The following is a 144,179-nucleotide window of genomic DNA, read 5'->3' as shown; positions in this document are numbered from 1 at the left end:
AGTTGCTCTTCCTCTAACAGAGGGATGACAGATCTCTCCAGCCAGCGCTACTTTCCTCCTGTGTTCAGCATCCACTGTTCCCACCTTTGAAGGACTCTGTGACTTCAATCCCCTCCCAGTCCCCGGGCTGTCCAGTATCTGTCGGTTGGGTCATTCTCTGGATCCGCCTTCTTTTGACCCTGCGCCACACCCTCTCCCAGCCACCTTTCCATCTCTCTGTTCCCATTCTCAGCACGGCTTCCATAACTTTAGTTCTCTTCTCAGTAAGGTGTGGATCAGGGCTTGGTGCCTTACTCCTGTAATCCTAGCATTTGGGAGGCTGAGGCTGGAGAATCACTGTGAGTTTAGGCCAGCCTGGGCAAACTAAGACACCATGTCAAAAACAGAGGTGTACCTGGGAGGCTGAGGCCAGAGAATCTGAAGCTCACAGCTAGCCTGGGCTGCAGAGTGAGTTCTAGGCCAGCCTGGTCTACAAAACAAGATGCTAGGGTAGGTATAGGCTATAGCACATGCCTATAGCCTCAGTGCTGAGGAGGCAGAGGCAGGAGGAGCTCCAGTTTGAAGTCAGCCTGAGCTACAGCAGATGCCTGCTGTCTGTTGAATAGCATTCTGTGGTGTGTCTTTAAATGAAGTTTGTGAACAAAAACTCTTGGTCTTTTCTTTTTTCTTCATTTTTTAAGATTTATTTTTAATCTCATACATATCTGTGCACAGGATTGTGTTTCATCTCTTGGAGCTGGAGTTCCAGGCATTTGTGAGTCATCTGATATCTGGTTGCTGGGAACTGAACTTAGGTTCTCTGGAAGAACAGCAAGTGTTCTTAGTCCCTAAGCCATCTCCTTAGCCTTCACACCCCTTTCTCTTATTTTTATTTTTTTTATGTGTGTTAAGTGTAACACAAGCAGTGCCTGGGGAGGGCAGGAGAAGACAGAGGGTATCAGAGCCCCTGGAACTAGTGTTAGAGATTGTTGTGAGCCACTGTGTGGATGCAGGAAACTGAACCCCAGTTCTCTGCAAGAGCAACCAGTGCTCTTAACTGCTGAGCCATCTCTCTAGCCTGTTTGTTTTATTTTTCAAGACAGGATTTCTCTGTGTACGTGGCTATCCTGGAACTTTCTCTGTAGCCCAGGCTGGCCTCAAACTCAGAGATCCTCTGCCTCTGCCTCCCAAGTGCTGGGGTTAAAGGCATGAGCCACTACCGCTTGGTGTTTTTGTTTTTGTTTTTTCCAGGGGTCTCATACATCTAAGCCTAGCCTTGAGCTCTCTATTTCTCTAGCTCTTGAGTCCTGGGACTACAAGGTACCCACACCACCATGCCCCTCCCAGCCAAAAAACAAAACAAAAAACCCAAAAATCCAAAACCAATCCTCTTAAATATAACAAGAACAGCTACTGACAGGTGCTGTGCAGCAAACACACACTGAAGAAATATATTCCCAACATCCACAATATCCTGGGAACAGTTTGGACTTAGGGGAACATAGGAGTCAGGTGTGGTGGCACAGAGATGGCGTCAGGAGGATCAGGACTTCAAGGCCAGCCTTAGCTCCCTGAGACCTAAGTCCAAAAGTAAACAAACTACCCACCAGTAAACAAACTACCCTCTGATAATAAAAAAAAATGTGATACACATGCAGGATAGAGATTCATGTTGTAAAGCAGAACAGGGAGAGCTGGGGAGTGTGGTGAGGTCTGGGTTTGGACCGAGCAGGTGCCCCTGAGTGGAGACATGGGGAGAAGATAGCTGTGTGGATACCTGGGGGATGAACATTCCAGATCAAAGCTTGAGGAGTGCAGCAAACCTGGCTGGTTTCCATACCCAGAGATCTGAAAGAGGAGTGCAGTGAGGGCAATTGGTCTGGAGCTAGGGGAGGAGGCAAGGCAGATGAGCACAGGATGGAGAGGGCAGCTCTGGGCTTCAGTCTGGGTGGAGAACCGGAAGATTCTGAGCCGTTTGTTTGTTTCTGAGAGGGTTTCGTGTAGCCCTGGCTGGCCTAGAACTCTAGGTAGCCAAGGCTGACATTGACCTTCTTTCTAACCTTCCTGTCTTCACCCCCAAGTGCTATGCTAGGAGGAAAATAACTCATTTTTTTATTCAAGTATTACTCTTTTTGTTTGTTTGTTTTTTGTTTTTCGAGTCAGGATTTCTCTGTGGTTTTGGAGGCTGTCCTGGAACTAGCTCTTGCAGACCAGGCTGGTCTCAACTCACAGAGATCCACCTGCCTCTGCCTCCTGAGTGCTGGGATTAAAGGTGTGTGCCACCACTGCCTGGCTTCAAGTATTACTCTTTTCATCGTTTCTTCTCATTTTCTCCCCACCTCCCACCAGAATTCCTATTATTTTATAAATATCTGTCTCTTTACAGTGGTTCTGCTTACTTTTACTGACTGTATTTGTTCCCTTATGCTGCAGTCTGAATTTGTTCTAGCATTCTGTCTTCTCTCGCTTACTCTGTCCCCAGTTGCCTTAGTCTCTTTCCTTAGGTAATCTTTCCTGGGCAAAAGTGTCCATTGTGAGGCTATGGGATAGCCAAGGCTCCACCTCAGATGTTAGTGCTGCTGTGGGTCTAGTCCTTTCTCTTTGCTGGAACTTGGGAGCCACACTTTTTTATTTGCTTGTTTTTGTGGTGCTGGGGTCGAGTCTCGAGCCTTGAAAAGCTGAGTAAGGGCTGTGACACTGAACCTCAGTCTCAGCCCAAAATTAAAAATGTTAAACTGGGCCCGGAGAGATGGCTCAGTGGTTAAGAGTACACTTGCTCTTATAGAGGACCTAGGCTCTATTCCCAGCACCAACATGGTGGTTCCCAACCATCCTATGTCTTTTCTGTCTGTTGCAGTTACCAGGCACACATGGTACACATACATACATGCAGGTACAACACTCACACACATGCAGAATTATAATAAACAAGCCCTAAACAATGAAAATGTTGCTGGGTGATGGTGGTATACACCTTTAGTTCCAGTACTTGGGAGGTGGGGGCAGGTGGATCTCTGAGTTCCAGGCCAGCCTGGTCTGCAAGTGAGTTCTTTGTTATCAAGGCTGCATAGTGAGACCCTATCTTCAAAAAAATTATATATTTTGTTAGTTTATTTTTATAATTTAGTACCTGCATACAGTGGATTTTGGTCATATTCACTCTCCCAATGTTGTTCCAACTCTTTCCAGACTCACCCTTCATTCCACCCAAATTACATTATTTTAAATTTTGATACTTTGTGTGTGGCATTTGTGTACATACATGCTCATATGTACATGTGTACTTGTATGTGGAGACCAAAGATCAATGTCAGATGTCTTTCTCTATGGCTATCAACCTTAAAATCTTTTTTACATTAATTAATTAATTAATTAATTAATTAATTAATTAATTTGCATGTGTGTCCTGGCACAAACATGGATGCCAGGAGACAAGCTTTAAGAGTCTTTTTCTCCCGTTTGCGTGTTCTGAGGCCAGAACTCTAGTGATCAGGCTTGGAGGCAAGCTCCTTGATCTGTTGAGCCATCTCACCTGCTCACCACTTTAATTAGTTTTTTTAAAGCCAGTCCGTGGTGGCGCAAGCCTTTGATCCCAGCACTCAGGAAGCAGAGGCAGGCGGATCTCTGTGAGTTTGAGGACAGCCTGGTCTATAGAGTGAGTTGCAGATCAGCCAGCGCTACAGAGAAAACTAATTTTTTTTGAGTGGAGTTTAGGGGACAACTTTTGGGAATGGTTCTCATTTTCCACCATGTTGAAGCAGGGTTTTATATATATATATATATATATATATATATATACATATATATATTTGTTTTTTGGGGGGACACAGTTTCTCTGTGTAGCCCTGGATGTCCTTTGTAGACCAGGCTGGCCTCGAACTCACAGAGATCCACCTGCCTCTGCCTCCCAAGTGCTCGAATTAAAGGTGTGCGCTACCACCACCGGACATGCAGGGTCTCTCTTGCTGCTTATGCATCGTTGAGCACTCCAGGAGAGGCGGTCCACAGCTTCTGCCTGATTCTCCTGTCTGTGCCTCCCATCACACTCTAGGAGTGCTGGGACTACAGAGACACGCTACTACACTTAGCCTTTTCACATGTGGTCTTGAACTCAGGACGTCAGGCTTTTTTTGGTAAGTACTTCTGCCTGCAGAGCCATCTCCTGAGCCCTCCACCTTGCTTTTTGAGAGACGGTTTCTTATTACCCTATTCTGCAAGATGCCCAGATGACCACCAAGCCCTACAATCCTCTTGTCTAGATCTAACACTGAGTTTATAAATAGGAGCTGTACCCAGCTTTTTACATGGGTGCTTGGGATCCAAGCTCAGGTGCTAGTGCTCGCATGGCAAGCCCTTGACCCATCTGTTAGTATTCAGGCATTTGTACTGGCCTGTCCCTGGGGTTCTGATGGGATATGCCCTCAGCTGCAGCCACTAAGAGCACCACCTGTGCATATTCACTACGTTCCCTTTTAAAAGGGCCCTGCCCTCCTTCCATCCCTCTTTCTCTCCCTCTGTCTATCCTCCCCCTTCCCTCTCTCTTGCTGCTTCTGTCCCCAAAGGCTGCTCTCCCCATTCCCCCATCTCCTTTTCACGATCCTTTTCCCTTAATAAAACCCCCTCCGCTTGAACTCTGTTGAATGGTGGGTGTCTTTCTCTCTCGAGCCACTTTTTAAAAATTACAACACCGTCAAGCTGTCTCCCCAGATCAGCTTTTCCCTTTCATTGTTAGAATCCAGCCCAGGCAGTTTTTCATTGGAGAACTTTATTTGCTGTGTTCAGTCTAGAGCATGTCCACGTAATGCCTTGTGAGGTTTCAGTCTAGAGCTTGTCTGTGTAATGACGTTCCAGTTTCAACTGGGCTATTTTTCTACTTCAAGGATTTCTAATCGGTTCTTTCTCATCTTGTTTCATTTCTGCCTATTTTTGCTTAATAATTTCACTTCAAAGTGGAAAGTATACATTCGTTTCTGAGTATCTGAAACATTACTGGTTTTAAAGTTTTTAATTTTTTTTTCAAACTTCCCAAGGAAATTTGAGAAAATTTCTGATCTGATGTGAAGGTCAGAGTTATCTTTCTCACTGGTAAAGAACCTTTTTGTGTTGTCAGATTTTGGTTCACAGCTCTTCATTGCTGTTTGTTCTGTTTTATTTTCCTTTTGATGTTTTCAGAATTCCATGAAGCCCAAGTTGGTTTCCAACAAGCTATGCAGTAAAGGATGACCTTGAACTCCTTACCCTCTGGCCTTTACCTCCCAAAGGCTAAGATTATGGGTATGAGTTACCCAGCCCGGCTCAAGGCTCTGTTTGTGTGAGAAGGTATTTATTTAGGGCTTCTCTTTCCACTTTCCCCTTATTTCTTCCCAAGGCCTTCTATCAGGGCCTCAGGGCCTCAGCATGGAGTCAGGGCCCACATAAGGGATGCATGGGCTGGTGAAGCTAGTTGTGGGAGCAGTAGAAGTTTACAGCCGAAGAGCCACTTATGCCCCACTTAAAAATATTTATTTTGCTGTGGGGTGGTGGTACAAGCCCCTAATTCTAGCACTCAGGAGACAGAGGCAGGAGGATCTCTGTGAGTTCCAGAACAGCCAGGGCTACACAGAAAAAGCTGTCTCAAAATGTCTATCTATCTATCTATCTATCTATCTATCTATCTATCTATCTATCTATTTTTTGTTTATTTAATTATTTTTTACTTGTTCTTAAGTATATGTGTACATGTGTGTACATGTGAGTGTAGGTGCCTATTAAGTAGAAAAGGACATGGGATCTCTGGAGCTGGAGTTACTTGCAAGTAGCTGTGAACCAGCTGATATGGGTGCTGGGAATGGGTCCTCTGAAAGCTCTTAACCATTGAGCCATCTTTCCATTGCGCCTCCACCCCCCCAGGATTTCTGTGTGTAACCCTGGCTGGCCTGGCTGGCCTCCAACTCATAGATCTGTCTGTCTCTGCCTCCAGAGAGCATGCACCTACACCAACCAGCACCCCCTTTTAAATTCATGAGTATGTTTGTGTAGGGGGGTACCTCAGTAGACCAGAAGAGGGTGCTGGGTCCCCTGAAGCTGGAGCTACAGGCAGTTGTGAGCATCTGGTGTGTGTGCTAGGGTCTGGGTCTTCTGGAAGAGCAGAGAGCAGTGTTAATTATGAAACCATCTCATTTTGACAGCCAGCCTGTCAGTCTGTCTGTCACTGCCTGCCTGCCTGCCTGCCTGCCTGCCTGCCTTCCTGCCTTCCTTCCTTCCTTTCTTCCTTCCTTCCTTCCTTCCTTCCTTCCTTCCTTCCTTCCTTCCTTCCTTCCTTCCTTCCTTCCTTCCTTCCTTCCTTCCTTCCTTCCTAAGATGGCTTCTTGTAGCATAGGCTGGCCTCAAACTTACTATGTAGTCAGGGATGACCTTGAACTCCTGATCTCCTCTTATCTGTAGCTCCCAAGTGCTCTCACCCACCAACCAGAGTGCACATTTCACCCTTAGAGACCCTCAGATTTGAGATTTCAGCTCTACCATCCTCCAGGGCTTCTATTTGTGGTTCCTGGGAATTTGTCAGAATCTGTTACGTCTTTTTAAAGGTCACCTTTATATTTTAAATGTCATGGCTAGGTGTACAAGCAAGGGGTTTTTGGAGGCCTAAGCTCACATTCTTGTACTGAGTTCAACACCTGGTTTCTTTCTCCACACACTGCTGAAACCACCAAAGGCAAGGTCATTGATGATCTGATTGTTGCCAGTCCGAGGAACAGTTCTCTGTCCTAATTTTACTTGACTGACTCTTCCTTGGCTTTTGATATACCTGACTTCCCTGGTATTATATTTCAATTTACTTAATTTATTAATCTTTTGCTTTTTTGAAGAGTGTCTTGTTGCCGAGGCTAGCCTTTACTATGTAGCTGGGGATGACTTTCAACTTCTGATACTACCACCTTCATTTCTCAAATTCCAGGATTACAAGTGTGTTTGGCCATGCCTAGTTATTTATTTCAATTTTTATTTTTATTTGTGTGTATATGTGGTATACAAGAGCTCTACCACCTTCACCCCAGACTCTGTTCTTGAACCATCGGTCTACTTTGTCACTTAGCACTCTCCTAAATGTCACCCTTGTCCTGCTGAATCTCCAACGTGCAGCTGGGAGCTAGGGAATGAGCTGGACCCAGGGGCTTGCTCCTCAGTGTTCTTGGCCCCTTGGCCATGCCCTTATCAAAAGAGCAAACTACGTATCTGGACCACATGTTCTTTTCTCTACAAAATCTCTGTACAGATAATCTCAATCTTAGGGAGTTTTGTGTTGTTGTTAATATTTGTTTATTTTGCTTTATTTTCTTCTTTTCTGAGACAGGGTCTCACTATGTAGCCCTGGCTGGTCTGGAATTCACTAAACCAGACTGGCCTTGGACTCACAGAGATCCACCTGCCTCTGCCTTCTGAGTGCTAATTACCAGTGGCTATAATATCTCTGGTGATGTCTTTCTATCCCCCAACATAAATAAACATTTACTTTTTAAAAAACTGCTTTACATTTATTTATTTATTCATTATACTTCTGGCATGTTTATAATCAGGCTTGGCAGCAGGTACTTTTGTCTGCTGAGCCTCCCTTTCCTTCCTTTTTTTTTTTTTTTCAAGACAGGGTTTCCTCTGTGTAGCTTTGGAGCCTATCCTGTATCCTGGCACTCGCTCTGGAGACCAGGCTGGCCTCGAGCTCACAGAGATCAGCCTGCCTTTGCCTCCCGAGTTCTGGGATTAAAGGCGTGCGCCATCAACGCCTGGCTCTTCCTTCCTTCCTTCCTTCCTTCCTTCCTTCCTTCCTTCCTTCCTTCCTTCCTTTTTCTTTCTTTCTTTCTTTCTTTCTTTCTTTCTTTCTTTCTTTCTTTCTTTCTTTCTTTCTTCCTTTCTTTCGACAGAGTTTCTCTGTGTAGCCTTGGCTATCCTGGAACTCACTCTGTAAAGCAGACTGGTCTCAGCCTGAAGTGCTGGGGTGGTGGCACAGGCCTTTAATCCCAGCACTTGGGAGGCAGATGTAGGCTAATCTTTGAGTTCAAGACCAGCCTGGTCTAAAGAGTGAGTTCTAGGACAGCCAGGGATACACAGATTTCCCTGTCTCTGGGGGGGAAAAAGCTTTCTATATTTTTTGAGATTTTTTTTTTCTGGACTCTATTTTTTTGGCTGTTTGTTTATGAATGAATTGTGTGTGTGTCCATGGCCAAGGATGGAGTGTGGAGGACATAGGGCACCTTTGTGGAGGCAGTTGTTTCCTTCCACATTACAAGGGTTCCAGGGATTGAACTTGGTCATCAGGCTTGTGTGGCAAGCACTTTACCAGCTGAGCTATCTGGCTGGCCCTGTTTGTTTGAGACAGGGTTTCATATGCCCTAGGTTGGCCTTAACTCTGCTTTGTAGTTGAGGCTGGGCTCACAGGTGTGCCCCACCACACCTGGCTGCACTCTTAGTTTTATTTCTCTGCTTATTACTGCTTGTTCTAATTAGTACAGACTGTTTACTGTTCGGTGAGCATGTTCCGAATCTCTGTTTTCCTTTGTCAGGGATTTCCTGACTAGTTCTTTATCTTTGGTTTGTGCTTTTTAATGTATACTTTAGAATCAGCTTATCGGTGTCAAAAATTACTAGTGTTTTTATTAATATAATGTTTAGGGCTGGAGAGGGGCACTTGCCTGGCATGACCCTGGGTTCAGGCCCCAGTGACTGATCAAAACACAAACAAAATCCCCCAAAACAAACGACAGAAACAAAATAAAACAAAAGCCAAGTTTATTCTCAAACAAATGTGGCCCTTTCTGGGGATTTGTACTCCAAGAATGGGCATGTGCGCTTCTGATTTCTTTAGTTATTCCATTATGCTCCCCAGCATGGGTGGAACATTTTTCTTTCCATGTTTCCTGCTAGGTCATTCTCAGGCATGTCATGGCACTGTCATGTAAGCCTCCTTCCATCATTTTTTTTTAATTATTTTTTCTTTAGACAGGGTCTTACAAGAGAGTATTGGCTGGCCTGGAAGTCTTTCTGTAGACCAGGCTGGCCTGGAACTCACAGAGATCTCCTGCCTCTTTCTCTCCCATTGTGGGATTAAAAAGGTGCTACTGAGCCTGGCTCATGATAACATTTTTAAATAGAGAGCTCAAGGTGTAGATTTCAAGCACAAGAGAAAGAGATGCTCAAGAAAGATGAAAACACGTAGGTGTGGGGCTAGGCTTCTAAAAGCGGCAGATATCTCCATGGTGGCTAGGCTTCTTAAAGAGACAGATATCTCCATGGTGGCTGCGTGTGTGACCCTGTGGCTACATCACTCAGAGAGTATAACTTACAACACGGTTTAAAGGTTAAACGTTTCTGTAAATGAAGTTGTAAGGTGGGTGATGTTTAGATGTAGGAATGAGAGACAAATGATAAGAACTCAGTTTCTAGATCTTTTGGGGTCTAAGTGAGCTTATTCGATCTCTTTGATCTATCTATTTGAGACATCTCTAGGAAAATGCTTATAGTCTTTGCAGACCTTTGTCACTGGTGTCAAAGTTTCCCTACTCTGCCAGAAGGAAAGGCAAACCAGATCCCTAGATGAAGGGCTTCTTTGCTTCCTAGACTTCTGTTGACTTTCTTTCTAGCCTGCCTCAGGTGTTTTCTTCCTAGCCTGCCTAAGGTGGAGTTTCTGTCTAGCCTGCTTCAGGTGGAGTTTCTTCAGTGAGTGTTGAAATAGCTGGAAGAATCCATGAAAGAATGAGCTCAGGTGTCCACTGCCCATGAGCAGAGAGGGTCACATGATGGAGCCAAGAAGACTGACTTCAGAAAGTCCCATTCACGGGGCTGGTGAGATGGCTTGGCTGGTAATGTTCAAGCATGAGGACCTGACTTGAGATCCCAGCACCACATAAAAGCCTGGGTGGTGGTAGAGACAGGTAGATCCCTAGAGCTCATTGGCCAGCCAGCCTAGCTGAACTGGTGAAGTCCAAGCTCAGTGGAGACCCTCACTCAGTAAATAAGGTGAGAAGGTTTGAGAAAGAACACTAACCTCCCCACATCTGGACATAAGTGTGCACCTGTGTGCTTGTGTCCCTCCCAACAGGAACATACACATATCACACACATAGGTCCCATTCAAGCATAAATAATACTGTTCCTTTATATGCCTTGATGGCACTTAGCAATTTCTTTCTTTTTCCAATTAGCTAATTAACTGATTATTTTGAAACAGATTCTTATGTACTCCAGACTGTCCTATGTAGCACAAGTAATAAAAGCCCAGAGACATATTGGGGTTCAAGCTGAAGATCAGAAAAGCGAAGCAGACAGCCAGTAGCTCTTACCTCTACCGAGGCTGAAATGGAGATCCTGTTTTCTCTGTGCCTGAAAACTAAATCTCAGAATACAGCATGAGACACTGGACTCCTGTCTTTTGTATACCTCTCTAGGGATGGAATTAAAGATGTGAGCTCTGTTACTCTTTTAGGTTGATTCACTCTGGTGTAGCCCTGGGTGGTCTAGAACTCACAGAGATCCATCTCCCTCTGTCTCCTGAGTCCTGGATTAAAGGTGTGTGGCACCCCTGCCCAGCTTCTATGGCTGTGACTAGCTTTGCATTCTGATACTTCAGGCAAGCTTTATTAAATCATAAATAATATATCACCACAGTCCTAGAACTGGCCATGACCATGAACTCTTCTCATGCATTCACCTTCTGATTGATGGGACTATAATCATGAGACACCTTGCCCCACTTACAGGGTACTGAAGACCTACCCCAGGGCTTGGTGCATGCACTCTAGCAACTGAGCCATGTCCCTCAACTCAGCACTTTTTTGTTTATTTTTTTCACGTTTATGTATATGAGTGTTCATGAGCATGTATGTCTAAGCACTATGTATGTGCCTGGTGCTTGTGGATGTCAGAAGAGGGCATTGGAGCCCATGGAATTGGAGTGATGGACGCTTTTGAGTTGCTTCGTGGGAGTTGGGAATCAAACCTGGGTCTTCTACAAGAACAAGTGCACCGGGCGTTGATGGCACATGCCTTTAATCCCAGAACTCGGGAGTCAGAGGCAGGCAGATCTCTGTGAGTTCGTGACCAGCCAAAAAAAGAACAAGTGCTTTTAACTACTGAGCTATCTTTCCAGCCACTGACCTCTTCACTTTTCCCTCTTATGAAGAGTCATAGTTCACGTGTTGTCATCCTCTGATTCTAGGGATTTTGGGTCTCTCCTTGGAGTTCATCTCATTAATAAAACATTTAATAACAGACTCTAACAGAAGCTCAAGGACAATTTTATAAGAGGTTAAAAAAAAAACTACAGGCCAGACAAGTGTCAATTTTGGCAGCTGCCTGGAGGAGGAAGATGGAGCAGATAGAAAAAGCCATGCTATTTGAGTTATGCTGCTCTGGAGGACAGACACATATGATACAAGGGGAGTTTCAGAGAAAGGCTAAAGCCTGAAGTGTCACAGAAACCCTGTTTAGAAAGGGGACTGAAGGGCCGGGTGGTGACACCTTTAATCCCAGCACTTGGGAGGCAGAGGCTGGCAAATCTCTGTGAGTTTGAGGCCAGCCTGTCTACAAATCAAGTGTCTGGACAGCCAGGGCTACACAGAGAAACCCTGTCTCGAGAGACAAACAACAACAAAAATAAACAAATGTTTTAGGAAGCATAACTGCAGGTCTGTAAGCTACTGTGCTAAGAGGCAGGGATTCTGGGAAAAAAAGTTAAGGGCTTCTGGGAAAGAAAAGAATTTTTTCTCCTTAGAGGGATAATTATTCCTCCCATCTATTTAGCATGGCTTAAGGTTAGCTGGCCTTCCTGAGGGGTCATCACCTAGTCAGGTGATTGACCTGCCCAACTGGATTAGTTCAGGTATGTCTCCACCCAAATGTAGATGCCATTCTCTTGGTTAGGAAGCAATAGCTTTTCCATAATGGGCCTCCAGTGATTCTCTAACAGCAACTCCTGCCCCAGCACCGTCCCTTCTTATGTAGAGACAGGTAGTTTATGTGTCTTGTGTCCTTCCCTCACCTCAAGTAGCTAGCAAACAGGCTCTATATCAAGTCATCTTTGGGATGTTCCACCACTTCTAACTTAGCCCCTAGAAAAACAGAATATGCTTAAATGATTATAAAATAACTCAATGAATCTACTCAAAACTTTTCTTCAGAGTTCTGTTAATCCTGAGGCCAAAGTCTCAGAAAGCTTGGTTGAACTTTAACCTTTCCTGGGAGTCCTAGATAAAAGTCAGCTCTGGCTTCCGCCACCGGTGGAGTGAGCTGACAATTTCAGGATAATGTTGCTGTGTTGATTTCTTGACTGGAGTAAGCTATGGCCATTTTTCAGACTGAACCAACCTTCTGGTTGCTTATTTGCTCTTTGGTTTATTTTACTATTCCTGTCCACTTTCAGCACAGCCCCAATGACATAATTTCCCTCAGTCACTCACCCACAGCAAAGGCCTGTGGCTTTTCTTTTCTTAGAGATCAACTTTCCAGAAAGTTTTGAGCTCAATTAAGGCAATCAGTCTTAATGAAACTCTTTAAACCCGGCCTCCTGTTTCTGTTGTTTTGTTTTTAAAGAAAAGATATTGTCTTGTAGCTCAGGTTGGTCTCAACTTTAATCTTCCTGCCCTAGCCTCCCCAGTGCTGGGGATAACAAGCATATGTCACCATGCCTGGTTTCAGCCTCAGGTTCCTGTTGGCCCTCATCTCTAACTGAACATAGAAGATGGGATACTGGAATAACTGGAGCTTAGGAATTAAGTTTTCTGAGGGGAATGAAAGGATTCTGTTTTGAAATAGTCTTCCTGTAGCCTCTATGCCAAAGTGGGCCTGGGACCACCTTTGGCTGATTTTGCAACACAAAAGCATTTTGCAACACAAAATCTTTTCAGTCACAGGTGATAAGTAGAAAGGCCGTGGGCTGTAGGTGTGGCTTTGTGGTAGCCCTCTTGCCTAGCCAGTGTAATGGCCTGGAATATTAGGCCTGAAAAGGAGAGAGAGAGAGGGGCTCAGGGAGGAAGAGAGTGAAAGAGGGGAAGAGTAAAGGGGGAGGGAAGGAGGAAGGCAGGTCATGTGACTTCATTTATAATATACCGACCCAGTAGTTTTCAACTTATCCTTTCTTTTGTGTGTGTGGGCACACAAGTTTTCAAGTACATGTGGAAGCCAGAGGGCTGTGTGGGTCTTTCTCAATGCTAACTTATGCGCGTGCGTGTGTGTGTGTGTGTGTGTGTGTGTGTGTGTGTGTGTGTGTGTGTGTATTTGTATGTATGGTAGAGAGAGAAAGAGGATAAACCCGTGTGCCTTTGCCTGAGTGTAGATTTTAGAGGACAATCTCAAGTATTAGTTCCCCTTCCTTTCTTTTCTTTCTTCTTCTTTTCTTTTTTTTTTTTTTTTTTTTTTTTTTTTTTTTTTTTTTTTTTTTGAGACAGGGTTTCTTTGTGTGGCTTTGGAGCCTGTCCTGGAACTCACTCTGTAGACCAAGCTGGCCTCTAGCTCACAGATATTCACCTGTCTCTGCCTGGGGAAGTGCTGGGGTTAAAGGTGTGTACCACCCCTGCCAGGCGGTAATCCTCCTTTTACAAAAGGTTATTGTGGTAGTTTGAATATAATTGGCCCCCATAAGGAGTAGCACTACTAGGAGGTGTGTCTTTGTTGGAGTGGGTGTGGCCTTCTTTGAGGAAGTGTTACTGTGGGGACCGACTTTGAGGTGTTCTATGCTCAGGGTACTACTGCCCAGTGCCTCAGTTGCTGTGGTCGTGGTGTCTCATCACAGCATAGAAACCCAAACTACCACAGCTATGTAAGGGTGGGAAGATGGCTCAGCAGTGTAAAAGTGCTTGCCAGGCAAGCCAGATGACCTGAGTCCCATTGCCGGGACCCAGGTAAGAAGCCAGGTACAGTGGTACAGGTCTATAATCTCTATGAAGACATGGGAGGTAAAGACCAGAGAATTGACTGGAAGCTCCAGGCCAACCAGCCTGGAGTACCCTGTTCATCAGCAGAAACAACAAGAGACCCTGATTCAACAAGGTGGAAACCACAAATGAACTGACTCTTGGGGATTGGAGAGATGGCTCAGCTGTCAAGTGCACTGCCTGCTTTTCCAGAGAAGCTGGGTTCACTTCCCAGCACCCACACAGCCTTCAGTCTGTGATTCCAGTCCCAGGGGATCTTCTGGCCTCTGAGGGCACCAAGCATAGACACACATTCAGACAAACATCCAAATACATTTAAAAAAAAATAGAAGAAAAAGAAGAACTGACTCTCCAAAGTTGTTTTCTTATATCCACATGTGCACTGGGGTGTGCATGCACACACACACAAAATAATGAAGAGTTTGTATATGTATATATAAGCCATGTATGTGGCTATATGTGTTGTCAGGAGGGAGCTGGAGAAGAGGAAGAGCAGACATCATGCCCTTTGAGTTGGGGTCTGCATAGCAGACATGGGGGTGGGGTGGGGTTCATAGAAATAGTGATGTCCAGATCATCAGGGAAAGCATGCCCAGAAATTATTTTTATAATTTACTGTGTTATGTATTTTATCTATGTACAATTTTCTACACTTGCCAAGTAAATAGTGTGAAGATTTGAGTGTTCTAACACACTATGCATTTTTTGTAAGTTTGACTCAGTGAAGGTGCATTCTCAGCATGCTGCATTTGTTAGTGACCATTGTGTGCATATGTGCAAAAATGTTGACACTTCCTTAGTAAATGGAATGATGTCCTTTTTGTGCATCTGTGTTTGTGAAAGACTTTGGATGGCTCCATAGTGGTTGTGACCTACTGCAGTTTTTGATTAATCTTGTCAACAGACTTAGGGGCCTGTCACAGATGAGTGCTACATAATTACCAGGCTTAAAGATATGCACTAGACATTTCATTTTTTAAAAATTTGGTTTTTGAGACAGGATCTTACTATGTAGCCCTGGCTGTTCTGGAACTCCCTATGTAGATCAGGCTGGCTGTGAACTCACAGAAATCTACTTGTCTCTGCCTGCTTCTCTAGTGCTGGGATTAAAGTCATTTGTCACCATTCTTGGCCTGCATTTCAAGTTTTGATCTATTTCTTTCTTTCTTTTTTTGATCTATTTCTTTATGAATACTATTTGTTTGTAATTGAATTACCTTTGCAGTTATCATTAGTAGATCCAGGTGTTTATGTTGGCAAAAATATGCATATTATTATTGCCTATCTTAATTGTTTTGAAATATTTGATTACAGTATGTAAGGATATGTCACTGTGATTGGTTAAATGAAAAGCTAACTGGCCAATAGCTAGACAGGAGATATAGCTGGGACTTCTGGACAGAGAGAGTTGCAGGAAGAAGAAAGGCAGAGTGGACAGCCAGACACAGAGGGAGCAAGACATGCAGAGGAGAGGTAAAAGCCTTGAGTCATGTGGCAACATGTAGATGAAACAAATGGGTTAAGTTATAAAAGCTCGTGGGATGAGCCTAAGCTATAGGTCAAGCTTTTATAATTAATAATAAGTCACTGTGGTTTTTTGTTTTTTTTTTTTGTGTGTGAACTGGCTGCCCAAAGAAGAGTTTGTCTACACAATGTGTAAAATGACCCCATGCAGTAGTCTGTTCTTTGTTTTTCAAATAAATCTCCTTTTGAACATATAAAATGGGCATCTGTTATTTCAGTACTTGGGAGGCAGAGGCAGGAGGATTGCCATAAGTTCAAGGCTAGTAGTATAGTTGGAAGTTTTTCTGTCTCACCCAGTTCCACTGGACTGATTTCTCTCCTACCCACCAGGTCCCCGCAGCCACTTATGAAATAACACTTGGAGGCTTAATATTAAATATAATTGTTTGGACAGCATCTCAGACATATCACTGGCTAGCTCTCTCTTATAAATTAACCCATTTCTATTAATCTGTGTATTGTCACGAAGCTATGGCTTACTGGTGATGCTTCAGCATATTACTCCTTTGTTGGCTACATGGTGTCTCCCTGACTCTGCCTTCCTCATCTGAGCATCTTTGTTTGGATTTCCCACCTAGCTATATTTTGCCTTGTCGTTGGTCAAAACAGATTTAGTCATCAACCAATAAAAGCAACACATATTGGAAGCATACAGAAGGACATCCCATATCACTAGCAGGGTCTATATAAGTGAGTTTCAGGTCAGCCAGGGCTACATAGTGTGACCCTGTCTTTTGGGGTACTCTGCAAGCTCTACTGCTGGCAGAGAAATGAACTACAAGAAGGAAACATGACTTAGTTAGCCAGTGCTTGTTCAAACTTCTGGAGTCTGACCCAGAGAGGTTTTTGTTGTTGTTTTTTGTTTTTTGTTTTTTTCAGTCCTGGCTGTCCTGGAACTCACTCTGTAAACCAGGCTGGCCTGACCTTGAACTCACAGATCTGCCTGCCTTTGTCTCTGGGATTAAAGGCATATACTACCACTGGTTACCATTTTTTTTAATACATATTTAAACACAATAAAACTTTGGAAAAAAGTCTCCTAGTGACAACTATCACAACAAAGTTTAAGGCACGACAACATTGAAACTCCCTTGCAAAGTAGTCTTTGGCAAAGCACTGGTAAACCAGGTGGTTGTGGCACACACCTTTAATCCCAGCACTAGAGAAGTAGATGCAGGCAGATCTCTGTGAGCTCAAGGCCAGCCTGGTCTACAGAGCTAGTTCCAGGATATCTAGGGCTACACAGAGAAACCCTGTTTCAAAATACAAAACAAAAAACAAAGGAAGCAAAGCACCAATGAGCTCTTCTACAAGAATGGGTTCTATTGACTGAGGAACTGTGCTCAGGATAAGGGCCTAGGGGAAAAGGGTTTGTAATACGTATAATAACAAACACTTTTGCAAAGTACATGAGACTTCCTCCATAAGAATGGATTCTATTGGCTGAAAGACATTGCTCAGGATAAGGGGGATTCAGGTGAGGCCTCCTCTACAGAAGAGCAAAGATGACCAGTTTTTATTTTTATTTATTATTATTATTATTATGTTTTTGGTTTTTTGAGACAGGTTTTCTCTGTAGCTTTGGAGCCTGTCCTGGAACTCACTTAGTAGACCAGGCTGGCCCCGAATTCACAGATATCCACCTGCCTCTGCCTCCCCAGTGCTGAGATTAAAGTTGTGAGCCACCACCGCCCAGCTGATTACCTGTTTTTAAACAATAACTATTCCATCCTTTTGGGAGAACAGGTGTCAATTTCTTCCATTGAAGAAAAAAGCCCAAGTGTTTAACAATTCTGATTTCTCTAGCAAGAAAACTTCATGCCCTCTACACTGTTTCAATAAAACAAAGATAAAAACAAACAAGAAATCAAAGCATATAAAGACAGAAAACAAAAAAGGAAAGTATAGAGGCTAAGAGTGCAGTTCAGTGGTAGAGCAGGTACTTAGCATTTATGAGGCCCTGGGTTCAAAACTAAGTACTTTAAAACAAAAACAGATATAGGGCTCACTGGTGAGATGGCTCAGCAGGCAAAGCCCTTGCCTCCAAGCCTAATTTCTGTAATCCACATGGTAGAAAGAGAACAGATTCCCCTGAATTTTCTCCTGTTCTGATGTTCCCTGCTCTGAGATCCATATGTGTGTCATGGCACACACAGAGACAGACAGACAGACAGACAGACAGACAGACAGACAGACAGACAGACACACACACACACACACACACACACACACACACACACACACACACGTAATATTTAAAAGAGCAGGAAACCTGTTGGTGGTGACACATGTCTTTAATCCCAACACTTGGGAGGTAGAGGCAGGCAGATCTGTGAGTTTGAGGCCAGCCTGGTCTACAAATTGAGTTCCAGGACAGCCAGGACTATTGCACAGAGAAACCTTGTCTTGAAAAAAGAAAAAAAAAGAGAGAGACAAGGGATTTGATCTTAAAATGTAAAGATTCATTTTTGTCTTTCTTTTGAGACAGGGTTTCACTATGTAGCTCTGGGCCGGGAACTCACTAACTCACTAACTCACTATGTAGACCAAGTTGGTCTTGAACTCAAGAGATCCTCTTGCCTCTGTCTCCTGAGCTCTGGGATTAAAGTGGTGCCACCACTATGTTTTTTTTTTTTTTTTTTTTTTTTGCCTTTCAAGACAAGGTTTCTCTGTGTAACTGCTCAAGTCATTCCAGCTTGAGGACCAGGCTGGCCAGGAACTCCCAGACATCTGCCTGCCTCTGCTTCCTGAGTGCTGGGATCAAAGGTGTGCACCACCACAGCCCAGCAACCAGTATGTCTTGAATGTAGGGGTTTGATTGTTTGGGGGTTTTAACAGTTCAGATGACAGTGTTCAGGACCATGCGTGCTATAATGTGAGGGACTGAAGACGGTGTGCAGGTTGGTCATTTGTAAGTGGAGGAGATAGACTGGAGCAGACACATTGCATGTGTGCCCCCTTCCTGCCTCACAGTGATAACATCTGACCCACATATCAGACACTTAGCCTCATGCCCAAAGTCCTGCATGAATGTGGCCCACTTCCTCATCTGTAACCTGCTCTAGAGTTTCACAATCTGCAAGGTGAGGAAAGACTTCTGAATATGTAGTAGACATTCTTCCTGGTACTGTTACACAGCATACTTATTTTTAACATGACATTTAGACCTATGAAAATGAACCCATTTTTCTATGAGTCAGAGGCATTCACTGGCCTTGGGTTCATTATCTTGTCTTCAAGAAGCCAGTGAATATTCGTTTGGTGACCTTTGCAGGCCAGCACTGTGCTGGGCTAGGCTGGGAAGCTGCAGAGAGCTGTGAAAAGACAACCCCCCCACCCCCCACACCATTTCCCTTGAAGCTCATGGTCATTTTGGACCAGTCTTCTTGGTTCTAACTCTGCTCTCCTTTTTCAGTTGCAGGTGAATGGCTTTGTCAACTTATGATGGCAAGGAGAGAAGGCAAGGTGGTATTCAGGAGGAGCAGTCACATTGGTGGATCACCAGTGGCCATATATACCACTCGGATGTGGCAAAGATTGAAAACTGTGTGCCAGTCTTTGGCAGATGACACTAAATAGTCCCAGGTGGGCTGGAGAGGTAACGAGCATTTGCTGATCTTCCAGAAGATGTCACCCACATGGTGACTCACAACCATCTGTAACTCCAGTTACAGGGACCTGATACCTTCTTTTGACTCTTCAGGCACCAGGCATGCATGTTGTACATGCAGACAAAATACACATACACAGGAAAAAAAAATAGCTTTAAGTAACAGGTCATTCCATTTACTTGTGTACATTTGTAGTTAATATTTCTTGCTGCCATGTTTGTATGAATACTTCTTTTGTGGCTGGAGAAATGTCTTACATGTCAAGAGTGCTTGCTGCTCTTATAGAGGACCTGAGTTCAGATCCCAACACTCATGTGAGGCAGCTCCAAACTACCTGTGACTCTAGTTCCAGGGGCTCTGATGCCTTTTCTTCTGGCCTCCATGGGCACTTGTACTCATGTGGTATGCACACACACAGATATATCCACACATGATATGAACAAAAGAAAAATCTTAAAAAAAAAACAACAACCCACAACATGCCACATGTGATGGCACAAGCCTTTAATCCCAGCACTCGGAGGCAGAGGCAGGTGGATCTCTGTGAGTTCCAGGCCAGCCTGGTCTACACAGTGAATTCTAGGGCAGGCTCCAAAGCTACAGAGAAACCCTGTCTTGAAAAACAACAACAACAACAACAAAATGAAACAAAAAAAAGAAAAAGAAAGAAACAATGAAATTCAAGGTAATGGCTTGATACTTTTGAGATGGAGGTTAGTGGGGCCTACATGAGCCCGTCTTTGGAAACAAACAACCCCCTCACTTGTGCATTTAAGTTCTGATTATAAGATGAAGCATTAGAAATCCTGATCCAGAATGACAAAAAAAAAAAAAAAAAATTCAGGAGCATTTCCTCTTACATACCCAAAGCCCAGAGGACAGAGGAGCGCCCACATAGTGCTCAGATCAGGCCACTGTCTCCCGCAAGTCTCCTGGTTCTGCCCTTCTCAGAGTGTCACTTTCAGGCCGTGAGATGTGGCTGCTGCAGTGCCACCATCTTATCAGACACAACAGTTCAGAGGACAAAGTGTGAGTCTTGTTTCCTTTCCAGAGGAGCCTATAGAAAGTCTTTTGAAAGCCCTGGCACGGACTTCTACTCACATCTCATTAGCTAGGACTGTGTCTTGTCCATTCCTAAGTCAGCCACTGGCAAGGATCAATCACCCAAGTGAAGTGAGTGTCGAGAGTATTGTAAACATCCTGTACTGAACTTTATTCTCTTTTCTCTTTGTGCTGCCACACCTGACATTCTACTTTCCCCCACCCCCGCCTCTTATCATTTTTATAATAGCTTTTTTTTGTTTTTGTTTTTCGATACAGGGTTTCTCTGTGTAGCTTTGGAGCCTATCCTGGCACTCACTCTGGAGACCAGGCTGGCCTCGAACTCACAGAGATCCATCTGCCTCTGCCTCCCGAGTGCTGGGATTAAAGGCGTGCGCCACCAACGCCCAGCTAACTTTTATAATAGCTTTATGAAGACAAAATTCATGTGCTGTAAAACACATCCTTTTGCTTAACAAATGCAACTTTCCAGGCATAGCAGCACATGCCTATGATCCCAGGATCTCAAAGAGGATCAGAAGTTCAAGGTCAGAGCTATTGAAGTGATTCCTGGATAAACATAAAGAGGCTTGCTGAGTGGGCTTGGTGACCCGAGTTCAATCCCCAGAACCTAAGCAAAAGGGAGAGGGAAAAAACAGACTGCATAAAGTTTTCCTCTGAACTCTACATATTTCCATGGTGCCCACTTGAACATATGTCCTCATGTGCACATGCACTCATACACACATACATGCACACATGCACTCATGCACAATGCACTCATGCACACAAGTACACACGCACAATGCACTCATGCGTACATACATGCACACATGCACTCATGCACACAAGCTCATATGCACACATGCACTCATGTACACATACACACATGCACTCATGTACAACACACTAATAATAATAATAAACATTTAGCTAGGTGTGGTGGTACACGTCTTTAATCCCACCACTTGGGAAGCTAAGGCAAGTGGATCTCTGTGAGTTTGAGACCAGCCTGGTCTACAGAACTAGTTCCAGGACAGGCTCCAAAGCTATACATAGAAACCCTGTCTCGAAAAACAAAAAACAAAACAAAACAAAACAAAAAACAAAAAAGAAAGAAAAGAAAAAAAGAAGCTAAAAATAAGTAATAAACAAAACATTTTAATAGAAAAAAAATCAAGTTCAAAGCTACCCTAGTTACTCTAGCCACCTGGTAAGTTTGAGATCAGCCTGGGATACATAGTAAGAGCCTATCTGAAAACAAAACAAAGGCCAGAGTGTACCTTAACCGTCCTTTAGTGTACAGTGATCAGAGTTATACACACACATATGGTTTTAGTTTTCTTTTAAAGTTATCTTAAAAATCAATTTTATTTTATGTGCATTGGTGTGAGGGTGTCCATCCCCTGGAATTGGGGTTACAGATAGCTGTGAGCTGCCACGTGGGTGTTGGGAATTAAACCCAGGTCCTCTGGAAGAGCAGCTGGTACTTTTAACTACTGAGCCTTCTCTCCAGCCCCCTATGTTTTTTAGCTTTAAGTGGAAATTTGTCTTTTAAATTTTTTCTACATTTAAAAAAATGATTTCTGAGATTATAATTTAATAACAACATTTCTCTCTTTTCCTCCCTCCAAGCACTTCCATATATTTCTTCTCTCTTTCAATTCATGGTCTTTATTCTCGTTAATTGTTTTTGAAAGCATATATGTATGTATACATATTCATATCTTTCTAGTATAACCTGCTCAGTCTGTATAATGTTACTTGTATGTATGTTTTCAAGGTTGACCGTTTGATACTGGATAACAAACCATTTGAGTGCTTTTCCCTGGGGAGCCCTGCCCTTCCTGCTCCCAGCTTTATTCGGTTGCTGGTAGTTCTTTGTTTGGGGTGGAGTCCTTATGGGATTTTCTCTATCTGTATTGACATGTCCATCGATGTTATCCTTGTTCAGCTCACGTTTTGCAGTCCTGTTGGTGACACTTTATGGGTGTGGCTTTTAATATTACTAGAAGACACAATCTCACAGCAAACTCTTAGATCCTCTGGCTCTTACAATCTTTCTGCTCCCTCCTCCAAATTGATTCCTAAGCCTTAGGTGTGGGGATGTTTTGTAGATGTATCCACTGGGATTGGCTCCAAGATTCTGCATTTTGATTGGTTGTGATTTTCTGTAGTGATGGCTGTCTGTTACAAAGAGAAGTGTCCTTGATGTGGTATAAGGACAAATGTTTATAAATTGTTACTAGGGATTATGCTGGTTTAATAAATTACAGGTTGTAGATTCTCCCCCACTAAGCATAACTTCACTGGCATTGAGTAGTTAGCTAGGTTTCCAGTACCCTCTTGTAGAGTGGGTTCATTTTCAATTTCATCTTGCGGCGGTGGGGAGGTGGTTGAGACAGGGTTTCTTTGTGTAACCTTGGCTTTCCTGGAACTCTTTTGTAGACCAGGCTGACCTCAAACACAGGGAGATCCTCCTGTCTCTGCCTCCTGAGTACTGGAATTAAAGTGTGCACCACCACCACCTCCTGTTACAATTACTGTTTGTTTTTTTAATTAAAATAATAACATTGTGTGCATTTGTGTGAGTCACAGCATGCATGTAGAGGAGCTCTCTTTCCATCTTGTTAATCTTGGGGATTGAACTCTGGTCATCAGGCTTAGCAGCAAGCACCTTTACCTACTGAGCCATCTCGTCAACGTATGACAGAGTTCAGAAATATTTTCTTTCTTTCTTTTTTTTTTTTTTTTTTTTCGAGACAGGGTTTCTCTGTGGCTTTGGAGGCTGTCCTGGAACTAGCTTTTGTAGACCAGGCTGGTCTCGAACTCACAGAGATCCACCTGCCTCTGTCTCCCGATTGCTGGGATTCAGAAATATTTTCAAGACACCTATTTATTTTGTTTGTATGCATATAAGTGGTTTGCCTACATATATATACATGTACCATGTATGTGCTTGGTGCCTGAGAAGGTCAGAAGAGGTCATTGGACCTCCTGGAACTGAAGTTATGGATAGTTATGAGCTACCATGTGGGAGCTGGGAGTCTAACCCGTAGGTCCCTCTGTAAGAGCAGCAAGAGCTCTTTGCCCCTGAGCCATTCTCTAGCTCCCCAAGACTGAATTTTCTATTTTTTTTTTTTGCCTCAGTCTTCCAAATACTGGGACTGTCAGTGTGAACCACCATGCTTGGGTTTTATGCAGCATTGAGGTTCAAATTCACTTCAAATCAAAGCCACTGATTTGCATTAAACCTTCATTTTTTACCCAACTCTCTTATTTCAATATTAAATTGTAAATAATTTCTACTGAATGTTTTAACTTCTCATATCTATTACTGTAACCTCAGTGTGGCTGGTAAAGGCAACTTTACTGAGATCCACACTAGCTGCTTTTTTTTTTTTTTGTCCATGCTTAAATATCTCAGCATAGTAATAGCTCATGGAATCAATATGTGCTTTATCAGTTTCCCAATCAACTTTGAATTGATTATCATATTAAACTATTCACCTATTTCATACTTAGAGACTTCCAAAAAAGGCTTAACACTGATGCAGTATGCAAATCACTCATAAATAATCAAGGCGTATACATGTACAGCTAACTGGAAAATCTGTCTTACAGTTGAAGGCTAAATTTATTTTAGACCAGAAATGAATGCAAACAAATTTGCATCAATGAGGTGAGCTCTGAATGGTGCTAGATGACTCAAATAAGAACCCTGAAGGAGAACAGGATACAGTAATAGATTTGAGGAAGACTTAAAACTAAGGAAGCATTCAGGAGAAATTACTTTATATTAGAACTGAAATAATAGAGCTGGATAAAAATGAAGTTTCATTGCAAATCAGTGGCTTTGAAAGAATAAGTAGGGGCAGGAGAGATGGCTCAATGGCTAGGAGCACATAGAGCTCCTCCAAAGATATGAGTCCCACTGTTAGTACTCACACTGGGCACCCACAATGGGAGGCTCACAACCTCTTCTAAGGCGAACTCCTGGGGAATCCAGCACTCCTGGCAGCTGCAGACACTTGTGTGCACATACCCACATGAACACATATGTGCAATTGAAAACAATAAGGAATAAATCTTAAAAATAAAAGACGAAAAATTGTGTATTACCCAGACATGGTGTTCTGCTCTTTGCTCTTGAACTGACTTGCTTACTCACCAACTAGATTTTGTGCTCCACTACACCTCAAAACAAGCAAGCAAACAAGCAACAGTAGAACACCAAGGTTTTTGAAGCCATCTATGGTGGCATATCCTAACATCTGGAGGGTTGAGGCAAGAGGAGTGTAAGCTTGAGACTGGGAAGATTTCACCTCTACCAAAGCAAAACCTACAACCTACAACAGCACCAAAACAACCCATGGGGGGAGAGGGAAAAGAAGAATGAAGGTTGGGAAGCATAGCCTGGAGGAAGGGAAAGTCAGGAAGGGCTTGTAAACTGTCAAGAAAAACTGCTAAGAAAAAATGTTTGAGCCAGGTGTGGTTGTTCACACTTGTAACTAGCATTTCAGAAGGCAGAGCAGGAGGGTTGCTATAAGTTTGAGGCTACCTCCCTGGTCCATAGTGAGTCTAGATCAGCTAGAGTTACATAACAAGACCCTGCAAAATGAATAAATAAATAAATAAGTAAATAAATAAATAAATAAAAATGGGGCACAATGGCATGCTGTAATCTGCACTTGGAAGGCAGACACAGGAGGATGGCTGTGAGTTTGAGATAAGCCTAGGCTAAATAGTGAGTTCAAGGCCAGTGCCTGGGTTACATAGTACTTAAGAGACCTTGTCTCAAACAAACAAACAAACAAATAACACAAACAAACAAGCAAATGAGTTTGAACTGATAGTTGCATTTACTCAGTTACTGAACTTTCCCAGCAATTTTACTTCCGTAGCAAACATCTTCCAATCCCCACTGCTGGCCAGGGCTGGACAGACAGCGAAGATCTGCTGCTTTGGCAGAGTGAGGTCCAGCTCCACAAACTTCTCTGGGGGTCCTCCTGAACCTTTCTTTGCCATCACTGACTACTACGATTAGATGTTACATAAAGACAAGAGATTTATTTGCCAAGAGGTTCCTAAGATTGGGAAATTTAATAAGAGTGAGAGGCTGCCTCTGGTGAGGTCCTTCCTGCTGGTGGGGACTCTGTAGACTTCCAAGGGATTTCAGGGCCTGATATGGTGAGACAGAACATGCTAGTTCATGTCTGTTGTTTAAAAACCACAGTCCCAGCTTGACGGTGGTGATGCATGCCTTTAATGCCAGCACTTGGAAGGCAGAGGAAAGGCTTCGAGGCCAGCTTGGTCTACAGAGCTAGTTCCAGGGCAGCCAGAGGTGTCACCCAGAGAAACCCTGTCTTGAAAAACCAAAACCAAACCAAAACAAACAGCACCAGTCCCTATGTATGAGGGCCCCATCCCTATAGCTCCATGTAACTTTTATTACCTTGTGGAGGCTCCATCTCCCGTGACATAGTTGAGATAAGATTCCCTCTCACTGCCTTACCTCTCAATAAGGGAGGGGTGAGTTTTGTTTTGTGTTGGGAACAGGTTCTCACGTAGCTCAAGCTGGCCTCAGACTTACTGTGCAAACTGACCTCTGACTGTCTTCCTACCTTCATCTCCTGAATGCTGGGATGACAGGCATGTGCCACCACGCCTAGTGTACTTGGCCACTGGGGACCAAACCCAGGCTCTTTTGAACCCCAGGTGAGTGCTCTAACAGCCGAGCGACACCCTCAGTTCTTCAAAAATGAATTCTGAAGGGAACATTCAGCTTCTACGAGTAGAGAGAGAGGGCATATACAGAAGCCTGCAGGTGAGCTAAAGACCTGTTTCAAAAAGCAGGAGCTGAACTAAGGACAGGAAACTGAATAATCCTGATGGCCACAAAAAGACCAGGGCAAGAGAGGGTGTGACAGCAAGTGGCATGTCGGTCAGACACCACACAGAAAGGCTGACTGCACAGACCCAAGCCTGTGTTTCCTGGTGTGGCTTTCCTAATAGAGTAGGGACTAGATGATCAAAGGCCAACAGAGCGAGACCCTGTCTCGAAACAAAATGAAAAACAAGCCAACAGCAAAAGCAAGCAAACAACCCAACAGTTTGAAAGAAGTGTGAGGCTTTAGGGTGCCAGTAGCTATGAAGACTTTGGACCTTTCTGGCTACACTTTCTTAGCCTCTTTTATGACTTTTTATTCTTTCTTTCAAAAATTGTTTTGTGACTAAATTTTTGTTTTTCTTGGGTCACTATATAGACCAGGCTGGCCTCAAACTCACTGAGATCTGCCAGGGTTTTCTTTAAGCCACGTCTTAGGTTCCACCGTCCCTTGGGATTCTTCCTAATGACTCTTATCTAATCTGTTCAATATCTCTCATTGATCCTATCTACTCATCCACATGCATGTCACACACCTGAGCTGGGGCTTACCCAAAAGCCCTCATGCCACACCTTGCCTTTGCCGCAGGCGCTTCCTCAGGCTTTGCCTCTGCCTCTGTGGTATGTGCTCTCCTGATTTCTGCACCTCTCATTTATACCCTCCCACTATGTCTAGTATTGCACTTGAGGGCCTTCATGGCTTTTCTTTGCTTCCAGTATTGTCCACTGTTGTAAAATAAATACAACATAAAATTTAGCATCTTTCGCCGGGCTTTGGTGGCTCACGCCTTTAATCCCAGCATTCGGGAGGCAGAGGCAGGTGGATCTCTGTGAGTGCGAGGCCAGCCTGGTCTCCAGAGCTAGTGCCAGGATAGGCTCCAAAGCTACAGAGAGAAACCCTGTCTCGAAAAACCAAAAAAATAAAAAAATAAAATAAAATTTAGCATCTTTGATACACCTGACTAACTAAATAGTAGCACTCACAGTCTATAGTTCAAATTTCACTTTTCCACTTATAAACCGATGGACACTTAGGTTGCTTCTATATTTTTTTTTTGTTTTTTGAAGACAGGGTTTCTCTGTGTAGCTTTGGCTGTCCTGGAACTCTGTAAACCAGGCTGGCCTTGAACTCACAGAGATCCACCTTCCTCTGCCTCTTGAGTACTGTCATTAGAGGCATGTGCCATCACTATCCAATGCTTCTGTCTTTTGGTTATTATGGATAGCAAGAGATGGGTATGATAGCACATGCCTGTCATTCCAGGAATCCAGAGGTTGAGGACAGGAGGATTGCCATGAGTTCAAGGCCAATCTGTGCCACATACTGAGTTCAAGGGCAGCCTTGGATATATAATGAGAGATTCTGTCTCCAATACGTAAATAAAGGCCCAGTGGTTAGGAATGTATATGGCTCTTGCAGAGAGTCCAAGTTCAGTTTCCAGGTTCCATGTTGGGCATCTTGCAGCCACCTGTAACTACAGTTCCAAGGGATCTTTAGACCTCTGACCACCTCAGGCACTTGCACTCACATGAATGTACCAACATGATTGAAAAATAATAAAAAATATGAGTCTACAAAAATGTATCTTGTTTTCAATTCATTTAATTTTTTCTATTATTTGTGTGTAGGTCATAAAACAACTTTTGGGAGTTTGTTTTCTCCTTCCCTCATGCTGGAGGGACTTGGGATCAGACTCAGATTGTCAGGATTAATGGTGGGTGGACACCTTTCCCCACAGACCCATCTCTCTGGCCCCATTTTCAATCTTTTGGGCATGGATACAGAAGCGGAATTGCTAGGTTATGGAAATCTATTTTTAAGTTGCTGAGGAACCACCATACAGTTCTCCTGTCTGCACCATTTTACACTCCCAACAACACTGCACAAGAATTGTAGTTTCTCCACAAAGCATTTTTATTTTCTGCTTCTCTCTCTCTCTCTTGATAGTTGGCAACCTAATGGTATGAGGGATGTGACCCAGTTTCTAAATGTATTTCCTAAGGATTAGCGCTATTTTGCCTGTTGTTGGAAAAATGCCTGCTTGAGCCTTTGGTCTTTGAATTGAGCTGTTCAGTTTTTCTGTTGTTGAGATTTAGGAATTTAAAAACATATTCTGAATATTAAAGCTTTATCAGAGACATGAAACTTACAAACTGACTTTGTTGATGCTGACTTTCTTTCTTTCTTTCTTTCTTTCTTTCTTTCTTTTTTTTTTTGTTTTTTGAGACAGGGTTTCTCTGTGTAGCTTTGGAGCCTATCCTGGCACTAGCTCTGGAGACCAGGCTAGCCTCGAACTCACAGAGATCTGCCTGCCTCTGCCTCCCGAGTGCTGGGATTAAAGGCGCGTGCCACCAACACCTTGCTCCTGTCTGTCTGTTTTGAGACAGGGTCTCACTATGTAGCCCTGGCAACTCTGAACTTGCTGTGTAGATCACACCCAACTGATGCTAAATATTAATCATCTCTCTCTGTCTCTCTGTCTCTGTCTCTGTCTCTCTCTCTCTCTGTGTGTGTGTGTGTGTGTGTATCTGTGTGAGGGAAACTGTGAAGGCCAGAAGAAGGTGTGAGATCCCCTGGATCTGGAGTCACAGTTATGAGATTCCTGACATGGGTGCTGGTTGCTCAACTCAGGTCCTCTAGAAAGAGCAGGAAGCACTCTTAGCCACTGAGCCAACTTTCTAGGCCTGATACTGACTTTAAAATGATTTATTGCCAAGTGGTGGTAGCACATACCTTTAATCCCAGCACTTGGGAGGCAGAAACAGGTAGATCTCTGTGAGTTTGAGGCCAACTCTACAAAGCAAGTTCCAAGACAGCCAGAGCTACACAGAGAAACCCTGTCTCCAAAACCAAAAGGAAAAAAAATTGTGTGTTTCTGAAACAGAAACAGCAGCTGGGTATTGGTGGCACATGCCTTTAATCCCAGAACTTGGGAGACAGAGGCAGGAGGATCTCTGTGAATTCGAGGCCAGCCTGGTCACCAGGACAGGCTCCAAAACAAATCAGAGAAACCCTGTCTGACAAAACTAAATCAATCAATCAATCAATCAATCAATCAATCAATCAATCAATCAATCAATCAATCAGAAACAGCTCACACAAAGGTGATCGTAGCACTTGGGATCCCACGTCTTTAATTCCAGGATTTGAGAGATATGAAAGGAAGTAGCAAAGGGTCTCATTTGAGAATTAGTCTCCAGCCAAGTTGAGGAGAGCATGGTAGTCTGGGATTGCAGTCTGAGGCTTGGTGGAGAGCAGTGTAGTCTGGATTGCACTCTGAGGATTTGTAGAGACAGGATTGCCATTTTGGTCTGAGGTATAGCTAGTGGCTCGCTGTTTTGCTTTTCTGATCTTTAGCTTGAAGCTTGAACCCCAGCATCTGTCTCTGGGTCTTTTATTATTCCTGCTATTTCTCCCATATCCCATGCTAAGCTCAAACTCACTGGATAGCTGAGGAGGTCCTCAAACTTTGGTTCTTCCTGCTTCCCCCAACGTGAAGATGCTGGGATCATAGGCATGCATCACCATGCCTGGTTTAGGCAGTGCTGGGGATGGAACCCAGGACTTTTTGCATGCCAGGTGAGCACTCTACCAACTGAGCTACATCCTCAGTCTCTCTAAGTTAGTGTTTTTTTAAATTTTTTTGTGTATAAATGCTTTGTTTGCATGTATGTTATAAACACCATATGCATTCCTAGTGCCCATGGAGGTCAGAAGAGGTCATCAAATCCTTTGAAACTGGAGTTGGTTATAATTATGAGCCACTATGTAGGTGTTGGGAACTGAACCTGGGTCCCCTACAAGAACAAGGGTTCCCAACCAGAGTCATTTCTTTAGTCTAAGTTAGTTTTGGCCGTATAATCTTTGTCTAGCACTATACTGAATAAAAGTGGCAATGGCAGGCAACCCTGCCTTGGTCCTGACCTTAAAGGAAAAGTTTTCATATTTACACTATTAGGTAAGATGTTTGTTGTAGGTTTGCCTGGTTGTAGATTGAGCTTCTGATGAAAATCAGCCATTCTGTTTGCAAAAGCCAAAACAAAACAAAACAAAGAGCATTGTTCTGTATCCTTCCTTTCATCTCTCATATTTTATTGTTTCTGTTTTTTTTTTCCGTACGTCTGCACATGCAGCTAGCTCCCTCTTACAGAATGTCTGTCCTTCCCTGCAGCCATCTGTGACCTCTTACAAACCCTCAAAGCTCAGCCTTCACCTCAGATAAGCTTCTACTGACTGCCCTTGTTTCTGTCCTCAGTGGGCTGAGCTGGCTTGGGTTTTCTGGCTTCAAGCATTCAGTGTGGCAGTACACCTGACGTTGGGTGCAGGCGAAGATCATTATGTTGAAACTTTGCATAGAATGCCAGGCAATGTCAAGCAAGTATTTGGTGGTCAGTGCTGTTGCACACTCCTCAGTATTTAAAGGGGAGATTTAGACACTTCTACATCTTAAATGAAACAGCCAAACCCAAGGCCTTAGAGGCTTGTGTCCTTGTTATAGAAGTTGTATATTTGTTATTAGAACTATTATGCCAGACTTGGGAGGCTGAGGCAGGAGGATTTCTACAAGTGTGAGACCACCCTGTTTCAGCCGGGCGGTAGTGGCACACACCTTTAATCCCAGCACTTGGGAGGCAGAGGCAGGTGGAAATCTGAGTTTGAGGCCAACCTGGTCTCCAGAGCTAGTTCCAGGATAGCCAGACTACACAGAGAAACCCTGCTTTGAAAAACAAACAAACAAACAAAAAACAAAAAAAGAAAGAAATAGCAAGCAATAACAGCAACAGCAACAAAAATCTACAACCTAAAAACCAAAGAAAACAAACCCCTCTATTATTTTTGTCCCTCGTTTTTCTCCTTTGTCATTCTTGCCCCTTCCACTTAGATGGTGTCTTGTTTTCACAGCTGTTTGCTTTGAGGAAAGGACTGTGTATCTAGATAGCCCAGATTGGCTTTGGACTCTCAATCCTCTAGCCTAGGTCTCCTGAGTGCTGGGATTACAGATATGCCCCACTATCTCAATGACAGCTGTTACCCTTTTTAAAATTACATTTTAAATGTGTGTGGGTTCACTTGTGTTATGGCTGCATTTGGGAGTTGGTTGTCTCATTCTACCATGTGGGATCCAGGGATTGAACTCAGGTCATCAGGCTTAGTGGCAGGCTTTTTTGCCCATGAGGCCATCTCAATGGCATAACCATTACTATCTTATTCATTCATCAACACAAATAATCCTATGGGGCAGAGGGGACATTATTTTCACCATTTGGATAGCCTATTGCCTCACTTGGCTCAGCTCTGAGGACTTGGGGCCGGCCCAGTTCCCTGAGGCTTATGGAGGCTAAGACTGGCTTGTGAAGCTTCCTCTAAAACCAGAAGTTTCCTTGCTTCCCCAGGAAAGTTATGGGTTAATGGCAGGATGAAGATGTTATCAGCTGAGGATCCCAGTTTCGGGGGCAGGATGTCACGCCACATCTGCCAACTTCTGTCATTGACATTCAGCATTTCTGTTCCCGGCTGCCAGATTTATGCCCCCTGATTATTGGGTATTTCAGGCCTTTGTGCAGAGATAAGAATTCCATAGAGTTAACCAACAGGCCTGAGACTCCTGGATTATTGGCTTTTGGTGTCAATCCTCCACTTTCTTTCTCATCTGTGTTCTGTTGATCATTTGTCCTGCTCTGGTGACACTGGCTCTCACTGTGGTTTCACTAAACCATCCTCTTTTCAGATGGCTTTTCTGTTTAGAAGGCTCGTCTCCCATCTTTGGCCCAGTTAATTGCGGCTGATGAGTTGCTATTCAAACTCACTGTCAATCTCTTGTCTCTGACAGACCATCATGCTTCTGTGTATACTGCCTTACCAACCCTGACCCAGGGGACCCAGGAGTGGGAATGTCACTTATTTGTGACATTTAGTAAGACTAAGCTAGTACTGAATTAAAGAACAAAGACAGGGGCTGGAGAGATGGCTCAGAGGTTAAGAGCACCGGCTGCTCTTCTAGAGGTCCTGAGTTCAATTCCCAGCAACCACATGGTGGCTCGCAACCATCCGTAATGAGATCTGGTGCCCTCTTCTGGTGTGCAGATATACATGGAAGCAGAATACTGTATACATAATAAATAAATAAATAAATAAATAAATAAATAAAATCTTAAAAAAAAAAAAAAGAACAAAGACAGTGTGAGGGGCTGAGGCTGTAACTCAGCTGGTCATGCTCACCTAGTATGCAGAAAGCATTGAGTGCCATCCCCAGCATCGCACCGAACCAGCATGTTAATACATGCTCATAACCTCAGCGTCTTCACACAGGTGGGAGCAGGAGAAGGTCATCCTTGGAAACAGTGAGTTTGAGGTCAGCCTGTGCTACGTGAGACCCTGTCACTTCAAGCTGGGTGTGATGGTCCATGCTTACGATTCCAACACTTGGTAGATGGAGGCAGTTATATCAGGAGTTAGAGGCCAATCTGGGCAACCTGATTTCCTGTCTCAACCTGTTCATTCCCACCAAAATTCAAAGCTAGGTGCAATGAGTGGACTCACTAGAGGCTGAGGGAGAAGGGTCACTTGAACCTAGAAGTTGGGGTCAGCCTGGATGACAGGGACTTGGTGCTAGAAGGGTAGCTTAGGGGTTAAGAGCACTGGCTGCTCTTCAGAGGACCCAAGTCTGTTCCTCAGCACCCATGTAAAGTGGCTCACAACTGCCTGGAACTCCAGTTCCAGGGGATCCAACACCCTCTTCATGTCTCCATGAGTACCCACACACATATGTCAAACTCTCTCTCTCTTACACACACACACATAAATAAATGTGTACAGCCAGCAGGAAAATGATCTGCAAAAAGAGAAGGATGTCACCTGGTTCAGCTGGATTTTTTGGTATCAGTGCTAGGCCAAGACTTTGAGAGTCTGACATCAGCTTATATATAATTTTTGCCATATTTAAGCACAATTTTGGGGAAAAGAAGTTTTCAGAGAACAATTAACTCTGTCCTGTGGGCACAACAAAGTTCCAGATGTGTTTGCATTGACGCTCTGTACAAAGTACATATGGCTTCATCCGTAAGATGGGTTCTTGTTGACTTAGAAACATTGATCAAGATGAGGGTCTAGGGAGAATGACTGATGTAAACACAATGCCCGTGGGAGTCAGGATTTGGCCTGGCCATAGGATATCACAGAAGCCACTTAGGCTGTTGTAAAGTACAAATGACATATCTCACAAGGATGAGTCTTATGGCCTAGAAGTAAAGCTCAAGGTTTTTTTGGGGAAAGTCTGGAATAAAAAAACAATATCTGGCTCAACAGGTAGCAAAGGGTCACCAGGTTGTTACCCCCGCCCCAGGATTCCAGGAGAGCAACTAAATGCCATCTCCCTGTGGAGAGATCACTGAGCCATACGGAGAAACCCTGTCTCGGAAAAATAAATAAATAAAAAGTAAAATAAAAATCTTAAAAACAAAAGCAAAAACACTCCTCCACAGTCCTCGCTCTCTCTGAAGCTTTGGGCACTATGGAGACATGCAGTTGTTTGAAACCTCTTGAATTCAATCTTCACCCCTTCCCATGTCACTGCTGTCACGGTGACAACTGCTCTTTCTTTTCTCAAAAGCATCCCCCTGAACTGTCCCCAAAACAAACTCCAACTCTGCCCAGGGCTCTCTGCTCCCTGCTTTTGTTATTCTGCAATAAAGAAAGCATTTTAAATGTTGGTCTGAGAAGGGAGGGGAGGAGGAAGATCTGAGCGAGTCAAGATATGGTCTTCTCTGGGGGGCAGGAGAAGGAAGCATCGTTTTGGAAATGTCTTGTCACCACTGCTGAGTTATCTAATGCAATTTAATCACCCAACCCCAAACTTCATGGCAAAACCCAGTCATGATCTGGCGGCTCAGGTGACAGCACAGGGCGGAGTGCAAAGGGTGGTCTTCGCTTCCCAGTGTCTGAGGATTGAGCTGGATTGGCTCAGAGGGCTGGAAACAGCAGGGACAGCGTGCCTGTAGTTGTGTTTGGGGCTTCCTCGACTTCTTTCCTCACATATATGATGAAACAGCTGGGGACTGGGGACTGGCCTGTATTCCCCCCCCCCCCCCAGCCACACATAGCCTTTCTATATGACTTTGCTTCTTATAGCCTGGCAACATGGTTTGGAGCGGAACAGCCCAGAGTGAGGATTCTGAGAGATACAGATATGTTGGTTGCTGTAACCAAATAATTAACAAGAAGCAACTAAATGCAGGAGGGATTTGTTTTGGTTTGTGGGTTACAGTCTGTGATGGCAGGAAGGGAAGGTGTATCAGCAGAGGGAAGCATGTATGAGCCTGCTCACATCTTGGTGGAAGAGAAAGCAAAAAGAGAAACCCGGGTGGAAGCAGCAAGGAGAAAAGTAACTAATATAGTCTACAAAGTTCCCAGCTGCTAGCCAAAGGCCAACTGTTGTTGCACAATAAATAAAAGACCCTGATACAGATATTGGGGTTCAAGCTTCAACTTGGAGATCAGAAAAGCAAAGCAGCCAAGCCGGTAGATCTTACCTCTACCCAGCTGAAATGGCAATTCTGTCTCCACAAATCCTCAGAGGCAGAAGCTCTGAGTTCCTGTCTCCTCCTGCCTTTTATTACTTTCTCTGCCCAGCCATATCACTCCTGTCTCCATCTCCCTAGTGCTGGGAGTAAAGGCGTGTGATCCCAAGTACTGAGATCACCACCTTTGTGTGAACTGTTTCTTTTAGGACTAGATTAATTTTGTGTCGACAGTATGACCTGGAAATAACAGAGATCCTTCTACTTCTTAATCCTGAGTCCTGAGTCCTGGGATTAAAGGTGTGTACCACCACTGCCAAGCTAAGTAGTATGGCTGCTGGGATTAAAGGTGTGTATCACCACTGTCTGACCTCTATATCTTGTGGCTGGCTTTGCTCTCTGAATCCTCAGGCAAGCTGTAATAAATCATAAATAATATATCACCACAGCCAACATTGTAAACAGACCTTGTGTCACATTTGTTTAGTGTGTGCATGTGCACATATGTGTCTGTGGGTGGGCAGTAGTGGGCCATGGTACTATGTGGAGGCAGAGGATAACCTATAGGAGTCGGTTTTCTACCTCCACAATACTGATCCTGGAACTGAGCTCAGGTTGTCAAGATTATCAGCAAGCACCTTTACTTGTTAAGGCACCTCACTAGCCCCATTAGTAGATCTCTCTAGGGCTGGAGAGATGGTTTAGTTGTTATGAGCCCTTGCTGCTCTTACAGAAGACTGGAGTTTGGTTCCTATTATTCACATTGGATGGCTCACAAGTGCTTGTAACTCCAGCTCCAGGGAACAGCACTCTGGCTTCTATGGTTATTTGTACATACATGCATATACCCCCCTCACCACATAATATAATTAAAATATTTAAATATACTTTTCTACTGGGCGGTGGTGGTGCATGCCCTTAATCCCAGCACTTGGGAGGTAGAGGCAGGCAGATCTCTATGAGCTCAAGGCCAGCCTGGTCTCCAGAGCAAGTTCCAGAATAGGCTCCAAAGCAATACAGAGAAATCCTGTCTCAAAAACAATACACACACACACACACACACACACACACACACACACACACACACTTATACATGCACACTTTTCTAAGGATAAATAGTAAAGTCTGTATACTAATTTTTTTGAACACTAGCTGACATGTAATGATGATAGAAGAATGAAACATTAAACAATTCCATTTAAAACAGGAAGGAGAGGAAAAGGACACAGACATATGGCAGTCATTTATCTGTAGAAATTCTGAAACCCATCCAGACTCATTTCTAGTTCTTTGATTAACGTCCAATCTTGCTGCAGGGGATTCTTGGCTCTGTTCTTGGTTTGTTGGCATGCTATTCAGATTTTCTTCCTTTCCAAGGAGATAGTCTGTGTTTGCAAACCTGTTACTTTCTTGGCCTCTCCCAACCCCCATATATACTGGGTGCCTGGGGCCTCTTTTTACTTTGAACCATCTCTGTCTTTTTCAGCCTAAATTGATGATGCTTTTTACCAATAAAAGTATCTTAAAAGCACAATGAAAGGGGGCTGGAGAGGTAGCTCAGTGGTTAAGAGAATTTACTGCTTTGGGAGATAGAGGACCCAAATTCAGTTACCAGCTCCCACACGGTGTTTCACAACTATCTGTAACTCCAGTTCCAGGGGATTCAACACCCTGTTCTAACATCGTTGGGCACGTGGTGAGAATATATACATGCACACAAAACATCCATACACACAAAATGAAACAAAATGAAACTTTAAAGTAAGCACAAACCAAAAATACCATGGTGGGGTTTCAAATGATAGTGTTCAATCTATCAAAGCCACACCCTAAAGACTCTGAAAACTGTCCCTTCTCTTTCTTAGATTTGGAGTTCAGTTCTGAGACAAAGCTCTTAGGATTTCCAATTAGACAAATATTCTTTAAGTTTTGAGCTATTATTCCCTGTGCTAAGAAAAGCCAGAGACTATTTTTACCCGAAGGCTGTGCTTTCCTTGAAATGTGCTGGATCCAGTCTTCACTGGTTGATCATTTCCTGCTTGGAGAGTCTTTTGTCTTTTGCTGGCAATGACTAAGGGTCAGAGACAGCTTTATTTCTGAACCTGGCCAGTTCTTGGCTGCTGCTTATTTTTCATGTGTATGTGGTGTGTGTGTGTGTGTGTGTGTGTGTGTGTGTGTGTGTGCTGTGTGTATGTGTGTGTGTGTGTGTGTGTGTGTGTGTGTGTGTGTGTGTGTGTGTGTAGGCCAGAGGTTGGTGACAAGTGTCTTTCTTGATCACTTTCCACTTTATTTACTCCTCATGATTTTACCCACTGGGCTATCTCTCCAGCTCCAGTTATTGGCTTCTTTACACACACTCTAAGTTCTGCTTGAAAACTGAACAATTTCTTTACTTTTTTTTTTTATTTTTTAAAGATAGGGAATCGCCGGGCGTTGGTGGTGCAAGCCTTTAATCCCAGCACTCGGGAGGCAGAGGCAGGAAGATCTCTGTGAGTTGGAGGCCAGCCTGGTCTCCAGAGCGAGTGCCAGGATAGGCTCCAAAGCTACACAGAGAAACCCTGTCTCGACAAACAAAAAAACAAAAAGAAAAAAACAAAAAACAAACAAACAAAAAAAGATAGGGAATCACTATGTTTAAAGTGATTACAGGCACACAACAATATGTTTGGCTGAATAATTCTTTGTGCAATTTAACTTTTTTTTTATTATTTTTGAGAGATGATCTTAGGTAGTGCAAGATGGCTTTACACTTGCTATGTTGTTGAGGATGGCTTGGAATTCCTGATTCTCCTTTCTTCTCCGTATCTTGAGTTGCTGGTATTACAAGTATGGAATATATACTTGCCTTAAGATTTTTGTTGCTGCCAGGCAGTGGTGGCACATGCATTTAACCCCAGTACTTGGGAGGCAGAAGCAGGTGGATCTCTGTGAATTCAAGGCCAGCCTGGTCTACAAAGCAATTTCCAGGACAGGCTCCAAAGCCATACAGAGAAACCCTGTCTCAAAAAAACAAAACAAAACAAGGTCCCTAAGGTCTATGACCTCTAGAGCCATAGTCATGGGCTTCTATTTAGGTTTACAGACAATACCAGGTATAAGGTATGAATTCCCTCCTCTGAAGCAAGCCTCAATTTCAATCCAAAAGTGGTTGGTGACCCCCAATAACCTCATGCCACTATTGCATCAGTGGGCACATTTTACCTGACAGGTCAGTGTTTGATATTTCAATAAGAATGACTCCCATGGGGCTCATATGTTTGAATGCTTGGTCCCCAGTTTGTGGTACTGTTTGGGAAGTATTAGGAGCTGTGGTCTTGTTGGAGGAGGTGTATCATTGGAGCTGGGCTTTGAGGTTTTAAAAGCCCATGCCAGCCCAATTTCTTTCTCCACAACTTGTGATCAGATGTGAGCTTTCAGCTATTGTTCCAATGCCATGCCTTTCTGCCTGCTACCATGATGGTCATGGACTAACCCTCTGAAACTGTAAGCAAGCCTTCAGTTAAAGGCTTTCTTCTCTAACTTGTGTATGTCATGCTGTCTCTTCAAAACAATAGAACAGTAACTAAGATACAAGGCTTGCCACTGACTATCATTAGTATCATTTCTTCCTCAGGGGTCTGCACAGTACCTTCTGCCACTACAAAGTCTATCCAGCAGGGAGGAAAATTTCAGATTAGTTCCAGCTTGATTTCTTTGTCCTGCACCAACAGAGCTGTGGTAGTAGGATTGTGCTATTTTATTCTGGTGGGCAACTAAGAGCAAGGGCAATAGCCTATGTTGTTTGAGATGGAGGAACTGGGGCCTCCCTGGCCAATAAGTCATAGGGAGATACCCTATGCTTGGCATTGTCCATTTATGCAAGGTATTTGTCTGTGCTCAAACTCCCTTAAAATATTTTTGAGTTAGCTTATCCTTTCTTTTTTTATTTTTGGTTCTTTAAGACTGGGTTTCTCTGTGTAGTCCTGGCTGTTCTGGAATTCACTCTGTAGATCAGGCTGGCCTCAAACTTACAGAGATCTGCCTGCTTCTGCCTCCCAAGTGCTGGGATTAAAGGTGTGCACCACCACCACCTGGGTATCCTTTATATTTTTTAAACTTTTAAGACTCACCTTTATTTATTTGTATGCATGTGTGTACATGTATGTATGTGTGCATGGGCATGCATGTGCCATGGTGAGTATGTGGACCAATAGAGGACAGCTTTCTGGAGTTGATCCTTTCCTTCCAGCTTGTGGGTTCCAGGATTCAGACTTTTGTTCATCATGGTGACTAATGCTTTCACCCACTGGACCATCTGGCTAGCCTCTCTTTCTAGTATTTGTAACTTTAGGCAACAGCGTTGTTTTCTGTTATTATGTAATGGGTGCCATCTTTAATACAACTGTATTAGTTTACTAGAGTAGTTGTAACAAAGTATCCAAGACTGAGGACCTTAAACTACAGAACTGAATGCCTTAAACCAGAGAGAGATATTTGTTTTGTGGGGTGGTGGTGGTGGATCGAGTGGTGGGGGCTTGGGAGGGGTGGGAACTGTCTAATACCAAGTTGTTGGAAAGCTTGGTTCTGTCTAAGGACTGTGAGGAGGAATGTATTCCATGTCTCTCAGCCGTTGGCTGTTTGTTCATAATCCTTAGTAGATCTGCGTCGCTCTGATTTCTGCCTTCCTATTGCATGAGGTTCTTCCCTTGTGTATGTTTATGTCCAAATTTCTCCTTTCTATGAGGACACCAATCATACTCGATCAGAATTATCTCTAAAAATACCCATCTCCAAATATGATGCTATTCTGAAGTACTGGGGTTAGGACTTCAGCATATAAATTTTTGGGAGGACACTAATACCAATTTTACCCTTTCTTTTCCTTATGCTCCCCCAAGGTGTTTTGAGGCAGGGTCTCTCTCTCTCTCTCTCTCTCTCTCTCTCTCTCTCTCTCTATATATATATATATATATATATATAATATATATATATATATATATATATATCTTAATCTTAGACAGGCCTTGAATTCACTATATATCTCAAGTTATCCCTGAATTTGGTGATTTTCTTGTTTCAGTCTCTTGACTGCTAGAATTTACAATGTGTTCCGTATGGGACCTGGCCAGATGGCTCAGTGTTTAATAGTGTGTACTGTGATGTAGATGATCTGAGTTTGGTTCCCAATATGATACTGGGTAACTATAACTCCAGCTTTAGAGAGATATGATTACCCTCTCATGGCCTCCCTGGACACCTGCACACACAGAACATACACACATGTGTAAATATAAAGAAAAAATCTTTTTTTTTTAAAAGGAGGAGGACAGGTGTGATTGTGTATATTTTTAATTTTATCATTCTAGTGCCAGAGGCTAGCAAAAGGGCTATGAGTTGGAGGCCAGCCAGGTCCCTGTCAACATAGGGACTTCCCCTCTAGTTAAAGCTACATAGTGAAGTGCTCTCAAAAAGAAAAAGGGGAGAGGGAGAAAATTTAGGGGTCTAAATTCCAGTTTGGTCAAATTGACATAGGATAAAACCATCACATGAGCCAAATATAAACACTTGTCTGATATTGTGATAATGTGTGTCACACTAGCTTTTCATTTAAGCCTCACATTTAGCATAATAAATAGTAGTACTCCAGCCCATTTTATGAGTAAGGAAATGAAACTTCATATTTATTCATAGGTGATTGAATAGGAAAGCCAAGATTCTGCCCCCATCTGTGTAGTAAGCAGCCATCTTCCAAACTGACCCTGAATGATTCATGCCTACTAATCTTCATATTTTTGTAGTTTCACTCCCATATTAAATAGAATGGACTTGAGTAATTAGTAAAACATTGAATAAGTGATGGCGAATGACACTCAGGGCTGTATCAGAAAAAAACAAAAACAAAAACAAAAACAAAAAAGAGAGATTGTGGGAGCAAGGTGGGGTGGTTCTTCTTCAAGATAGGGTTTCTCTGTGGCTTTGGAGGCTGTCCTGGAACTAGCTCTTGTAGACCAGGCTGATCTCGAACTCACAGAGACCTGCCTGCCCCTGCCTCCCGAGTGCTGGGATAAAAGGCATGTGCCGTCAAGGCCTGGCAAGGTGGGGTGGTTCTTATTTGTAATACTAGCAAATGAAGGAACCAACCAGTCACCCAACCTAAAAGAATTTGGAGTGCAGAACAGCCTAGAAAAAAGGTTTTGAAATATGCTTAGTGCTTCTAGATACTGAGAGAAAGTGTCATCTAGTGGTTAAACTGAACCTGCAGAATTTCTTTCTTTCTTCCTTCCTTTCTTTCTTTCTTTCTTTCTTTCTTTCTTTCTTTCTTTCTTTCTTTCTTTCTTTCTTTCCTTCCTGAGGCAGAGTTTTGCTGAGGCCCAGGAATGCACTGTATAGACCAGAGTGGCCTCAAACATGCAGCTATCCTTAGCCTCCCCTTCCTAAGTACAGGTATGCACGGCCATGACTGGTTTGGGGTTTCTTTTTAGCCACTACTTAGGGCAAGCTGAGTTGGCATAAATAAATTAGAGGTTAAACCTTGTGTTATTTGCTGACTGAGGATTTGGGCTGGAGTTGGAGAAGATAAACAATAGAAATCAGATTCTGGGAGGGCAAGAAAAATCCTGACCAGTGGTAATGAAATGGGTTGGCACTCCTAAGGCTGTGAAAGTGAGGAAGAGGTGACATCATGGTCCCTTTGTTTTTGTCTCTACCTTTAGTCCTGTGAAATTCCCTTTGACTTGAAACTCATTGATTCAGTTTATTCTTTTTTCTGCTCTTTCCAAATCTGCTCATCTCCCTGGCCCCCTTTATAATAAGACATATATGACACCAAGGAATTTTATTAGCTTATTTATTGGCAGGGTTTCATTTAGCCATGGTTGGCTTCCAGCCCCATATGTGGCAAGGATAACCTAGAACTTTTGAATTCCAAGTGCTGGGATTACAGGCATGAACCACCATGCCTGGCTTGCCACCTTGTGGTGCTAGGGATCAAAGCCAGGACTTTGAAACCTCTCTACTGACTAGCAATACTTCAGCCCAAAGACACTTTTGTTTTGTTTTTATGAGACATGGTCTCACTATGTAGCTCTGGCTGTCCTGGAACTCACTGTATAGACCAGGCTGGCCCTGAACTCTTAGAGATCCACCTGCCTCTGCTTCTCTAGTGTTGGGATTAAAGGTGTGTATTTTATGTCCGACAAGACCAAAGGAACTTTAAAGAGGAAAAATAAACTATACTTTTAATCTGAGAATCTCTTGCTTTTGACTTTTGATAGTTATCCTTTCCATAGTGTCTAAACTGGGTTTAGGATTGGAAGAAAAGGCACTGTGAGTGCTATTGTGTCCAGATTTAAGTCATCCAGTCACATTCACTATCCCAGGCAGTGGACGAGCCTTCTGGAACATCTGGTATCCTATGCTCATTTTATTTGTGAAGAATTTGAAGCCAGGAGAGTTCAAGTGACCAGCGATAAGAGATGTAAGTTGAGCAATTGCAGTCATGAGAACACTTCTCGAGGCCTGAATAGATTTTTTTTAGTGGGTTAACAGCTCTCGTTAGTAAAATGGATGGAGTGATTTGCTGGGGTTGACCGAGATTTCCATCCATGCAAGCACAATTCACCAGCTACAGCGGCATCACCTCCTTGAAACCCTTCCTAGGATATGAACTGATACCCAGCGAACGGGGTTAGAAAGAAAAGATCTTTGGGCTTATGTCAACTTCGTTTTACACATTTATTAAGTCTGTATGCGTGTGGGAATGCGGTGGAAGTCAGGAGACTGCTTGCAGTAGTTCTCATTCCACCTTGTGGGTTCAGGAGATGACACTCAAAGTCCTCAGAGGGTTTGGCAGCAAGAGCCTTTACCCACCGAACCATTTTACCAGCCCATCATTGATATCTTATCTTTCCTTAAAACCTGTTATTGCCTTCCCAGAGGCCATTACAGAGCAGAGGGGCAATAATGCATCTATGAAAAACGCACGAACCAACTTTCCCCAGAGGCTCCTTTTTTGTTTCTGTCCCCTTCCTCAGCCTTCCCAATTTGGAACTAAGCATTCCAGGCTCGCTCTGGGCATTTAATCACGGTCTTGTTTGGCCTCTTGAGACCGTGACTCCATCCCAGGACTGAACCAAGGCTCCTTTAATAACTGTCATAGAGGTCGCAGAGGCTAATCACTACAGTCTCACGTGTTCCTCGGGATGGGGGACGTTTCTTCGGACGTATACTTGAGTTCTGAAAATCGCCCGAGTTGGTGTGGAAATCCACCAGAGGGACTTGGCGTGGTGTTTACAAACCCACACTGGACAGAGAGAGGCGGCGGTCCTGGGCTGGCTGGGGAGACAGAGGGGAGGGGCGGGGCCCCAGAGGGCGGGGTCAGAGTAGGCGGGGTGTGCCACGGTCAGGTGACCGCACGGCGGCCAGCGTCGTCTGGGGAGCTCCTGCTGGAGGCTGAGTCGCTGAGGGGCCGACTGGGTGGGCCAGGTCCGTCGGGGCAGCGCGGCCACAGCCATGGGGGGCTTGAAGGACGAGCTGCTCAAAGCCATCTGGCACGCCTTCACCGCGCTCGACCTGGACCGCAGCGGCAAGGTCTCCAAGTCGCAGCTCAAGGTGGGTATCCCCCGCAGGCGCTTCCCGGGGGAATGGACCCGTGGCGGTGTCCGCGGGGAGGGGTGGCTGGGAAGGCATGTGGCGGGGCGGCGGTCCACACTCTTCCTTCTGGCCTCCGGGCGGTGCGCGGGGTCGGGCGCGCTCCTCCCGCTCCCCCGACGGCTTGAGGTGCGCTCTAAGGGGCGCCGCGGGACCTGCAGGGCGTCCCCCTGTGACGGAGAGTCGCGGAGCCCGGGAGCCTCAGCCTCGCCGCCCAGCGTCCAAGCGTCCACAGACCTTGGGGCTAGTGAGAGCGCGTGCCGAGCAGCCCGGATCTTGCTGGCTCTGGGCAAAAGCAATGGCCTTTGCATAGTCCTAGTCAGGGCTGCCCAAGGACCCCAGAGTGTGAGGTACGCATAAAGGGACACTTGTAAGTTGAGTAAACCCCAAAGTGGCACTCAGCCAGGAGAAATTGGCAGCCTCTTGAAGAGTCTGAGATATAGAAACAGACAAGAAGAGCCATTCACAGGCATTTTTCAAATATACACATTTTGGATCTGAATGACCGTTTTTTTAGCCTCTTCTGGGAAGAAGTTTCGAAGATTGGGGTTGCTTTGTATATTTTGTGCAGTAAATGAGGAAGTTCTTTTTAGTAGTGGCTTTTGTGCTAGTAGGATTTGGCGTTCTCACTTGTTTTCCTTTTGATCTTATTCATTAAATCATAGTCTGTAAGGGCCGATGGAAATTAGACACATACTTTTTCTTTAAAAATCAACATATAGGGGCCCGGAGAGTGGGAGGTTCAGTGGTTAAGAGCAACTGCATTTCCAGAGGACCGGATTCCATTCCCAGCACTCACGTGGGGCAGCTCACACCTGCCTGTACCTTCAGCTCCCGGGGCATCTGATGCCTCTTGTCTCTGTGGGCAGCAGCACACACGTTTTCACCTCAAACACATAGTTTAAAGTTAATATTTTAAAAAGGCAATAGGCATTTCTGGTGTACAGTTCAATGAGTTTTAGCACATGTAGGAAGTCACTATCACTAGGATTTCATCAGTTCCGTCCCACAAAGCTTTGTCAAACTGCCGCATCTCCAACAGGCGGTAACCATTGATCTGTTCTAGTTTTTCTTTTTCTACAGTCTGATATGAATGGGATCTTCTAAAACTGGCTTCCTTTACTCAGGAATTGATCTATCTTGTGTGTACTGTTGTTATTGCTAGGTTATTACATTGTATAGGTGTGCCATGGTTATTCACTTACTTGAAGATTTATGTTACTTCTAGTTTACTTGTGATTCTGAATAGAGTTGTATGAGTTTGTTCTTACTTTTACCTACTATTACAGTTTTTGTATACTGTGTAGCTAGGTCTTGTTTTAACCATTCTGACACCTGACTTTTTTTTTGACAGTGTTTCTCTGTGTAGCCTTGGTTGTCCTGTGATACCTGTCTCAATCAGATTATGTAGGCCATTTACATTTAATGTAATGTTTGATATTGTTAGATTTAGGATTGCCATTTTACTCCATTAACAAATTGAGAGAAAGAACCTAGTTGATTTTTTAAAAAAATTAAATGAAACCTCTACTTACCCTAGAGAACTTCCATTTATTTAATGTTTAATATCATTGTGTATGTCTATGTGTGTGGGTGCTTACTTCAGTGTGGTTTGGGTGTCACAGTGTGGATCTGTAGATCAGAGGACAACTTTCAGGAGTCAGTTCTGTCCTTCCATTGGGTGGATTCCTAGGGTCAAACACAAGTCATCAGGCTTGGCAGCAAGCACCTTTAACCCACTGAGCCATCTTGCTGGTCCCTTAGGGAATTGTTGACAGCAACCTAGGCAGGAAGTGTAAAATCTCAGTTCATAGTTTCAATCACATGTTAGCACATCTGTGAAATTGGAGTTGGTCTCTCCTGTGTCTACATAAGAAACTTTGGATTAATTTAGTGTGTACATCTTGCCAGTGTTTTTGGAACTGAAAATACTTTAAATTTCTTCTTAATGTTTGAGTCTGTATCATTAGTGAACAGTAGCGTTTTGAAATTAATGTATTGATTTATTTATACAAAATTATTTGTCTTCTTGTTTTTGTTTTTCGAGACAGAGTTTCTCTGTGGCTTTGGAGGCTGTCCTGGAACTAGTTCTTGTAGACCAGGCTGGTGTCCAACTCACAGAGATCCACTAGCCTCTGCCTCCCAAGCGCTGGGATTAAAGGTGTGTGCCACCACCACCACCAGGCATTTTTTTTTTTTTGTCTTCTTAATGTGTATAAAGTACCATGCTAATTTAATAAAAGGTTGGTTGTTTTAGAACTTTTTTTTCCCTCTGTATACGGGATGGAACCCAGCATGCTAGACTAACAGTCTACCCCTGAGCTAGTCCTTAGTTCCATTTTTACTTAAAAACTGTGTGTGTATCTGTGTATGCATGTGCTCTTGTATGTGTGGGTGCACTTGGTACATGGTGCTTGTAGAGGGCAGAGGGTAACCTCTGGTGCCATTCTCAGGAAGGCCATGTACCTCCCGCAGAAAGTCACCAGTTAGACTAGGCTGGTTACTGTTGAGCCCCAGGGAATCCTCCGATCTCCACCTCCCCAGTGCAAGGATTACAAGCACATACCACTATGCTGGGTTTTTTTTTTCACAGAGATGGTAGGGGTTGAGTTCAGGTCCCCACGGGCTCACTGAGCCACATGCACCCCCACACAGCCTCTGCTTACGTGTTTCTTTTTTCACCTTTGTAGTGCTGCATCCCAAGCAAGCTCTTTATCACCCAGCTATGCTTCTGTCTCTATATACCTGCTCATTTATTTTAATTTAACTGTTTGTTTGTTTTAGACAGAATCTATGTAGACCTGAATGGGCTGGAACTTGCTGTATAGACCAGGCCAACTTCAGACTTACAGTAATCTTCCCACTTTTCCCTTTCAGGTGCTGAGATAGCATGTGGAAACCATGCCTGGTTTATCTAATTTGTTTATTCATTAATTTATTTTATGTTTGTTTGTAGTGTGTGATTGTGTGTGTGTGTGTGTGTGTGTGTGTTCTATGATGTACGTGGAGATGAGGACAATGCCGAGGAGTCAGTTCTCTCTTTCTACCTGGTGGGCTCTGGAGAGTGGACCTGGTGGCCAAGCACCTTTATCTGTTGAGTCATTTTTCTGGTCTGTTTTTTTTTTCTTTCTTTCTTTTTCTTCTTGGGCTTTCTTTTTCCTTCCTTCCCTTCTTCTTTTCTTCTTCTTCTTCTTCTTCTTCTTCTTCTTCTTCTTCTTCTTCTTCTTCTTCTTCTTTCTTCTTCTTCCTTCTTCCTCCTCCTCCTCCTCCTCCTCCTCCTCCTCCCTCCTCCTTCTTCTTCTTTTTTTGGTTTTTTGAGACAGGGTTTTTCTGTGTAGTTTTGGAGGCTGTCCTGGCACTCGCTCTGTAGACCAGGCTGGCCTCAAACTCACAGAGATCCACCTGTCTCTCCCTCCCAAGTGCTGGGATTAAAGGCGTGCGCCGCCACCACCACCACACATTATTTTTCTTTTATGTGTATGGGTGTTTTGCCTGCTTGTATGTTTGTGCACCACATGTGCGTAGTTCCCTCAGAGACCAGAAGAGGGCATAGGACCCTCTGGGACTTGAGTTACAAACAATGGTGAGCCGATATGTAGGTACTAGGAATCAAACCTAGGTCCTCTGGAAGAACAGCAAGTGGTTTTAACTGCTAAGCTGCCTCTCCAGCCCTTCCTCATAACTTTAAAAAACATTTGCTAATTATTGTGTATGTGTGTATGTGTGTAAAATCAGAAGCATGTGTGCCGTGGTATGTCTGTGGTGTTCAGATAACAACTTTCAGGAGTCTTTTATCTCCCTCCACAGTGGCTTCCAGGGATTGAACTCATGCTTTCAGGCTTGCGCTTCTGAGACGTCTTGCTGACCTACCTTTGTAACTTTTGGCACATATGGACTCATTCAGTATATGAAGGATGGATGCTTCTTGTGTTGGGCATTGTGCCCAGTGCAGGTCATAGTGTTGTGAGACATGGGAGAAAAATAAATCAATAGGAGTCTTGCTTTCAAAGAGTTTAAATTTTGGCATGCAAATTAAGAGAGTGAAATCATTAGAAAATGCCTGTTTAGAGCCAGCTGTGGTGGTACACACCTTTGGTCCCAGCACTGGGGTGGTAGAGACAGGAGGATCTCTGTGAGTTCGAGCCAGCCTGGTCTACAATGGAGTTCCAGGACAGCCAGGGCTATTACAAGAAGAAACCCTGTCTCAAACAAACAAACAAACAAACAAACAAACAAACAAACAAACACAAAACACCAAACAAAAACAAAACAAAACAAAAAAACCTCACCAAAACCCAGAAGAAAACGCCTGTTTATTCATTCTTTCTGCCCCCTGCCCATATAGACTATATTATAGACTATATTGCTTAGATAATTACCTTATCTTTAAAAAACAAGAAGTCTAGCTAGGAATGTTGGCTCACACTTGTAATCCCAACACTTGAGAATCTGAGGAAGGAGGGTTACTGCAAGTTTGAGATAGTCTTGGCTATATGGTGAGCTTCATGATAGCCAGAGCTACATAGCAGACTGTTTAAAGGAACAAAAGAAAGGGTGGTAAAGGCACTTGTTCCCAAACCTGACTAGCCCCATAGTGGAAAGAGAGAAGTGACTCTTACAAGTTGTCTACTGACCTCCACATGCATGCAGTGGAAGGCATATACGATATGAAGTGTAACGATAAATTAGATAGCAAACAGAAACAGCAGAAGATACTCAGTTTGAAATGTAAAATCCAAAGAAAAATTTAATAATGTAATGACATTATTTTGGTGTTGCAAATACAGGTTTTCACTGAGCATATGGGGGCTGAGAGATGGCTCAATAGTTAAAGAGCACTTATGGCTCTTGTAGAGGAAACGGGTTGGTTTCTAACACCCACATACATGGTGGCTCACAACCATTTGCAATTCCACCTCCAGGGGATCCAATGCTCTCTTCTGACTTCTGTGGGCTCCTGCATGTGCACAGGGCACATATATGCACATCTACACATAAAACCAAGCAAATGAATATTAAAACACAGAACACATGATTAAAAACCATGTATGATAATAGCGCTTGTTCAGCATTGTCACAGGGATGTTTCCTTGTTAAAACAAGTGGGGATAAGGTCACTGCAGGTCAGTGGTCTTCCTGAAAGTTTTCAAAAGTTCCCTTCTGCCCACAAAGAAGGGAACCATTTCTGCCCACTTTAGAAGCCATCCGCTCCATTAGCCCAATTCATAATTATATTGTTAAAAAGTGGCTCATTATTTTATTCTAATATTGATTTGGTGTTGCTCTGTTTCACAGGTTAGAATACAGAGAGATACTTAAGGGATTAAGTTCAGTTTCTGTTTTTGAAATTTTAATCTTGGTGCTGGAGAGATACTTCAGCAGTTAAGAGTACTTGTTGCTCTTGTCTGTCGTTCCTCTCTCCCCTTTAGCCCTCCCTTTGTGTGTGTGTGGGACACCCCCCCCAACACAGTTTCACTTTGTAGCCATGGCTGTCCTGGAACTCACTATATAGACGAGGCTGGCTTCGAACTCACAGAGATCCATCTGCTTCAGCCTCACAGTGTCCTTATTGTTATTTTTAAATGTGACAATTTCCTGTTGATTCCATACTTTAGGAAACCTTAGTAATCTGTCATTTGAAATAGACATTGTTTTTAGATCATGGTATAAGTTCTCAGAAGTCATAATTGAAATAGGTTTGGGTGTATTGTTTGAAATAGAGGAAATAATTATTCTATTACATTTTATTTGTATATTTATTTAGGTGAGGTGTGTGAGCAAGTCACAGTGTGTACACAGAGGTCAGGAGACAACTTGGGAGGGTTGGCTCTCTCCTTCCAGATGTGGGTCCCAGGGGTCAGCCTGTCAGGCCTTGTGGCAAATGCCCTTCCCCAGCGAACCATCTTGCTGGCCTCTGATTATTTTTTATTCTGTGGTTATTTAAAAACTATCATCATATTATTTAGCATTTCATTGGTTGTTCCTTGCTAAGAATTATATGTAATGTTAGCACATAATAATAATGGTTATTACTTAACTTTTTAAGAGAAACTGTCATAGTTCATATGTACAAATGGTATAAAATTCCTATGACTTAAAAAGTGCATTTATAAAATGAAAATTCTCTCTTAGCTCACACTAGTTCTCTGCCCTTATGCAGGGAGTTCATAATGTACCTTAAATTAATACTCCTATTGTTATATAGTGATTATAGTTATATATAGTGTTCTAAAGTATTTTTCTCTTAAACATATCAAACTAGTGATATTTTTGCAACTTCTATTATAAAGTTTAGTTTGCAATTATGGTTTCAGTGTAAATTACATGTTAGTGCTGGGAATGTCTTAAAATAACTGTATTGGCTCTGTTTTCTATCTGTTTTTAGAAACAGCTTCAGCTAGGATTTAAATAAAAATTACTTTTAGAGTGACAATTTTTTCTTATTTTCTCAATGATAGATATTTATTCATATTCTCCCCTAGTAGAGTCTCATTGTGTAGCTCAGGTTGGCCTCAAGCTCACAAATGCATCTGCCAAGAGATGGATTATAGGACTGAACCATTAGACTCAAAAGATTTTTGAATCAGTAGTTTTTTATTCTTTAACTTGGTGTTGATTTACATAGCTTTTGGATAATATCTTGTATTTTGTTCCCATGCAGGCATCTAGTTTCAAAAGTTTTAACTTGGATTGTTAAAGTAATTGACCAGGCAAGAGTAATCAGCTGAAAACATAAGGAAGCAAATTTCAATGAAGGCCTTACCTTGTGTGAAACAGCACACAAAGCCTTGGTTAATTCTCATGTACTTGGCATTTATAGCATTGTGTTCCCAATCCTGTTGGCTGTGTTTTCTGTGGTAAAAGCTCTTTATGTTGGGAAACCAAAAGTTCTAATTTTAAAAAGCAAGGTTAGGGGACTCACATCCTAAGTGAGCCTACTCAGAGGTGGAGGCATTGTAAGCCAGCACAGTGGTGGCCTCTGCTGTTGTAGCACTCTTCAGCCTCAAAGAAAAAGTCTCTGTAAATAGTCTTAATACTTTACCAAAACAAAACAGTAAAGATAGCTTTCTAAATGAAAAAAGCATCAGATATTTCTAAATCTTACAGTGGATAGAAATAGCTATGAGTTATTTCTGGTTCCTATTCTTTGCTAGAAAAATTGGAAATTTTATGCTTAAAAAATATATGTGGGGGTTCGAGGAGGTGGGACCTGATGCCTTCTTTTGACTTTTGGTCATCAGGCACACACATGGTGGACATATATGTATATGCAGATAAAACACTGATGCACATAAAATAAATAAACCTTAAAAAATGAAAAATAAATGTAAACCCACGTCTTATGGAAGATAATATGTGAATCTCAGGGCACTATTGGTGTTGTCCATCCACCTTAGCCCAGCACTTCTGATCTTAACACTCAGAGAGCTTACAGCCTTCCTGAGCCCCACCTTTGGGTCTCACACTGTCCTATGGGGACAAAGTGATGAAGCTGCCGGTGCCTGCTATCTAAGCTTGCCACCAGGTGTTTCTCATTCCTGCTCAGTGGAAGGGTGTCTAGAATCCTCCTCCTGTCCATGATCAGTAGATCAGAACAACTGGATTCTCCTCATGTCACTCCCATCTCACAACAAACACTCAAGTGTGGCCTGTGTCTCAGCACCTTGTATTCCTTCCCATAGCACGCTTACTTTTTTTTTTTTTTTTTTTTTTTTTGAGACAGTCTCACATTCTAGTTAACCATGGCCTGGAACTCTCCATGTAGCCCACACTGGCCTAAAACTCAAGGTGATCCTCTTTCCTCAGCCTCCCCAGTACTGGCAGGCTATAGTACTGAGCTGCAAGGCTCAACTTTCCGCCCCTGCAATGGGGTTCTCATTGTTTTGCCCAGGCTGGCCTAGAACTCATGGATTCACAGGATCCTTCCCACTCAGCAGCCACCTAGATAGCTGGGCCTAGGGTGCTCTATCACTTATACACAGTCCTTTTTTCACTCCAAGTCTACTTGATACTGCAGTTCTCAGCAACTGAGAGGAAACACATTTAATAGAAAATCTGCACATATTAACTTTCTTATAGGAAGAAGAAAGGTGGATTAGGAATAGACTTCAGTAATTGGAGAACTAATCTCTTTCATCTAAGAACATTTCCAGGCCTCCTATGTCTTTTGCTTTTTTAGGAATAATTAGCTTTGCCATTTTTGATTTGGATTAGAAGACTGGTATGTGTGTGCATGGTGGACTAGCCAGAAATTATACTAGATAGTAAAAAAGCTATTCTGGAGCTAGGGAGTATGTGACTTAGTGGTAGAGTTCTTGTCTAGTATACAGGAGGCGTTCAGTTTCAGACCTACCCCATCTCCATGCCAAAAAAAAAAAAAAGTAGTTGTGATTGGAGAGACAGAATTGGAAGCGTTACCTTTTCACTGAACTGTGGAAAGAAGGGTACAGTCTGCCCTCCATGAGTACAGCCCAACAGTTCTTTCTTTTTTTTTTAATTTTTTAAAAAAAAGACTAAGATTTATTTATTATGTATACAGTGTCCTGCCAGCATGTACACCAGCAAACCAAATGAAGGCACCAGATCCCATTATAATATAGATGGTTGTGAGCCACCATGGGGTTGCTGGGAATTGAACTCAAGACCTCAGGAAGAACAGCCAGTGCTCTTAACCTCTGAGCCATCTCTCCAGCCCCCAACAGTTTTTTCTAATCATAGGATGATGCATGATGAGTGAGGTGGCTGTTACACTGGAGTTGAGAGACAGCTGTGGGCAGCTGACATGGGTCTCGGTGATAGATTGAGAGCTGCTGTTTGATACAGATTCTGATAGATTGGACCAGATTAAAATTCTGAGGTCCATTACTTAGGCAGCTTTGGGAAATTTTATGTTAAAATGTTTTCATTTATTTACTTTGTGGGTGAAGGGGTATGTGCCTGGAAATAAGAGGACAGCGTGCAGCGTTCATTCTCTCTTTCCACCATGGAGTTCTGGGGATGGAACTCAGGTTGTAAAGGTTGGCATCAGCACCTTAGCCACACAGCTGTCCCTCCAACTCACTATTGATGTGTTTTATCTATTATATGGGAAGACTAGATGTAGGGAACTTCTCCCTCTCTTCCCCTTATCCTTGGTTTTTGCTTTCTGTGGCTTCTGTTACTTGTGATCAGTTATAGCCCAAAATATCAAATGGAAATTTCCAGAAATAAACAGTACAGAAGTTTTAAATAACTTATTATAGTATATTGCTTTAGTTGTTCATTTATTATTATTATTATCTAAGTTATTGTTAATCTTTTGCTGAGCTTAATTTGTAAATTGAATTTTATTATGATACACGAAGAAAAATGGTCTGTCTATCTGGGTTTGGTACTATCTGGGGTTTTCTGCATTTTGGGGGAGCTGTTGGATGTGTCTCCCCAAAGATTAGCCAGGAGGCTGCTGGGGCTAGAAGCAATATTGTAGGCACCACATGTAGCTGGGAAGTCAGTAGGAGGGCAGCAGAGGTAAACCTCAGGTTTGAGATATCTCCCTCATTACTTTCCTATACCATGAGGCTTCAGATTTTTCTCCTGGAGAAGAGGGCACTACAGTGAGCTACCAGTTTTCTCTCTCCTACTATAGAGCCCTTCACCATACTCTTAATTCTTATTCTGTCCTTTTCTTAAAAGTCTATACTTGAGTTCTCTCCCACCCCCATGTGGGGATCAACCCCAGGCATCATGCATGCAAGGCAGGCACTACACTTGTTTTAAGGAATGAGATTGCCTCACTAGATCTCAAGCACTGTGAGTTCTGCTTGACTAGTTCCAGCAATGTTGCTAACATAAGTCTGAAAGTTATCCGAAGTAGAAATTGCAGTTAAAAGTTCTTTCTGGAAGTAAAGTAAAATAAGTTATGTAACGATGGTGGTGAAGAAAAGAAAAAGATCTTGAGAAATTTCAAGTGCCCTTGCCTTAGCCATGTTTGTTGGCTAGGTTTCTCATGAAGCACTTTATTAGGTTTTTTTGGGTTTGCACAGATGGGTAAAAGACCCTGTCTTTAAGGATTGTGCACCATGGTGCAAGTCATAGATGAGAAACCTGTTGGAATTTTCTTCTCACAGATGGCTTTTTATTTATTTTTTATTTTTTTGAGACAAGGTGTCACTCTGTAACCTGGAGCTCATTATGGGGCCTACATTGATCTTAAACTCTTCCTGCCTCAGCTTCCTCAGTGCTGGAATTAAAGGTATACACTCTTACATCTGGTGGTTATCTTATCTTTCCTAATACTCCTTTCCCAGTATCTATGCATACATACATGTGTGCAGATATGCAGGCGTATTTATTATACGTAAAATATACATATATAGTATATAAAATTTGAGACAGACATACATTATTGAAATAGGATCTTATTTTATGTGCTTTTGTGACCTCTTTGGTTTTTTAAGACAGGCTTTCTCTGTGTAGCTTTGGAGCCTGTCATAGAACTTACTCTGTAGACCATGCTGGCTTCAAACTCACAGAGCCTGCCTCTGCCTCCCGAGTCCTGGGAATAAAGAAGAGTGCCACCACCACCGCCCAGCATTGACCTTCCTTCATTGTGTTGAGCATCTTTCAATATCATACTACAGTTACAAATCCCATCCTTTATAACACTGTGACTGCTCCATAGTGTTAGTGTATTTTGTTTTATTTTATTATTTTCTCATTCATAGATTTTCAAAAAATTTTTTTTCTTCCGCCATGCTGCTAAACCTGCTCCAAATCCTAGGTCACCTCTCTGTCATCTCTGTCCCTGCTTGTCAGTTGTGCTGTCTTGAGATAGCAGCTCTACTTTCTGTAGCACTGGGTGTTGGTAGGTCAAAGACTGGGTCTCTAAGCAGTTGATGCTATGTGGCTGGTTAAGTATTGGGTGTTATTCAGCAAAAGGGAAGCTTATTTTAATCCACATTAGTAAGTGTCTTTTCCTATCATTTATTTGTTCACTGATTCATTTATTTTTGAAGTAAAGAAAAGGGTAAAGAATTGATCTTTTTGTGGTATATTACAAGATAGGAAATCATGGAAATAAACTCAGCTGAGCATGGTGGCTGGCACACTCTTGTAATCACAGTCGCCCTTGGTCAGAGGACAGCTTTGGGAACTAAGATCTCTCCTTTCCATCACGCGTGCTCTAGGGAGCATTCCAGAGACTGAACTCAGGACATCAGGGTTGGCAAGCCAGCACCTTCACCCACCGAGCCATTTCACCAGCCCTCGCCTGTCTATATTTAAAGGAGAATTTTAACATGGTTTGTTAGGGTAGTAGTAGTAGTAGTAGTATGTAGGGAGCTGGTTCCTGCATTATCCATTACAATAATGGTGCCTGAAGACACCAAGATGTAAATTACTTCACAGGCGCTGGGTAATCTCCATTTCTTTGATCTCTGCCTATCCCGTGGCTCATTTGGCCTGAGGAGCTGAAGCCATTCATAGGGTAACACGTCCCAGGCGGCTGGCCAGCCTTTATAAAGGATGGTTTTCTTGGTTCAGTGTCTCCGCTCTGGTAAGATGCATTAAAGCTTGTCTGCAGAAGGATCCGAGTGTCCTGCGTGTATTTCTTGCCGGCCGAGAATATACAGCGTGCGCGGGACAGTAGTAGTAGTAGTAGTAGTAGTAGTAGTTTTTCTTCTTCTTCTTCTTCTTCTTCTTCTTCTTTCTTCTTCTTCTTCTTCTTCTTCTTCTTCTTCTTCTTCTTCTTCTTCTTCTTCTTCTTCTTCTTCTTCTTCTTCTTCTTTCCCTAACAAGGAAGCTATATGTGTGGCACTCGCCTTTTATCCCAGTACTCAGCAGGTAGAGGCAGGCACATCTCTGAGTTCTAGGCCAGCCAGGACTACCCAGTGAGATTGTCCTCTGAATTGCTTCTTGTTCTGCTGTTTGTTGCTTTTGGAGAGGTTGTTATTCTTCTTCTTGCTGGAATTTTTGGATGGCTGGATACTGGTTTTTGTTTTGTTTTTGAGACGTGCACGTCTTTTGGATCCAGGCTGACCAAGGGCAACTGCTATATATCCTGCCTTATGCTCTCTCTCAGGGTTATGCTTCTGCTGGGTCCTCCCTTGGCCCCGTGCTAGACATTTTGTAGCACACAAAGAAAGCAGTAGTAAGCTGAGCTTTCTTCTTCAACTGCAGACAGGCATGTGAAATCCCACTGGCATTGGGAACAGAATAAATGCTGTGCAGGGTGGATTGGTGAAGATTTCCTCAAATTTATGAAGAATGACCCGTGCTGAAGTTGGTCTGTAGGGGAAAATATGTTTTCAGGTCATCATGTGGGGCAATTGGGAGACTTGGGTATTAGTCCCTGCTTTGATGCACATCATTGGGTGACTTAGGTCAAGTCTTGGGCCTTAGTCTTTTTACCTGTGATGTAAAGAAATAGACAGCTGAGTGCGGTTGCTTATATCTATAAATGTCATCACTTAAGAGGCTGAGGCAGCAGGATTACCATAAGGTTAAGGTCTACAAGCAAGACCCAGTCTTAAAATCAACCAAACCAAAACAAAAGGGGGAGTGGACTTTTAAAATGACTGTCATTATTATTACAATATTGAGTTTTACTATTAAGAGAAGTTTAGAAAGAACTTAATTAGCTGTCGTTGAAAGCTGGATGTCACACAGCATGTGTGGTGAGGGTGAGGATGTCGATCTTGTGGAAGAAAAACTTGTGAGTGGTGGGCACAACAGTTACAGATGGCTTGGGATATCAGCTGGAGAAGAGACTGGTGTTAGGATTCAGCAAGCGCTTAGACTAAGGTAGAAATGGAGGTAGATGGACCTCACTCAGGAGAAAGGGAGCTATGGGGTTTGCCTGAGATCTAGTGTGTGAACTTGCTTGGCTGGTTTGTAGTGTTTATGCAAAGCCCAGGAGAAGCTGAGACTGGAAAGGTAAAGTGAACTGTTGTGTGGGAAGACTTAGGTAGTTCTGTAGACTCTTGGTGATGTTCAGACAGTGTACTTACTGTAAGTAGCACTTGAAGATTTACTTGGTGAAAGTGTCTAGGGTGGTAACTGATTGTACTTGGACTGAGGGTTTTTGTTTTTCTTTTTTCTTTTTTCTTTTCCTTTTTGAAGCTAGATAGGATGGAAATAATTTAAGAGAAGCAGGCGAGACACAGCAGGGATAAGCAGGAGGAAAAGCTGTTGGCAGAAGGGGAAAATGACTCCATGGGGAAAGGGGGCAGGACTTCTAGTAGACAATGCCTTTGAGGCAGGGCATAGTCAAGGTAGGAAGTTGGTCATTCTGGCTTATTGTTAGGATTGTTAGGAAGAATTTTCTGGTAACTTGCCAGTAGCTTGAAATCTTGTAAGTCAGACAGGAATCGCCCATTATGAATTACAGTTCTGTGATTGTGCTGCTTCAGACAAGGGTTTGGAACAGAGGTCCCCGCCCCCTTTCTCAGTACTGGATCTTGCCCATTGCGCACATCCTGTAAAGGGAAGCGTGTGTGACTCCGGGGCACATTTCAAAGAACCCTTCAGAATCTCTATATCTTTGGTAGGGAGGAGGGTGAACATCCATCAATACTGTGTGTGGTAAAACACTGTTTAGTCGCCCACCATCCTTGATTTCATTTTTATGATAGCTGGGGCAAAATGTTTAAAAGGATAAATGCAAGCCATGCACAGCAGCGTTCACATAGGTCGTCTCAGAGCAAAGTCCCTGCAGGGCCAGCAGCAGGCTGCCACCAAGGACCCAGTGAGATGAGTTCTGGCATGGATTCGGATATTTTATTGTGTAACAATGATTTATTCTTCAGACGAGGGGACTGGGAGCAAAGTTGCTTAGCAATCATGTGGGTGCTGAAAGAATGGCCTTTGAAGGAGCAGGCATTTGAAGTGGGATAAATTCAGCTTTTTCAAGCCACTTGCAAAGACTCCTATTAGAGCAGCTCATGGCAGTCCTTTTACAAATTAGGGACTTGTAGTCTTCTTTTGCTTCTGATTGCTTTTGTTTGATCTGCTTTTCTGCTTTCTCATGTGGAGAAAGGACTAGTGCTTATGGGAGTGGTTTCCTCATGAGCCTGTGCTGGGAGAAGAGGCTTTCCGCACAGAGATTGGCTGTAGGTTTGTAGTAGTTCTTTACCACGGTGCTTGACTCAGCTCTGTTGAGTGTAGTCATCTTGCTGGGCCCTTGGGAACTGACTGGTGGGGCTAAGGGAGCACTAGCCCAGCCCTGCAGCCTAGACACAGCATGCACACCTGTCTTTGGAGTTTTCTTTTCATAGGAGAGGCAATCTACCAGGAGAGAGAATGTGGCACAACAAGGACAGACCAGAGTGATTGGCTTCTGTTCTGATCCCAGTATCATGACATGCAAGATGGATTTGGGGTACATCTTCTAATCCTTCAAACTTAGCGTCTTCATTTGTAGAAACAGCTATTCCCACTTTTCCTTGCAACTAGTGGATGGTATAGGTCTACTATAAAAGGCCCAGGTTGTTGTGGAGGCTTATGAAACTTTCTGATCTTTTTACTAGCTTGTATTTGGGCATCAGAATTTTTACTTTTTAAAAAATGTCTATGTGTGTGTGCCTGTGGATGTGGAGGCCAAAGAAGAACCTTGGGTATTATCTTCAGGAATATTGTTAACTTCTTTTGAGACAGGGTCTCTTATTATTCCGATACTCACCAATTAGGCTTGTCTGACTGGCTATCGAGCTCCGGGGATTTCTGCCTGTCTCCCCCCTTCTCCCCCTAGGGTTGGGGTTACATGTGTCATCATGAATAGCACTTTTTTGCATGGGGTGGCAATGGTACTTAGAGGCAAGCCAGTTTACTGAGTCACTTCCTAAGCACTAAATTTTGATTTCTTTCTTTTTAAAATTAAAAAAACAAAAACCAAGATATTGTCTAGGCTTTTAAAAGAATTGTTGACAAAAGATAACATCCCCTTTAGAAAGTTTTTCATTCGCCTGCATTGGTGGTGCACACCTTTAATCCCAGCACTCGGGAGGCAGAGGCAGATGGATCTCTGGGAGTTCGAGGCCAGCCTGGTCTATAGCGAGAGTTCCAGGACAGTCTCCAAACCTACAGAGAAACCCTGTCTCGAAAAAAACAAAACAAACAAACAAACAAAATGAGGCTTACCGTGGAGTTGTTCCCTTATCAGTACACAGTGAGCTTCATCGTGATTTTAACATTTTATAGACATACCATAATTTAACCAGTGGTTGGGGATTTTGACTTGGTAAAGTCCCAAGTGATATTTATGTTTGGATGGTCTTTGAGCCTGATATGAGAACTTTTCTCTGTCATTTTTAAGCACTTGACAGTCTTGAAATTGATCCTTACAAAACCTCTTTGGGGTAATGAGGGTATCCTTGTAGATAGAAGAAACAGTATGTTTAGGATTTGCTGACTGGTGTGCAAGGCTGCATGAGTCCCCACTGTGCTCCTCTCAGAGGCTCTGCTGGCAAGTCAGGATCTGTCTGAGGAACGCAGCCTGCTTTGTAGGGCTGGTAAAACATCTGCACTGCTGGACTATGACCATTAGTAAATTGACTTCCTTAAAACCGGTAGAGCATGTACAAAAGGATCTCCACACAGATGAAGCTTTGAGAAACAAAACCAATGTAGAAAGAGGGTATGCAAATGCTCTTTTTATAGATAGAACTTTTTAATCTAAAAAATCTTAACTGAAATTAGGTGTATGCAGAAGATGACTTCCTTAATGAAATTGAAGATGTTTATGTACATGAATGTGACTTTTTTTTTAAATTTTTTTTTTTCTTTCTGAGACTGGGTTTCTCTGTGTAGTCCTGGCTGTCCTGGAACTCACTCTGTAGACCAGACTGGCTTTGAACTCAGAGATAACATCCTCCTACTTCTGCCTCCTGAGTGCTGGGATTAAAAGTGCACCACCACTGTCCAGTGAATGTGGCAAAGAGTAGTTACATATTCAATATTGAATGAATAGGAAGTATATTAACCTGGGATTTGATACCTAGGAAGGTTTTATAGCAGTTAGAGAGTACAGCTTTGTCTTTGTAATGTGATTTGTTCGGAGCATATAAATGAAATGGAAGGTTCTGGAGTTTTAATTTAAAACTTGAGACAACTGAGTTGCTGATTCTCTCATGGGTGCTGAAGTGTGTACTCAGGTGTTACACCACAGTGGTAGTCCTTTATGTGTGTTCTGGGGTAACGACCTTTCCCCTCCTTCCCCTCTCCTCCCCTCCCTTCTCCCTTCCCCTCCCCTCTTCTCCCTTGGGGAGGATGGAACCCAGGGCCTCTGCACACTAGGCTAGCACTCTACAACTGAGCTGCATCTTCAGCTTCTAGACTTCTTTTTCTTTGTCTATCTGTGATTATTTTTCCTTTGTAGTTTGAAGACAAGAGATAGCCCATTCTGGCCTAAAACTTGTTGCCCAGACTCACAGTCTTCTGCTTAAGCCTTTCAAGTGCTAAGTGCTGGGATTACAGATGTGTTATGGATGACTGTCTTGTGCCTTTTTATACTGATGTTAAACTTAGCCTAAAGTAAAAAAATTAGAGATATTAGTACACTTAGAGATTAATAATTAATACTTGATATATTCACATATTAATGTGGTCCTTTCTATATAATAAATGGGAAAACTTGAGTCCAGAGCAGTTGTATCTTGTTTAGGTCTAACCCCTTCTCCAAAATGCTTTATAGCAGTTTTCCAGGTTCTTTCTGTAAACAAGTTCCAATGGGCAAGCTTCTCAATATGGGGAAAAGTTTGATTTTGAGCACATTCTATTGCCCCTGCTTCTGTTTCCTCCTTAATGTGAACCAGTTAATAAAAAACGACCTTGCATGGAGCCTGGCTCATAGCCATCAGGTAATATATAGACTTGCTTGAAGTGAAACAAAACCCGGAGGAATGCAAGAGCTCTGTTGGTAGCATGTGAAGTGTTTGAGCCTAGCCCTGTGTTTGCTAGATTACTCTTGTCATCTTTTACTTTGGCAGGGACCGGTATGTTGCTTTCACACAATTGAGGGGTGATGTGGTGGTAAGTGGGTGTCTTTACATTATTTTTCTCTTCCCCTTCTTAGGTCCTTTCCCATAACCTGTGCACAGTGCTAAAGGTTCCACACGATCCTGTTGCCCTTGAAGAACACTTCAGGGATGACGATGAGGGGCCTGTCTCCAACCAGGGCTACATGCCATATTTAAACAAGTTCATTTTGGAAAAGGTATGATTCTAACCTTTTCTCACCTACAGCTTTGCTTGTATGCATCAAGTGGACTAACACAGTCCTTATTGGAAGCTAGATATGATGCCAGGCATGGTGGCAAATCTCTGAGTTCAAGGCCAGTCTGGTCTATAGAGTGAGTTCCAGGACAGCCAGGGCTAAACAGAGAAACCCTGCCTTGAAAAACAAAAACAAACAAGCCAAAGAAGCTGGGTGCTGAGGCCTCAAAAGATAGGAAGGAGCGAGGTTGAGCTCCTCCCCTCCTCCTCTCTTGGGCTGATGCTTTCAGGTTGGTTCCTTCTTTGAAATAAAAAAAAAAAAAAAAATGTTTGTGTTACTGTGTCTGTCTTCTTTCAGGATGCTTTACTAATCCTGGAAAATTCAGTTTTCCAGGTGCTAGCAGTGGTTGTTAAAGAATAGTGTGATGGAATTAAATGAGAGTACCAAAGGGGATGATAAGTCAATAATTACTATATAGATATCACACAGCTAACTTCATTTAAGGGATTGCTTGACATCTTCCTCTGGGGTTGTATCCTAAGATGTGCACTAGTTCCTTTTACTGTAGCTATAACCAAGTACCTGACAAGAAGCAACTTAAGGAGGGGATACTTCCTTAGTTCATGGTTTCATGTGATACATAGAGTCCATTATGATGTGGAAAGCTAAGCAGGAGGACGGGCTAGTGGCTGTGGCAACAGGAGTATGAGGCTGCTTGCTCACATCAGAGCAGACCAGGAAGCAGATTAAAGGGAGGAATGATTGCTAGAGCTCAGCTCATTTTCTCTCCTTTTCTCTTTTTACTAAGTCTAGGACTAAAGCCCATGGGATGGTGCCACCCACATAAGGATGGACCACCTCCTTTCATTTATGGCATGGTGCCACCCACATAAGGATGGACCACCTCCTTTCATTTATGGCATGGTGCCACCCACATAAGGATGGGCCATTTTCGTTCAGTTAATCCTCTCTGGGAGTTCATCACAGACAAACCCTAAGGCAATAATTCTCAACCCATGGATCATACATGATCCCTTTAGGGGTAGTATACCAAATACTTAAATCATGATTCATAACATAGCAAAATTACAGGTATGAAGTGGCAACGAAATAATTTTGTGCTTGGGGGTCACTACAACATGAGGAACTGTATTAAAGGGTCAAAGCATTAGGATGGTTGAGAATCATTGCCCTAAGGTATGTTTGAAGGCTCTAGATTTTCCTTTTCTTTTTGGTTTTTTGAGACAAGGCCTCTCTATGTAGCCCTTGCTGTGTAGACCAGGCTGGCTTCAAACTCATAAAGATCCCCCCTGCCCTGCCCCTGCCTTTTAGAGTGTTGGCATTAAAGGTATGCACCACCATGCCCAACCATAATCTTAAAAATTATAGACAGTAGGTGGGTGTGATTCTAGGATTTGGAAGGTAGATACAGGAGGATCAATAGTTCAAAGTCACCCTCAGCAGTAGAGTAAGTTCAAGGCCAGCCTGAACTACATGAGCCCTATTTCTTCCTTCTTTCCTTCCTTTTTTTTTTTTTTTTTAAGATAATTTATTTAACTTGAATTTATGTGCATTGGTGTGAAGGTATCAGATCCCCTGGAACTGGAGCTGCCTTGTGGGTGCTGGGAATTGAACCCAGATCCTCTGGAAGAGCAGTCAGTGCTCTTAACCACTGAGCCATCTCTCCAGCCCCGGGCCCTATTTTTAAAATCAAAACCAACAGAATATTATAAGACACACTAAGGAATTCTCAGAAGTCTGGAAATTGCTTTGTTTTCCAGCATCAGAATTTGTGTGGGCTGAGTCAGTGCCAGGGGCATGGTCCACTGGCTTCATATTCTGAAATGCTGTGCCCTGATGCTGCACATGGTTACCGTGGTGTGGTATACTTTTAGATTTGAATTTTATGTTTTAAGACACTCTCATAGCCTGAAAATTTAAAGTCCTGTAACTGGGGAGAAAAGATAGAAGCACTGAAAAAGTCCAAATTGAACCACTAAATTTGGAGCAAAACTCTGTCATGGAGCCAGTGAGGATGTGATAGAATAGTGAGCCCCTTGTTCCTGGCTGCCTGGCCACTTGGAGTGGAAGCTTTCCATCCTGCCATCCAAGGAAAGCAACAGGGTTTCCATGCTTTGGAAATCAGCAAAGATTAGTATCTTGTTTTGAAATTTGGTTTTGGGAGAAAAAAAGCCAATAGTGTGAAGGATGCTAGCAGGAGATGTATGTATTACTATTCCTTATATAGTGAAAATATGAACTGTTGATCACACACTTGCTAGACATACGTTCTGGTTCATGCAGCTTTGCTGGATCCCAGTGTTAGTCCTGTGAGCAGAAGCAGTTTAGCTGATAAGGGCCAATAGATTAAAACAGTTTTTAAAATTACATTTTATGTATTTATAGTCTTTATGGGTATGGGAGAGGGTGTGCTTGTGGAGGTTAGAGGTTACCTTGTAGAAGTCAGCTTCTCCTCTCACTGTGCAAGTTCTGGGGATTGAACTCAGATCTTCAGGCTTGGTGGCAAGCACTTTTATCCACTGAGCTAATTTCCTGGCCTGTAAATAAAGTTTGAACTCAAACCTTTTAACTTTTCTCAGAAGTATTCTGTTAACTGTACTCTTAAAGACTAAATCCTCTTTTTCAGAATTATTATTATTTTATTCTACATAGGGGAAGTAATGTTTGAAGGCAGGGGTGGAGTTACTTTGAAAACTTTCTGTCTCAGCTTCCATGCAGTTGTCTCAAATGCTCTAAGAATGTGTCTCTTCTTCAGTGTTTGTATTCATTGGTTGCTTTCTCAAAGTCTTCTGCTTTTGTCTGGGAGCATCACTCAGAATAGTCTAGGGCACTGAAATACATTCAGTATATTGAAATCTGCTTTCCAAAAAGTAGTTTTCACAAATATGAAATTTACTTGCTGATATTCATTCCTGATGTTTGTCACACTGATCGAATTTGCTTCCAGTTTTCCTGACTTCAGGTGACTAACCAGTCTGTTGTTCTTTACCAAATATTTTTGCCTGAGTGTTGTTAATTTTGCTAAATTCCTTCTTTAAGAAAGTGAAAGCATTTGGAATCCCAGTTTTGTGGGCTTTCTTCTTCCTCTCTCCATCTTCCCTTCCCCTTCCTCTTTTTGAAACGAGATTTTTATACTTGGATTTCTTGATGGTGAATAATTGAAGACATTGGTCAGTTATTACTTTAAAACAAACAATTTATTTCTGATTAGCTACACAAAGTAGTAGTTCTGCCTCAGCATGTTTTTGAGACTGTCTCATTCCTCCATGAGATTTGTGGCTGATTAGGCTTCGCTGGCCTCTGCTGCTGTATTAAAGGTTCATCTGGGCTATGTGATTAAAGCCGGTAACCCATTGGCCACATGCCAGGTTTACGTTGGAGATGCCCAGGCTTTCCAGCAGAATCCCCCTTGTGTGGTTCTCATTTGTGTTTTGGAAGCATACATAGAAGGAACACACAGCATATCAGCTCAGTGTTTTCCCCGGCGCCTCCCAGTTTCTGTGTTCTGCTCTTCTACTCTCACGTTTCTGCAGTTTTCCTTTTCTATACTTCCTTACCACGTTTTGTGCTCATATAATAGTTATATTTCTTTTTTAAAGATTTTTGTTTTTCTTTTTTTTTCTTTTGGGTAGAGTTTCTGAAATAAAAAGATTTATGTGCCCAAGTGTTTGCCTGCATGCACGTCTATGTTTGCCTGTATGTATGTCTGTGTACTTGTATGTGTCCCTGGTGCCTGCAGAGGCCAAGAAGAGGATCTTCTGGAACTGGAGTTACAGGTGATTGAGAACCACCACATGGGTGCTGGGAATCAAACCCAGGTCCTCTGAAAGAGCAGCCAGTTAGTTCTCTTAACTGCTAAGCCATTTGTCCAGCCCAAAAGTTAAGTAGTTTTAATTTGCCTCAATGACCGAATTGCCTTCCAGAGAGATTTCATCGTATGTATGAGTCGTAGAGGGTTATCCATGTTTCTGTCTTTTTGGAGGGAAAGGATGTGGTTTGGAACAGGTTTATGTAGCTCAGTCTAACCTCAGACTTTCTCAGTTTCCAAGGATGACCTTGAATTCCTGATTGTCCAGTCTGCACCTCTGTAGGGTTGGGATCACAGGCATGTACCACTATGCCTTGCTGAAGACTGTGGGCTTTTGAGTGAATAAGGGGGTTCATGCTGAGAGCCACCTTATGCTCCTGAATACCATGACTAGCACAGTAAATACAACAGTAATGTGGTTTAAAGAGATAACGTGTTTATAAATAGCAAGCAGTGTTGTTGGTACAATTGCATGTCTCATGCTATTTACCTATTTAACTATTTACCTAGTTTGGTGGTTTTTAGTATAGCTAGTTTCACATACCCATCACTACAACCAATTTTAGAACACTTTTGTTATTCCCTTTCAAAAAATCTCATCCTATTAGTATCCATACTCTCCTCCCCAACAGCTCTAGGCAAGCACTAGTATACACATTTACGTATTTTTGGCATTCATTATTAATAGAATTATCTCATGTCCAGCTTTTGTGTCTGGTGTCTGTTACCTTGCCTGTTTCCAGGTTTATCGCTGGAACAATCTTGCTTCCATTCTTATGGCAGAATCATATATATATCTATATATATCTATATCTATATATAGATATATATATCTATATATAGATATAGATATAATTTTTTTTTTGAGACAGGGTTTCTCAGTGTTGCCCTGGCTGTCCTGCAGAATCATATTCTTATTTTTTTTTAAAGGTTTAGTTTTAGTTTTAGTTTGTGTGTGTGTGTGTGTGTGTGTGTGTGTGTGTGTGTGTTTACTCAAGCATGTGCTGTATGTGTGTATATATACATGTGCATGCAGTGCCCTCAGAGTCCATCAGGCAGCATCAGGATGATGAGCCACCTGACATGGGAACTGAATTTGGGTTTCTCTGCAAGATGCAAGAGCAGCAGGTGTTCTTAACCAAAGAGCCATCCCTTCAGTACCCTCCCTCCCCAGACATTCCCTCACAGACATACATGTTTTGTTCACACCTTCAATTGGGGAACATTTGGGCTGTGCACTTCAGGGTGATAACTTTGGCCTTTTCTTGGTTCCTCTAACTACCAAGGCTCTTCCTGCTTCCTCTACTGTCAGCCCTTCACTTGTAGAACACAGCCAGTTCTTCTTGTTCATCCTCTGGTCACTTTCTCAGGTAGTGTGCCCCACCCTTTCAGAGTGCTGGAATTCTGACAGCATTCTGTGCTTCTCCATTATTGTAGTAGTCTTGGACATCTGTTTCAGCCTCTGGAGTGTGAGTTCTGTGCCAGCAAGGTCAGTTCACTGCTGTCCAGTTTCAGTACAGTGACTGGTACCTGGTAAATGCTTACACCTTTTGTTTAAGGCTCTGTAGCTCAGGCAGGCCTTGAACTCATGGCAGTCCGCCTGTCCCGTTCTTCCAAGTGCTGGTATCATAAGCATGAGCTACTATACTTAGCTCCTTCACAACTACTTTAGCAAATGAGCAAATGAACACTGCATACTAGACGGAGGAAATGCAGATGTGAATAAAATACGGCCTTATGTTGGAAAGGATTCATGATTTGTGTGTGTGTGTGTGTGTGTGTGTGTGTGTGTGTGTGTGTGTGTTAGACCAGTGGTTATCAACCTTGATAATGCTGTGGCCCTTTAACACAGTTCCCCATGTTGTGGTGACTCCAACTATACAATTACTTGCATTGCTACTTCATAACTGTAATTTTGCTACTGTTATGAATTGTGATGTAAATATTTGTGTTTTCTAATGGTCTTAGGTGACCTCTGTGAAAAGGGATCATGACCCTCAATTGAGAACCACTGAATTAGAGTAATGTAGAGCTTGAATTCAGAAAGGAATTTGAAGGTAGAATTGTATGTGACTACTTTAAGAGCCTTCCCCTCTTTCCTTCTGCATTTTCCTAGCTCCACACCTTTGCTCTGGTTTTATGGTTCATAAAGTGATGATTTTTTCCTTTAAGGAATAATTCACATAACATAAAACATATCCTTTTGTTTGACATGCTGGACATCAGCCCAGGGTCTTGTGCAAAGCAGGCAAGTACTCTGTTACTGAGTCACAGCTACAGCCCAAACTGGTCCTCCCTTACTTTTATGTGTGTACAAGTGCTTGTGTGTGTGTGTGTGTGTGCAGGTGTGTAAGGGCTACATTGGTTGTTGGTTCTTGCCTTCCACTTTTCTTGAGTCAGAATCTCTTTGTTCTTTATCCACTGTTTATGTAAGACTAACCAGCCACTGGGTGTCTCTGCCTCCTATCCCTCTGTATATTGGAGTGTTGCGATTATGAACACAAGATACTTCGAACAGCTTCTTGTGAATTCTGGGGATTTGAATTCTGGTCCTCATGCTTCTGTGGCAAACACTCTATCTACTGAACCATCTCCCACACTGAACTGCCATCTCTCCAGTGCCTATCCCTACCTTTTATTGTTTTTTAGACAGGATTTTGCTGGCTAGCCTGGACCTTGCTATGTAGACCATGCTGTCCTTGAACTCACAGAAATCTGCCTGCCTCTCCTTCCTGAGTGTACTGACAAGAGGCATGTGCCTGTTTTTTTTTTTTTTTTTTTTTGGCTTCTATGTATTTGTTCGGTAGTCCATGTTGGCTTCTAACTTGCAGCAGTCTGCTTGCTTTAGCTGCCCGAGTGCTAGGATTCCAGGTCTCTACCACCATGCTTAGCTTACATTTACCATTTTAAAGTGTACAGTTTAGTAGTTGTGAGAACATTTCTCTAGTTCGTCCCTCAGAGAAATCCTATACTCTTTCAGATCACTCTCAGTTCTCCCTTTTCCTAGTCCCCAGGAAACCAGTAACTTACTTTCTGTTTCAGGGTTTGCCTCTTCTGAATATTTTATATTAATGGAACTGTATGGTATGTGTTCTTTTGTGTCTGGTGTCTTTCTTTCTTTTTTAAAAGATTTATTTATTTGTTTATCATGTATACAGTGTGTGCCAGAAGAGGGCACCAGATCACATTACAGATGGTTGTAAGCCACCATGTGGTTGCTGGGAATTGAACTCAGAACCTCTGGAAGACCAGTCAGTGCTCTTAACCCCTGAGCCATCTCTCCAGCCCCAGTGTCATTCATATAACATGTTTTTAACGTTCATCCATGTCATAGGATATGTAAATGATTTATGTTTTTGTGGCTGGATAAATATCTTGTGTTGATTTACCACATTTTATTTACACGGTCATTGGCAGATGCTCTTTTTTTTCTTTCTTCCTTTCCTTTTTTTTCTTCCTCATTTTTAGAACTATATCCAGCCCAGTACATGTGAAAAACTATTACTTTTTAAGCCTTCAACAGTCGACACAGAGAAAGCTATAAATTGATATAAGAAATAATCTCTTGCACTTTGTCAACTCCCTGAAAGTCCTTTATCAGCCCTTTGATACTCCGCTCTACACCTGGGTGCAGAGCATCCTGGGGTGTGATTGCTCTGTCTGCATCTGCAGTGTCTTCACCACTTGTGGAGTCCAGAGCTCTCTGTACTGCCTTTTTTTTTTTTTGTAGCATTTGATATGTTATTCTGTCTTTCCACTGTCCCAGATTCCTGGAGACAAGGGAATATGAGGTAGTGTCTCTATCTTACTTGAAGTGGGACTTCCTACAAGCAATAAACATTTGCATCGCCTCTGTTGAAGGTACGACCTACAGTAGTTAGCCAGGTGTGCTGGCTGATGCCTACAACCCTAAGACTTAAGGGCGCTCAGGAAGGAGGATTATAAGCTTGAGGTCGGCCTAGGCTGCACAGTGGGATCTTTGTCACAGATGAACAAGTACATGGAAGATTTGTGGAGATTTCGAAGCATGAACGGACATCTCCAACCTGCCGTTTGTCTCTTGCCTTGTCTGTCTCCCTCTGAGCTTTCCTCATTTTCTTTCTTTACTTAAAGAAGTCACCACCCTACATTTTATGCATACTTTCCTCATGTTAGAAAAGGCTTTATCATTTGTGCTGCACATATATGAGTAATTTTTAGGTGAAATTATTTAAAAATTAATTTATTTATTGACACTGTCACACAAACATGATACATTCTGTTCCTTCTCATCCCTGTACTCTGTCTCATCTCCCTCTCAGCCCTACTTGTCCTCCCTGAAGTCCTGATCCCACTTTTATGTTTTTTGTTTGTTTGTTTGTTTGTTTTACTTGTGGGTTTACTTTATGGTCCACTGGTCTAACCAGGGTTACATGTATGGGCAAAGTGTAGAGCTCTTGCTGGAGTGTGGTAACACCTCGGGCTATATAAAGTGAGGACTAAGACTTCCTCACTCCAAACAGCCTTCATAGTCATTAGCTCCCCTGGATGGGTTAGGACCCCATGAGCCCTTCCCAAGTAATTTTTCTTGGAGATTTACAAAAATGGATGTGCTCTTACAGCTTGCTTTTCCCACTGTGAGGTTCCTTTGTAGACACACCTGGAGCTGTTACTTGCTGATCCATTCACAGAAGTGTGCACAGACAGAACTTGCCATGTATTTGGTCAGAGCACCATATAGTCAAATACTTGGTAGGTTTATTATTCTTTTATTTTAAAGGCAGGCTATCACTATTTAGCCCTGTAACTCACTCTGTAGACCAGACTGGCCTCATACATTCAGAGATCCACCTGCCTCTGCCTCCCAAGTGTTAGGATTAAAGCTGTATAACACCACACTTGACTGTATTTAGCAAGATCACATATATTTATTTATTCTTATGCTTAGAACCTCAAAAATCATATTTTGGCATACATATAGGAAATTCCTAGAGCCCCAAATTAAAATTCTTGGAACCCAAAATTAAATTTCCTTGCTTTGTTTAGCATACACCTCATGCGAAAGCTTTTGAATTCTCTTGTTTAATTACTACTTGATTGAGAGGTGATGGATTTTGTATTTTTTTTAAAAGATTTATTTATTTATTATGTATACAATGTTCTGCCTGCAAATATGCCTGCAGAACAGAAGAGGGCACCAGATCTCATTATGGATGGTTGTGAGCCACCATGTGGTAGCTGGGAATTGAACTCAGGACCTCAGGAAGAGCAGTCAGTACTCTTAACCTCTGAGCCATCTCTTCAGCCCCCGGTACAGTGTCTCTTAAAGGACCTGTTTTCAGTTCTTTTGTGTATTTACCCAGTAATAAGATTGTTGTATCATGTGATGGCTTCATTTTAATTTTCGAGGAATGTCTACATTGTTTTTCTCAGCTGCACCATTTTTCAGTCTTAGCAGCAATGCACAAAGGCCTCAGTTTTCTCAGCAATCAGGAAGGAGGCAGAGACAAGTGGATCTCTGAGTTCAAAGCCATCCCCGTCTACAGAGTGAGTTTCAGGACAACCAGGGGCACACAGAAAATACCTGTGTTGGAAAAACAAATAAATAAAAAAACAGCTCAGTTTCTGTACATCTTCACATTTTCTTTTTGGTGGTGACTGTCTGACAGGTTCGAGTTGGTAGCTCATTGTATTTTATTTACATTTTCCTGTGATAAGTGATTTTACACATCTTTTCATAGGCTTTTTGGCTATTTGTAGACAATCTCTGGAGATATATATAGGCTTGTCTGGTCAAGCCCTTTGCTCATTTGCATTTTTTCTTTTAGTCATTATTAAGTTGGGTAATGTTGTTACTGAGTTGTAGGAGTCTGTTAGGTTTTCTGATAATTGACCCCTTTTAGATGCATAGTTACTAAAAAACAAGATACCATTGCTGTTAGAATGTCTTGAGGTGGTATTTCTGTTTTCTTTGAGAAGTTGTATAGTTTTAGGCCTTTAATTGATTTTGACTTTTTTTTTCTTTTTTGAGACAGAGTCTCATGTAGTCTAGGCTGGCCTTGAACCCACTATGTAGCTACAGTGATCTTGAGCTGCTGATCCTCCTGCTGTTACCACACAAGTACTGGGATGACAGTTATGGGCCACCTTGCCCAGTTATGTGGTGTTGAGGATCAAACTCGGGGACTTGTGTTAGGTAAAGAGCATTCCACTTTGTGTTGAAATCCAGTCTTTGAAACACTACTTATTGAAGAGACTTCCCTTTCCTTGTGTATTCTTGGTCCTTGATTGAAGATCGTGTAATTGTATACTTAAGGACTCAATTCTGTTCTGTCTGTCTCCATGTCAGTAGTATAATACTTGGATTACTTTAGCTTTGTAATATATTTTGAGGTTAGGAAATGTGAGGCCTCCTGCTTTGGTTTTTCTTTCTTTTGTAAGATTGTTTTGACTATTTGGAGTCCCTTGAGAGTCCATATGAATGTTTGGATTATTTCCTGGGTCTAGTTCTGCAACAAAATACATTGGCATTCTGGTAGGAATTTCATAGAATATGTGGATTGCTGAAGGTGTTATGAACATTTTAGGTCTTCTGATCCATGAACATGGGTGAGATGCTGTCCTGCTTGTTTATATCTTTTACATTTTTTTTCCAGCAATGCTTTACGTTGCAGTTTTCATTGCAAATCTTTTGCCTTCTTGAGAGTTAATTCCTAAAAACTTTACTATCTACTGTATATAAAATTCTATCGTCAACACTTAGGTACTTCATTTTATTTATTTTCCTTGCCTTGTTCCTTTGGCTAGTACTTCTAGTATTATATCAAGGAGTAACAAGGTGGGTGTCTTATTCCTCCTCTTTGAGGAAAGGCTCAAAGTTTCTAACCTTTGAATGTGATGTCTGATTATTTTTCCTGACAAGGTTTCACTTTGCAGTCCATGTTGGCCTCAAACTCATCATTTCCTCTTGCTTAAGACCCCCAAGTACTAGGATTGCAGGTGTGGACCACCACACTTGGCCAACTTCCAGTTTTTGGTTTTTGTTCTTAACCCAGGATGTCTTTGAACTCACCAAGTAGATGAGAATGACCTTGAACTCCTAATCCTCTTGCCTTCACTTCCAACTGCTGTAATCACAGGTGTGTGTGCCCAATTTGAAGTACTTTTCTGATTCCATTTATTGTTGCTTTATGTTCTTTGTCTGTGGTTATCATTGTGTCATTATCTAACTGCTGACTCACAAGTCTGCCTCTTGTAGGTTGTATTTCCTCTTTTTTTGTTTTTTGATATCTCTAAATAGTCCTATAATATCAACTTGATGCCCACAGCTCAACACCTCCCTTCCTTCACAAAACAAGGGAGTTTCGTGCACCTGTTTGGTACTCATGCATTCTTACCAAGATCATTCCCTTGTTGCCGCCACTGTCTTCTGATCCCCTACCTTCTAGCTACTGAAAACCCTTTTATGTAATATGTCAGTGTGTTTAGTGTGCTGTCCAAAATACCGAGACAGGTTCTACCTTTAAAACCTTTGTTTCCTCTTGTGCTTAGACATAGCATAAATTTTTACTTCAGTTTGCCTCTGACATTTGATCTGCCATCTTCCTGCCAGTCAGCCCAAGTTGGCTACTCATTGTTCCCTGCATATGAGTGCATACTGCTGCCATCATGCCTTTGCTCCAGCCATTTCCTCTTCTGCCTTTGGGATGCATTTTCTTGTCTTTGTCAATGCAACTGATTTAAAACAAACAAACAAACAAACAAACATTTATTTAGTGTGTGTGCGCATGCACATCCTGGTGTGTGTGTGTGTGTGTGTGTGTGTGTGTAAGACAGAGGACCACTTAATGGGAGTCAATTTTCTCTTTCCACTGTGTGGGATCCAGGTATCAAACTCAAGTCATCACAATGGCAGCAAGTGCCTTTACTCACTAAGCCATCTAGAAGATGGCCTTAAACATACTTTAAGATTAGTGGTGGCACACGCCTTTAATCCCAGGGCTCGGGAGGCAGAGGCAGGAGGATCTCCGTGAGTTCCAGACCAGCCTGGAACAAAGAGCTAGTTCCAGGACAGCCTTCGAAGCCACAGAGAAACCCTGTCCCCCCCCGCCCCCCAAAAAAAACACCCAGCATACTTAAGATCTGCTTTGAATGTCATCTTTTCAACTAAAAACAAAACTGGCTCAAGTACTATAATTTTTAAATTGTAAGTGCTTTATGATTTGACCTTTGTTCACTTAGAACAGTAAATTCCCATAGTTGGGGTACATAATGTGAAACTCCCAAAGAATCAATAAAGAAGTTAAATTAAAAATTATAAAAAAGAAAGAAAAGTGAGTGCCGTGTACTAAGAAACTTCCCGGGGGAGTCCTGTGATTCACCACATACCCATGGAATCAACTTCTTCTTCCTCAGAGCAGGACTACACACTTTTGTGCAAATATTTCCCTTATGGCCCGTCTTTCACTTAATGTTTTTGTTTTGTTTTGTTTTGTTGTTTTTTACAATGTAGGTAGAGCTGCATAACCCGTGTCACACATGGGGACCTCCATCTACTGAGTTTTGCAAGCTGTTTGACATAGTGGAAAGAGTTGGCCTTTAAGCTTTAGTTTTGATGTGTACCTGTCATGTGATCTTGAGTAAACCATCTCATTTGTTTTCCAAACCTGTTTCCTGGTCTACAAAGCAGGGATGATATTTAACTTACAAAATTAATATGAAGTCTAAGTTAGGGTTAGGGGTGATGTATAAATTCAAATGCATGTCTGACATTTTTTGTTTGGGTTGATTTTTGCTTTTTTGAGACAGGGTTTCTCTGTAGCTTTGGAGCCTGTCTTGGAACTTGCTCTGCAGACCAGGCTGGCCTTGAACTCACAGTAATCTGCCTGCCTCTGCCTCCCAAGTGCTGATACTAAAGTTGTGCGCTGCCACCACCTGGCTTGTCTAACATTTATGAGGCTCTGGTTCCATTCCTGGCACCTAAAGGGGCAAGGCGGTGTTGATTTGACTAATTTGGTAAATCTGCTTGCCACCAAGTCTATGCAATCTAACTTTGGTCTGAGGATCCACATGGTGGAAGGAAAGAATTGGCTCCTGAAAGATATCCCCTGACCTTCACATATAAGTAAGTCTTCAGTAAATGGTGTAGGGACTAAATAAATAAACAAGTAAAGCAGGGACACTTGCTGCCACATTCCATCCACAGATCTGCCACATGCGGTGGTATGTGGGAAGTGATAGCAGAACAAGATGGGGCTAACGGCAGACAGAGAGCATCTCTCTGCTTCCCGGAGTCTGGTTTGCCAGCCACAGGCTCTGGCTGGAGAGCAAGAGCAGCATCTTCCTGGCCTGCAGGGGCTTCTGCAGGGTATAATGTGCACAACATATACCACTTCTTCAAAATACATAATACATGCTTTGCTCCTGTTGTCCTGCTCGCCAGCTCCTCCAAGGTGTCTCCCGTATTGTCCCAGAATATTTTTAAAGCCTTAAAAATCCCAGCACTTGCACTTGGGAGGCAGAGGCAGAGGCAGAGGCAGAGGCAGAGAGGCAGAGGCAGAGAGACAGAGGCAGAGAGGCAGAGACAGAGAGGCAGAGACAGAGAGGCAGAGGCAGATGGATCTCTGTGAGTTTGAGACACAGAAAAAGCCTGTCTCAAGAAAACAAAACAAAAAACAAAACAAAACAAAACAAAAACAAAAAAAGAAAAAAGAAAAAAAATGAAGATCATGAGCTAGGCCGTGGTGGTGCATGCCTTTAATCCCAGCACTGAGAAGCAGAGGCAGGCAGTTGTCTGGGTTCAAGGCCTGCCTGGTCTACAGAGCAAGTTCCAGGACAGACTCCAAAGTTACAGAAAACCTGCCTTGGAAAAGAAAAAAAAGACAGAAGGAGGAGGAGGAGCAAGAAGAGGAGGAAGAGGAAGGAGGAGGAGGAGGAGGAGGAAGAGGAGGAGGAGGAGGAGGAGGAGGAGGAGAAGAAGAAGAAGAAGAAGAAGAAGAAGAAGAAGAAGAAGAAGAAGAAGAAGAAGAAGAAGAAGAAGAAGAAGAAGAAGGAGCCTTCAGCTGTCAGTCCAGATAAAGTCCTGACTCCTTACCTCAAATGATCAGCCTCTTTCTGATCTCGTCTTCACCTCTATAGTCTCAATTTTCTTAGTGTCCTGTGCAGAGGACATTTGCCAGTATTGATCTGATCGGCCTTTGAACTCTTCTGGGAGAAATTTCACAGGGTGTTGGTGGGGAACAAGACCTGTCTCACAAGCAGATGCAGAGAAGTACAGGTCCTCATTTTCCCTGCTCTGTGACACCTGAACATGAAAATGTGACCCAGGCTTTGTGAGACCCACTGCAGTGAATGATGTAGAGGCCCCAGGACTGGTACAGTGGTGGTGTATTCATGTTATCATGGCTGTGGGGTCCCCACCAGGCTCTTCTTTCATTGTCTTGGGCTGAAGCTTGAGCTCCTACCCTACCTTGGCACTGGCACAGGTTCAGTGCCTCTTTTTTCTGGCTCATTGGATCTGTGAGGTTACTCATTGTTTGCCTAATGAACTTCCTTTTTTGTTTAAAGGAACAGAGTGGATTCTGTCCATTGCACTATGGAAGTCTTAACTGAGACTATCTTCTAGTATGTAGTGTCCCCTCACATTTGACTGCCCACTTTCCTTCTAAACTGGCCATGGTTCCTGTCACTTCTGGTAGCTTCTGCTCTACAAACTAGAACATGCTTTATCCCATTCTTGATCTGTTTGACTTTTTTTTCTTTTTTCAGTATTGGGGATCAAACCCAGACCTTAAACATGTTGTGTAAGCCACCATGGAGCCACAACTCAGCCCAGATATCACATAGCCCCTCACTGAGGTTGGATTAGCTACTCAGAGTTCCCATGGAATCTTTTGCTTGTCTTGGTTATAGTAATTGTCACACCAATTATAACTGTCTATGTTCCTTGGAGAGACAGGCTAGTATTGATTGGGTATCTGTCTCTGGAAAAATAATTATGATACAAGTTTTTCTTGTTGAGGAATGAGAATCTATTGATTACATACTAATATTAAAATTGTCTACTTGCATATGTTTTCTCTGATAAACTAAATGTGTAAGAGCGTAGATCATTTTCTTCATCTTTGCCTTTTATTTCATAGCACAGCAGTCAGCTCTTAGAGTGTTAGATTCAAGAATGATTGGCACAGCTGTCTCAGAATTTCAGTTAAACAGTTTTTTTTTTTTTTTCTGTAACAAAGTTTCTTCTTTGCCCATATAAGTAAAAATGGAGTAAAATAGGGTATCAGAATGTGGCCCATAGTGATTGGCATTCTCAGTTCTGACAGATCCGATCAATATCTGTGCTCAGTTAGTGTCAATGAGTGCTACCTCAAGTAAGTAGAATTCTCAGCTGAATCACTGATAGTGTTAATATTGGGAGCAGATATGTGGGATATGGTTATTGGTTAATAGAAAGTTTGCTGAGGCCTCTCCTATTTTATTTCGTGCGTGTGTGTGTGTGTGTGTGTGTGTGTGTGTGTGTGTGTGTGTGTGTGCATGTGTGACCTTATTTTGCACTGGCTCACAAGTTTTCCTCTTTCCTTTCTAGGTCCAAGATAATTTTGACAAGATTGAATTCAATAGGATGTGTTGGACACTCTGTGTCAAGAAAAACCTCACTAAGAATCCACTGCTAATTACAGAAGATGATGCATTCAAAGTGTGGGTCATTTTCAACTTTTTGTCTGAGGACAAGTATCCATTAATTATTGTGCCAGAAGAGGTAAGGGGCGTTTTTAGATGTCTAGTCACTGAGTAGACCTGGCCTGCAAACATTTGCAGGGACAGTGAGACTCCTCTTGGAACTGCTGTGATTGCAGATGAGTTCATCTGTATGATACCCAAGGAACATTTGCTCAGTACAAGGGACAACATAATTTTCAGTTCTTGTGGAAGAACTGGCTAATGCTCTGTGGGAAACACATAGCATTCAGAATGTTCCCCCGCTGTGTTAGTAGGTACTACTATTCCTGTTTCAAAGTCTAAGATGATGGCTGTTTCCTAGACCTCTCAAAGCCAATGGAAGCACCTCTGCTGGTTTTGTTCTGTATTATTCCCCCTGAACTTCCAAAGTGGGGGCAGCGGTGAACAGGAATAAGGTTTCTGTGCTGTTTTCTGGGAACCAGTGATGCAGGAAAGGTTTGAACAGACAAGGATCTTTCTGAATCAAGATGACAGTTTCCCGTATGAGGCGGCCACATTCATGATGTCGTGATTATGATGTTATTGAGTCCTGTGGCTGAACTTTTGGGTCTCAGAGTTCTCTGCAGAGCACAGCTAACTGGTCTGTACTAGATAAGGCCATAGACAGCAGAATAAATTTGTATCCTCTTGTTCCCTGTCCATTCATGTCTATAGTACCTGGTTGTGGGGAAGCACAGGCAAATTTCAGTGCTGGGCAACTAGAGGTAGCCTAATGCTTTTGTTTAAAGCATGGGCTTTGAAACAGACTGATTTTTAAACTGACTTTACCACTTACCCACAGAGTAACAAATTAATCTCCCAATCTGGGTCCCCCCAACTTTAAAATGGAGACAGTTGTTTTGTACAGTGCACTCTGTGAGGCTGAACAAGTTGACATATGTGAAGCATTTGATGTGTGCTGTGATACATGCTCACTAAAGAGATGCATTGATACATGTTGGTACTGAACGATTGGATGACAAGTGATGGACAGTGGGTGTAGCATGTTTGGTGTTGTAGGTAAATTATCCTTGTGGAAAATCCACAGCTAGAGTTTGTGAGAGGCTGGGGTTGGAGAGAGGCATGCAGAAACCATAGGAATGGGTTAGGGCAGGGAGGAAGCCACCATAGTAGGAGTTGTGAGAGCCAAGGAGAACCTTGGGGCTGTTTCTATAGAAGCAGGAGGAAGTAGATTTGGTAAAGGAAGCAGAGCTGGGTAGGCTGTAAGATAAGAGGAGACTCGTCAGAATTTTAAATTGCAGAAAAATCAGATAGTGGTAAGAAGGGGCCCCTGTATTCCAACAGTAGGTAGTATTGGTAACAAGGGAAAGGCAGTTTCTGTATGGTAGTGGGAACAGCTTGCTGTTAATTATGGTAATGCTGTAGGTATCAAGTATGTATGACTGTTAAAGGGGAAATAGAAAGCAACATTTTAGAGCACTACCCAGTACAATCCAGAGATCAAGTGGAGGTAATGGTGGCCTAAAAGGGCACTTAAGAGATATGGCTGCTGCTCAGAGCTGTGTACATGCTACTTTCTTTTTTTTAGAAAACTCTTTTATTATTATTATTACGACTATCATTATTATTACTTTATGTGTATGAGTGTTTTGCTTGCATGTATGTCTGTGCACCACGTGTGTGCCTAATGCCCTTGGAGGTCAAAAAGGCATTGGATTCCCCAGAATTGGAATTACGGAAAGTTGTTTGTCACCATGTGGGTACAGACAGCAGTCTTAGCTGCTGAGCCATCTCTCCAGCCCCACATAAGATTTCCAACAGGCTGTTTTTTGTTCGTTTGTTTGTTTTGAGACAGGGTCTTTCTACAGAGCTCAGGCTATCATGGAACTCACTATGTAGACCAGGCTGGTCTCAAACTCAAAGATCCACCTGTCTCTGCCTCCTCAAAGCAGGGACTAAAGGCATGTGCCACCGCGCCCAGCTTTCCAATATGGTCTTTGAAGATATTTTTGCAGCCATACTTGAAATTCAAGCTTATTATGTGTTGGAATTAGAAGTGGGTGGGTCTCTTATCCTTGATCTTTTGGATTTTTCTGTTACTAAAATATCTGTGGTGGACTTGAAGGCTTTGCTGTGTAACCTTGGCTGTCCTGTAGATCAGGCTGGGCTTCAACTCACAGAGATCCACCTGCCTCTGCCGCCCGAGTGCTGTGATTAAAAGTAGGCACCACCACCTGGCCTTTGTTTTGTTTTTTGAGATATAGTTTCATGATGAAGTCCAGGCTGGCCTTGAACTTGTGGCTATTCTCCTGCCTCCACTCCCAAGTGCTAAGTTACAGAGATATTCTACATATCCATCGAAGTTCTTTCTTCCTTTTCCCCCCTCCACTTCAGCTAATACTGTATCACAGTGTCGGTTGTGTGAACAATGCATCCACACTGTTCATTTGATTTAGTTCCCATCACCCAGAATGAATGTATTTAAGTTACATGATAAAGATGTTTCTGTTGGCACATTTGTCAAGAGATAGTGATCCCCTTTGGGTTGGTTCCTTATTTTCTTCTGGTGATATTTATTCCTGGAAATGTGTGCCTGTGAAGTATAGTTTTTACTAGTGTCATTTCCCACAGAACCAAGAACAAAACAGGATGTGTCTGTCATACACTTACTTGGATGAATTGCCTTGCTGAAGTGAAAACTCAAACTTGAAATAGTCTTAAAGAGACTTTAAGTGAAGTAAAACCTAGCTGCTCCTTTAATGAGAGAGAACTTTTGGCAGAATAAAAATTCAAGCCAAAGGCCTAGAGAAATCCCATTCAGCTTGAAATTTCTTCTTTGTTATTTTTGGTGAAATCTGCTTGGAAGGAGGAAGCAAGCTGCTTCCTGAACTGAATGAGCCTTAGAACTGGTGCAGGCCACTGTAAACCAACACCAGCACGTGACTCATTATTTAGTGTACTTGAATAGTGGAGCATGAGAATGTGTCTCTTTGGCCAGCATGATCAGAATGTCCTTCTGCTATTTGGTTATGGTAAGTATATGATTGTGTGGAAGTCAACAGGAAAAGACACAGTTACTGGGAGCAATGGCTTGTTGGTGCTGGGACTGAAAGTCAGTCTCTCAGGGCGTGGGGGGGACCTTTAGGAAGGTTCCAGATGAACTCGGGAGACTGCTTTGAGAATTGAGTTGTTAGTAACATTAACTTTCTGAGTTGGAAACCACAGGTCACCTGGGGAAGACAGGAGCCCAGAGCTGGAAGGTGCAGGGAGGCATCCGTCCTCTAGATTGGTAGATGAGGCAAGCTGAGGCTGTCTCCTGACTCGTGTAGTCATGGACTACAGTATCTTGTCCTCCTGTACACAACATGGCTACATACGTGTGCTGCCCTCACTGTATTGTCTGCCTGTATTCCATTTACTGGCTAAGTGACAACCAGCTCCCTAGAGCCTTCGTGGCACCCTTAGGAATTAGAGCTTCTATGTATGTTAATGCCATTACCTACTTTACCTTGAACCATTATTTATAGAACTATCCTTTATTACATGGCTGGAGGGTAGCCCAGGCTGACCTCAAACTCCTGATCCTCCTGCTGCCAACCCAACTCTTAACTTCTTAACTTCCTTCCTTCCTTCCTTCTTCCTTCCTTCCTTCCTCCTTCCTTCCTTCCTTCCTTCCTTCCTTCCTTCCTTCCTTCCTTCCTTCTTCCTTCTTTCCTTCCTTCCTGCCTTCCTTCCTTTCACTTTTTTGTTGTTGTTTTGTCTTTAGTCTCTTCTTGACTTTAGTCATTTTTCCTGTTATCTTTTCTGTTTTTTTCTTGTCCATCATCTTTCCTCCCTACCCCTCCAAAGGTATGAGAGTCTAAGCAGTCAGTGGCACATTTTAGCAAGAGAAAGGAAAGGCTGTAGTGTGCTTCTCTTCAGCACATAACATTTGTTCACATCTCTCACACCTCTCAAGGCCTCAGATAATCTTTATCCCAAAGGAGTGTCTGTCGTTAAGCTAAGTCTTTAGAACTGGTGACAGTTTCTGAACTTGTGGTACTTGGTGATTGTAAATTTCTTTGCCTTCTTTGCCTGTTACACTTTATTATTTCATAAACAACATTATAATCACATTAATGGGGATGAAAAGAATAAAACAGAAGTAAACCCCAAGTCTTATTTGTAACTAAAGATTTTCTGTGTTTTTGGCAAATGTTTGCCAGAATATCTGTATGGTGTTTATGCAGGTGAAGCCACAGGTCTGCTTAACTTTGCATTCTTTGCTTTCTCAAATATAATTTTAAGTGACTGTATAACATGTCACCCAGTGTAGTGCAGAGGGGAAGCAACATGATGGTGTTCTTGCTGGGTAGCTTTGTGCACAGTGTTCTCTGTGTGTCTTCTTTTATCTCTTTCCATGTTGAGTGTTGTCATTACATTTCACAGATGAGGAAATTGGAGCAGAGTTTAGTTCATTTTAGATGCTAGTTGAGTCCTGCTGTGCTTTAGGTCTCCCGCTGAGCCCTGGGATTCAAAGATGGATGGGGCATATGGAAAAGCAAGTGAGGACTAGAGATGGAACACAGCACACTAAGAGCAGCAGGGACACGGGAGAGGATGCAGGGGATGCAGGGCCTGCGTTAGCGCTGGTTAGAGCAAGTTCTCTAGGTCAGTGTGAGGGCATCTGGAGCCTGTTAAAACCAAAGGCAAGAGGCCAAGTGTGAGGCTTGAAGCAAGCAGATGGAGGAGGAGGCACATATTTGAGAAGCATCTGGAAAAAAGTTCTCTCTCTCTCTCTCTAGCCTTCCCTCCCTCTTTCCCTCCCTCCCCCTGTGTTTTTGTATTTTAGAGACAGAGTCTCACTATGCAGCTGTGGCTGGCCTGAAACAGAACTCTGTCTGCCTTAGTCTCCCAAGTTCTGGAATTAAAGGTGTGTGTTACCACGCCCAGCTAAATACTTTCTTTCCTTCTCAATCTTATAGGAAAATAAGTGTTTTATATCCTAACCCAACACACACAAATATGTTGTACACAAAAACCTTGTTATAAAACCCTATCTGGCTCTATTGTTGTTGGATTAGAATATATTTTTTATTCCATTGCAAATGGTTGAATTCATGGTGAAAAACACTGGTCTCGGGGACAATGTCAGCAGCATTTTGACTGGTTTGATGTTAGTGTCAAGGACTGGTGTGGTCGTAGATGATATTGCAATGGCTGAAATCAGTAATGAGGAGGAGGGGACCAGAGAGGACAAGAGGTGGGATGAATATGAGCCAAGTACATGATGTGTATCTGTGGAATTGCAATAATTAAACCCATCAATTTGTGCAGTGAGTATGCTCTAGGAATATATCAGGTAGAAGGAGCCATTGGGACGTAGGGAAGAGTGGTAGCTTGAGAGTACTGTATCATCTATTGTCATTGCTGCCTTGTTTTTTTCCTTTTTCTCCTCCCCCAGCCCCAGCTGTTTTCCTAGATAATGTCTGGTGTTTCAAGATTTAGTAAGCCCTCTGGCTTACACTAGGAATCCAGCCATATTTATAACATCACCAGTGTTCTAACCGATGGAGATCTGTAATTAGTTTACGTAGGAAATCTCAAAATAGGGAACAACTTGTGCTTCTGAGATGTTTTTAAGTTAACACATGTTCAGTGAGATTCGTATGCAGAGCTGGGTACTGGTGTCCCATGCCTCAGTATTTCAGTACAGGAGAGATGGGGGCAGGAGAATCAGATCAAGACCATTCTTTGCTGCATAGTGAGTTTGAGGTCAGTTTGAACTACACAAGACCCTGTTTCAAAATAGAACAACAACAAGAAAAGGAAGAAAAGCTTAATGTTCTTTTTGTTGTTGTTTTTGTTTTGTTTTTTGTTTTTTTGAGACAGGGTTTCTCTGTGGCTTTGGAGGCTGCCCTGGAACTAGCTCTTGTAGACCAGGCTGGTCTTGAACTCACAGAGATCCGCCTGCCTCTGCCTCCCGAGAGCTGGGATTAAAGGCATGTGCCACCACTGCCCGGCTTGCTTAATGTTCTTTACCTATTGAAATATTTACACAAATAGAGTAACGAGGTGGCAGTAATTAGTTTGTGTATGATGTGTTTGTAGGTTTCCCTAACTGTTTGCATACAGACATCATGGGCAATCAGTGGGTGTCAAGTTTTGACTTACTAGGCCAGTGAAAAACAACCATCGGTGTTTTATGTGTACAGCTTTCCCATGTGTACAGCTTTCCCTAGCAATGGGGTTTCTTTAAAGAAGTACTCTTTTGGAAGTATAAAGAATATTTCCTGCTGGGTGGTGGTGGCACACGCCTTTAATTCCAACACTTGGGACGCAGAGGCAGGTGGATCTCTTAAATTTGAGGCCAGTCTGGTCTCCAGAATGAGTTCTACAACAACCAGGGTTGCAATACAGAGAAACCCAGTTTCTAACCCTCCCTGCCAAAAAAGAATATTTCCTGAGTTGACCACAATAGTGTGAATAACACAAATTAATACCTATGTTAAAAATACGAAATAATTAACCAGGTGGCGGTAGCAGAGGCAGTGGGATCTCTGAGTTTGAGGCTAGCCTGGTTTACAGATCGAGTTCTAGGACTGCCAGAACTACAAAGAAACCCTGTCTCAAAAAACAAACAAAAAAACCCAAAGACAACCCCCCCCCAAAAAAAAGGGAATAATGATTTTTTTCCCCTACAGATTGAATACCTGCTTAAGAAGCTCACAGAGGCTATGGGAGGAGGCTGGCAACAAGAGCAATTTGAACATTACAAAATAAACTTTGATGACAATAAAGATGGCCTTTCTGCGTGGGAACTTATTGAGCTAATTGGAAATGGACAGTTTAGCAAAGGCATGGATCGTCAGACAGTGTCTATGGCCATTAATGAAGTCTTCAATGAGCTTATTTTAGATGTATTGAAACAGGTAAGAGAGGCCATGACACTATTCTTCTTTATCTTTAGAGTTTGATATTTGAGACAAAATAGCTTCCTCTTCTCTCCCCTTCTCCCCTTCTTTTCTGTATAGATGGTGTAAGTCACATATACTCCTTAATGATTTAGAACAAAAATAAAGTTTCTGTTTGTGCTATATGATTGAGCTGTATCTCTGGCCCTAGGCTCCTGTTTTAAAGAGTTACTGGCACAGTTTTGAAGTACAGTTAAGAACTGAGAAGTTACTATTTTTGAAGGGACTGTTCAATTAAATTTCCAAACTATTTTTAAAAAGTGCCCTCATGCTTTTATAGAATTAGAAAAATACTGTTACCATTAGAAAGAGACACCTTTATAGAGCAAAGTTGTGTTTATCATATCAGATTATTTTTGTTTTCTTAGCACCCAAAATAGTGCCTGATATACATGTAGGAACTAAATACATATTAAAGCTCTGACTAGCCTGGAAATCACTATGTAGACCAGACCAGCCTCAGATTGAAGGTGTGCACTATTATACCTGGATCTATATACAGATCTTTCAAACACCTTGCATTATTATATCAAATAATAACTCTGCTTTTGGGTTTTCTAACTTAGCCCCTTTCTTTGTTCAGTTGGTAATTGTTATTGTCTTTGTTCCTTTTTTTTTTTTTTTTTTCTGATGGAGCCTATCAATAAGCATTAATTAAGACTTGTATAGGGTTTTGGTATTACAAGAAAGTATGTGACACGACTCTGTCCACATACCTTTATGTATCCTTTGGGTGCCAGGAAATCCCAGACATTTCCGTTTACCTATAAATATTTCAATAAATGTCTTTAAAGGTATGGCGATTTAGGAAAAAATTCAGTATTTATTAATACCAAAGGTTCTGTTTCACTTGTGGAAACTTTTTGAAATGTCTAAAATGACATGTAAACCTTTTTATGTTGTCGTGTGGGTTTGACTATGGATCATGCCTCCGGCCTTCATAGATGCTCAGAGACTCCAGGCCGTGATCCACATGGGTGAGAACCATTGATGTGTATATATTTAGGACCAGGTGTCAGATAGTGGTGTAAATAAGACAATCAAAGAAGGACCTACTTTAGCTTTAATCTTTCATAGGGTTACATGATGAAAAAAGGCCACAAACGGAAAAACTGGACTGAGCGGTGGTTTGTATTAAAACCCAACATAATATCCTACTATGTGAGTGAGGATCTGAAAGATAAGAAGGGAGATATCCTCTTGGATGAAAACTGCTGTGTGGAGGTGAGTGGGTTGTGGCTTGTCTGCATGCTTGCCCTTCGCTGCCCCCTGCTGTCCACAGGCTTTCTCATCCTCATTCTTCAGACTAAACTTTCAAATAATCCTGAGTGGACATCTCCAGAATAAAGTGACTTCTAAACCAAAAATTAAAGACAGCTGACAAAATGTGTACCCAATACAAATTTGTTTTCTTCTTTATGCTTGGGAATAAAGTATAGGGATTAAATTTGAGAGATTTGTATTTAAGGAATTACTTATTGAGTAAAATCAAGTCATTAAGAAGGCAAAAAATTAGGTAAGATAATATTGGAAATTATCAATAGACTAAAAGATCTGGTGCATTTTAAGTAAAGCAAATAGAAGAAAATTAATTATTAAAATTAGGTATTTTAGGTGATATTTTCTTTTTTGGGAAGATAGGGTCTCATGTAGCTCAGGTTGTACTTGAAGTCACTATATCGTCAAGGATGGGCTTGAACTCCTCATCTTCCTGCCTCTTCTACCCCAGGTGAAGGGATTACATGTGCTACCATACTTCACCTTGTTTTTTGAGGCAGAGACATATTTATATTTTTATTTTTGAAATATGATCTCATGTAGTCTGGGTGTTTTTAAACTTGCTATGACTTTGAACTCAATCCTTCCACCTCTTTCTACTCAGTGCTAGGATTACAGATGTGAGCCTCTGTGCCTGCCTTGAGTGACTTATTTTATAGCTGTTAACTCTGTAAAGATGTGAAGTCCTCAAGAACATAACTTTTGTTGAGTGAGATGGCACTTACCTGTAATCCCAGCACTCATGAGGCTGGAGGAGTGTCGCATCTACTTAGCGAGGGCTACATGGCAAGACCTTGTCTCAAAACATTGTTTTTTTTTTCTTTATTTGTTTTTAAATTTGATTTGTATATAAACTGTAGTATGAATTCTCATTGGTCTGAATAATAAAACTCAGAGTCAGCTATCAGGGGTTGAAAGCTAAATGATCAGAAAAGCAAATCAGCCAGACGATAGAGAGTTCTTACCTCTCCCAACACTCAGACCAAAGGGGTAATCCTGTCCTCAGACTGCCTGCTTCAGACTTCTGCATCAGACTAACTGCTGCTCACACTGCCCTGAGGTCCTGTCTCCTCCTACCTTTTATTCCTCTCTTCGTCCAGTCATATCACTTCCTGTCTCCACCTTCTTGGTGCCAGGATTAAAGGCATGTTATTCCAAGTGCTGGGATCACCTTTGTGTGAGCTGTCTCTTATTTAGACTGGATCAATTTTGTGTAGCCCAGGGTGGCCTTGAACTCTGTCTCCCAAGTGCTGGAATTACAGGTGTGTGCCAGCACTGCCTGGCTTCTATGGATAACCAGTGTGGCTAGCTTTGTGCTCTGATCTTCAAGCAATCTTTATTTGTTAGATCATAAGCAAAATATCACCACAATGAGCCACCACTAGTGTCTGTATTTGCTGAAGAACATTTAAAATATGGGAATTCACACTCGTAGAAATGGTGTAGAGATACATTAATGATCTGGGGTAAGTAGGGCCAACCAATGGGTTTGCTTACATTCAGCTAAATTGAGACCTACAAGATTACCATAAGCCTTGAGCCGGGGGAGGGTGGGGGAAGTGGGGGAGGGGGCACATGCCTTTAGTCCCAGCCCTTTGGAGGCAGAGGCAGGCGGATCTCTGTGAGTTCGAGGCCAGCCTGGTCTACAAGAGCTAGTTCCAGGACAGCCTCCAAAGCCACAGAGAGATCCTGTCTCAAAAAAACCAAAAAAAAAAAAAAAAAAAAATTACTATAAGCCCTACCATTGTACTCATAAAGATAGAGGCAAAGAACCACAGAGCACCAACAGTAAGTATAAGAAAAAGCCATAGCAGGCAGAGGTGTCCTATTACAGTTAGGTCAGTGTCCTTTCCAGGGTTCTTGCAGGGGACATGCTCAAGTGAAAGAGTTGTTCCCTTGAAAGCAAAGAGCACGGGGGTCCTCTTGTCCTCACCAGCTGTTACAGTTCTTCCTTTGTAGTTGTGGCATTCCATTCAGGGGTCATTGTAATCATACATGAGGCTGCCTGGGACACAGCATTAGTAAATCAGACATTTGCATTTGTAGGTGTTTTTCATTAGTATTGAGTTTCAGTTATGTTTGTATAAATAGTTAAGAAATGATTTGAAATACATAAGAAGAAAACTTAAGCTGGGTGTGGTGGCACATGCCTGTAATCCTAGCACTTGGGAAGTTGGGCCCAAAGGGTCAAAAGTTCAACATTGGCCTAGTCTACATTGTGAGACCCTGTCTTCATAAGCAAACTGATGGTTTTCTGCTGAAGGATTACACTTCCCAGCTTCTCTTGAGGACTGTGGAAGTCATTTCCACCCCTAGAAGAGGCCACATCCTATCTTTCCTTGTGGGCATTTTCGCATCCCTACATGGGGTGACAAAGATGCCCCCTCACCATGAATAAACACGGTCTTACCTAAGGTCTTTCTGCGTTTTCTCTACAGCTGCTTTTTAATAATCTAACACAAGAAAGAATAACATTTTAAACTAATCATGCTTTTTGTTTTAGTCTCTGCCTGACAAAGATGGAAAGAAATGTCTTTTCCTAATAAAATGCTTTGAGAAGACCTTTGAAATCAGTGCTTCGGATAAGAAGAAGAAACAAGAGTGGATTCAGGGTAGGGCATTTTTATTGTTTTCCACGAAAAAACTTGAGAGCAGAACTGGGCATGGGCACACATTTTTTAATCCTAGCACTTGGGCGGTAGACACAGGAGGATCAGGAACTCTCTACATGGAGTTCCAAGCCAGCCTGAGCTACTTTAGATCTGCCTAAAAAATATAAAAAACACCCAAAATGGTGAGTGTTTCAACTTTCTGTTTTCTAATCTCACAGAAGACTATCACAGTGTTGTTTTCTTATGCCATGGCTATTGCTACATTTGAAAGAAAACCAAGGAAACATGAGTTCCCCCTTTTTTTGGTCAAGTTATTTGCATACTGACTTTGTGGGGATAAAACGGCATTTTAGGTCTTTCTACCCTAACCCTTGAAAGGGTTTTAACCTTTCTGTAGGCTTATGAAAAATGTTAGAGATTCTGTTCATATGCAAGGCAGAGAAGGAATGTGTGGAGTGGTTTTGAATACACCAAGAGCTTTTTAAGTAGCTCAAGAAACCAATAACTTGAGGAGAGAGCATTGTGTTAGCATAAAAGGAAGTAGACATGTCCATTTGCTTAAAATATCTCAGAAGAAACAGAAATGGTTAGCATTAGTTGCTGGTGGCCAGGAACCCAGAGCTTGGAGTGTAGGAGTAGGCAGAGACTTTCCTGAGTGTCTGTTCATGCTTCTTGAATTTGAACAGTAGGTATTAGTAATCTAAGAAATTAAACTTAAATGGTTCAAGACACCAAGAGCCAGGTGTGGTGGTTTGTGCCTGTGATGCTCCCACCCAGGAGGCAGAGGCAGTGAATAGCAGTCAGTTTGAAGCCAGTTGGGGCTACTTAATAGGTTCAGGCCAACTCGGTTACAGAGTCAAATTCTGACTCAGTGATTAAGAGAAGGTAGTTTCATAAGGCATAGAAGACAGAATCAGGGTAGCAGAGTGCATATCAGAGGTTAGGAACTTTGTCTGCCCCTTAGTGTGTCTTAGTTTTTTGTTTTTTTTTTTTTAATTTTTATTTTTTTAGAGACAGGGTTTCTTTGTGTAACAGCTCTGGCTGTCATGGAACTAGCTCTGTAGACCAGGCTGACATCGAACTTACAGAGATCCACCTGCGTCTGCCTCCTGAGTGCTGGAATTAAAGCCACAACTGTCCAGCAGGTGTCTTAGTTTTATTTGGTTTTAAAAAACTGTTTGTTATTATTGTTTGTGTGTGAGTACCCATAATGTGTTTGTGTGGGCACCTGTGGGTCCCAAGGATCATATGGTCTCCAGACTTACCTGCTGAGTCATCTTGCTAGTTCCTATTTAGGAAAAAAAAAAGCATATGGGAGTTGAATATGTTGTAAGTTGTTTTTTGTTGTTGTTGTTTGTTTTGGTTTTTCCAGACAGGGTTTCTCTATGTAGCCCTGGCTGTCCTAGAACTCAGCTCTGAGGACCAGGCTGTCCTTCAACACAGAGATCTGCCTGCTGGGGCTAAAGGAGTGTGCCACCACCACACAGCTGTATCATAAATTTTTAAGTATTCCCAGTGAAGTGTCTGTAAGCACAGGTGTGCAGCTGTGGACCTGCACTTGGAAGAGACATCAATGAGCATATTCCTCACATGGGAGCTGGAGAAGCTGATGCCTTTCAGGCTGCACCTCTGCTCACTGGCAGGATCGGAATGTGCTCACAACTCACCCCATCACCCGAGTGTTACACATAAAAGTACAATGCCTCCTCTTTCTCCTGTCCTTCTAGCCATCCATTCTACTGTCCATCTGTTGAAACTGGGCAGCCCCCCACCACACAAGGAAGCCCGCCAGCGTCGGAAAGAGCTCCGAAGGAAGCTGCTAGCAGAGCAGGAGCAGCTGGAGCGGCAGATGAAGGAGCTCCAAGCCGCCAATGAAAACAAGCAACAGGAGCTGGAGAGTGTGAGGAAGGTAGGTGCAGGACAGGGAGGCCTGGGACATGGCAAGGGTGACTGTCCTGTTTAGTGCTGGAGCCACACAGCCTTGGGAGCTTTGCTGCCAAGTTTTGGTGACCTGAGTTCTCAGGAAGTGTGTCCAGCTCCTGGGCCTACTAAAGCCCTTAGCTATCCCTGCTGTCTGTCCCCTTTGTCCTTAGTGGATGGTGCTATAGGGTGTAGACTGGAACCATTTTTATATATGTTCACATATGCTCTGATCGCTCTGTAGGACACACACAGAAGTAGAACTGAGTAGAAGCCGAGCCAGACCTATAGTCACGAAGGCTGTGCTGATGGAAAAACCACCATCTTGAGTGTGCTGTTCACTCTACTATAGTAAGACATGTTCTAGGGCTTGGCAGTTACCTGCTGCAGCCAGCCATGGTGCATTTCAGCTTTACAGACTGTACTTTGTCTAGAACTAGTCATGTGTTTCTGAGAGGAAGTCAGCTGTGGTGTTTGCTCTAGGCCCTTGTGTTTTGCTGCTCTCGAGGTCTTTTTGTCTTTCAGTGGTTTTTCACTGTGATGTTTGTGGGTTCTGCTGTTGTTCTTAAGATAGAGTCTCAATATGCAGCTCTGGCTGGCCCAAAGCTGGCTGTGTAGATGAGATTCCCCTAGCCCCTGTTTGGGAAAGGTGTGGCCACCATGTCTGGCACTTCTTTGTTTTTGACCTGTTTAGAAGTCACAGACTGTAGACTAAGGTTTTCCATTATGTTGGGTAAAGTTTCAACTTATTTCTTCAAGTATTTTTCCTACCCTTTTACTCTTACATTCTGTTGAACAGCTCCCTGGCTTCCTGAAGCTGTGTGGGTTCTCCAGGGGAGCTCTAGCCCCAGCCCTCTGCAAGGTTTTTCATTTACAGTCCAGCCAGCTCCGTTAGGTTCTTTTAAATTTGCCTCTTTATTGGTATTCTCTGCTCGATGGGTATTGTTATTCCTTCCATTATGTCTTTAACCACGACTTCCTTTTATTCTTTTTAGCATATTTACAGTAATGGCTTTGTAGCTATGCTTCCCGGGCTTCTTCAAAGGCAGTATCTGTTGACTGTTTTTCCTACTTATGGGTTACACTTTCCTGTTTCTCATACTTTTTTTTTGGTTGAAAACTGGATGTTTTAGAAGATAACGTGTTATAGGAACTATGGATACTGATCCTCACACCCCTGCCCTCAGCTTGTCATTGTTTGGTTATTTATTTTAGTGACTTGGCTGGACTATTTCCTAGACCCTTGTGGCCGTTCAATCTGCTCCTCAGAGACGTAGCCGTGGCTATCCATGGCCACAGTCACCTGGAATGACTCTCCAAACTGCTCTCCTTCTCTCCTCCCTGTTGAACTGTCCACTTTTGTTGATGTCACCCCTAACTGCTAGAGTTCACTGATTTCTGGATGTTTGATTTGTTTCCTGCAGTGACCTCAGAGCTAACTAGCCTCACAGTCTGGGGTTAAGTTCAGTCTTTGACACTTGTTATGACCACACGAGGGCTCTGCTTAGCCAGCCTTCCTGGTTCTGTCAGGCTTATTCACTAGTCTGGTTGGTTTGCTGCTGCATGGTGCTACCAGCCTCCTTTTAATTCCTATGGCCCAAATCTTTATTGTTTACAACTGTATCCTTAGACTTGTGCATTGCACATAACAAAGACACTTCTTGTGGTAAGAGCCACAGAGCCTACTTTCCTCCCTGAGCAAAACTTCCAGGGAAGGTTGGGTGTGTGTGACAGCATGTAGCTATAACCCCAGTGCTTGGGAGCTGAGGCAGGAGGCTTGCGAGTTGTAGGAGCTTGGGTGGAGACAGCAAGCAGCAGCAGTCTATTGGATCTGTACTCCTGCTTTAAGAGCCTTCCTACCAAGCAGAGGACACAGTCTGCTGTCACCCATTTTCTCCTGTGGAGTTTGTGCCCCTCAAGTCAGTGAGACCACCCCTGGTGATCATGTTTGCCCTCTGTAGCCTGGGCTGTGAGCAGCATATAGAGGGTGTCCTTGTCTCTTGTTTCATCTGCCAAGAAGCAAGGGGAGTGCCTATGCCTGAAAGACCTAAGATCTAGTTGATTGTCTTTTGTTGCTGTTTTGTTTTCAGTGTTTTTGTTCGTTTGTTTATATATTGTTTTTGAGGTTGGCATCAACTCTGGCGTCATTTGAATGCTACCACCAAGCCACATCCCCAGCTCCTCATAGGTTTTCTTAGGTGGATATTCTCCTTTGGTGTATGTCCTTAGGATAGTCTGCAAAGCTTTACCATGTTTTCTTCTGTTTTTTTTTTTTGGGGGGGGGAGGTTAAATCATTTTATTAACCAGTTGTTCGTGTGTGTGAGGGGGTGGGAGTGGGGGTTGAGGAAGCTCCCTGTGTCACCCATCTGGAAGCTGAGCCCTGGTAACAGATGTGAGGAGTAGTGAGTGTGCTAGGTGACATCCCCATACAGAGAGCCCCATAACCAGGTCAAACTGTGTGAGTGTAGCTGCAAATGATTATGGCTCACTGGCCGTCCTCACATCTCTGCACAGAGTTTAGAATCAAGTCCTTCATGCCTGCTTGTTTTATATGCTGATGGGGAAGACTGGATGGCATTCCAGGGTGTCCCACAGCTTGTGTTTACTTTTTTGTGGCTGGCTCTTTTCATATGCTTAAGCAAGCCTTTCTTTTCCACTCTAATAATCCTGTTTTTCTGGGGATGGGTTTTTGATTGATTGATTAGAAACTGGAGGAAGCAGCATCTCGTGCTGCAGATGAGGAAAAGAAACGTCTGCAGACTCAAGTGGAACTACAGACCAGGTTCAGCACGGAGCTGGAGCGGGAGAAGCTGGTAAGGCTGAGAACTGCTGCACCTGCTAAAGGAAGCCTGGGGCCACTGTGTCCTAATGTTACTGTGATTTATGGTGGCTACTGGGGGAGCTGTGTGTTTGTTTGAGTATTATCTGTGTATCAGAGGGTTAGAGGTAAAGGGTGGGCACCTTGTTTTCCAGACCCCTGAGCAGAATCGTATGCACTGCAGTCATAGACACTTGGTTAATGTGGTTACTTGTCTTCTTTGCTTTGAGGTATCCCTCAAAGCAAAGAGATTAATCCCGAGATTAATGTTAACCAGATCCTTTCATTCTCAAAAGACTCTGGTTTGGACAGTGATTAGCTGTGAGAACGTAAACCTAAATTCATGGCATTTCTCCTCCATAATGAGTAAAGTGAGCACTGAGATCTCAGGGCTCTGGTTGCCTTTCTGGCCATGGCAAGGTTCAGGCTGCTTTGTGAAGTTAGCTGGTTACTGTTGCACATGTCTCCCATGGGGCACCGCTGTGCTGAGCCCGGTGCCTGACCATGGTCGGATGTTAACTGTTAGTTACCTGTTGCTCAGAGGTGAGATTTCTGTTTGTGTTGAGGAAGGCGGGTGTGATGTATGTGAGGGTGCCCAGCTGTCTTTCCTCCTTGCCCTGTCTACCTGAGCACAAGTGTGATCAGTGTGTGCTTCCTGTATTAGGGTTCATTCTGTCAGCTCTCGGGGCTCTCCTGAGAATGGTACAGTGAGCTAATGTTAGTGACATAGCTCATCAACTACAGAGACAGACACCAAAATGTGTGATAGTATGTGTGTCAGGGCCCTGGGGATTGAACTCTGTATCTCACACATGCTAAGTAAAAACCCTAACAGTAAACTGTACTCCAGGCCTGTTTTTTTTTTTTTTGTTTTTGTTTTTTAAGACAGGGATTAAAACCTCTTCAATCCAGAAGGGAAAGCCATACACTTGTTAAGATGCTGGTGCCCCAGGGATGGGGAGGGAGGTAGAGGCAGAGGGACCTGCAGCTCATCATGGACTGCTCTGCTCACTCTTAAAATTTGGGAAAGAGGTTTTTGACTTTAAAATAGAAAAGAATTAAAAGAGGAATTACACTTCTTAAAAAAAAAATCTTGATTTGATATATAGAGTACAAAGGACAGAACATATGCAGGTTTTGGGTTGTAATTTATTTTCTTAGACTCCTAGTACCGGTATTGGGTATATGCTCTCATTTCCTTCATCTTTAGCTCAAGGGTGGAGGTGGGATGAGTGCCTTGCCCTAGGGAAGAAGTCACCTGGATTTAAGCAAGACCGCGGTCCTCTCATCTCTCCAGATCAGACAGCAGATGGAGGAGCAGGTTGCCCAGAAGTCCTCGGAACTGGAACAGTATCTCCAGAGAGTTCGGGAGCTGGAAGCCATGTACCTAAAGCTGCAGGAAGCCCTTGAGGATGAGAGGCAGGCCCGGCAGGATGAAGAGACAGTGCGCAAGCTTCAGGCCAGGTGCAGATGCTCTGTAGCCCTTGCGATTATTGGCTTTGCCTGCTCTGGATTCTAACACTGGCAGAAAGAGAGCCTGAGCCCACGCGTTGTCCAGGAACTCTGGATGTTGGGCTGTCTGGGTGTGTCTTCTGATCCTCTTGAGGGTCTAAAGAAGGGCCTTGTGCCTGAGAGCAATGTGGTGGCTATGTTTGCTGGGGTATGTTTATTCTATTCTAGAATGTTTGTCAGCCAGGTCAGCTTTGGTGGAAACCTGGTTTTGTCACCCTTGGTAGAGGGGCAGGGCTGCTTCGGGCCAGGCGTGGCAGAAGTGTTGTGGATAAGGAGGGAATACACACTCTCTTTTTGGCAGTGTAGGTATTTATAAATCAGGGTTACAATTGTGATACTCATATTCTCAGGTAAAAATTTTGCTTTGGGTCTTTGTAACATCCAAGTGGACAAAGTAAAATGAAGACCCCAGAGTGAAGAGGAGCCGGCCAGGTTTGCCTGCTGTCCCATTTGCTTCTTTGTGATGCCTTGTGGGAGGCAGTGTAGATGTACTTGGGCCTTGAGCTGTGGTGCCTCCTCCCTGTGTTAGGGAACACTCAGAAGGTGAGCAGTTAGAATTTGTGTAGCTGCCAGCCTCATGGGGAGAAGCAAAAGATGCTGTTTAAACCTTGGGAAGAAAAGGAAAGGACTAATGAGGTGGCTTAGCAGGTAAAAGGTGCTTGACCCTACGCAAGCCTGACGATCCAAGTTCCATCCCTGCCAGCCATGTAAAGGTGGGAGGAGAGGACTGACTCGGAGCTGTCATACTCACGCCGTAGCACACACACATGCACATAGTAATATTTTTTAAAAAAATATTAAAAATAGAAAAAATAACTGGAAAAGGGAGTTTTCCAAAAAGTGATGGGGGCTGGTGAGATGGCTCAGCGGGTGAAGGCATTTGCCATCAAGCTTTATGACCTGAGTTTGATCCCTGAGGCCCACATGGTAGGAGGGAAAACCAACACCCCAGAGTTGATGTTGAATCTTCACATGTGCACCTTGGTGTGTAGCCACACATAAAACAAACAAGTGAAATTAAAAGACATCAAATTATCATTTGAAAAAAATTGATTTGGGGCCATTAGGATGACTCAGTGGATAAAGCCACTTGTTGCATAAGCCTGGCAACCCAAGTCCAATCCATGGAACCCACATAAAGATGGGAGGAGAGAAGCCGCTCCACAGAGTTGCCCTAGCCAGCTATGTGGAGCTGCCTCTGGTGCTGTTGACAGTGGCATTAGCAGGTCATTCAGGAGAAGGTGCGAATCCTGTATCGCTTCCAAAGAGCTGCACTCTTGAGTGACGCTGATTTGTTCTGTGCTGGGACTCTCATGCACAGAATCCACAGGGAAAGAAGGCGTGCTGTATTTCAGTCATCTTGAAGGGAGTTAGATATCACAATAGAGATTAAGTGGCAGAAGACTGGATAACTCAGAAATTCACTCAAGTGTCAGCTCTCCTGTGTGCAGTGACAATGCTCCCTGTAGTGGTGACTTTTCTCTTGTTTCGATAATGATAAAAACAACTTGGAGGAAGGAGTTTCCTTTGGCTTGTGGTGCAGAGGGAGAGTCTTTTATTGCTGGGAAGGTGTGGCATGGGGGCAGGAGCAGGAAGTGAGAGGAATCGGAAGCGAGGTGAGGCTACAGGGCCTGCACTCTGTGGCACAAAGGAGTGGAATGGGCTAGAAGGGCCGGCAGAAAGGCCATGTGCATCTTTAATTTTTTGTTATTAAACTAAAGTTGATTTGTATTTTTAAGACAGGAACTTGGCACGTAGACCACGCTGATCCAAACTCACAGATTCACCTATCTCTGCCTTCTCAGTGCTGGGATTAAAGGTGTGCTTCACCATAGCTAGCTTAAAATTTGTTTTTCTTCTTTCTTTTTTAACTTACTCTGTAGATCATGCTGGTCTCAAAATCAGAGATCCCCTGTCTCTGCCTTCCAAGTGCTAGGATTAAAGGTGTACACCACCACTGCCCAGTTAGAAGTTTGGTTTTTAATATATAATTCTAAGGATTATCTGATAAGAAATTAAAAAGAAAACTTGTAACATTTTATTGGGAAGTTCTGGAAGCTGAGTCATAATCTATCTCATTATAACTTTACTCATTAAGGTTTAGATTTGAGCCAGGCATGGTAGTGCATTCCTGTAATTCCAGCACCCAGGAGACCGAGGCAGGAGGACTACTGCAAGTTTGAGGCCACCCTGCTCTGTATATATAAAGCCCGACTCAGAAGTCCAGCCAGCCAACCAAGTTTGGATCTTACTCATTTCCAGCAGCTAAGGCAGCACCCAGTACATGGTGAATTAGTTAAGAGCACAGGGAATTACGACTGTTACTTTTGAGAAAGTGTCTCATCTCATATCCCTGGCTGTCCTCAGACTTGCTGTCTAGCTGCAGCTGGTTCTGAATTCCTAATCTTCCCATCTCCCATCTCCTGAGTGCTGAATTACAGACATGCACCATAAAGGTTATGTTAGACCCCTGGAAAACAGTCCTCTGGGGTCTTAGCCCAGGACCAAGGTCACCCCAATCACCAGGCGGATTCAAAAGCTTGCTGCAAACTGCATGAGGCTTTATTGTTGTTTAACGAGCTAACCCCATGTCAGCTCGGGTCTTTCACCCACCCACCCTGGCGGATGGCTAGCAAAGACAGCTCGAAGGGGCTGCATAGAGATCTTGTAGGGCAGTGTAAGGGGAGTGTCCAGGGGTACGCACAGGCTCAGGATTGGTGTGCCTCCAGGCTTGGAGGGCTTGCCCTGTGTTGATTGGCCAGTTGGTTGTTATGGCCCATAGGCCCTCCCAGGGTGGTTGCTATGCTCTGTGAGTCATTGCTGTGCACTTGTCCATAAAGCACACCCAGAGCCGTAAAACATAGCGCCACCAGCTAACTTCTGATTAGTACCTTGCCACGAGGCAGGCATCTGACCTCTTCGTGACCAAGGCAAGGTCATGGCGAGCATGTGTTACTGTCATGGCTGCCGAAAGGGGCAGGCATCTGACCTTAGTGACTAAGACAAGGTCAGACAAATACATGTTCGGCTGTTATGGCTTTCAGAATGGGCAGCTGGTCCCTTCAGTTACCGGCTATTGAACCCTGAGCTTTGTACAAGCTGGACAAGCACTCAATACCACCTGAGCTACTTACTGCTCAGGCTGGGGGAATCTTTTTTTGAATCACTGAAAGGACCCTCATGTACCTGGTGAGGCCGTGCGCACCGCTCCCTCCTTCTAGTGGCTGCAATGCTTTCCACGGGTGTGAAGGCAGCTAGGGCCTGGGTTTTTATATGTAAATTAAGGGTGGTGGCCAGCTTTAAAGTTGTGAAGATGAGGTTAGATATTGCAGACGTAGTGTTTTAGCATAAAGTCAGCATGCAGCTTTCTGTTCTTTTATCTCCTCACAGATGGGGAAGATACATTATGTACAGAATTAAGAAAATGTTGGAAGAAATGCTAGAATAATTGTGTTGGCCAAGAAAATATCAGAAAAACAAGTAGAGGGGCTCAGTGATTAAGAGCACTTGCTGCTCTTGTGGAGGGCCAGGGTTCAGGTCCCAGCACTCTTGAGGCCACTCACAACTGACCCTCCTGCCTTAGCCTCCTGAGCGGCTGGGATGACAGGCATACATACACACTTGGCTGATTCCTTTCTCTAAAAATGAGGAAGCTGAGAAACAAAGGATGGAGATGCTCAAGTCTTTAGTCTAAGTTTAATTTGCAAACCATGGAAAGCAACTTGGATGAGGGAAGGCAAGAAGATGATTTACAGGAATGTTCTTAAATAGTTCTCTGGTCCTACGGAGGGATGGTGACCAGGCCTTGAAAAGTGGTAGGAAACAAGGGGATGGGACTGCCATGGAAACAGGTATGGGTGTTGGCACTACTGTTGCCCCTGCCACCAGTTAAGAGAAATTCTCCATTGTCTCTGGTTCTGTGTCAACTGCTTTTGTGTCAGAGTTCCAGGAGGAACAACTGCTTTGCCAAGCTCAGTCTTTGTTCCATCATGATGTGCTGCCAAGGGCATGTTCTGGGTGGTGGCATCTATCCTAGGAGATGGTGGTCCACCTCCCACGAGGACCCTACTGTGCTGATTCTCCAGCTGCATGAAGGCAGCCGAGCCCCCAGAAAGCCTACTCTCTCTCTGTAGGTCAGCACCAAAGTGAAAACACAGAGGCTCTTTCGGCCTCCTTCACTGGTTATCCCTAAGGAACACGTCACAGGTGCAATACTGAACAGCTGTGGACTCAGAGTGCATGTCAGGCTGTCTGCTGTGCTGGGCTCCATGGTGGATGCTGTATTCCAGATTTCTGAGGAGCCCGAATGTGTCTCCAGGGAGATTCTGAGTCTAGAAGGGACGGTGTGGTCCTTGCCTCTTCCCTTGCTGCTGCTGTAGAGAGCAGATGCTGCAGGTGGCAGTGGCTGCCATATGACTTGACTCTGTGTGGCTCCTTATTAGACTTGTGTTCTGACCATTGCACACTATCTGCATCTTGAATTCAGGTTTGGGCTGTGTGTTGGTTTATTTATTGAAATGCAGTTGGCTAATCCAAGCCAGGCTGTTATTACAGCTAACACATTGGCGTCACACATCCATGTTCGAGTCCATTGTGACCTGTGCGACGCACTTGCAGATACATTGCTTCATCTGTGAGGCGGGGCTCGATCTCCTGGATTGTTGGTAATGGGTCTTTAGTAGATGAAGAAATGTTTTAACATTGTAGCAACCAGGCAAGTTGCACAGCTTGGCCCCATTACCTGGCAGGTAGATGGCTTAAGACCCCACTTCGACATCTCAAGTGTGACTGCTAATGGCACTTATGTGCACTGTGTGAAACAGTGGGGAAAACACACTTGTCTCAGTTCCTGGCACACACTCAGCATTGCCTAAATGGTAATTTCTTTTTCCTTCACAGAGGGGTAAGACTAAGGACACTTAGAGCAGGATGTGTGGGCTGCTCCCTAACTGTGATGGATTCCTTTGGCTTCCAGTCTCCTTATAAAATGGGGTGGGGGTAGCATTACATGACTGAGAAAATGTACTCTGAAATGCTTTCCCATCTGGGTTGGGGGTCCACAGCAGCACATGACCCCGAGACTTCTCTGCATTACAGGTTGTTGGAGGAAGAGTCTTCTAAGAGGGCGGAATTGGAAAAGTGGCACCTGGCACAGCAGCAGGCTATCCAGACGACAGAGGCGGAGAAGCAGGAACTGGAGCAGCAGCGTGTCATGAAGGAGCAGGCTCTGCAGGAGGCCATGGCACAGCTGGAACAGCTGGAGCTCGAGCGGAAACAGGCGCTGGAGCAGTATGAGGTGGCTGGACTTACCCTGCACACACCTGTAACTGACTCCTTAGAAACCCTGATCAGCTAGGGTAGGGGTGGGGCGCTGCATCCACTCTGCAGAAACTTGCACACAAACAATAAAACTCCAGCGTTCACTTAGCAGAGTCTTAGCATAGAGAAGGAATAGGAAACTTTTTTCCCCCCAGAGGATGGAGGTGTCTGTCAACTCAGGGACCACAGAGGAGCGTGAGTGGGAAAGTTTACACAGTTATAAACTGTGACAGAGAAGTCCCCGCCAAGCTGTAGAACAAACTCTGAGAACCATGGGGATGACGGGTGTAGGCAGCAGCCATTGCCCTACCCTGAGGTAGAGCACCCAGGGGAGGCCACACCTCATTGGAAGGGCAGCTTACAAAAGAAAGTGTTCAGTTGGACTTAGGGTTTCAGTGGTTAGCGCCCATGATGGGAGAATGAAGGCATGGAGACAGGAGAAGCTGAGAGCTCATATCTTGATCTGAAAGCACTGCAATGGCTGGCATGAGTCATTTTGAAACCTCAGAGCCCACTCCCAGTGACACACTTCCTCCATCAAGGTCACTGCCCTAATCCTTCCCCAAATAGCTCCACCGACTTGGGACCAAACATTCAAACATCTGAGTCTATGGGAACCATTCTCATTCAAGCCACTATGACTATGGCTGTCCTGAGTGAGTGCCAGCAGAAAGAAGAGCCCCTTCCTCCCCATGTCCTTCAGAACCTGTTATTGTTGAAGCTGGGGCTGCCCCTATAGTGAGAGAATTAATACAGCAACAAGACAGGTTGGGGAAGGGCAGGCCTGGAGCAGAGAGGCAGTAAGCTGACAGTAGGGTCCTAGCATCACATGCATGAGGTGAGAAGAGCCTTGGAATCAGGTGGCTTGGCTCCCAGCCCTGCTTCCTGCATGTGACCGTGGGCAGATGGCGTAGCTCTCTGCCTGAGTTTTTGCTAATGTGCAATAGTGGTAATGGTAGCTCCTCCCCCTAGAGTAATTCTGATCATTTAACGATGGAATCCACAGGTGTACAGTAGGTGCCAGTCCACGCTACTTGGTTCTTAAACTGCCACTTTTGTTCTAGGGAGTTAAAAAGAAGCTAGAGATGGCAACTAATATGACGAAGAGCTGGAAGGACAAAGTGGCCCATCATGAGGGATTAATACGATTGATAGAACCAGGTAATAATATAACTATGATCTATTTTAACTTACTTTCTGTTATATTTATGTGATTGAGTTGTATTAAAAACAACTGTCTTAGGGGCACAGAGCCCTTGGTTCTATGCACAGCACCACATAAACTGGTACCTGTGACCTAGCTCTTGGATGTGAAGTGCAGGGTCACCCTTGAGATGGCTCAGGGTGAAGCACTTGCTCTGCAGGCCTGGCCACCTGAGTTCAGGTCCTCGGAACCCTCATCAAAACCTGGATGGGGGACATGGACATTTGTAATCCCAGGGGCCCTACAGGGGCCGAGAGTCACCATGAAGGCCAGCTGCTTCCTGTGAGTCTCTCTTGAACAGCTTGTCCTCTGTAGTCAGTGGCCCCAGGTGACCTTCCTGCATGTATCTTGCAGCTCTTTTGGCTGGTAAGCCTTTTGGGCATTCCTCAGAGACAGAGTAAACAAGTAGAAAAGTTGTTTTGTCCCTGGAGTGATGACAGGGGTGGAGGGTGTACCTGCATTGAAGGCATGCTTGTTGCTTAGGTTCAAAGAATCCTCACTTGATCACCAACTGGGGACCCGCAGCATTCACCCAGGCAGAGCTCGAGGAGAGAGAGAAGAGCTGGAAAGAGAAGAAGACCACGGAGTGACAGCTCTCCCAGTGGCCACCCCAGGCACAGTCACATCAGTGAGGAGCCGAGCTCCATGCCCAGGACAAGGACACTGGCTTTGCTGCTTCTAACCATCTTTCCTCAGGGCTCCAGCGGGGTCCACATGTTGAGGACACTGTATTTACCTTCTAGAGCTGTCTGAGCTTTCCTGGGTGAGAACATAGGCACAGGTGTGGCTGGGGCCACCTTCACTGTCACCTTCTGCAGCCCTGCAGCCGCTGATGTCAGCCCTTCTCTGCATAGGACGTCTGCTGCCTCCTAAGGCAGTGTGTCTCCTCCGATGGTCTGTTTGCCTTTCCCTGTCAGGTGACACGGCAAGCCTTCATTGTTGGTGCTGTGATGGACCTGGGCATCATGCACTTGGCATGCTTCATTTGCATTTCCTTTCCCCTCATTTCATAGCAAAACGTATCTTGACCCAGTGTCTCTACCCAGTTCCCTGGACATTCTGTCCCCAGCCCCCGTCCACGAGTGGAAGTTATTGATATTAGAGGGGCTAACTTGAAATCAGTGGTGATTGGCTAGTTTAGGAGGTTAAATGTGGACAGTGGGAAGCTGACAGTACGTGGGCTGGTTAGATGTAAAGTGTCACAGGATGAGGGCAAGCCCTTCCTTTAGCCAAGCTGGGATTGTGGCTTTCACTAGGATTGTGTCTCTGCTTTTCCCACTTCCATGGGTGACCAGGTCATGGTTCCTATGTTTTTGTTTTTTATTTTTTGTTTTTTTTTTTTTTGAGGAAGATTTTCTGGGATTGAGAATAGTAAAAGTAAGCTTTCCCATGCTAGTTGGAATCTATAAGCTCAGTGACTCCATGGACAGCCACAGTGCTTTACATTGTAAACAGAAGGGTGATTTCCAAGTTACAGAAAAGGTGAAATTCAGTAACAGAGCAGAGGACCCCGAGTGTCCTGGTCCTTGCCTTTCCTTGCCTTGGGGCAGAGAGGAGGCCATTCCAGACATGTGCAAGTCTAGAGATAGATTTCAGTGTTCCTGGTATTTACATAAGGACTGGATAGAATTCCATAAATCTCTACCTTTTATGACTGGAAAACATTTGCCAATGGAAGTCTCATAAATTTTTCTTAAGATTTTGGGCTGCTTAACTGTAATTTTATTTAATGTTTATAGTTGCTTTCATAGAGTTTAGATTTGTATGCAGAATATCACTGTATCGTGAACCTTAAGCTAACCTGGGTGTGGGTTTCTGCCTGGCCATTCATTCACCTCACCCACCAGTGTTTTCTTTTCGTTGCTGCTGGGCTATCAGATGAGGGGGCCAGGGCCTCCCCAGTGGCTTAATGATGTCTCCTAGGGGACTTCAGTGACCCTGGAGAGAATGAGGAAAAGAAACCGCAAGAAAGTTCTGACTGGTGTGAAATGTCTGGATGGAAGCTGAAGACCTGGGAGTCCAGGGGAGACTGGGGTGAAGGGACTGCCATGTCCTGGCTGGCAGACCATTCATTCCTCCTTAAGCCTGACTTTCTTTGAACACAGCCAGAAGCAGCGCCTGCTATGGCCCTCATTGTCTGGCCTGGGTGCAAGCCTGAATTCGGCCTGCATCCTGCTCGTGCAGTACTGTATGGGCTGTGCAGAGGTGTCTGCAATCTGTAGACACTGGCTGCAGCAGCACTGTGGCTGGGGCGTGGATAAAGAAGACAGCACAGATGTGGACTCTGCGACTCCCTTTTGGTCAGATGCTTTGATGCTCATGGATCTCTCCTGATCCTTGCTGTGGCTTCAGCTAAGTGCCTGTCGACCCCTTGCCTCACCTCTGTAATAGCTACAGGAAACTTCAGGAGTGCCTGTCTGTAGGCACTGTAATCAGCCCTTCCTACTGTTAGAGATAAGATTATCTGCAGGAATTGTGAATGAAAAACATTTTGAAATCTGTTTTGGAATCTGCCTGTATTGAGAAGGAACAAAATATTTATAATTTTAAGCATTTTTATCTAAACATTGTACAATGTAATATGCTCAACTTTCTTAATTTTTTTGCTAATTTTCTAAGATATTAAAATGTTTTTATGGGATTTTGTTTTGTTTTTAGTACAGTGAACTCAATAAGAAAATTAAACATACCAGAATTTTATACATTTTAAAACTGGTTTAATAAAATGGTAAAGTGTGTGTGTGTGTGTGTGTGTGTGTGTGAGAGAGAGAGAGGGGGGGGGGAGGAGAAAAGAGAGAGAAACTGAGAAGCCTCTGTAAAGCAAAGAACATAGTCAAGAAGACAAAATGGGTCCCTACAGAATGGGAGAAGATCTTCACCAACCCCACACCTGACAGAGGGCTGATCTCCAAAATATACAAATGGGGTGACTGGGACAATATATGAAGCCATTGGCAGTGGATCCAACACCTAACACTAATGCACAAACTGACTTAGTGGAGCCCATGCTATATGGAGAGATACCGTGCCCAGCCTAGACACAGGGGTGAGGGGTGGAGAGGTGCCTTGGTCCTGCCTCAACGAGATGATGGGATAGACTTAGTAGACTTCCTATGGGAGGCCTTACCCTCTCCGTGGAGCAGATGGGAGAGGGGAGTGGGGGATTGGGAGGAGAGGAGAGAGGGGGAACTAGGATTGGAATGTAAAAAATAAATGAATAAAATAAAAAATATAAATGGTAAAGTGTGTGGGTGTTTCCTAATTTCATTTTCATACAATCCTGTGGATGTGGTTTAGGGACACTCCTGAAAACACTGGCTTTGGGAGTCAAGACCTCAAGTAGTCAGCTGTGACCTCATGTTTGGTGTTTGAGTCACAAATGTGGGGAACTTGGCGGATGTGTCAGCTCAAGAACCTCCAGAGCTGACCTCTCTTCATTGTTGCCGTTACCCCTGAGCCTTTTACTCTTGACTGTTTTCTCAAATTTTCTTTATGTCTTTGAGTTTTTCTTTCACTAGAATAAACGGTGTAGTTTTCTATTTGGGTTTACCTGGTCCCCAAGATTGAAACTCTGACTGTAGATGAAGAAGGCTTTTGCTTAGCTTGACTGTGTATTGGCCAACTGGTTTTCCTCTTACGGAGGAGGGAGGGGAGTGGGTGTTTGTAAAACTGTCTTTCTTTACTGCAGCAGTCCTCAAGGAGGGGCACTTGTTCCTGGGGGGACATTTGGCAGTGTCTGGAGACATTTGTGGTTTTCATAACTGGAAGGAATGTGCTGGCTTCTGTGGGTGCCTTGCATCACCCCAGCTTGGAGGGGAGTGTTGTTAGTTCCTATTGAGCCTCATTGACCCTTCTGAGGTTTCTGAGTCATTGGTCTTGGGTAGTGGGCACATTTGTGGTGGACACTGAATTCCAACCGTAGCCCAGACTCTGCCTCCCTTCCCAGTTTCTACCACACCAGTGCAGCCCCTGGTCGTCATCTACAGGAACGACGGCCTTTCTCTTTGCCTCCTCCATGGCAGTTGAGAGGGCCAGGGAGATTGTAGGAGTGGGAAATGGAGGGTTCTGTCCAGCTGCCCTCTTCTGTCTGATGCTGCTTCCCCATTTGAAGTCCCATTTTCCCCAGTTCTCCCCTCACACCTGCAGCCAGCTGGATTTCTAAAGGTGGCATCTGTGGGCCTCACTTTCAGTGCTTCTCACTTCGCAGCCAGACATGTCCCAGGGACATGGTCCGTCACAGTGGTTTCAGACCAGCTGCTACCTCCATGCTCACCTTCAAAATCTGTCCAATGGGAGTTACTGTCCTAGGCTGTCAGACTGGTGTGATTACAGAGAACATGGGCCCAAGGCCCACTCCACTGAACTGGAAGCTGATGACAGGGCAGCAAAGGACGTTTTCCCAGAGTGCTCAGTGCTTGTCCCTCAACCCCAGCTGGCACCCAGAGTACTTAGCTGGGAAGGAGTTGGGCATTAGTCACATAGATCTGGATTAGTTGTGGCACTGGGGCAGGATGGATAGTTAGGAAATAGAAGGGACATGAGAAGAGAGAACAACTCCCCCTAGCCCTCACTTCAGAACACACCTGTCTCTGCGATCCACTCTCTTGGGCTGACCCAGGAGTTTCTGACTACTGAGGCTGCCAGCAGTAGAACAGTGCCCCCCTTCTGAGAAACACCTCCCATGAAATTAACTTGGCTTATGAGCCAGTCTTCAGTCCACTCTCTGGGCTCCCTATCTACCGGCACCCCACCTCCAGCTGCACACACAGTGTGCCTACAGGAAGTCTCCTCAGGGGCAAACTTCAGAAAAGGGTTCATGCCTCCCTCAATCCCTGAACCTTCTTACAGAGCTCCCAGGTCTATGGGTGGCTGCCATGGAGGCGCTCGGTGAGGGGACTCTAGCCAGCTACAACATGGCCTTGTTCTCCTCCCCCAGCTCCTCTGCCTTGCTAAAATCCATTAGAGTACATTCCTAAAGCTAGCCCCCAAGGTCTATTCCCTTGTTTGGCCACCTCCTCCTGAGGCTGGCCACCAAGATCCTGCCGTCAAAATATTAAAGTCCAGCAATCAAAAACCCCTTTTGGCTCACCTAATTAACAAGGCCAATTAAATCAAACATCTCATTCGAATGCAGGACTTCCCCTTCTGCCTTTATAAACTGCCATTTGCCTATGGGTCACATCTGTCTCCTCCATCCAGGACAAATGCCCCTTCCCCCTCTTCCTTGCCTCCTTTCTCCCCTCTCCTTGTTCTCCTCTCCATCTATCTCCTGTCTTTGTCTCTTATCCCTGCCCTCTGCCCCTCTGGGGCAAATACATCTTTGTGCTGAGAACTTGATCTTGGGGTGTTTTGAGCCAACTTTGAGGTTCCCTACACTCGGGTGTGTCCCTTCCATCACCTAAGTGTGACTGTCCTCAAGACTGTCTTGTCTTTCTGCTTTATCAGTAAACTCATTAACATTGCCTCCCATGAAGTTTGCTGTTTTAGACTTTTATTTGTTCTTTAACAATTTCACACGTTTATAATGTATCCTGATCATACTCACCCAGATACCCCCAACATGCTGCTCCCCCACCCCACCCTAGCTGCCGGCTTGATCTCCTGCAGGGCATATAACTGCAGCGAGTTCTGAGCGTAGTGACCAGTGACCGTGTCTTGGCAACAGCACTCTGCCCCACCCTCCACTCCTGCTTTCTTTCTGCCCCTCTTCCATGATGTTCCCTGGGCCATGGCGTGGGGGTTGATTCGGATGCTCCCTTTAGGGCTGAGCATTCAACAGTCACTCTCAGCACTCTGGCCGGCTATGAGTCTGCACTGACTGCTGCCCACTGCAGAGAGCTCTCCGGCCAAGGCTGAAAACAGTACCCATTTGTGGAGTAGATATCTGGCACAGCTGGACTGAATTGAATGGTGACGTCCTCAGGTGATTGTGGCAGGCTTCACTCAGTTCAGTGTTAGATTGGCTAGTGGGCAATTAAGCCAAAACTCATCTGTAACCAAGCAGAGCTTCCCCCTGCCTCCCAGGCCCTAAGGGGAACTCCTTAGGTTGCTGGGGACAGTTCCAGCTCACAGTGTCATTTAAAAGGGTTAGACTCAGGCTGTGTGTTCTTAGAACAGCACTGCACAGATGATGTCGCCAGCAGGCCACCCCTGGAGCACAGGATGGCCATCTGCCCCTTAAAGGCTGGTGGGGACACTCCCCACTCCCCCCACCCTGCATGCTGTCAGGGCACATGTTTTGAGCAGTCATGTGGAGAGGGGCTTTCCAGCAGAGCTAGGCCAGGCCATGTGGGGATTTCTGGCAGGTGGCTGTAGTAGGTTGCTCATGCAAGGCTTCTGGAGAATTAGGGAAATATCTTAGGTGCTTTTTATGGCCCCATAGTCAGGTGTTCAACTTCTCAGCTGTCCAAGAGGAATGAACCAAAGAGCCCCAGAATGAGGCCCAGAAATACACAGTTCCTGTCATCTCATAGCTTACCTCCCAGACCCCAGCAAGGGGCTGTTGAGAGGATCTCAAGGGGCTGGCATTGTCACCACCCAGCAAGTCCCCAAGGACCCACACCTCTGCTCCTGCACCTGTGATTGCTTGGGTGGCCACTGAAGTTTTGTGCCATGGTAAGAGATGCCCTGTCTTCTAGGAGTTAACCTGCCGCTCTGAATGCCATCTCTGCTATTCCTTCAGCAGCCATGCCAAGTGGAGAAGTCTCTACAGGTGAGCCCAGAGCTCCACACCAGGCAACTTCCCCAGCACACTGTATAAATGCCAGTCCTCAAACATGTCCCGGATGTTGCCCTCTTGGGCTCCATCAGAGCTTGGGTAGATTGGTGCTGGTCTACACTTTAGCTCTGGCTGTGGGAACAGCAGCTACCCCTTCCTGCCTGGAAGGTTGGGGATACATTTTCCCTTCTTACTAAAGAAAGCCAATCCCACCATCTAGTTTCCATTTCTCCCAAGAAGTCTTCATGCAATCGGATACTAGAAGGTAAAAACTCCCTGAATGCCTTAGAGGGGACTTCCCAGATTCCTTGATGGGCAGGCTCATTTGAACCCTGTCTTCTAACAAACAACTTCTGTAGCTTTCTACTGTTACAAGATGATGTGAAACCCAAGGTGGGGAAAAGAGAAAAGCACTTGTGATGTCACCTTCTGGGACAGTCAGCAAGGCCCTTTGGATCTGGGACCTCAGTGCTGCTATGCACTTCTGCTAGGTGACCACTAGGTGGCAGCCATGTACCATGCCCGAGGGTTAAGACTGGTGCTGATGATGCTTGGTTATCTCAGGGTCCTGTCAGTGGGGACTGCCTCAACTCTGAGCACTGCTGGGAGCCAGACCCCACCTAATTTCATCATATCTTCCAAACCCAAAGGGCTGGCATGGTTTACCCATTTTACAGATGTGAAAAGTTAGGCTTAGGAAGTCAGTCACCCCAGGGAGCCACAGGCTCTGAGACCAGAGAAACCAAATGAGGGGACCCCAATGCCAGAGCTTCCCCCCACATCCATGGTGCAGGCAGGCTTAAGGTATGGTATGGGGTCATTTGGCCTCCCTGTCCCTGAGGCTTTTAGCATTTCTCCTGTTAGCTGAGGAGGCCCTCCATTGCATCCTTGGTCCAGAAACCACAGCTTAGTGCCTGGCCCTACTTTACAGTGCCTTCTGGGAACAAGCCAGCAAGCTTGGAGTTTTGGCTGGAGGCGCCTTGGGGATGGGGGAGGGTCAGCAGCCAGAGAGAAGGGGCCTGTTTCCTGACTCCCTGACCCCAGCTGTCTCTGCAGAGGCCCAAAACCCAGCAAGGTCATCTAGGGCGAAATTCCAGCCTGAGCCCCCTGAGCAATGACTTCAGTTTTCTTGATAAGGCTGAGAAAGGGACACCGAGTGTCCACCCCACACCCCCTCTCTGTCAGCACCTCGGCTCTAGTGAGGCCTCTGTGGTAGACAGCCTGACGGGGAGAAGAGACAAAGATAGACTGGGGACAGATAAGGACAGAGACAGCCAGGGACGACAGATGGAGCATCGAGGTGAAGATGGGACAGCCGCCTGTGGGGAGCCCCAGGGATCAGCGCTGGTCCCTGCTCAGCATGCTAAGGGCTGGTTGATTGTGTTGGCTGCAGCAGAGGGATTTTGGGGTATGGCAGGAACACAGGCTGTGCTGCCAGTTTGAAGGACACAACCCAGTGTGTGTGACTCTGAGCCTGGTGCCCCCATGTGTGCTCATGGGGTCAGGAGAGCGTTATCTTGGAGGCTCCAGGAGGCACCAGCAGAAAGGTTGAGGGAGTCAAGGTCTGGGCACCGAGGCCACTGCTGTTGGGTCAGAATTACTACAGTTCTCTGGCTTCCTGAGGTCACCCGACCTCACAGTATTCCAGGCACTCTGTGAGAGAATATTTACACCCAACACTGTCTATTTGGCTTGGCAAGTTGCTGGAAGCTGAAAAGGCACAGCTGGCCTGTGGGCTCCTGGGTCACCATGTGCAGTTGAGTCACAACCCCAGGGAACAAGAGCCTGTTCTCAGGGCTGCACCCATAGACATATCCACACAGGTACCCAGATGCCCTCTGCAGCTGAGTCATTATCATTCCCTGGGGAGCACGTGCCGGCCCGCATGTGTACACAGGTACATACAGACAGGGTGCACCTGACTGTGAGTCACCACTGCCAGCCAACTCAGAGGAAGGGCACCAAGAGTGTGTGCTGCCACCCCTGTTTAGATGCAAATACCCACATGGCCACATACGGAAGAATGCTCAAGATACAGCCCAATGTACCGGTTGCTTCATACTAGGGGCCAATAAACCTTTGTTGAATGAGCAAGAGAGCAGGATGAATGGATACAAATGAAGAGATGGGTGTCAACCCCTCTGCTTGATCAAATTGGTCAGGGCAGCTCCTCTGGGTGGGTCCCAAGCTCTGTGTCTGCAGGGAGTTGTCTTACTCCAAATATAGCCTCCATGGGTGGGCAGGGAGCCAGTGCCGCTTCCCAGGCGGTGACTTCACTGGGCCCCAGTCCCAGCCTCTGCGGGCTTGGAGAAAATGAACAGAGGCCCAGCTCCCCATAGCCAGGCTTGACCTGCGGGCTGGACCCTGCCAATGCCACTTGTTTGGCGTCTGGAACTGTGGGTCAAGGGTGGAGAGGTGCACACTAACTAGAAGACTGCTTCTGGCTGGCACTCCCTGGGGGAGGCAGGGGCCTGCCTGCGATTGCATAACACAGGCCCCCTGCTGAGCTGTCCATCATCTGGCAGGGACAGCCCTCTGGCCTGGGCTTGCTCCCAGGGCCACTCCTTTGTTTCTGGAATCTTTTCTTCTTTATTATTTCTTTTATTTTTGAGATTATAATGTAATTACATCATTTCCCCCTTCCTGTTCCTCCCTGCGAACCCTCCCATATATCCCTCTTGCTCTCTTTCAAATTTATGGCTTCTCCTCCCCATTAGTTGTTGTTACACACATATATATGCATGTGTGTGTACATATATATTCCTAAATATAACTTCTCAGTCTGTGTTACTTGTACGTATGTTCTCAAGGCTGACCATTCGGTATTGGATAGTCAGTTGGTGTGCTCTGCCTTGGGGAAGACAGTTTCTCTCACTCTCAGAATTTCTTAGTTGCCTGTGGTTCTTTGTCTGTGAGACTTTATGGGTGTAGCTTCCGATCTCCCAAGGAGACCCAGTCTCATAGCACACTCCCTGACAGCCCTCCTGGAACAGGAGCATGTTCCTGTGGGCATGTTCCGAAGATGTATCCATTGGGACTGGGTAGAATCCCCGTTTTCCCTAAGCACAGCTGCAGGGCATCTCTAAAATAAAGATCTGCTTTTTTGTTGAAGCTCTGTGGCTTCTCTGTGGTTAGCAGGCAGCCAGCCTCCTCCCCTGGTGCTCCAGCCACCCTTTTGGGTCCACTCCATCTGGGTGTTCTGAAAGGCTGGTACACTTGTAGTGTGCTGGCTAGTTTTATGTCAGTTGACACTAGGTAGTTATCTGAGAAAATGCCTCCATAAGGCCAGGCTGTAGGCAAGCCTGTAGGTAATTTTCTTAATTAGTGATCAATGGGGGAGGGCCCAGCCCAGTCTAGATAAGGCCACCTGTGTGGGCTGGTGGTCCCAGGTTCTATAAAAAAGCAGGCTGAACAAGCCATTGGGAGCAAGCCAGGAAGCAGCACCTTCCGTGGCCTCTGATCAGCTCCTCCCTCCAGGTTTGTGCCCTTTTTTTGCTCTACCTGCCTTCTGGGATGAACAGTGATGGAAGTGTGAACTAAATAAATCCTTTTCTCCTCAAGGTGCTATGGCCATGATGTTTCATCACAGCAATAATAACCCTAACACAGAAATTGGTACTGGGATTAGGGGGTACTGCTGTGACAACCTGACTGTGTGTTTTTGGAGGATTGTGGAAGGACTTTGGAACTTTGGGCTAGAAAAGCCATTGAGTGTTCAAAGCTTGTTGAGCTGTTCTTTGGGAGCTTAGAAGATGAGAATGTCAAGAGAAATGCAGATGCTGCAGGCCTGGCTTATCAATAAAGTTCCGGAGGGAAGTTTGAGAGTCCCATATATTAGGGCCATTATAAATTTTTAAATAACACTGTGAGCTGAGTGTGGTGGCGCACGCCTTTAATCCCAGCACTTGGAGACAGAGGTAGGTGGATCTCTTGAGTTCAAGGCCAGCCTGGTCTACAGAGTGAGTTCCAGGACAGTCAGGGCTACACAGAGAAACCCTGTCTTGAAAAGCCCAAAAAAGAAAGAAGAATCTGCAGTTCTGGTCAGCTGAGTTAAAGACTAGGCTGTGATTAGCGAGAGAGCAGAACCATTAAAGTAAAACCTTTGTGTTACAGGGATAATGCTGGAGCTGAGAAATTAGCGGAGATTAAGAAGAGAGCAGCATTGTTGAGGCGAAATCTTCTGAGAAGTGTTTCCTCAGGGCCAACCCACGGAGCTGTGTTCCAGAGGCAGCCAAGGTTATACCCAGTGCTGGTACCTGGGCTTGGTCTCCCAGGTGGTTCTGGTTTTGAAGGCGTGAAGGGGTCAGGGAGAGCAGCTGAGGTTTGGCACTGTGGGAGGCCAGGAGAGGCAAGGGATCAGTTGTTCTGGCTAGTTTATGTCCTCTTGATACAAGCTAGAGTCATCTGAGAGGAGGGACCCTCAACTGAGAAAGTGTGTCCATAAGATTAGGCTGTGGGCAAGCCTGTAGGGCATTTTCTTAATTAGTGATTGAAGGGGGAGGGCCCAGTCCACTGTGGGTGGTGCCGTCCCTGGGTTGGTGGTTCTGGGTTCCATAAGAAAGGCTGAGCCGGGCGCTGGTGGTGCACACCTTTAATCCCAGCACTCAGGAGGCAGAGGCAGGCAGATCTCTGTGAGTTCGTCGTCAGCCTGGTCTCCAGAGGGAGTGCCAGGACAGGCTCCAAAGCTACACAGAGAAACCCTGTCTTGAAACCCCCGCCCCCCCCCCCCAAGAAAAAAAGCTGAGCAAGCCAGTAAGCAGCACCCTTCATGGACTCTGCCTCAGCTCCTGCCTCCAGGATCCTGCCCTACCTGCTTTCAGTGATAAAACTGTGATGTGGAAGTGTGAGAGAAACAAACCTTTTCTTGGTCATGTGTTTCAGCACAGCTGTAGTACCCTTGACAAGACAGCTGGGTGGAGAGTTCCGTACATGGATGGCTGACGGGCCGGCTCATATGGGACTAGTGGACTGTGGATGTTAAAAAGAGGATTGGGTGTATGCTGAAGGGAGAGCAGAAGGATGGAGAGATGAATAGGCAGATAGGCAGGAGGAAGCCATTTAAGTCGACTGCTTTCAGTGCAGGGATTGAAGGACCAGACAGGAAAGGGCATGTCTGGGAACACAGGGACTAGACTGCCAACAGCATGCAGACCTTGTGGTGATGAGGACAAGGGAGGCCAGGAGCTTTGAGGCCCTCAGGCTTCCCTGTGGACCCCTCCCTTAGTGACCTGCCCAGCTGTCCTGTGGCATAGCAGTCGCCCTCGCAGCCCCTCTTGCTCATTCCTCCCTTAGGTTTACACCCAGTGCTGTTTGCACCTATACGAGGCTCACCCCCACTTTCTTTAAATGAGGTTTCATGTAGCCCAGGCTGGCCTGAAGTTGGCTAAGTAGCTGAGGTTGGCCTCTAACTCTTAACCCTTCTGTCCCTACCTAGTAAGTCTGGAATTGGCACCAGGCTCTGCCAGGCCACAAGGTTTCTATATTCTGAAAAGTGTTTTTGTTTTGATTGACTGGTCATATATAATTTAATCTACTATAGATGTCCCTGCCCACAATGCATCTAATTATAATCATATGCAACTCCCCAATTGTGTATGAGATGGTAAATGGGGGATTTTCCCTGAAAGGTCACTGAGGACATGATTCTGTCTCAATTCCTATGCATCCTGGGTCAGCCTCTCCTGGACTGGGCTGATGTCTGAATAGAAACTGTCCAAGTTGATTTCACTCTGTAGACCAGGCTGGCCTCAAACTTAAGATCTGCCTGTCTTTGCCTTCCTAGTGTGGGGATTAAAGGCATGTCCTGCCACCACTCAGTTTGAAACTAAAAGTTTTATGTCTTGGGGGTCGGGGGTTGAGACACTTGTCAGGGGTGGGGTGTTCGTGCAGGTGAGGCTCTGAGGCTGCCAAGAGGGCTACTGAGAAGACCAAGCTCCGAAGAGTCCCAGGTCACTGAACGTCACTCTGCTTGATGTCTCCCATTTGGCTTTGGCTCTAAAACAAGCTAGAAAGGTGAGGGTGGCATCTGACAGCCCCGCTGCTGGGGTACTCTGCTGGCGGCAGGAGGAGGGGCTTAGCTTAGGTGCATTTTGATTGACTGCCAGATGAGGACAAGAACATTCAGACAGGGAGTGAGTACTCCTAAGCCTTGGCCACAGTGACAGGAAAGATAAGTTTCCATTTCTAAAGAACAGGGGGGGCGGTTTCCTTGGGTGGGGTGCAGGGTTTAGTTTCAGTAATTGCAGGTTAGGGCATCTACAAGCAGACGTACAGAAGGTAGCTGGACATGGGAGTCTGGGGTTCAGGAGAGGCCTGATCTGGGCTTAAAGTCTGCAAGTATGTCAGATGGCATTTGAAGTCGTGATCAGAGATCATCAGTGACTAGGTAGGATCTGAGGGATAGCCCTAGGTGACTCTGGGAAGAATGCACACTGAAGGACACCTAGGAGGAGTGGGCAGTGAGGTTGGAACGAAACAGAGTAGGGCAGGCATGATGGGGACAGGGATGGCTTGACAAAAGACGTCCATTTCTTGGTTCACAGCCTCTTGACAGGGAAGGATGTGTAGCCTCTGGGCTCAGATTTGCCCACTAGCAGATTTCCTGTGATGACTTCGGCAGGCCTGTGGGGTAGAGACACCCTTACTTTTGTTTGTTTGTTTGTTTGTTTTTTGAGACAGGGTTTCTCTGTGTAGCTTTGGAGCCTATCCTGTCACTCGCTCTGGAGACCAGGCTGGCCTCGAACTCACAGAGATCTGCCTGCCTCTGCCTCCCGAGTGCTGGGATTAAGGCATGAGCCACCAACACTGGGCTAAGACAACCTTACTTTAGGCATGAGAGACCCCTATCTTAACTCCGGCCCTCAGAGTTGAAAGGGCCCAGAAGGAATGAGGGCACGGGCCTGAGCTGTGGAGACATGAAGAACAGTCTGGGCAAGGCCACTGCCAACTCAGTGCCCTCGTTGCAGGATTAGAGACAGTTCCTCTGAGCCCCTGGTGTCTAACCTCAGGGTCTACATTGGCATTTCTTCTCGGGGTTGGGGGTGGCCCAGAGCTGCCTCCATCTCTTTGGGTAACTATGGGTTGTATGCTACTTTAGCTCAGTCACTTCAGAGTAACCTTGGCAAGTCCCTCTGCCAGCTCAGGCAGTGTCAACCTCTCAATAGAGACCTTTGCTACCTGTGGCCTTACTAGGGAGCCTGGAAACAAAGGCCACATCCTACACCCTCCTTCTAATCTCATGGAAATCCCCCCAGTTAGCTCTTACACACCTGGCCTGCTTCCTTGACACTCACACCCCTCCCTCCATTCCACAGCCTGGCATCAAACCCATGGCCCTGTACCCCCTAGGCTTGTGTTCTGCAATTGACCCCTGCCCTCAGGGCTTTGCTTTTGTTTCTTTGAGACTGTGCTTCCCTTTGTAGCCCAGGTTGCCCAGATGGCTGGTCCTCCTTTGGTACCTTCATTTTCTTCTGTGCCTTTCTCCTTTGATGCCCCCGACAGCCCCCCACCACCTCCTCCCAACAAACCACCATCTCCCCTCGGCACTTCAGCCTCTGAGTTGAGCTTGTCTTGTTCCTGCTGGGATCATGCCCTGGTACATGGTGGCCTGGCTTATGTGGTACCAGCGAAGGGACCCAGGGCTTCGTGTATGTGTTACATGCACTCTACCAACTGAGCCCCAGCACACAGTAGCCTCACAAGTGGTGTTCGGGGCGCTCTTCCAGTTGTAGTCACTGTCTCTAGGCTGGCTTTGCTGAGCTCAGGGGTCGATGGTCTAGAGGAGTGAGGCCCATTCAGGACAGAGCTCCAGACCTCCATGGGGCCCAGTCTCAGGTCGAGCCCTCCAAGGCTTGCTAGACGTGCAGAGATCCACAGACATCCTGGGGACCTGGAAGAAGTTCTGAAATTTGCAGGATCAAGTTTCAGAAAACACAGGTCAGGGGCAGCAGAGCAGCTGGCAGCGGGGAAGGCCCGGCCCAGCTAATTTCCTGTCAGCAAGGCCCAGAGGCCCCAGCCCCTCTCCGGGCTGGCCACAGGGGAGGAGATGCCGGGAATGGCTCACATTCCTCTGGCTGGGGCTGTACTGAATGTGGAACCTCAGGGGACCTTGGGGAATGAGGAGATGGATCCGATGTGGCCAGAGTGGGGGTCTGTCCAGGCATCTGGTGTTGAAGTCTTGGCTGTCTGAGGCCAGGGCCTGCAGAGTGGAAGTCGGAAGCCAGAAGATACTGAGGCTACAGGAGCCTGGGGAGAAAGAAGCCTGGCTCACTGAGGGTCGCAAGGCACCACCTCCTGGGCTTGGACCAAATCCATTTGTTTCTTGCCCAGGCCTGGATTTCCTAGAAGGTTCAGCTATGGTTGGGCTGTGTGGCAGCAGGGGCAGGCGGGGGCTGGGCTTCTCTTGGAAAGGCGTCAGGAGTCTCTTGATGCAGAATGGCTGATGTGCCTTGTTAATGCTCTGGTTGTGTGTGGCAGAGTGTGAGGGGCTAAGTCTGCTGGGGGCCTCTGTTCTCACTACAAGGCTCAACTTCCCTCCTACAGAAGGAACTTTATGTCCTGTCTGGTCCCCAGGAGGGGACTCCTGGCCTTGAACAGCTGTCCGAGTAGCCTGGCCAGGCAAGAGTCACTGTCTCCCCTTATGGCCTAGCTGGGACAAGGACACACAGGATACACCCAGACAGCTCTGGGCTCAAATCCTACCTCCACTAGGCTCTGCTGTGTGACCTTAGACAAGGCCATTTAACCCCGGAAAAGTCTCCAGCTTCCTAATGGGCATGTGTCCTGGCAAGGCCTGGCTTCTCTCTCCCTGGCCAGCCCTCCCCTCCCACGGCCATTCTTTGATGCCTGGTAATCCATTCTGTTCCACCAGATAGGGCCCAGCTCCTGTAGGTGCCTCCAGCTGTCTGTAGTTCTGGGCCTATCCAGCCCTGGGCCTCATCAAGCTTGAACAGCCTCAGCAGTTCCCAACCTGCCTGCCCTGAGTGCTCCTCGCCCCAGAGCGCACACTGGCTTGGCTTCTTTCCCTTGCCTTCACCTGATTCACCTTTGCTCAGCCATCACCTCACCTAAGAGTCAACATAAATGTGGCTGATCAGGAAGTCTCTGGCCCCACTGCAGACTTTCTGCTGGCTCCTGCCTGCCTTCACCTGAATGGCTCTGGCTACCCTGGACACAAACAACACTTGCAGACTTTATTTAGGGTCCAGAGTATCTGAGCAGCATCAACACAACACCAGTGGATGCATATTGAATGACTAAACAATGGTCAGGGGTTTTGTATGACCAGTCCATTCATAGCAGGTTCTAGCCTATGCTTGGGGCAGGGAAGAGGCTGAGGACCATGTACTGGGGTCCTAGGGAGGGAAAGGTTTGCTACCTCTTACTGGTGAGGCTCCCAGCCGCCCTGTCTAGGGCCAAGCTAATGATGGCCATGGCAGACAGCCCCTTCCCTGGATCAACTAACTCAGCTAGTGGTGGCAAGAGGTCACCAAAGCCAGGTGGGACCCAGGTGAGGGTGGGCCCATGTCTGAAAGGGTGTAAGAGTTCCTGTCAGCCAGGTAGGGGGTGTGTGTGTGTATGTGTGTGTATATGTGTATGTATGTATGTGTGGTACATGAACACCTGAGTTCCACAGCACACATGTGGAGGTCAGAACCATTTGAGGAGGTAGTTCTTTCCTTCCACCCTGTGGGTTCCAGGGGTTGAACTTGGGCCTCAGGCGTGGTGGTAGGTTCCTTCATCCACTGAGCCAGGCCAGCTTTTCAGTGTTTATTTCTCACTTCTAGGTGAAGCAAATGAGGCTGAGGGAAGTGAGGAGCTGACTGCTCATGGCCAGGAGCTTCTGTGTGCACTGATGGCATGTTGAAAATGCTGCAATTTTTGTCTCTGGGCAGAGAACTCAAGAGAGCTGAATCTCTAGATCACTGGTGGTGGCCTTGGAGCACACCTCTCAGATAAGGATATGAGAGCCTCTGATCAATGTCCCAGCTGCTCCGTGGTCTGTCACCAATGAAAGAAGATGTACCTTTCCCTTGAATGTCCAATATGGTAGCAAGATAGGCACCCTCATGGGCCAAGGCAACCGTGTCAAGGTCGGCTTCATTGGGCATGCAGTAGTCCCTCTTCTTGTTGTCTGGTCTTTAGACATTAGCAATCAGCAACTGTAACCGACTTGGCAGCAACCTGTAAGTATGTAATGTCTCCTGGTCTAGTGCTACCCTGGGTGGAACCTGTATCTTTGGACTGGGCATTCAGTAGGTCTCTGGAACTTGGTCTTGAGGTGGCTGACCACATTGGACTCTGCAATCAGGGGAAGCAACCTATGCTCAGAATAGGCCAGTATCTCTGGAAGATGACCCAAAGGTCACATCTGCTTTGTGGCTTTTTGGCTCTGTCTGCATGTCCTTTCATTGGTGTCCCCTTCTCCCAGCATGGAGACAGCATGACTCCTACTCCTGGGGTGCTTCTTGGACCAGCTGTGAAGTGTCGCCTTTAAGTGAGTTAGAAATGGCAGGTTAAATCCCACCCCACACCTATTTGGTCAGAATCTTTATTTGCTTTGGTGCCGGGGATGGGAACCAGGGTGTGGCGCGTGCTAAGCACATGGTACCAGGCTGCACCCTGATCTCTGGAATCTTTGTTTTATGTGGATTTTCTTTTCAGTTGCTCTTTTAAACTTCAGTTTGGAATGTAAGTCCTTGCCAAGGTCAAGTTTGGAATCAATGTAAGGGATGGCCCCGGGGCTCCTGCACTCTACTAGCGAGCGTGCCCTTTTGGCCTCCTGAGTCCTTTGTCATATGTGAAAGCCCAGCAGAATTAGAGGACTGGTTCAAGGTCACACAGTGAATTAAGAGAGCAACCCAAGCGTCTTGCTCCTAGGCCTTCCTGATGTGCCTATGCTCTGAGCAGGCTATCGGCTCTACTGCATCATCTAGTAGAGGACCAGTGAGAGCAGGGCTCTGTGGAAGTACATGGTTCAATACACAGGGCTGTGCAAGCAGATGGTGCATGGCTGCTAAAACTCTTGGAATGTCCTGGGTGACAGGAGGGTCTTGTTGTCTATAGTGAGCCCCTTTCAACCACATCTGTGTTCATGCTAACAGAGGACGCAGGGTAGTGCCTCTAGTAGCTTCAGGACTGGGCTCATCACCAGAAAGGAGTGACAGGAAGAGAGGGTGGCAATTTCAGGTCTCTGATCAGGGGTGGTCGGTCAGGTGGCTGGAGTTATTTAAACTCAACAAGCAGATTAAGAGAGGTAGTGGTTGACTGGCCATCAGGCTTTTTGCCATGGCCCTCCTATCTTATACCCTATGTGATTTCCATTTAATGGCCTAGGTTTAAGTCTCTTCTAATGCACTGGCAAATGTGTATGTTTCAGGGCTGATTTGCACTAGCAAATTCCTCTGTCTGAGAGGGCTTGGCAGCATCCCGATGTATAACTGTGGATGGTCTTGTGGACTAAGCCCCACACCCCTGCAGTCTGTGCCATCTCTTGAGAATTGGTATCAAAACTGAATTGTTGGACAGCCACTTGGTGTAGGACTGGGTGGGAAAGTGACATGTATTTGGAGTATCAGAACTAGTATCTAAAAGCAAAAGTGTATTAGTTGAAGCCAGGATGTGCTGTATGTGTAAAATACATCCTGGCTTTTGAGGACTTATGGACAAAATATGAAACATTTCATGATTTCTTTTGTATTAATGAATTTCTGAAACAGCATTTTGGATAATGGGTTATATAAAGAATGCCATTAACAGCAGGGCAAGGTGCACATACCTAGAATCCCACTGAGGGCATTGCCTGCTGATCAACCTAGGCTCTTTGACAGTTTTCATCCTATGAAGGTATTATTCAACAACTCTTTAAATCATGACAAAATAACTAACATGCCAGTTTCCATGGAGGCAGCCAGCTGTTAGCAGTAGAAGTCCTGGTTCTGGAGTGGAGGTGGTGGTGAGTAGGGACTTGGCTATAACGGGACCTATGCTAGCAAGACCTGATGGTTGCATCTCCCAGAGCCACAGCTAGGGACTTGATATACAGCCTTGGCTTGTCTGTCCTTCCCCTTTAGCTTTGGCTGCAGCTATGGAATAGTATCTCAGTACTGACTGTGAGCATTGAACATGCTCAGCCCCTGGCTCGTTTCCCTCCTGAATTTCAGGGACACAGTAGGGCAATGTGGCAGGTCCTAGGGTGGCCATTGAGGAGGCCTGAGACCCATTGGCTGGATCATATGTACCTGGAGGCTCAAGGAGGGACTAGCACTGCTTTGGTCAGGCCTCTGAAGCCCCTGGAGCACTCTGACCTGCTGAAGGCTGAGATAAGGATTGGTATTCTTTTTGGCAGTGTAAGGTAAACTCCAGAGAGTTAACCAGAGTGTCATTTAGAACTGAAACCAATTCCCCAGTCCAGAAAAGTCTATGACTCAATAGGACTTCAATGTCATCTGCCTATGATCTTAATAATCTGCCATACACCAGTAGTAAACTCTGGTCCAGTTTACTGGGGAAGCAGAGGATGGCTGAGGCTTTCCCCTAACTGCCACAGAACTGTGTTCAGGATCCATATGCTCATGGCTGCGGTCCAGCATCTCTGTGGCTTCCAAGGCCCAAATGGGTCATGGTTCAGATGGAACCTGAGTACTGGACAGTGAAGAATGAACTTGACTTTACAGTAACACAAGACACTTTTTCTTAAGAAATAAATTTAATTCCGGTGGTTAGTGGACTCAAGGCTTTGTTATGCCTTCATGAAAGTTAAAAGGATCCAGTTATAAAAGCAGTAGTGGGCACAGTCTCAAAGAGCTAAAGTACAATGGGATCCATAGTTTACAAAGTACAAAAAATTATTTCATATACAAAGAAAAATACAAATAATGTGCAAAAACCATTTTCACAGGTGGCAAATTTATAAAATGAATGTGATAAAAAATTCCTTCATTTTTATTTCCCAATTTCTTATATATTAATACAATTCTATTTTCTAGTGTGTTGATAATTTTAAATTTGAAAATCTGATTTATTTTTAATCTACAAAGTAGTTTTCTTTAAAAAGGGAACAATCTTTTAATACTAAAATCTTATGAATCAGTTTAGTTATTTTTATATTAAATTATAAGCAAGCTATCTGAAAAATCAGGGTATAGAAATCATATATACATATTTTGAAATATTAGTTTGGTATTTAACATATTAACATTTCAAAACAAACACATCAATCAAGCCACCAGGGGCCCAGCAGCTGCTCATCAGGTTCATGGAGGTGAACAGCGCCTTGAGTTTTAGGCTAAAGAAACAAGGCTATTGTAATTGAGTGTTTTAGAGCAGTTCTTACTTCTCAGGAGCAGTGCTGTCTGGTTATCTGGCTTTGTCCCAGATGTGTGCTGGCAAGCAGCTGGCCTCAGTCTCCAACTTGCTTCTTGGTTAGGAGCTCAATGCCAGTGTTCTATGGGGTCTCACTTCTGCTTGTTACTTCACAGAAAGCTGTCAAGGAACAGGAGTGGGCACAGGCACTATGTCCTCAGAGACCAGTGGTTAGAGGCAGTGGTTTTCCTGCACTGGCCCATGTCTTATTGTGTCACTGTTGCTTTCCCCATGAGAACCCTGGGCACTCCCTTTTGCCTGCCACCGAGTAGAGTAGTGATGTCTCCTGCTGTGATGCTCCATGGCAGGGTGGGGACCATGAAAGCACCTTTTTGGCAGCACCAGAGAACCGAGCAAAGGTCAGGCATAAAAGTAGGTGTTACAGATGGGAAACATATGTAAGACAGACGATGACCTTTTGAGGGTATGGATTTTTGTTGTCAAAGTTCTCGAAGGAAACTATGGCCTTGGAGAACAAAAAGAACCTTCACGAAGGCTCAGGTGGTAGCTACCTTGCCTAGGAGATGATGGCAGCAGGTATGGGAGCTTTCTCTCTGATCCCCCAATCGCTTAAATCCTGTTGGAATGATGCCATGAGGGGGGTCTGGGCTCCTACCCAGACCTGTGTGACAAGGCAACTGCTTCAAGAGGGGCCAGGATAAGCAGAACCTCAGACCCTGGGATGACCACTGTGCACTCCTGTCTGGCAGATGTTCCTCTGCTCATGTGCTTGGCCAATCATGGTCATCAGACATCAGAGATGCAGCTCTGGATCCTGTCCATCCATTGCTGGGCACTCTGTCCATCCTGGGCACAGAAGTTATACACACGTTTGCTGGTCTTGAGCTACAGAACCAATGACAGAGGATCAGATATAAAGCAAGAGTTTATGGCTTTGGGTGAGTGACAAACTAGTCCCATCCTGGACAGACATAACTGCCTGTTCTAACATCTGTCACCTTGAGATGGGCTGTGGGGTATTCTAAAGGCCATGCAAAAACAGATGGCTATCTAGGATATCCTGAGGATAAAGCCAGTGTCACCAAGTGGGAGGTCACATTACCCACCCCTGTACAGGCTATGATGCTATCTCGCCATTCTTGTTTTGGTGCTGTGTATGAGAGGCCAGAGGCACCAGCTGGTCCTGAGGCCACCTCCCCACCCCTGGTTTCCTCAAAGGAAACTGCAGGAAGATGTCAGCTTTTCTTGTGCTCTACTCTGCCTGACTTTCTTCTCCTCTCCAAAGTGACAGTGCTGTAGTAAGGCTGAGGAGGGGGCAGAGGCTCTGGGCTGTGTGAAAAGGAAGTCAGGTGTTAGTCTGCCACTCACCCAAAGCCATAAAACACCCATCTCTAGTGACTACCAACTCAACTGTTGGGAGATGATGAGAGATGTACAGTGGGGCAGGGAAGATGAACTCACATCAAAGAAAGCCTTGTCACTTGTATACTTTGGGGCTCCCATGCTGGGTCCAGCAGGGAGAACCATTTCTACTTCAGCCAGATCAATATGTCCTTTACAGCTTGTGTCTTCTCCCGAATCATAGTATCGAAGCTAGGACCAAAAAGAGACATAGAGAACACAGAAATGAGAAGTGACATGGCTTTCCAAGCTGTATCTGATCACTTTCCTCTGTTTGGATATTACCCTAGCATAAACAACTCTTGCTGCCTCTTGCTTTTAATCTCAGCACTTGGGAGGCAGAGGCAGGAGGATCTCTGAGTTCAAGGCCAGTCTGGTCTACGGAGTGAGTTCCAGGACAGCCAGGTCTACATACAGAGAAACTCCCTTGAAAAAACAAAAACAATAACAAAACAAAAAATTCCTAGACACTGATAAACAACCTACCTGAAAATGACCAAAGGATTGCAATGGGCAATCACAGGAGAAATATCACCTAGCTACAAACATCCTGAATCTCCCCAGCTTTGCCTGACAAATGAAATCACCCAGAGTCCACCTTAGTCTGAGAAATACTACAGTGACTGGCAATGCCCAGCAAGATAGTAAGGTTCCCATATGTTACTGGGAACAACACTTGTTAGAAAAAATATAGTCATGTTGGCTAAAATGAGTATGTGTATGTGTGGACCCTCTCTCCTACCTCAACTTCCAACAGGAAATGCTGTGGCCTCCATTGGTGCTGCATTTGTCAGTGCAGCACTGAGCACTGGCTCTCTAAGTGACAGCATGGCCATGAGATGGACAAAAGACAAGGAAGGCTTTGAAATGAACAGCAAGCTGGCAAGCAGCAGACATGCAGTATAAAATGGTGCCGAAGGACATCACAGACAGCTCCTAGCTGCCAGCTCTGGGGCTGTTAGAGCTTTATGAGATGTTTAAATTTGGCACAATAACCATGTATTACTTTGGAATAAGAAGAAATGAAGTATTTTAAAAGCTCAAGAGCTTGCTGGTGAAAGGTTTCTTGGCCTAGCTCGGCTCCCAGTGTGCATGGCAGGACTGTGATTGACATTTCCATCACTGATCCACTACCCGCACCCCCAGGCATGGTATGAGCAGGACTAAATGGAAAAGCTATATACTTCCATGCTAAAGAAATCCAGAAGATTGGTAAGAATACAAGCATAATTTGATATAATTTTAAATTATAGAAAAATCATGATTTTTCTTATGCTATATTTAGTGGTTTAATGGAACTTTTCTACACAGTGAAGATTCTATGATTTCAGGGACACTGCTATTTTAAAGTACAGATTTAAAAAGGGCTTCTATCTGTATATTTGCAAATCTCAATATTCTTAAGGGTCAACAAACAAAAAACCAAAAAAGCCCTTGAACCAGAGGAAAACGTAGCCCCAGACCAGCCTTGTTCTGGAGGGGTCCTCCTGATACTGTCCTATAGGAGTGCTGTCAGGTCACAGAGTTGAACAGCAGTTCTCAATCTGTGAGTTGTGACCTCTTGGGGGTAGCATATCAGATGTTCATGACCCATTAACTGTAGCAAAATTACAGACGTGACGTAGCAATGAAATAATTTTATGGTTGGGGTCAACACAACACGAGGAACTGTATTAAAGGGTCACAGCATTAGGGAGGCTGAGAACCACTGCTTTAGGTCCTTCCTGATGGTCTCTGCATTCCGACCACAGCAATTCAGCCTAAAAAGAGGCTTTACTTCTTTTGCAAATGAAGAGTGCGGTGGCAGAAGGTTTGGATAAGAGTCCTTTGAAATTACAGGAGCAAAGAGATGAAGCCTAACTTGTAGCAGCTAGGACAATAGTAAAGCAGGCCAAAGAGTTTTTAGTGAGGTCTAATCTAGCCTGCTGTGAGTCCCAGGACTGGGTGGGCACATTCCCTCCCAGTGCTCCCATCTCTGAAGAACAGCACTTTCTTGCTAAATAACCAGTACAGTGAGGTGGGGCGCAATAAATGTTGGACAAATCTGTCATAACTGGATGGTTTCTGCAGCAAAGATGGACAGCTGTACCCTGGGAGAGAGGGAGGCACATAGCTCACATCCACATGCAGCAGGGCTAAAGCTCACAGATGCTTCTTAGACCTGGGTGTTAAGGAGGAGGCGTTTATGCATTAAGAGTTCCAGTGCCCTGAGCATGCTGGGCTCTGGGTAAAGGCTGCTTTAAAAATCTCCTTCCAACAGTTAGTGCCCGGGCGCAGGGACATTTGGGGCCTTGGAAGAGCTACCATCTACAAAGGTGAAGCCCTAGGTGAGCATGCTGTGTGTGAGAAGCACATAAGAGGGCTTGAGATGACTAGGTCTCACCTGATGTTTTGTTACATCTAAAACAAACCAGCGGGGCTTCCAGCCCTTCAGCAGTGCTCCTCTTTTGTACAGCGTTCCTTCAAAGGATCTACAAGAAAGGGCAACAGGAAAGTTTATTCTGACTTCATTACAAAATCACACACACTGCCTTTTGTTTATCAGGTTTCTGTCTCCCTAATGAGAGCTCTCCCTGAGTTTTGTCCCTAGCCATTTGGGGAGAGACTGACTCCTCCTGCTGGGACTGCCACACTCCACTGGCTACGAATTCTTGGTTTCCTTGCTTTCGGCTATGCTAGGAATGCTGTGACACCGAGGGAAAACAGAGCTGGAAACAGAAGTCTGAAGATTCTGTGAGAGACACTAGCATGTCATCCCTAGTTTATATGAGGACATTCCTTTTCTTTCAGCCAGGATGAGAGGGATTTCTGATGTGTGCCACTGAAAAAATATTGCCTGACACACATTCTCCCAAATAGTGATCCCCACCCCCAGAACCATCTAAAACACAGCATTTAAGAAAACCAAAAACCAAAAACCCACAGAATAAAAGCAAATCCATTTCAAGTCTGGCAAGGCTGTTTGCACAGGGCTGGCTAAGACTAACATCAGGACCCTGTAATGTCACCTGTTGTCATCGTTCTTTGATGTGTACTGGCTGTAAAGCGTGGCTGCCCTGTGCTCTACACCATTGGATGGGGCGATGGTGGCACTCTGGTCCTCGACAGTGCTGCGGTCCAGTGGGTGGAGCACAGGCCTCTTCTGATAGGAAGGCACATTGGTGGACACAAGACCTGGGGACCCCGATGAGTGACTTTGGGTCTGAAAAAGACAAAATAGGAGCTAGGAAGTTTCCCAGAAGTTTAGGGTAAAAACTGACTAGTGAGCCAACACGTGTCTAATATTTCTTCTGTTTTATTTTTTATGAAAAGTAGAAACAACTTAGTACCCATTATTTGGGGACTGGTTAAAAAAACAAAAAAATAACTTCTCAATGGCATTCTAGACAGCAACCAAAATGATGCAAATGAATGGCATGTATGCCAACAAGAAGGCAGGTTTTAAAATATCACACAGTAAATCTCCTATTTCTAGGTTATATACTGGGTAATTTTCACCTCTTGGTAATCTTCTGTGTACTGTTATTTTAAAAATATACACCCTACTTTCATATAAAAAATCTAGAAACCATTTTGTTTTTCTGGGGTAAAAGGATGATGCTGAAGCCGTATATGCCCAAGAGGCAACAGTCCCTGAACAGCCATGTGGAGCTAAGATGGAGCCCGAGGCCATTTCATCAAGGCCACCTTCTCAGGCCACCTGTCTTGTCTCCTGAAGTGCTCTTCAGAACACTCGTGCATCCTTGCTTCCCCGTGCTGTGGGCTTGAGGGGTGGCCCTGCCAGTTATAGCTGTGACACTTCTTTGCATTCCTCCTGTGCATGAGGTACAAACCTTGCTCACTGTGGACTGCACAGGGTTTAGTCCCTTGGACGTATCATGTGCTTGATAAATGTTTCTAATATCAGAAATAGGAAATGGGGTATGAGAAACAGGAAGCAGCAGAAAAGGAGGTTTGGGAAACAGAAAGTAGCATATGTTGTCATTTTAGAATATTTCTCTTTGCTTGTTTCTCTGGAGCAAACATGGGCTTGGCATTCCCTGTCCTTTGTGGTAGGTCAGCAGAGACCACAGTGGCACCGAGATAGAGAACCCACTAATTTCCTCTGGATTCAGTGCCTGAAACATGTGCATTATGTCACTGTGGGGAGTGAGACATTCAGGAAGCATTTGGTCATCTGGAACGTTCTGCCCTGAACCCCCAGGGCATGACCCCACTCTACTACTTTCTCTGGGCTCTGGGCTGTGGGCCCCATTTGACCTAACACCCTCCAAAGCTTAGGGGCCTCTGCCAACTCACATGGTCTGTTCTTGGCTCATCCTTCAGGTCCATGGTTACTTTTTCCCATAGCTGGTGCCATTTCTCAGGAGTTTGGTTCAATTTATGCTCCAATTTTTCAATTTCCTGCAAAGAAATTAAAAGGACAGTTTGACAGATGAGTATTTTCTGGAAGGTCAGGAGGTGCCTAGAGACAGTTTCCTCTGTACTGGGCCCAGATGAACAGCATGGTTAGCGTATAGCTGGATTTGATGATTTATTGGGACTCGGCAGGGTTTTTGAACAGATTGACTTTAATAATAATACCTGGAGTGTGTGTCTCAAACACCTTCCTCACTCTTGGAGAGCCTGTTGGAAATCTGATGACCAAAGCTAAAGGCTGACTGTGGGCCTATGTCCCAACACTAATGGCTGAGGCAGTTAAGTCTTTCTTGACAGAGGAGCCCCTCAACTCTGACTCAAACCAGATGTGCAAAGAAAGAACCAAGAGATGCTCATGAAGATGCTTCCACTCTGACAGGGTCTGAGACAGCCACCACTGAAGCTGGAAAACAGAGGGGACTCTTCATGAACTGTCTGACTCACATCAAACACAAAGCTGTCTGGGGTGGCTACTGCCAGGATGGCTTCATTCCAGAATATGCGTTGCAGAAGGTGTCCCATCAGGCCATCAGCTACCCATATTTCTAACAAAGGGAAGTAAAACACCCACGAAAGCCACTGCCTAGACCTAATTCCAACAGCCTAGACAGGTAATATTGCTGGGAAGTAGTCAGAAGGGGAATTGCTGTTTGCTCAGCTGCTTCCTTGTAGCACTGCAAAGTCACTTTTATGGTTACTTTTTGCTAATAGTTAAGTGTGGTGCCCACTGCTGCACAGAATTAATTCTTGTAGTGATATTTTGTTTACGATCTAACACATAAAGCTTGCCTGAAGATCAGAGTGCAAAGCTAGACACACTAGTTAGCCACAGGGGCCAGGCAGTAGTGACTCACACCTTTAATCCCAGCACTTGTGAGACAGAGGCAGACAGATCTCTGTTGTTAGTTCAAGGCCACCCTGAGCTACATGAAATTGATCAGTCTAAAAGAGAAAGAGTTCACACAAAGGTGATCCCAGCACTTGGGATCCCACACCTTTATAATCCCAGCATTAGAGAGGAATATAAAGTGGGAGGAGACAGGAACTCAATGCAGTCTGAGGTTTGGTGGACACAGACGCAGTCTGGAGATGCAGTCTGACAGGATTGCCCTTTTGGTCTGGGCATTGTTAGAGGTGAGAATTCTCTAGTGGCTGGTCACTTTTGCTTTTCTGATCTTCAGCTTTAATCCCAATATCTGTCTCTGGGTTGTTTTGTAATTATTATTATTTGGTTTTTCAAGACAGTGTTTCTCTGTGTGACAGCCCTAGCTGTCTTGGAACTATCTCTGTAGACCAGGTTGGCCTTGAACTCACAAAGATCCATCTGTCTCTGCCTCCTGAGTGCTGGGATCACAAGTGTGTGCCACCATCGCCCTGTCAGGGATTTTATTATTAATACCCACTAGAATTTGTGCTGCAGATTTTTTTTTTTTTTTTTTTTTTTGGTTTTTCGAGACAGGGTTTCTCTGTGTAGCTTTGGAGCCTATCCTGGCACTCACTCTGGAGACCAGGCTGGCCTCAAACTCACAGAGATCTGCCTGCCTCCCGAGTGCTGGGATTAAAGGCGTGCACCACCAATGCCCGGCCTGTGCTACAGATTCTTCAGATTCAGAGTGTTAACTATGACACTGCCTAGAGTAGGGGTGCCATTACAAATGTAAATGTGCAAGACCGGAAGCAGTGTCAATGAGAGAGGCTTGAATCCCAGCCCAGAAGCATCGTCAGAGGAAGGCCTGAGATTCAGGCCTGGAGCAGCATCAAGGGAGTCACAAGTCTCAGAACCAGAACCAGTGTCAGAGCGAGGTCCCAGTCCCAAACCCAGGAGCAGCGTTGGAGGTAGGTTCGAGTTACAGGCCCTGAGCAGCATCAGTAAGAGGCCTGGAAAGGTCAGAGAAAGGCCCAAGTTTCAGGCCCAGAGCAGTGTCAAGGGAGCCAATAGCCTCAGAACTAGGAGCAGTGTTAGAGGGAGGCCCTAGTCTCAGTCGCAGGAGCGAGGAGTGAGCACCAGGTGAAGCAACAGCAGTAGCTTCCAGAAACTATTGTAAAAAAAAGTTCCTCTGGGAAAGATCACCTGTGACCCAGCTAGCATCCACTGCCATTTCTCCGTGGGAGATATCCCACTACTATATTGACTCGGCCCCATCTACACCTCCAATGGGAGGAGCATCCACTGGAGCTGTAGCCCCACCTGCACCTCAAGGAGTGACCAGCTGAGCATTGGGTCCACTTCCATCAGGAAGAGTGTTCACCGGAAGCTCTGATCTACTTGTACCTGAAGGAGCAGTCAAGGGAGCCTCAGCCCCCAACTATACCAACTGGAGAGAGAACCCCCTCAAGCACAAGCTCCACCTATACCGATTAGAGGAAGAGATGCATAGACAACAAGAACACTCAACAATATAAAGAGCAATACAGCAACACTAGAAACTAGTGGTGCTACAACAGCAAGACCTGAACATCCCAACACAGACGAAGTAGAAGAAAATGACTTAAATAACTTTGTGAGGATGATTGAGGCCCTTAAAGAGGAAATGAAAAATTCTCTTAAAGAAATGGAGGGCCAGGCATTGGTGGCGCACGCCTTTAATCCCAGCACTCGGGAGGCAGGCGGATCTCTGTGAGTTCGAGACCAGCCTGGTCTACAAGAGCTAGTTCCAGGACAGCCTCCAAAGCCACAGAGAAACCCTGTCTAGGAAAAAAAAAAAAAAAAAAAAAAAAAAAAAAAGAGGAAAAGACAAACAAAAAATTGGAAGTTATCAACAAATCCCTTAAAGAAAACCAAGAAAAAGCAATCAAACAAATGAAGGAAATGATTCAAGATATGAAATCTGAAATAGAGGCAATAAAGAAAATACAAATGGAAAATCTGGGTAAATGATCAGGAGCCACAAATGCAAGCATAAACAACAGAATACAAGAGATGGAAGAGAGAATTCCAGGCATTGAAGATAATTTGGAGGAAAGATTCATTGGTCAAAGGATAAATTTTTTTAAAAAAATTATTATATATACAACATTTTGCTTCCATATATATCTGCACACCAGAAGAGGGCACCAGATCTCATAACAGATGGTTGTGAGCCACCATGTGGTTGCTGGGAATTGAACTCGGGACCTCTTAACCTCTGAGCCATCTCTCCAGCCCAAAGAATAAATTTTAAATTCAACAAATCTTAACACAAAACATGCAGGAAATGTGAGACTCCATGAAAAAAACTGAACCTAAGAGTAATAGGGATAGAAGAAGTCCAACTCAAAAGCACAGAAAATATATTCAACAAAATTATAGAAGAAAACTTCCCTAACCTAAAGAAAGACATGCTTGTGAAAATATAAGAGGCTTACAGAACACCAAATAGACTGAAAAAAAAAGGTCCCCTCATCACATAATAAAACAATAAACATGCAGAATAAAGAAAGAATATTAAGAGCTGCAAAGGAGAACGGCCAGGTAACATAAAGGCAGACCTATCAGAATTACACCTGACTTCTCAGTGGAAACAATGAAAGCCAGAAGGTCCTGGTCAGAGTTTATGCAGACACTAAGGGATCATGGATGCCAGCCCAGAGTACATTACCCAGCAAAGCTTTCAATAACCACAGATGGAGAAAACAAGGTATTTCATGATAAAACCAAATTTAAACAGTACCTATCCACAAACCCAGCCCTACAGAAAGTACTAGAATGAAAATGCCAATCTAAGGAAATCACCTACATCCACAAGAACACAGGAAATAGATGCGCTTACAGCAGCAAACCCCAAAGAAGGAAACTGAACACACAATACCATCACCATCAACAAAAACAAAAATAACAGGAACTAGCAATCACTGGTCATTAATATCCATTAATATAAATGGTCTCAATTTACCTATAAAAAGATACAGGCTAACAGATTGGATATGAAAGCAGAATCCATTCTTCTGCTGCATAAGAGAAACACACCTCAAACTCGAATTACCTCAGAGTAAAGGGTTGGGAAAATTTTTTCCAATCAAATGAACCTAAGAAACAAGCTGGTATATCTATCCTAGTATCTAACAAAATAGACTTCAAACAATCAATCAGAAAAGATCAAGAAGGGTATTTCATTCATCACAGGAAAAATCCATCAAGAGGAAATCTCAATTCTGAACATCTATGCTCCAAACACAAGGGCTCCTGCATTTGTAAAAGAAACGTTACTAAAGCTTAAATCACAAATCAAGCCCACACACTAATAGTGGGAGACTTCAATACCCCACTCTCAACACTGGACAGATCTGCCAGATAGAAGATTAACAGAAATAAGGGAGGTTAGGACTCAAATAGACTTAACAGACATCTATAGACCATTCCACCCAAACACAAAAGAATATACTTTCTTTACAGCATCTCATGGAACCTTCTCAAAAAATCAACCACATACTCGGTAACAAAACAAACCTCAACAGATACAAAAAAATTGGAATAAACCCCCGTACCCTATTAGATCACTACAGCTTAAAATAAGAATTCAACGGCAACATTAATTTCAGAAAGTCCACAAACACATGGAAATTGAACCATGATCAACTGAACCACCAATGGATGAAGGAAGAAATAAGACTTCCTAAAATTTAATGAAAATGACCTCACAACATACCCAAACTTACGGGACACAATGAAAGCAGTGCTGATAGGAAAGTTCATAGCACCAAATGCCTATATGAAGAAGCTGGAAAAAAAATCACACACTAGTGAATTAACAGAACTGAAAGCGCTAGAACAAAAAGAAGCAAACTCACCCAGAAGGAGTAGATGGCAAGAAATAGTCAAATTGAGGGCTGAAATCAATAAAACAGAAACAGAAAACAATGCAAAGAATCAATGAGACAACAAGTTCTTCGAGGAAGTCAACAAAATAGATAAACCTTTATCCAAATTAACCAAAAGGCAGAGAGAGAATATTCAAATTAACAAAATCAGAAATGAAAAGGGAGACATAACAACAGACACTGAGGAAATCCAGAGAATCATCAGGTCATACTTCAAAACCTGTACTCCACAAAATTGGAAAGCTTTAAGGAGATGGACGATTTTCTAGATAAGTACCACATACCCAAAGTAAATCAAGAACAGATAAACAACTTAAATGTACCTATAACCCCTAAGGAGATAGAAACAGTTATCAATAGTCTCCCAACCAAAAAAAGCCCAGGCTCAGATGGATTAAGTACAGAATTCTACCAGAAATCAAAATAGCTAATACCACAGTAAAAATGGCAATCCTACCAAAAGTAATCTTCAGATTCTATGTAATCCCCATCAAAATCCCAGCACAATTCTTCACAGACCTTGAAAAAGCAATACTCAACTTCATATGGAAAAAACAAAAAAACCCAGGATAGCCCAAACAACCCTGTACGATAAAGGATCATCTGGAGGCATCACCATCCCTGACTTCAAGCTCTACTATAGAGCTGTAGTAATGAAAACAGCTTGATATTGGCACAAAAACAAACAGGTGGAGCAATGGAATCGAATCAAAGACCCCAATATCAACCCACACACCTATGAACACCTAATTTTGACAAAGAAGCTAAAACTATAAAATGGAAAAAATATATTCAACAAATAGTGCAGGTATAACTGGCTGTCAACATGTAGAAGAATACAAATAGGTGGTAATCAGTATGAAGATTTCTCAGAAAATTAGGGATCAATCTATTTCAAGACCCTGCAATACCACTGTTGGGCATATAGCCAAAGGAGGCACATTCACACCACTAGGACACTTGCTTAACTGTGTTCATAACAACATTATTTGTAATAGCCAGATCTTGGAAACAACCTAGATGCCCCTCAACTGAAGAATGGATAAAGAAAATGTGGTATATTTACACAATGGAGCACTACTCAGTGGTAAGAAACAATGTCATCCTAAAATTTGCAGGCAAATGGACAGAACTAGAAAAAACCATCCTAAGTGAGGTAACCCAAAACCAGAAAGACAAATATAGTATGTACTCATAAGTGGATACCAGACATAAAGCAAAAGATACCCAGCCTACAATCCATAACCCCAGAGAAGCTTGAACTCTCTTCCATAAACAGATGGAAGCAGATGCAGAAATCCACAACTAACCGGTGAACCAAGCTCCTGGAGGACAATCCAAGTGAGGGAGAACCAAAGTATGAACAAAGAAGTCAAGACCATGATGGGGAAACCCACAGAATCAACTGACCTGAGCCTAGTGAGAGATCACTAACTCAGGTCTGATAAACAGGGAATCTGCATAAGACCCAAGTAGACTCCCTTAATATAGATGACAATGGTGTGATTGGGACAATATATGAGGCCATTGGCAATGGATTCAAGACCTAACACTAATGCACAAACTGACTTAGTGGAGCCCATGCTATATGGAGAGATACCACGCCCAACCTAGACACAGGGGTGTGGGGGTGGAGAGGTGCCTTGGTCCTGCCTCAACTAGATAATGGGACAGACTTAGTAGACTTCCTATGGGAGGCCTCCTCTCCGTGGAGCAGATAGGAGGAGGGGGGAGTGAAGGGAGTGGGAACTAGGATTGGAATGTAAAATACAAAAGAAAAAGAGTAAGTATGCAAGTCCAGTCTATGCTCTCTCCTCTTGGGGGCCCTAAGTGCCTGTAGATGTGTTTACACATTGCTGACTTACACTGAAAAGTCTGGTGAGGGCATCTGGCTGGCTGCAGCTGATGTCGTCATAGCATGGCCACACTGTTCTCCTTTGACTCTGGGGTCCAGCTCCTCCAGCTATTTCCGACTCCTCGGAGGGAATATGCTTGGGGGTCAGCATCACCCAGTCGTATGAAGGACCTGCAGACAGAGTCTCCTCTGTGTAGTAATCCCACTTCTTGAGGCTGGAGACATTAACATTAGGTTTCAGGGCCTGTTTAAAGAAAATTCTGAAATGTAGTTTTATCTCAACCTTGAAATACTTGATACTTCTACCAGGCCAGCCCCTTACATTTGCAGGGTGCAGGGCAAGCATATAAATTCACTTAAATATTTAAAACTTATGCATTAAGAAAGCATTAAATAAAACATGTTTACCCTCTTTCCTCAACTAATGTAACCTCCTAATGATTTGGAAGGTCAGATTAAAATAAAGCATTCTTGGTTCCTCACAATTCTATACTAGGCCCAGGGGGAGATGGGTCCTCAGCTCACAGGTCTTGGCTTAGCCTCCTCCCCCTCCCATGCTGACCTTGCATGAACATTTGTGTATACCCCAGGCCACAAAGCCACACTCTTCTCAATCCTTGTCAGGCAGCTACTTGGCTCCTCTGACCCTTGGGATTCATGCACTGGCATGGCAGGCTGACCTGGGTAAGTAGCTTGGATTCAGATCAGGGATGCAGAGGACCCAGAGCAAAGATTGGATGAGGCCACCTAAAATGAGCATTTAGTTTCTTGGAGAGAGGCTGGATAGAGTTCTAAATGCATGGCCTAGGGCAGGGACCTCTGCATCCCCTAAGTACTGAAGTGTTCTGCTTAGCAACGTGCCCAGCCCCCAAGTATTTAATTTATTTGTGGTATAAAACAGTTCCCATCTAGTAATTTTGTTTATGGTTGAAGTGTGAATCTAATTAGTCATATTAAATAAAAACCCAGAGTCAGATACTAGGGGGTGAAAGCTGAAAGATCAGACAAAGAGCACTAGAGTTCTTATCTCTACAAAATCTCAGACCTAAATGGGGCTGAGATCCTGTCTATACCCTGCCTTACTGCTTCCTGTCTCCTCCCAGCCTCTGTGGTTAATTAGGGGCTAGTTCTACCCTCTGATCTTCAGGCAAGTTTTATCAAAACACAAAATATGACAATAGATGTTTTGGAATCAGTTTTGCTATGCAGTCCTGGCTGGCTTCAAACTTGTGATCCTCCTGCTTCTCTCTCTCAAGTGATAGGATCAGAGGTATATGCTACCACACTGAGCCCCAGGAGTAATTTAAAAGATGAAATTATGGGCTGGAGAGAGGGTTCATCTGCTAAAGAATACTCAGTGATCTTCCAGAAGATCTGAGTTCCCAGCACCCACTTCAGGCAGTCAAACTTGCCTGTTGCATGCCTACGTCATGAAGATGCATATGACCAAGCTTTGCTGCCCCTGAGATATGCTGTCCTCTGGACTGGGTTCCAAATGTCAGTGCTTCCCTTAAGGCCCTTCCTCAGGTTTACTACATACTAAAGCATTTGAGCTTCGCAGCTATGGCATGGTGTGGTGGCACACCTTTAATCCTACATAGGTAAAGTTGCTTTGTTTTGATTGTATGGACTAGTTTCTAGTATTTGCATCAAGTATTTAGTGAACAGTCTCCATTTCCACTACAGTCCAAACCTATGTCATTTCAAACTTTTAAATACCTTTCATATGAAACCCTGTCAAATGTTTACATATAGTAAAATGAAGAGAAACTTTTATACAAAACATTCAGAAAATAAGACGCAAATAAGTGATACTCTACCTCTATTTCCACTGGTGAATATAAGTAATTGAAGAAAATGGGACTCCGTTTGTGCATCTTGTCAATACATTCCCAAATACAAACTCCTTTCTTGGCATGCTTGTCACCTTTATCATCAAATAAAGTTCCTGTAATTAAAAAAAAATCCATCAACATGAAAAGAAATGGAAATTTTGTCTAAAAGTATGAAGCACACAGAAGAGGAAAAAGTGAGGTATTTCTTATGTTTCTGAAAGCAACAAATGTACAGAAATCTTAAAAGCTAACTGCCAACAAACAGGGACAAGCAGGTCAAGTCTGTGCGAAATGTGGGATAGGGACTTGGCAGGGCTGTCCCACTCATGTCCTGTTTCTGAATGTACATCCACAAAAGAGACGGTGGTGGTGTTTAAAAAAGAGCTTGAGAGAGAAAGACACCATGCCACAGAACTTGGGTGGAGGGGTTATTTATTGGGGGAAAGTGAATGGGAAAGGGGGGAGGGGAGAGGACAGACAGGTCTCTGGGGACAGGAATGGCAGAAGAGCAGGGGATAGGGAAGGGAGAGAGAAACGGGAGGTGGGCAGAGCCCTTTTAAAAGGGAACATAGTAAATAGGCATAGGTGGTCCTCTTAGTGGTTGCAGCTGAGGGCATTCTGTCAGAACCCCAAGGACAGGTCAGTACAAATGCCTAAATACTAACAGGCAAGCTACACATTTCTTAAGAGAAAATGGACTTATTAACTGATGCAGCTCAGATGACAATGTGATATTATGCTTCTTTTAAAAACTTGTTTATTATGAAGCAACTGAAAGCATATTCTTGGTTAAAAGTTTACTTGTACTACAAATGATAGTCAAGAGACTCTGGAAGACAGTGTGTGTATTCTGCCTCCTTGAGTGATTATATGAGCTTAGATTCTGATATTCCCTGCTCCCTGTCTTCCCCACCTCATTTTGCTGTGTATCCCTGGATGTCCTGGAACTAGGTATGTAGACCAGGATGGTCTTAAACTCAGATCTGACTGCCTCTGCCTCCCGAGTGCTAGGATTAAAGGCATGAGCCACCATGCCTGGCTCTGTATTCTGTGTTCTTAATGGAGGGATATAAATACACCAGGGTGAGGCAAGAGTGAGTTCTGGAAAGGCAGTGCTGCTTTGCTTTGTATGAAGTGATGCTGTTAAAAAGTTAATTTTTTCCCACAAGAGACTGCCTCAGGCCCAAGGCTGTACAAAATTCTGTAACCCGTGGGACCCAAGACTGACTGTTTCCTTTGTTCTTCCTTCTCTCTTAACTGCAGGGTCCTCTCACTTACAGCTTCACTAGGGAAGAAGCACCCTGGATGCCGTGTGATAGACTTTAGACAAGAGAATGACAGAGGGTATGAGAGGTAGCCCTCTGTTTCTCAGGACACACTCTTCCATCCTGGTGCTACCCAGTGACTGGAACCATGGACAATGGACTTTTCTTTTGAGACAGGGTTTCTCTGTAGGTTTTGGAGACTGTCCTGGAACTCTCTCTTTTGACCAGGCTGGGCTCGAACTCACAGAGATCCACCTGCCTCTGCCTCCTGAGTGCTGGGATTAAAGGCATGCGCCACCACCACCAGGCTGATAATGAATTTTTCTTACACTATCCAAATGACTGTCTCAGAGTAATATGTAAATACACAGAGAACAATTTAAATATAAACAAATATTTTAAAATATGTGCACCATCAGACAGTATCATCAAGTCTATTAAAGTCCAATTCCAAAACAGTAATACACTCTTCCAAGACAGTGGAGAGTTTCTGATGAAACTCTGACAGTTCTGACTGATGTCCTTCAGCAGTGGCTGAGAGTCCTAGTCTCTAATTGTTGACCTTAGCAGGTGGAGTAGAGTTCCCACAGCTGTTGGTAACTAGTGTTTCACTGAGCAGGCTTCATAATTGTGAGTCTGCCCAGCAGGGACAGATTCCAATTAGGCAACCCAGACTGACTGGCATATAAATGAAACTAGGCTAGATGGTAGAGAGGGGTTTGGATAGGCCCATGGTAATGACATTCTAGGTGGTTATGAAAAATGTGTAAGACACAGGATGAAACTAATTTTACCTTCATTCTGTCAACATGTTTAGTAGAACATTCTCTTATCTAATTCCTTTAATCTTTCTGTTGAATATCTTTTAGATCATAGATGGGACAGAAAGCCTTGACCAGTTAGTTTCCAGATGAGGGAACTGAGGCTAAGGGATGAAGCTGTTCACCCACTGTCATATTTTCTGACTTAGTTGGATGCTATCCCCATTGGACCAGTGGAGTGGAGCACTCAACCCTGGCAACACGGTACAATCAATCACTGGGAATTTAAAGAGCTCTAGCTGCCTGGAAGTCCCCAGTTAATTCTAGTCAAGTCTGAGAAGTGCTGCACCAGATTCTGGTGTTTCTCTGACTAGAGTTGCCATCTGGAAAAGTAGGAACCTTGGGTTTTGGCCTGGGCTTTGGTCACATCCACTGAAGTGAAGGTAATTTGCTGACCAGCTTTGTATTTCTCGGACAGCAATATATGCATGTAATATATGCATTTAATGCACCTTTTAGTGATAACACGGAGTGGCCCTGTCATAGTCAGTTGGCAGCAGCTCTAATTACTTTCCCACCATATGTTGCTTAAGACACTGTTTCTGACTGTGATACGAGGTATGACAAAGGTCTGAAGAACAAATAGGATGGAAATTCAACAACATGCCCTCGAAGTAGTACTTCCTAATTTCACCCCCCCCAAGGTTTTCTCTGTGGCTTTGGAGGCTGTCCTGGAACTCACTCTGTAGACCAGGCTGGTCTCAACTTCACAGAGATCCACCTGCCTCTGCCTCCCAAGTGCTGGGATCAAAAGCCTGTGCCGCCACTGCCCAGCTCCTGATTTCAGATTTTAAACAGAGATTGCTGGTTAAGTATTAGTTGTGAAGGGTCCTCTTTCTAAATACTCGGTGACATATGATGTACTGAGAATACCAACTTTGTTTTCCTTTAATTCCACACCTTCTGAGTGCTAGAAGTACAGACATGTATCACCATGCTCAGTTTACATGATACAGGTGATGGCACCTGGGCTCTGTGCCTACTAGGTAGGAACTCTTTCAACCAAACCACCTAGAACATGAGCTGACTTATTTTGACTTGTCCTAACAAAATTTTGTCATGCAAATTTCCTCATTTTTCTAACAACAACCCCTTGGGAAATGTTTTCACAGTTTTTCAGAATCTATTTTTTTAAACAAACATTATAGCTATTAAAAGCTGTAATAATGATAGTGATGTCTACAATTCCTCAAGTGCTTATTACATGCTAGCAACTGTGCTGAGAAACTGCCCACTGCTTCCTCCTGTGGTCACTATGGTTCTATTGTACCTTATCACTGTTCCCACATTACTAAGATGAGGAGGCCAAGGCTCAGAGTATCCTCCCCCCAAGCACAGCTGGTAACTAGTGATGCTAGAATTTAACTTTGTATCTGTTTGGTTTGGAGCCTTTTGCATGAATAGGTCCTTTCCTATCAGAGTGGACATGAATGGAAATGCTATGAATTAAACATGTCTCCTATACAGTGGTAGTGCTTGGAGGTGTCAAACAGTGAGCATTTTTAACTTTACAAAGGTAGGACAATGAACACTTGCTGTAACTAATGGCTGAGAGAGAGCACATTGCCCTGGAACTGGGCAGTTACTCAGATCATTCTACACTCAAATCTTATTTGGGGGTCAGTTACATCATAAGTTTTCACTGAAAACATGTAAAACTAACAAAAAAAATTGAACAGGGCATAAAAATACATACCATGCTCTAATCTTTCATAGTCTGAATCCAGAAGAAATGTTTTAAAGCGGTTAGACACATAATGGAAAGCCAAGAACTTTAGGTAATAGAGATTGAATTCAAACTCAGTTGGATACTGGTTGTGAACCTGAAACACACAAACAAAGAGTAAGAGCCCAACAGAAAAGTAAAAGCTATAGGATGCTTACCTGAAATGCGACAGAGACCTCTGACTATTCATCCGACAAATGCTTAAACCTGTTAATCCCACCAGTTGAGAAGACCACCACAATTTAAAGGCAGTTAAAATTTTTTTTTTGTATACAGTATTCTGCCTGCATATATGCCTGTAGGCCAGAAGAAGGTACCAGATCTCATTACAGATGGTTGTGAGGTACCATGTAATTGCTGGGAACTGAACTCAGAAGCTCTGAAGAGCAGCCAGTGCTCTTAACCTCTGAGCCCATCTCTCAAGCCCTTAAAGGCAAATTTGAAACCAGCTCTAATTAAATACTGGCCAGGTCCATACCCGGGTTTCCAGGAAATGTCAATGAGTCACATTTTGTAGAAACTTAAAAAGACAACCCCACAAGGCCACCATATTTCCCATCAGGTCCAATTGGGCAAGCATACATCCTCATACATCCTGATGTATTTCCTGTCTATGTATATAAGCAAATGTGAGTGCCAGGTTTTGGCACCAAAATGTAAGTGAGTGTGAGTGCTACAGCTCTGGAGCTGCAAAGGTGTCCTGACTTATCAGGAAGTCAAGCTATCAAGAGCCGAAATAGGACAGCTCTGGAGGCTGGAGTTATAGTAGGAGAGCTTAGCCCTGGAGAGAAAGGTGTCCTGACTTATTTGGGAAGCCAGGCTACCTGAGTCTGGGTATAGTGGGGGATGTGTCTCCTTGCAGGATATAGCAATCCTACTCCTCTCCTAGAGAGAGCTGTTAACAGCTGAGCTCTACTCTGTTTCCCTAATGGAATGTCCTAGCAGAGTTAAATTAACCACTTCTTCGACTACAGTCTGCTAAAAGGAAAGCCCTTGCAGAAATATAGCAATCTCCTCAGGCAAAAAGTTACTTTTCTGCTACAGACTTGCTCAGCCCAAGAGAACTTCCTAGCATGTTTCTTCTATTCTCAGCCTTGCTCAGTTCCTTCAAGGGAATGTCCTGGCAACTTTCTTCTGTTCTTCTATTCTGCACTGGCAAATGAAAATCTTCACCCAAGACTCTTTAGAGATTTATTTGGGAAGGAGGAGTCCAGGAGAGTGGCTGCCTCTGCCAGGGTGGTGGTGAAGAGCCAACAACTGAACACACAGATGGACTTATATAGGGCTTCTTGGGGGTAGAGTTTTCTAAGGGAGAGGTTTTTGTGTTCAGGGATTGGTTAGTTTAGTGGGTCAGGGGCAGAGATGGCTCTGATTTCAGGGCAAACCGTGTTTCTTTCACTAGTCCCTTTTAGCCTTTTGGCTCTAATTTTAGGGCCAGGGAATATTTCTTTCACTGGCTCTGATTCTAGGGACAAAGTGTGTTTCTTTGGGACTAGTTTCAAAGTCAGGGTATTTTTCTTTGGTTCTAGGTCCAGGGATAAAGTATTCCTTTCACTGGCTCAGGTTTCAAATCCTGGGTATGCTTCTTTCACCGGCTCTGGGTTCAGAGTCAAGGTGCTCAGAGATTGGTTGCTTTCATGTTTCAGTTGGTCAGGGGCAGGGTTAGCTCTGGTGTCCGTTGGTCAAAGTAGGTTTCTTTGGCTGGCCCTTTTACCCTACATCCAGTGCAGTTTACCCAAACTTGTTTAGGGGAGTGAAAAACATGTGACTTGTTATTTCCCATAAACAATAGCCTCCAGCATTATAGGATATATCTGTCTTTGGACAAGGGGCTTGTAGATCAGAGGCATTTTTGCCTCAGGAACTCTTAGGCACAGTAATTAAAACTCAGTAACTTGGCTCTCACACGTCCACCACTAACAGAAATGGGAAGGGGCAGGTTTTCTGAGCATCTACTGTGTATGACATTAGATTAGGGGCATCTTATTTAATTTCTACAACACTACAAGATAGGCCTTATTACTCTCAGTTTACATGTAATGAGGCTTAGGTCAACAACACCATTCAACAGTAACTTTTAGGCCCTAATCTGAATACTGCATTGTTTGGCTCCATTCACTACATTATACAGTGCAAAAAAATTTTGACATATATAAATTAACACAATTTGTGGCTTTTGTTGTGTGGCAGAACAATGGTGAAACATACACATAGAAATCTGTACTTATGGAAGTTTGGTCAAGAATGAATGAATATATATATGTGTGTGTGTGTGTGTGTGTGTGTGTGTGTGTGTGAATGAAGGCAGTTAATAGGAAGACAGCACATTTTACAAAGAGCTATCAGAACAATTTGCAGCCAAGAATGAAAGAGTCTAGTGATGGGGGATGTCCTTCTGATGTGCTGTGAATATATGTTTCTCTTATTGATTGATGAATAAAGCAGTTTTGGCCATTGGGCAGGCAGGATTTTGCCAGGTGGGAAATCCAAACAGGGATAGAGAAAGGTAGTAGGCAGAGTCAGGGAGACACCTTGTAGGTGCTGAAGAAGCAAAAGACCCAGGCATCACAGCAAGCCAAGACCACGTGGAGATACAAAGAGTAATAGAAATGGGTTAATAATTAAGAGACAGCTAGCTAATAAGTCTGAGCCATTGGCCAAACAGTTTACAATTAATATAAGTCTCTGTGTGTTTATTTGAGACTGTAGGCGGGACAGAAACTTTTGCCTACAATCTAGGGCTTAGATACCAGGAAGTATTGGAAAATAGGGATAGGGCTGTAGATAAAGATCTTTTCTGTAAGGCACAATGACTCAAGCCCTTAACCAATGTTAGTTCCCACCTTGGCAGCTTACCTCGGTTGCTGAGGCGGTTATATTATCACCTGTTGTCATGTGTTTGCTTCTCTCATGCCACTACTCTTTCATGCTTTAACTCCTAACTCCCCCAATAACTCTCTTGCACTAACTCTATTGCGCATGGCATTTTTGCTTAGTAGCATACCTTGGCAAAGCCCACCAAAAGTACCTACTTCATCTTTTTTTATCCTTTCAACCAGCTCTTGGGAAGTAGAGGCAGGGGGACCATTAATTCAATGTCAGCCTTGCTTATAGGAGACACAGTCTAGAAAAAGAAAAATCCCTTCAGATACTAAAGAAAGGGGAGGAATGTGTGTCTTTTAACACTTTTCTTCTTGGAGTTTTAAGACAGGAACGTAACACTGCAGTCCAATTCTGGTCTGGAATTCATTAGGTAGCATGGGGGTGGGGGTCAGGGAGCTGGGCCTGAACCTGCTGGGCTCATCCTGTCTTAGCTTCTAATAAGCTGAGCCATCAGACTCAATTTTCACCTTATGTTTTATCAATTCATCAGCAAGGTCCCAGACAAATGGATGATTCGGGAATGGGGAATGCAGGGCAAGGCTTGATTGTTTCATTGTTTACAGTGTATTTTAGACAAGCTGTCCTCAGCCTCTGTGGAACCATCTCATATTGGCAGAAAGCCAATGACTTGTGACACGTCCCAGTCTACTAGGCAGTCCCATCCCATTCTGCTCAATCCCCTCCTTCCCCCAAGGTAGGGTTCCATGTATCCTGACTGTCCTGGAACTCCCTCCATAGACCAGGCTGGCCTTGAACTAGGAGATCTGCCAGCCTCTGCCTCCCGAGTGCTGGGATTAAAGGGGTGAGCCATCACTGCCTGAGTAGTGCTGCTCAGTCTTAAGAGGAGCTACAGAATCTTGCCTGGTCAAGGTAAGTTTCAGTCATAACTGTATTTGCTAAAAGCTGTTTTTAATATGAGAGTATTACAGGTAGCCTTTATAAGGCAGTTTTTGGGGCTGAAAGAGATGGCACAACTGAGTTTAGATCGCTAGCACCCACATAAAAAGCTGGGTGTGGTAGTGCATGTTGTAAGCCCAGTGCTGGGTATGGGTAAAGACCCAGGGGACTCCCTAGGGTTTAGTAGCTAGCAAGCCTAAACAAGATGGTGCTTCCAGGTTTGCTGAGATCCTGTCTAAAATGTCTAACAAAATAAGGTATAAGAGCCACTGAGGATGACACTTTGATGTCACGCTATCCTCCACATGCACCTGCACAGGTGAGCACACTTGGATACATTCATGCACACACACACATACCACAAATACAGTCTTTGTCTCCATGTTTAATTTGGACAGACACAGACTTGGTTAGCTGAAGTAAGCAGGTGTGTGTGTAATGTTGATTGCTCCTAATAAACCAATGTGAATTTAAGTCATGATCTAGATTTTAAATCTAGCAAACTACTTGTGTCTGGAGAGATCAAAGACTCAAGAGGAGAACCTATTACTGTCAGTTTCCAAAACCAGTATAATTTCAAATGCTTTTCGAAATTTTTTTCCTTATACCACAAGTAAGTGTAGCTTTAACCACTCTTCAAACTAGCTTCTTTTTTTGCAACAGACAAGACTACTACAGAACTAAGTGACTATGGGGTACCTAACCTTCAATGATACAGCTTCAAGGTAGCTCCTATACCTCAGGCTCAGGAACACTGGAGGAAGAGGGGTACAGAGATTCTAAGAGTCAGTGGCTTGGGATACCTGATGTTAGTGTCCTCTAGACATGACAGAAAATGAACCCATGCTGACAGGAAATTCCGCACAGTTCAACACATAGATGAAGAGCTACAAGAACAATAGCTGCTAAGAGAGGGAGAGTCAATTTCCTACAGGGATGAGCTACTACATAGGTTGTCCAATCCCAAGAGGTCAGCCCTGGACATGTATATATATAAGCAAAGCTAAATGGACACAGTAAGATACACACACACACACACACACACACACACACACACACACACACACACACATTGTGTATATATAATATATATATATATATATATATATTATATACAACAATAATTAGAGGATTTGGGAGGGGAAGACAAGGGAGGAGTTGGAGGGGTAGGAGTGATATAGATGCAGTATTTATGTATGAAGCTACCAAACCCCACCCATTAAAATAAAAATTTAAAAAGTTTACCATCTGGCTAGACCCCTAGTTTTCTGTGGTAAGTTCTCTCTACTCTCTCTCACAGTATTTTCTTACTGTCTTTTTGTTTGAACTAAACATTTACCTTATTAAGTAATGGTAAATAAAATAGAAGTTACATTAAAAGTGTCTGAGGCATACATAGTGGGCCTGCACACTGGTGCCCTTCCTTGACATGTTCTGAATAATGGGGAGTGTGGCTCCTCTAGACTTTAGAACTGTAAGCATCTGTAGTATGAGTTTCCTAATTAGTAAAAATAAAGGAACTAGACCTCATGAATTTCCTGTGACTATGGTAAAAGAACAACTAATTAGAAAGACTAAGAATAGCTGGACAGCTTAGAGTTATAATTAAATAAAACTCAAGTCATACTGACAACATTATTTTATAGCATTATCTTTGGACATAAAAACAAGTTTCTCTGGCCTGTTGTGGTGGTACACACCTTTAATACTAACGCTTAGGAGGCAGAGGCAGATAGATCTCTTGGGAGTTCCATTCATGCATCTTTTATTACAGACAGTATTGCACTGTATGGACGCACCACACCTTACTCCCCTGTTGGTAGATATGGAGCTTTTCTATGATTTTCAAGTGTGTGTGTAGACTGAAACTTTCTTCTCTCTTGGAACCTGCTGAGAATGAAGTGACTGAGTCAGAGATGTGTATTGGTGGTTACTGGCAGAAACTGTGGTGATGTTCATTTCTAATATGTGTAATCAATCTCCTGCCTTCTTTTCCCTGTAGTCAGCCTCGATAGGGGTTCATCTGTTTTACTGTTCTCAAAGAGCATTTTGGAGCTTCATCAATATTTTTTATGATTGATCATAAGATTTTTCAGAACATCAAGGCAAGTTTGCATCAAACAATTTAACATTGTACGTGGTGCTTGGAATGGGAGGCATGTCAGTCAGTAAACTAATTCTACTGACTCTTGGAGGTTTCTCTCAGGTATCATCTAAATACTCTTTAAACAATAATCTTGCATTTATATTGCTAAAGATTCTTAGTACAGAGGTAAAGGACTGAACTATAGGCATTTTAGTTTTATTTTCCATTTGGAGTAAAACCTGACAGCTTCACTTATGTAAGTCAGAATTGAATCTGAGATGGAATTTAGAGAAATATGAATTTCTAGGTTATTTTCTTGCATGCACCATTAGGTTCTTTATAAAACTTAAAAAGAACCATAAAAGAATCTACAGGTCAAATCATTAGCAATATCAATACCTTGAGAATATGTTGCAATAAACCTGGATTCTGCTCCCAGGTATTAAGAGATATTAAACTAGAGTGTGCACTTGACTATGCGAGACCTATAGGTATGTCTAGGACACGCTAATGACAAGCAAGTAGCTGATAATAACTTGTAACCTCACAAAGTAAGATTCAAGAAGGACTAACAGTGTCTTTTGTACTGTGCTAGCCATTTGTGTAAGATTTATAGGCTTTAAAACTCATGATATTAAAAGACAATGGAAGATTACTTTGTTTTAAAACCATTTGATTTATGTGAAGTTTGCCAGTTTTCAGTTGAATAGGAAGCAAGCAACATTCTTGAATTTACTATGCAGCCATCAGTTACAGCTATTTTACCA

The 144,179-nt window shown here is 44.1% G+C and overlaps 2 protein-coding genes across 3 annotated transcripts in view; one reads left to right on the top strand and one right to left on the bottom strand.

Annotated features, from left to right (window-relative positions):
• Positions 1-42,845: 42,845 nt before the first annotated feature.
• Positions 42,846-102,027, top strand: Swap70 (switching B cell complex subunit SWAP70). The gene is made up of 12 exons (XM_027410073.2): positions 42,846-43,049; positions 60,136-60,276; positions 75,675-75,848; positions 82,453-82,680; positions 83,800-83,946; positions 86,504-86,612; positions 88,340-88,521; positions 91,239-91,346; positions 92,649-92,815; positions 97,961-98,159; positions 99,247-99,343; positions 99,870-102,027. Exons 1-12 carry the CDS (start codon positions 42,951-42,953, stop codon positions 99,974-99,976), a joined length of 1,758 nt encoding a protein of 585 aa, XP_027265874.1. The 5' UTR covers positions 42,846-42,950; the 3' UTR covers positions 99,977-102,027.
• A 16,764-nt stretch (positions 102,028-118,791) lies between these two features.
• The window catches only part of Sbf2 (SET binding factor 2), a 342,185-nt gene continuing 316,797 nt past the window's right edge, over positions 118,792-144,179 (bottom strand). For both annotated transcript variants that reach the window (XM_027410074.2, XM_027410075.2), the window contains 8 exons: positions 137,517-137,643; positions 133,720-133,847; positions 131,910-132,143; positions 125,128-125,232; positions 123,837-124,030; positions 123,212-123,299; positions 120,889-121,020; positions 118,792-120,312 (listed from right to left, as the gene is read on the bottom strand). In XM_027410074.2, the coding sequence (XP_027265875.1) occupies positions 120,214-120,312; positions 120,889-121,020; positions 123,212-123,299; positions 123,837-124,030; positions 125,128-125,232; positions 131,910-132,143; positions 133,720-133,847; positions 137,517-137,643 (1,107 nt within the window). In that variant the 3' untranslated portion in view covers positions 118,792-120,213. The remainder of the gene's footprint in view (positions 120,313-120,888; positions 121,021-123,211; positions 123,300-123,836; positions 124,031-125,127; positions 125,233-131,909; positions 132,144-133,719; positions 133,848-137,516; positions 137,644-144,179) is intronic.

This window comes from Cricetulus griseus, chromosome 3, assembly GCF_003668045.3.
Source record: "Cricetulus griseus strain 17A/GY chromosome 3, alternate assembly CriGri-PICRH-1.0, whole genome shotgun sequence".
Taxonomy (NCBI): domain Eukaryota; kingdom Metazoa; phylum Chordata; class Mammalia; order Rodentia; family Cricetidae; genus Cricetulus; species Cricetulus griseus.
Note: the sequence above shows the minus strand (reverse complement) of the source record. Positions and strands in the feature narration are given on the sequence as shown.

Coding starts and splice junctions, on each gene's coding strand:
- Swap70 (XM_027410073.2), top strand. CDS start 42,951: ATGGGGGGCTTGAAGGACGAGCTGCTCAAAGCCATCTGGCACGCCTTC. Junction 75,849..82,452: donor TAATTATTGTGCCAGAAGAG/GTAAGGGGCGTT, acceptor TTTCCCCTACAG/ATTGAATACCTGCTTAAGAA. Junction 86,613..88,339: donor GAAACAAGAGTGGATTCAGG/GTAGGGCATTTT, acceptor CTGTCCTTCTAG/CCATCCATTCTACTGTCCAT.